Raw genomic sequence first — 144179 nt, 5'->3', positions numbered from 1 at the left:
AGGATGCACTCTGAAGTCACATTCAAAATTCAAACATTAGATTGCAGTAATGGGAATATGTTCATGTAATTTGGAAGGGAGGCACAGCAAAATCTGAACAAGAAGTGATTACACCAAGCCAAATATTAAGAACATATTATCCAATAAAAAAAGCATGGTCATACAGGACGCTTCAAAATACAAACTCTAAAACATAACTAAACATCTTCCATTATGCTGAACTCAAATGGAAATACAACTAAAAAAATCATCCCAATAACAGAAACTTTTGCATTTTACCTGGGTGAAAAATCCTTGTGTCGTTTTCGCATTGCAGGGGGTGGGGATATACTCCGCGACAACGAACGCTGGCGCCTTCTTCGAACTTCACCATTCTTTGCACTTGGCCGTTTTGGGGCTTCATCTTCAGATGAAGATGAAGATCCTGACTCTGTATTGGTGATATTTTAATAAATGACAAAATTAATTTCCAATAAAGCACACATCATTCATAACAGGTTAAAACAAAACTGCATAGTAAATAGAAATCATATCAGCATTAAGAAATGGAACAAAAAGAGTGAAGCCAAACTGCAATACTGGTAATAGAAGCCTCTTGCTCTCAAAGAAACCTGTAATCTCCTTGACAGAAACAACCTTTTGGAGGTTTTCTTTAAAGGGAAACCTGTTTCTGCCTCTTTCTCTGGGTCAAAGGACATCCTGTTGCAAAGCAATAGCTAATTTCTTGATTTTTTTTGTTGCAGCTAAGGCACTGATCTGATCACCTCAAGAACTTTCAAAGGTTCATTTAGATTCATGTAAGCAAAATTTCAAACTCCAACAGAACTGAAAAATAAAACAAAATATTCTTAACTGATAAAATAGAATTACAAATCAAACTCAAAGCTCGATATGTTTTTCCCTACTTCAGAACCCCAGTATCCAAACAATGATGTATCATTAGCCTTCATTACAATAGCTCAAACAGTAGAGTCACAGAAATATACAGTGCGGAAACAGATCATTCCATGCCGACCAGACACCCTAAATTAATCTAGTCCCAAGTGCCAGCATTTCGCCCATATTCCTCTAAACCCTTCCAATTCAAGTACCCATCCAGATGGCTTTTAAATATTATAATTGTACCACCGCTTCCTCTGGCAGCTCATTCCATACACGCACCGCCCTCTGCATGAGAAAACGTCTCTAAGTCCCTTTTAAATCTTTCCCTTATCATCTTAAATCTAGGTCCTCTACTTTTGAACTTCCCTGCCCTAGGGAAAAGACCTTGGCTATTCACTCTATCCCTGCCCCTCATGATTTTACAAACTTCAATAAGGACACCACCTCAATCTCCAACAATCCTGCAAATATAGCCCAGCCTATTCGCTCAAACAAAATTGTATCAGCATATTTAGATACTATAGGCAAGTAAAAATAAATCAACAATAACCATCAGTAACATGGAAACACTCCCTAATCTCCCACATCTGACAGGAAGAGGACAAAGCTCTGCTAAAGGCCATCTTTGCACTTTAATCTACAGACCCAGAAAATAGCACAGCTTTCATGCTCTAAGAGATATCGACCAATCCAGGCTAATTTAGTATCTGTGTGTAATATTTTTAAAAGTTTAATCAAGAGACAGGTCTCAAAACTATTATTAAAAAATCCACTCTTACCCCAGAGTACAATGGGATCTTGATCAGATGGGTCAAAGGGCCTGAGGGTACTAGCACATAGAGTTTAATATCAAAAAAAGAGATGCTGCATTTTGGAAAGGCAAATCAGAGTAGGACTCTCATTTAATGAGAAGGTCCTGGGCAGTGTTACAGAACAGAGACCTTGGAATGCAGGTTCAATAGTTCCTTGAAAGTGAAGTTACTGATAGATAGGATAGTGAAGGTGGTGTTTCATATGCCTGCCTTTATTGGTCAGTGCATTGTGTGCAGGATATTGGTTAGGCAACTATAAAATAATGCGTGCAATTCTAGTCTCCCTGCTATATGAAGGATGGTGGGAAACTTGAAAGGGTTCAGAAAAGGATTACAAAGGATGCTGCCAGGGTTGGAGGGGCTGAGCTCCAGGGAGATGCTGAATAGGCTGGGATTATTTTCCCTCAAGCATCGAAGGCTGAGGGGTGACCTTACAGAAGTTTATAAAATCACGAGGGGCATGGACAGTATGAACAGACAAAGGTCTTTTCCCTGGGGTGGGGGAGTCCAAAACTAGAGGACACAAGTTTAAGGCGAGAGGGCAAAGATTTAAAAGGGACCTAAGGGGCAGCTTTTTTTTTTTAAAAACACACAGTATGGCACGTATGGAATGAGCTGCCAGAGGAAGTGGTGAAAGCTGGTACAATTACAACATTTAAAATGCATCTGGATTGGTATATAAATAGGAGGGGTTTACTGGGTTACAAGTGAAATGCTGGCAAATGGGAATGGATTTATTTGGATATCTGGTCAGCATGGACGAGTTGGACCAAAGGGTCTGATTCCATGCTGTATATCTCTGGCTATATAATTCAGGTTCACCAGTAAGGATTTCTTTTAAAGTATGTCTGTATCAATAAGGGTCTTCACTAGAAGCTGGCTCAATGTGGAGTTCATCTGCGGAAATTGAGTACAGCACATATTTAAACCACATTAAAATACATACGAAATGAAACATAAGAACAGGAGAAAGCTAATCAGCCCTTTTCAAGCCTGCTGTGCCATTCAATTTGATCATGACTGATTGTCTACCTCAAATGGTATGCTTTTCCCATTCTCCTTGCGGTGGAAAATTCCAAGATATACCAACCTGAGCAAAGAAATTGCTCTTCATCTCAGGGGTAAATGGCTTGCCCTTATTTTCCAACTGTGTCCATTGGCTATGGATACACCATCCAGGGGAAACATCCTTCCGGTATCTACCTTGTCTTTAAGAATTTTGTATGCTTTAAAGTTTTCTCTCATTCTTCTAAACTTGACTGAACACAGGCACAGTCTCCTAAATTTAATCTCACATGACAGCCGACCATCCTAAGATTTGATCCAGTGAACCTCTAAGCATGGAGTAAGACTGCATAAAAAGCTTCAGCTGCAGTCTAAGATTCTAAATAATCGAAACAAAACATCCTTTTGCCCCAGTACTCAAAATCCTTTTGCAATGAAAACAAATGTTCTGTGTTGCTTTCTAATGCATGTGCATGTTAGCTTTTAATGACTTACATACAAGGATACCTAGGCCCATCTGGACATCACATTTCCCAACTTCTTCAAACTCTTCAACTCCATTCCTCCCAAAGTGGATAATCTATCACTGATCCGCATTATATTCTATCAACTGTATTCTTGCCAATTAAATGAGCTTAACCAAATTCCCATGCAGCCTCTTTGCATTATCCTCATAATGCATGTTTCTAGCTAATTTTATGTCATGCACAAATCTGGAACCATTACATCTGGTCTCAAGGTGAAAATCACTGATACAGGACTGTGAATAGCTGGGGACCAAAGACCAATAGCCAAGTTATCATGCGAGTCACAGAATGCCAATCTGAGAATCTGTTTATTCTTGCTTTCTATTTTCTTTCAATTAAATCAATCTTTAATCTTTAGATTAGATCAGATTAGATTAGATTCCCTACAGTGTGGAAACAGGCCCTTTGGCCCAACAAGTCCACACTGCCCCTTGCAGCATCCCACCCAGACCCATCCCCTTATAACCCACACACACCCCTTAACACTATGGGCAATTTAGCATGGCCAATCCACCTAGTCAGCACATCTTTGGACTGTGGGAGGAAACCGGAGCACCCAGAGGAAACCCATGTAGACACAGGGAGAATGTGCAAATTCCACACAGTTACCTGAGGCTGGAAATCAAACTCGGGTACTTGGTGCTGTGAGGCTGCAGTGCTAACCACTGAGCCGCCGTGCCGCCCCATTAGTCAGTATATTCTCTGTGGTGAACAAATTCTGTTTGAAATTTATGTGGAACTTAATCAAAAGCCTTCTAAAAATCCAGATACAACATATCAACTGGTTTCCTTTTATCCATTCTGCACAGTCAAAAACTGTAACAGGGATGTCAAACGTGATGTGCCTTTCATAATTCCACAACGCTTAAAATTTCTAGTTATCACAATTATTTGTTAACTTATCTCCTATAAAGTAACAGTTACTGTGTGTTCGAGAAAATACGTTCAGAAGGGCTTTTTTCCTATTCACAATATTTATTAGACAAAAAAAACATCAGAACATTATGAGTCAGAAGGTTCGATGTTCAAGTTCTGGTTCAGAATACAAAATACGTGGAATACCAAAATCAAAAGCTGACACTCTGATGCAGTACTAAAAGATTGCTACACTGTTGGAGATGCCATTACTCAGGTGAGATGTTAAGCTGAAGAACAGCCACACAGTGGATGTTAAAAACTTGATAGCACCTCTTCAATGGTCAAGGAGTTACTCCTGACATTCCAGATAATACTCATCCCTCAAATTAACATTTCAGTAATAGATTACTTGGTCATTATCACACCTGAGCTTGCTGTGTGAAAGCTGACTGCCACTTCTTAGTTTCTATTGCTAAGATAGGAAAAGTTTCATGGGTTGTAAAACCATGTTCAACGTCCAAGGGTGGGGAAACATGCCTTATAAAAGCAAGATGTTCTTAAATATTGCATCTTAACTGCAATAATGTTTGATATTCAAACAGCAATCTCTTTAGAAACTTCTTAGCAATATAACAAAGTATTTTAATTCTGAATTTTGAAACATACATTGGTACGTGCCCACTGGTTCATAAATTTTAGACCACTTATTTGTGTTTTAGCCACCTACACAGCTGAATATGGCTTTTTGTTATGATCCCGTTAAGGATCATTAACATTTAATGAGAAATCTAAACACTAAAAGAATTAACAAATATGCCATAACATTTATAAAAAGTATGAAATCTTATCTATAAAAGAAATTAAACAAACTATGCTTAAATTAATGTTAAGCTTATATACTGTACACAGGTTTACTTTTTACTTCAAGATTAAAATAAAGCAAAGCATATGAGAAAGTTATTAATTTTTGTTGCATCTTATTGCATGCCAAACAGGATAAATGATCTTGCTACTAACAGATTAGATCTGAGCTCTGCAGTTCTGCTACATCCAGCCACAAGTGGCAGCCAAATGAATTACTAACAGGAGATGGTGGTTCCACTAGCATGCATATGCTTAGTGATGGATGAGCCGAGCACATCAATATAGAAATTAAGGCTGAAGTATTTGCATCCATCTTCAGCCAGAAGTGCCATGTGCAAGGTCAATCTTGGCCTCACAAAGTCTACAGCATCAAAGTTGCCAACCATCAATCAATTTTTGATTTCACATGGAGTGAATCCAAATAGCAGAAGTGAATACTTAGAAGTTCAAAAGGTCCTTGACAATATTCTGGCAAAAATATACATGACCTGTGTTCCAAGCCAAGTCACACCCCTAGCTAAGCTGTTTCAATATTTGTCACTACCCAACAGCGTAGAAAACCACCCAGGATCTCCGGCCCATGGACATACTTAACCCAGCCAATTACCACCCAATCTACTCCATCAATAATACGACAAAAAGATTCATCAACAGGGCTCCGGAGGGGCATCTGCAACCTGCTCACTGAGGCTCATACTAGTTTAGACCAGAGCCACTTGTCTCCTATCTCATTAAAGGCTTAGTCCAAACATGGACAAAAGGAACAAAATTCCAGGTGAGGCAAAAGTGACTACTGTTGACATCAATGTAGCATTGCACAGTATACAACATTAAGAAGCGTGAACTAAACTAGAGGAAATGGAAAATTGTGTGGAAACTATCCACTGGCTCGAGAGCACAAAGGAAGATGGTTCTGGTAGTTGCAAGTCAATCATCTCAATTCCATATCACTAAAGCAGGAATTCCTCAGGGTTCTATCCTAGGCACAAACACAGTGAGGTAGCTACAATTACCTTATTTCCATCAGATGGTCAGAAGTGGGGATATTCACTCATAACTCTCCAACATGCAGCATCGTTTCCAAACCTTCAGATACTGAAGCAGGCCATATCCATATTTTGCTGGCAATGACAATAGCCAACAATAGAATCTACTACTGCCATTAGACATTCAAATGCATTATTGCTGAATCCCTTTCTTTCAAGATCCTGGGGCTTACCATCGACCAAAAAATAATGTAGATAACCCTTATACAAATTATGACCAAAAAAGAATAAAGAATTCTGCAGTAACTAACCCCGTCACCCCAATACCTACCTACAAACTAGCAAGTACAAGTCAGGCATGTGACTGAATGTATTCCACTCACCTGGATGGGTGCAACTGCAACAACATAAAATTGCCTGACAGCATCAAGTACAAAGCAGTCACTTGACTGACATCACATCTACCATTTTCAATATTCACCGATGACCCAATGGCAACAATGAGATCCATCAACAAGACACTGCAATAACTCACCAAGGCTTCTTCGGCATCAAAAACTGTGACCACCATTAAAAAGTGCAGCAGTTGCATGGGAACACCATCACCTGCAAGTTCCTCTTCATGTGTCACCATCCCTACTTGGAACTATAGTCATCATTCCTTCATTGTCAATGGATCACAATCCTGGATTTCCCTACTTAACAGAACCATAGGTGTTCCTGAACTCCAAGACCTGCAATAGTTCAAGGAGGCAGCTCACCACCACCTTCTCCAGGGCAATTTGAATAGGCAATTAAATGATAGTCCAGCCAGTGAAGCTCACATTCCTTAAATGAATAGATTAAATAAGGTCTAAGTTTAAGTTGGTTTAAGTTGCTCCACTTGCTGCTTAAAAGCCTCAACGTCTACTCTAACCATTTAAATCAACATAGTTCAGCCTTTTGATAGACATGCCCCATTCTCTGAATTACAATTAACGTAGGCTTTTTGAATTGTATTCTATCAGATTTTTACCAGTTTTAAGTTTCCCCCAGTTCTCCACAGATATAACTGATTCCCAGCATCACTAATTATACTCAAACATATCAATCACAAACCAAATATTCCTGATAAATTTAAATACATCATACTACAAGGAGTTTTAGTTCCAAACCTAATCTCGTATCTGTGTCTCAACTTTCCAATAATGAAAAAAAATTAGCCAGTATTTGTAAATGGTGATTGCCAGAAACAATTCAGTGTTCAGAATGAACAGTGTCCCATTTTCTTGGGAAATACTGATACCAACTTTCCTTCCCCCAGGTATTTTTCCACTGTCATGGATTAAGGATAAAAACTGTGATGAGCAGCATAACAAACACGAGGTAAAGGAAAGCCAATTACACAGTTACTGCATCCAGCCATTTCACTGGAACTAACTTAACTGCTGCTCTGTACAGTTTTTGTTGAAAATTCTAAGAACCTGATCCAGTGCTATGACTTGGTTTAATATCCAATGAAGTACCAAGTTCCTTTTTTTTTCCTAAAATAAACCAGTATTTGGCTGGTGAAGTATCTGAAGTGGCAGTACTGGATGCGCCAAAAAAATATCCTAGCAGCTCTTATTTCAAACTGTCTACTTGAAATAAGAACTTGTAAGATCCCACAAAGTAAGGTTGTAACTGAAACTACAAAACAATGTAACAATTACAGAAGCAGAGATAAGAATTCTATAATTATCTATTCATGGTCGTTTTCAGTAGCCAAAATCCCTGTTCCAAATATTATAATTTGCTTCAGTTTTTTACTCATTCATTTAAGACTAATTTGAACTTCTGACGTGAAATCTCCAGATTTAAGCAAAGCTAAGTGCTCCAGTTATCACAGTTCCAGATTTCTAGGATGATACTTTGGAATACCAATGCGTCAATTCAAGAATAAGATTTGCACTGAAAATTCAATTATTTCTCATAATGAAGGGAACTATGAGTGGACAATGGGAATTAGCAGGTAATCTTCAAATATCTATTCAATAGGAATTTTAAATAAATCCTGCAAATATTCTTGTAGATTTGAATTCCACAATAATTCTGTATAAAGGAGTGAAAAATGTTAATAGCAAGTGCAAATACTAAATCTTCACTACTGCCATTCCTGCACCAAGTTATATCTTTAATCACAAATTAATTTGAATCTTCAAGCATTCAATGCCAAAAAGTCAAGTGTAATTTTTAAAAACCTTAAATGCACCATTATATTAAATATCAGTCTAGAATCTCACCTGAAGAGGTCTGCTGGTTCTGTTTGCGGTACTGGCGTCTCTGTTGCACTGATTCCACTCCTGCAGTTTTACCTCCTTTATCATCTTCTGCAACAATAAAAGAATCTAATAACTGCTTCATAACCTGCAGTCTTATGACTTTAATTTATTACAAGTGCTTTCAATTTTGCAGTACATGCTGCAACTGGTAAAAATCAGAAATTATCTGAGGAAAAATAAATTAGATTGCTCTTTAGCCCAAAGGACCACATCACTGCATTTTAATAACAAGTAACAAAGCAAACCTAGAATTAGAGAGCTAGTACTGGTGGAGATGACCAGGAAGTTACATACTTCAGGACTAGTTGTGTCCTTTTCCAAGATGTTCTGATATGGATGTTCTGGTAATGTTCTTGTTATGTCCTGGTCACAGAATCAAGGCAATTCAAAATAGTCAATTGCTACTTCCTCAGTGTACTCCTAAACATCAATTTGATGAAAGGAGTCATTGCCATCAAGTGATATTTTCTCATTACTTGCTCCCAGAGTTTAGGTTCTTCCAGAGCCGCCCACTGTCAGATCTCATCAGTCTGTCCAAACATGAAAGTATCAGAGACTTGGATATCAAAGCAACATTTACCAGGTATGGTCCCAGACATCCCAGCAAATGAGTTATCAATGGGCTTCATGGGCTAAAGCAGAGAGTCATATCTGACAAAGGAAGCTGGTGGAAACTGTGGAAAGCTATGGCATTAGTGTAGCAGCTCCACTAGGCTGCTTTCTTGGCTAAAGCAGCAACTGCTCCTTCATTAAAGACCATATCTTCACTAATGACTTCTACATGAGTCCAGTTGCAAATAGTCCATACTCTCATACAGCACACTTTGATGTTATGTAACAATCATGTCACTCAAGTTTCAGGTAAGGACCATATACAACAACAGTCTAATCTCTACCCCACAGCATTTAGGGACATACCCAGTGTGTCCTGTGAAAGATCAGGAGCTTGACTGGACACTGACTTGCCTGGACAGGTGACTCTCTATAGCACTAAAGAAGAGCAATACCATGCTCAGGCCAATCAGTCCACCGGATCGGGATCCTATAATGTTGACAGCTCCAACATGATCATCGTCTGGTCACTGTGCATTTGAGTGCAGTCACCATGCAGCCTTTATCACATGTTAAAATTTCCCAACAGCAATGGTTCAATGCAGCCCAGCAAAATATTTACTTAAGGCAATAAATGGAATTTTGCTGGCACCACTGCATCAAAATGAATTCTTAAACATCTTAATAAAGGAAATAACCATATGGTACAAGATTTAAAGATTGCTAGGCCAAAGAGAGCCACCTGCAAGTGTTACCAATAGCTTGATCAAAGTAGTTTTATTGACAGACTTAAAAAAGGCCGAGTAAGGAAATGTTGGGAAATTCCCCAACACAAACAGCTGAAGGTATGGTTATCATTGGTGGGCAAGTTGGATGCTTGGGTATATAGGCTATACAGAACAGGAGGCTGGGGACAAGTGTGGGGCTAGAGATTAGAGATTGGGAGGCACATGCAATTTAGGGAATTCCAAAAATAGTCCCTTTAATTTAAAATATCTATTTGATAATAGAATTAAGGGTAAAATCAAGACAGCTGGCAACAAATTTTTGGATGGAACTGACATTTGCATAGGGCAGAGATTAGGCAATTAGCTAGTCTAGCGCCTGAATCATAGAATCCCTACAGTGCGGAAACAGGCTCTTCAACCCAACAAGTCCACACACTGACCCTCAGAGCACCCCACCCAGACCCATCCACATATAACCCACCGAACCTGCACATCCCTGAACACAACAGGCAATTTAGCATGACCACTTCATCTAGCCTGCACATCTTTGGACTATGGGAGGAAACCATGCAGACAAAGGGAGAACGTGCAAACTCCACCCAGGCAGTCGCCTGAGGGTGGAATCAAACCAGGTCCATGGCACTGACAGGCAGCAATGCTAGCCACTGCGTTGCCCAATGAATAGTTGACGAGAGAGCATATGGAGCTGATAACAATGTAAATGAAGATGTCAGCCAATCTGATGGAATGGCAGAACTAACAGATAGTCTCCAAAATGGAAATAAATAAATCAGGAGTCCAGATCAGCATAAAGCAGGGCACCTAGTTTACAAACCATCTGATTTAACGAGGGACAAAATAAAATCATAGAATGAAAATAATATTCTGAACAAAAATAAAACAACAAACACTGTTAACCCCTCCAAGAGATAACATTAAAGAGGTGGCATTGGAACAAAAAATTACAAGAAGGAATTACAAAACAAATAAAAAACCCAAATCGGGGGGAGGGGGAGTGCTTTAAGTTACCTTGCTTTTTATCCAGTAAAGCACTTAAGTATATATTTCTTTGACTACTAGTTGCTGCAAGTCAGCCAATAGCAATTTGATCTCTCCTCATCCTCTTTTAAACATCAACAGGAGATAATACTAACCCGAGTCTGATGGTTCTGATCGTCTTGGTTTCGGAGGGGGCGAAACAGATTCATGCTTCACACTCCCTTTCCGTTTAGGTGCTGTAACAGAAGTAATTTTAGAAGTCTAAATAATATAAAGATCGAACATCTGAAAATTCTAACACCCTTTGATCTGCAGCTTATTTTTTTTAAAACAAAAGGACTGTATGGATGAAATTCTATCAGATAGAATTAGTAACAGAATGAAGATACTCCCTAAAATAAAATCAAATAACTTTTGATTTAAGGTTGGATTTCAAGTTGCACACTTTAGGAAAAGGTCAAAGAACTGACTCTCAAATCTTACTAACCAGCCTACTGCTTCAGCGAGGAAAAAACAGCTAGTTAGATCTGGGTTGCAAAAACATATTCTAACTTAAGATCACCACAACCCTTAGAAAGTGAGGGATCATCTGGATTAAAATTACCTGGCCTAGCAGGAGATACAGAAGTATAACCTTTCCTTGAACGATTCATATGTGGAGGAGATGACAACCGTGGTCCTTTATGACTTGGACTTGTTGTAGACACTGGTGACCTATGTCGTCTCCTAGGTGGAGTAGCAGGAGATGGAGAAGAACGGCGAGGTTTTCGGGGTGGACTGATTGACAAGCGTTTTGTTTTCTTTGGAGGTGACCTCGATCTGGAAGAGGAAGAGGAACTACTGCCAGAGGAAGAAATTGAAGGAGATCGGCGCCTGTGGGAATGAAGTTGAAACACACCATATAACTAGTTTTCACATTTTTACTACTGCCAACCTCTGCCTTCACTGCTGGTTTGATTGAAATGGAGAATGGTTCAATACAAGGGTAATTTACAAACGTAATACATCATTTTTCAGGGCAGCTATCCAATATTGCACAGCTTGAGAGAATAGAACACCAAAGACAGGGGACCAGCATCACATGGAAGAGACGAGGAAGAAACCAGAGAAAGGGAATCAGCGTCACCTAGAGCAGTAGGTGAGCAGACAGCCCAATCCGCAGTTAGCATCAAAAAGAACAGGCCAGGTGACAGCCCAAGACAAGCAGTCAGCATCATAAAGAGAAACAGGTGAGAAAAGAACACTGTCGCAGGCAGAGAAAAAGCCAGATTCCTGACAGCGCGTATGGCAAGAACCAATTCCAATTAGAAATAAAGAATCTAGTGGTTTTGAGAGTCATGGGAAGTCATTAAGGTCTTTTCCTTCCTTACAATATAAGTTTACTAATTGGTGATAAAGTTAATAATACACATAGGCAGCATAAACAAGTGAATAACAATATTAAATGATTAAAACACTTTAAGACTAGTAGTTTAGGTGATATATTAAATCTGCAGCATATGGAAGCTCCCAGAAACTATTGCATTCCAGTGCAAACATGTCTGCATTAATTCTTTGAAATTCAAGGAACTTCTGTTCAGGGTTTTGAGTTGGAGGCTGAACTACAGTCACAACAATGCATCAGGGGATTTTTTGGGGGAGGGGAAAAACAAGGCGGCAGCTGTAAGAGGTAATAATTTAACAGTGATAGAAGACTGGCCGCTTAGCTGGCAGAAAATAGTACATAAATGGCTTCTTCCTAGATTGGGAGGATATGATCAGTCAAGTCCAACAAGGGTCTATGTTTGGGCCTAAACTTATCATAATTGATAAATGACTTCGATGAGGGGAGAGAAAGCGAGATAGCTAAATTGCAGATAGAAAGGAAGGTACACCACGAAGACAAAAGGAGGAGACTGCATACAGATACTGACAGGGTGGTCAAAAATCTGACAGACAATACGCAACACAAAAAATATGAGAAATTCTTCACTTTGGCAGGAAGAGCATTAGTAAAATGGAGAACAACTGCACAATTCCCAGGTGCTCTGGTGCATAAGTCATAAAACCAGATACTGGAGAAACACATCAGATATGGCTGCATCTGTGGAGACAAAGCAGAGTTAACTGTTGAGTTCAGAACTGTGTCCTTATGAAGAGTCACCACACTCAAAATATAAACTCTGCTTCCTCGCTACAGATACTTCCAGACCTGTGTTTCTCCAGCAATTTCTGCTGTTTCAAATTTTCAGCATCTGCAGTTTGTTTTTTTTTTAAGCATGCAGGTACAGCACATAATCAAAAAGGGTATCCTTTACTACAACAGGATTTAAACATAAAAGGATACTATGCCTATTCATAAGACCACATCACAGATATTGTGTGCACTTTTGTGCTCCTTATGCAAGGTAGGATGCAAATACATTGGAGGTGGTTCACAGGAAGTTTACTAGATTGACACCCAGAAACAGTTCACTGGCATGTGATGACTAGTTGGGCAGCCAAGGATTGTTTAAGTTTAAAGGTGAGGGGGATCTTAACTGAAATGTACAAGATCCTGAACGGTCTCAACAAGGTGGACATGGAGGATGTTTCCTTGTGGACAGTCTAGACCTAGGAGCACGACTTCAAACTTGGAGCCACCAAGGTACTTCATGGTAGACTGGTTAGCAAGGTTAGATCACACGGAATACAGGGAGAACTGGTCATCTGGATACAGAACTGGCTCAAAAGGTGGGAGACACAAAGCGGTGGAGGAGAGTTGCTTTCAGACTGGAGGCCTGTGACCACAAGGATCGGTGTGGGGTCCACTGCTTTTCGTCGATTATACAAAATGGTTGGATGCAAACACAAGAGGTATGGTTACTAAGGTCGCAGATGGCATCAAAATTGGAGGTGTAGTGGACAGCAAAGAAGGTTACCTCAGAGTACAACGGGATCTTGAACAGATGGGCCAATGGGTTGAAAAGTGGCAGATGAAGTTTAGTTTAGAGCTCGGTCTCTTTTCATTGGAGAAAAGGAGGAGGAGAGGGGACCTAATTGAGGTATACAAGATAATGAGAGGCATAGATAGAGTTGATAGCCAGAGACTATTTCCCAGGGCAGAAATGGCTAGCACGAGGGGTCATAGTTTTAAGCTGGTTGGTGGAAAGTATAGAGGGGATGTCAGAGGCAGGTTCTTTACGCAGAGAGTTGAGAGAGCATGGAATGCGTTGCCAGCAGCAGTTGTGGAAGCAAGGTCATTGGGGTCATTTAAGAGACTGCTGGGCATGCATATGGTCACAGAAATTTGAGGGTGCATACATGAGGATCAATGGTCGGCACAACATTGTGGGCTGAAGGGCCTGTTCTGTGCTGTACTGTTCTATGTTCTATGTTCTATGTTCTAAACATGAGGTGCTGCATGTTAGAAAGACAGATGCAGGCAAGACTGTACATACTTAAAGATAAGGTCCTGGGGAGTGCTGCAGAACAAAGTGATTGGAGTGCAGGATTTAAGTTCCTTGAAAGTGGAGTGACAGGTTGACAGGATAGTGAAGGTGGCATTTGGTAAGTTTGCCTTTAATGGTCAGTAAATTGAGCACAGGAATTGGTCATGTTACTGCTTTACCGAACATTGGTTCGGCCACTATTGGAATACTGCGTGCAATTCTGGTCTCGTTATGACAGGAAAGACGTGAAACATGATGGTACAGAAAAGATTTGAGAATGTTGCCAGGGTTGGAGGGTTTGAGCTATAAGGAGAGGCTGAATAGATCCGGGCTATTTTCTTTGGTGTGTTAGAGGCTGAGCAGTGACCTTGTAGAGGTTTATAAAATCAAGAGCAGCATGGACAGTGTAGAGACTTGGTTTTCTCCCCAAGGTGGGGAGTCCAGAACTACAAGGTATTGAGAAGCGAAAGATAAAAAAGACGCACAGACGGCGGTGCGTGTACAGAATATGTTGCGACAGGAAGTGGTGGAGGCTGGTACAATTGCAATATTTTGAAGGCATCTGAATGGGTATGTGAATAGGAAAGATTTATGAACTGCTAGCAAATGGGAATAGATTTATTTAGGATATTCACAGCCAGCTCCCTCTACAATACTAGCTGTTGTTGAGGTGGCCAAGATTCCAGCCCCCAAAAAGCAGGAGTCCTGCTATAATACAAGACTTCATGGCCATTTCCAATACGAGGCTCCAGGTGAGTGAATTGCAAATATTTGGCATATTGATGCTTTGTCAGTTAGTACCACATAGCAAAAACCAGAGAGATACCCTAGTTAACACACAAAGCATAAATTGGAAAGGTTATCATTTCAGAATGTTGCTTCTTAATTGTTCCAATCACTTGTCTTTTGAAAATTATTTGAGTAAAGAAATGGACAACAGCAATTTTGGTCAAAAGCAAAACTGATTTGCAGAACTTGATGTCTGATGTATACTCCAAAAAGTAGACTGCATATTCACAACCTCAGTCTTAGGCTTCTGCCTTAAGATTGTTGGATTCCTCGAATTCTTTAGCACAGGCAACACAGTATTGGACAACTGAGAGAGAGAGAGAGACTGGTGGTAATTTTTAATGCTATAGAAAACTGCTCTGTTGGATAGCTAATATATTTAATGGAAATAGGACAAAGCACAGATCTTAGAGCTTTCCAAAATATTAATTTTACTTGTTCTATTTTTCAAACTCAACAGACTGAATTTAAAGTGTATACTGAACATTTAAGACCAGCTCCATGTTTCAAATTATTATTGTGAATGGGTAGTTTTTTTAAAAATTACAGCTCTTAAGGAAATCTGAAATTAAAGCATACCTTCTAATAGGTGACCGGCTCCTCCTATGCCTGGATGGAGGGGGTGGTGGCGGCAGACGCCTTGGTGGACTCCTCCTTCGAGGAGGCGGTGACCTCCGTCTTGGACTGGGCCATCTTCGAGGTGAATACGACCTGAAATATTGCAATTGTAATATGTAATCCAAAATGTTAAAAAATGTGGTTACAATGTCTATTAACAAAGACAGAGAAAGGAAAATAACTTACCTTGATCGAGACCGAGGACGCCTTCTTGCCCGTGAATGAGAGCGTGAACGGGACCTGGACTTTGATTTTGACCGCGACCGTGATCGATGTCGATTCCTTTCTTTTCTTTCCTTCTCCTTTTTTGTCGACTGTTCTAATAAAATTTCCTTCACCTCTGGTATCACAGGTTTGATTTCCTTCAGAATATCACTATTCAACAGCACCAAGTCAATATGTTGTTTCTTCAATACATGTACAGACATATCTAGTTAAGCCACATTATAAGCACTAGAATGTTCACAAAACCCCTCCTTATGCCCTAATCCTAAATTTAGTCTCATGAACGTTCAATACTCTCTCCCAAAATTACTGTGAACACAGGTTTGATGAACACTATTCTAAGTTTCAAATGCTTATTTAATTACAACTGCAATTCAAACCTGTTGTTACAGCTAACAAATGGAAATGATCACTATTTACAGATTCAACATACTTTCAATTTTTTTTTCTTCTCTTATTCCCTAAATTCTGGTGTTCTAGATTGGAAGTATGTGCAAAAATCAAAGAAGATTAAAATTTATCAAATACTTCAGCTGTCTCAACATTTTTCACAACCGCTTTTTAAGAGGCATCCTAAAAACATCTTCTCTCCAAACACAACCTTGGTTTACAACAATTTAATGCTTTCAAAGTACCAAGACATAGCCCACAATATTTCCAGATTCATTTCCAACTGATTTCTTAATTTTGTAACTAATTTGATTGTTACAAATCTCAATGTAGGCAAGATATTAAAAACTCACTAAGTTGGGAAACTTAAATACAATCACTAGTTCACCTTGTTGAAGTTGCCTCTGGAGCAGGAGATTCTTTCCTTTCTTTTAGTGAAAGATCTGGCTCAGGTGACAGCTGTTCAGGTTTCTTAATATTAGACACTGGAGAAGCACTTCTGCTCCGGCTTCTGGTCCTACGACGAGGAGACTTGGAAAGAGAATGCTTTCGTTCTTTCCTTGCTGGGGACCGCCTCCTCGGGGATGGAGATCTTGACTTACGCCTACAAGAGTTCATTTTTGTTTAAAACTTGGACAGAGAATTCAATATTTGACAAAGTTTTATATAATTAGAAAAGAGATTTTGTTAACATGCTTCCAAAGGAAATCCTCATGAAAAGATGTGATTACTGTTTTTCAAAAAAACCTTTCAAAAATCACTGAAATCTGAGAAACTGTTGAACAAATACAAAGACGTTATAAAGATGATTTAGGTTCTCTCATTGGGAACTTACTGTTTTAGCTCACAGATTCTGATTTTCTGATCAGAAAAGCCAAAAGGATTTTCAATCTGGACTTAAAATACATGAAACAGCTAGGAAAATTCAATATTTCTATGACCCTTTTTAAAATGCCTCAAGCAAATGATGAGACCCATATCTTTGGTGTTTATTTACAGTGCTTTTAAGAAAAATAGAAAAAACAAATACAGCATCCACTTCAACATCGCATACTTTAAAAAAATAGCTTTAGAACTGAAGCTTCAAGCAGAGATTGGTGTCTACAATATTCAATAGATCCGCCAGTGACCCAAGATATTTGGCAGACAACACTGAAATATTGAGTGGCCTTAAATGCTAGGGAGCAGTCAGCATGCCCAGAATTGAAATAGTCACATTATGAACAAAATATTAGACACTACAAACCCAAAAAAGGAACAGTGTGTGCTGGAAATAAAACACATGCTAAACAGCATGTGTGGAGGGAAAAAGACAAGTTAACAGCTCAGGTTTAGACTCCTTTAAAACTAGAAGCTATTTTGAATGAACACTTATAAAAGGAACGGAGAGAGAAGGGGAGCCGGTGGGTCAAAGAAATATATAAGTGAAGAAATTATATAACTGAAAAAAAGTGCAGTTCAAACTGGAGTTGGCCAAACTGGACATTCATTTGAGACAAAAGTACAAAATGAAGTGAACTTGAAAAAAAAAAACTAAACTATTATTATAATTTCCATCTCATCCCCACATCCCATCCACAAAATATTGTACGTGCAGCACAGTATTCGTGACAGATGCTCGTTAGAACACATTTCACAGGTGAACTGCATCAGGATACAGTAAATCCTTTGGACAGTAAAATTAAAAAGGAGACTAGAGAGGTTATTTTATTCTTTTAAGCACATCTATATAGCATGGAATACAACATGCAATAAAGGCAGGCAGTAACTGATGCATCATACTACACTGCTCGTGCATTATGTATGAAAAAATGGACTTAGCAAGTTGCAATACTCTTAGCAACTTATACTGCATGATATAAATTGGTACATTGAAATTAAAAAGAACTAGATTATATACACTGTAACTACTGAATACAACCATAACCTTATAACACAGACTTCATTCTTAATCACCTCTTTGGACTTCTGGAACGGTCCCTTTTTTCTCTATTTTCTTTGTCTTCCTTGTCTTTTTTTTCCTTCTCTTCATCTTGTTTCTTCATGGTAGCTAGCTTTTCCTGTTCAATCTACAACAAGAAATTCACAAAGTTGCGAATAGATGGAAACATGTATTCCATTATGTTTCAATGCTCCACAGTTAATTATGAATGCAGCTAATTCCTGGATTCAAAAGGAAACAAATCACTTTTAAACTAAGCAATGTTTAGAACTGGGAAAACACTCTTCTGACTATTAAACCTCCACGCAAGTACAAAACAAACAGCTAAGTATCAACACATTTATACTGCTGCTAAAAGTTAAAACAGCAGCTATCAATATTTCTACTTGCAGATATAAACTGAGAAAGAGACACAAGCAAAAGGGAAAGGTGGGATATTCAATTAATGTTCTCTAAAGGCATTTACCATCCTTCATTTGTTACTCACTGTATAGCAAATATAATAAATTTTCATAGAATCCCGACAGTGTGGAAAGAGGGCCTTCGGCCCAACAAGTCCACACTGGCCTTCAGAGCTTCCCACCCAGCCCTATCCCTCATAATCCACCTAATCTACAGATCCCTGAACACTATGGGCAATTTACCACAGCCAATCCACCTAGCCTGCACATCTTTGGACTATGGGAGGAAACCAGAGCACCCAGAGGAAACCCACGCAGACACAGAGAATGTGCAAACTCCACACAGCCAATCGCCCAAGGGTGGAATCAAAGCCGGGTCCCTGGCAATGTGAGGCAGCAGTGCTAACCACTGAGCCACCAAAAAGATTGGGGTGTACAAAATGGGATTAATGTAGAAACAGAAATATTAAAACAAATGTCCTTATTTGAGGATCTATGAATAGTTTATAAATCACGTAAAAGGTTTAGCACTGTACTAGTGCAAAATTAGTTCTTCAGGATAAGGAATTGTTCAGCAATGATTGCAACGTGGTACACAGTTTAAAAATCCCATCTATATGTTAGGATTGAGGGTGTTAATAGGAACCCAACAGTATTAAAAGTGAAAGTTCATTTCAATTCCTGCAATGCTTTTAAATTTCCATCCACTAGGACTTAAACAGCATCACTGCTCACCGTCCCTCATTCTAAATTATTCCCAGAGCAAATACTAGTAAAGTGAAGTTGACAGCAGGCAGGCAATAAATAATATTACCTTTATCCATATACGCAAATTACAAAACTCCTGAGATCTGTAACTCAAGTCACAGAAAAATGCCTCTAAAATATTCGATCTCAACCTAATACTTTAGTTCTACCATCTAAAGAGATCTACAGATTACCTGTCTCTGCTTGATTTCTTCTTTCTTTTGTTCTAGAAAGGCAGAGGGAATTCCTGCGATGTTTTCTTGTGCACTCAAGAGCAATGGCCAAAGCTCCCCCATGAACATTCTTGCATTCTTTCCGTTCAAAAACCCCGTCAAATTAATCTGCATCAGCTTTGCATCTGGGTTCTGCAACAGACACAAGATGAAGGCAAAAAGGTTATTTGGAAAAATCCAAAAGCAGTCCACTTCACTACTTTCAATCTACCTCAATATTATTAAGGCAAAATTGACAGTTTCAAGCTTTAGATAATAGCAAATTACATTAATTTTTTTCTATCTATACTGCGTACCACTTCCCTAATCTATCAGCCTATATAAATTGGCTGAGTGCCATCTTTGTCTTCTTAAGATTTCTTTCAATATGAACAATACACTTAAATCCCACTTACGAGGCCAGACTGCCTCTCACTATTTCCTGACAATGGCCAATAGGCCTTCTGTTGTTTTAGTGAATGGGTACTGCACATTGGTTGCCAGAGCAACGAGGTCCAGTAAAAAAAACACACAAACGTGTCAGAACACCATAAAGCAAGTACAGAGTCCTGAGGTCTTCAATTTCTTCTGGTCGACTCCTGAACCCAAAGTTCCAAGTCCCCTGTAGAGAAAGATGTTCCCTTGGGTTGCTTCCGACTCCCTACTGCAACTCAATCACCTTGAGTATAATGTTATATCATTTATCTAAATTGTAAGAGACGAACAAGCAATAATGAGTAAACAGCCACATAAAAGAAAAATGAACAGTTTATATTAAACTTCTGCTTAAATAAACTTGCCTTCATGCTCCAAGTAAAGCAGAGCTGTTGCTACCTCCAAATCTGATTTTTACATTAATCTACAATATTTAGTAACATGCAAGCACCTAAACTATGTTACAATGTATTAATTCGATGAACTAAGATATTTACATGCTGATCCTTCCACTGATTTTCATGACCTATGTATCTACTAATGCTACTTTAAGTATAAATGAGATTTATGCTAAGTGCATTTATGCTATACTGAAACACTGCTAAATGAATTGGCTATGTTCACAGCAAGTCAACATATCTAAGGCTGTTACTGTTCAGTAAATACAGGGCTGCAAAAGATAGTTCTTCAAGCATGGACAAACCCTGCTCAAAAATTTCTTTTTAGAAATATTCTACAGCTGATGCCAAGCTATTTTTATCTTTACAAAAGATATTTTGTTCAATATCTAAATATATATAGCATACATTCTATGGTTTAAAAAAGATGTTCAGAAGATCATTTAATTTGTAAACAAATACATTAACGAGTCACCACTACTTTGAATCTTCTGGTAGTTCTGAGAAGTCTCAGACATGTTGGCAACTCACACTGAATCTATCAATGCAACAGAGTTAACATGGAAGTCTACACTACTATATTTTGCCTTGCTTGTGAGCTGCTTGCATCCTCCTGCAACTGGGAGGGCAGCATGGCTTGGGCTGCAAACCTTTCCTTATTCACCACCAATGTCATTCCATGATCAGTTATTAAGAGGCACATTTCAAGCGAAGTAAGCAGGATAAATTTTCTTTCAAGATGTACACTTTGCTTCCATACAGGATTCTATCTACCAGTATAGCTGTTGTCATGTTATTCATTTGTAAAATAAGAAAAGCCTGAACATTTCTACGTGGACAAATTAGATCAGACGCATTTGAATGTTGAGTATACATTTCAGTCGCATGAAAGATAGAACCTTACGGTGGCACAAGTTCAATATGTACCATTTGTAGCTCCACATCAACATGACTTTCCTCTTATATATGTCTAAATATTCTTCCCCAAATGAAAGATGGAGTCTCAGTATCCCTTGGGTTGCAGTGGCGAGTTGAAGTTTTGAGTATTTTTTTTTAAGAAAACAATTAGCCCTCCAGAAAAGTTCCAACATCTTGATTTTAATTAAAAGTTCAAAAACAACAGTACTTTTTTCATATTGGTCATTAATAAACCTAAAGCTTCACTAAAAAGCCATATCAAGTTTTTAGATTACAGAAACAATTTTATCTGCAATAGTACATTTTTCCTCATCTAGACTGGCTACTGTTTTGCTTTCCACTTTTTACTTCTGAGCAGTGTAAAGTTTGTCCGAGTGCTCTTCATTGAGTGGCATGAGGATTTTCGTCTGGTCACTTTACACAACTCACCTCCAAACACACACTGCATCATCAAGGGAGGAGGGTCAGAGCGACATTGGAATTCACTTTGCTGTGACCTAACAAGGTGATGGTGCTATACTTCAGACGGAATAACATCCATTTTGGTTCAGGCCTTTTAAATCATAAATCACACGATCATTAGAAAAATGCTGTCAAAGGCGCTTATTATACAACAAAACAAATAAGAACACATACAAGATGGATTTTCTTTTTGTTACCTGAGGGCTAACTGAGGGGGTCATTCAATATTTTCAACTGTTTCACAAGAGTATATTAAGCACTCTTAAGGAAGAGGACCCAACCATGCATATGCAAATAGATTCAGCTGACTGTTCAATACCATAATTGACATTCTTGTTAGTTTCCTTTAAGTAAGGAAAACTACAAAGGTGGTGAACTCAAATGAAGCTACACAAAACACTTTAAAACACCCCGTACATCCAGTGATTTTATTTCTGAGTCCAAATTAAACTGCAACTAGTATTTTCAGAAGAAAGTAAGTCAGGAGAACTTTCTCAATGTACCCTTGTGAAAACAGCTGAAAGTGCTAAATGGTCCCTAAAGAAACCTATCATATTTAAAGCTATCCTTGCAGCTTTTTAAACCACGTTTTATACTGTCTTCGACATTAACTGTGTAGAAAACAAGCAAACCTGACACTTTACATAACTTTCTTTCACCAAATGTCCAGGTGAAAAACCACATCACAATAACTTTTTAAATACTCTTGCATTTTTCCAATCATTACCTTCTCTTCAAGATGATTAAAGATGAACTCAATAACAACATCATCCTCGAACCCAAGCATTTCTGTCACTCTCTGTGTAATCCACGGCTTGATGACTTCTAGGTTCACTTTATTCATGTCCACCTGAAACCCAGTCAAAAATAATTACAATTAACAAACACTTGCAACTACAGACTAACAGTCCCCAGAGATACATTTTCAATAGATTAAGGCAAAACGTATTGAAATGTTTTGAAATGGAGCACCAATGTGCACCACAAATGACACTGCATTACTTCTAATTTTTGATTCCACCCATAAATCACTGAGTACAAAACAGGATCATTGGCGCAGAGATTTAGTCAGGAGTTATGCCATCCCCAACTTCTCCTGCTCATTTTGAAGCACCAGAAACGCAGCAGCAAGTCACTCAAAACATCTTACAAACCTTGAGTTCTTTGAGAAGGTGACCAAACAGGTGGATGTGAGTGAAGCAGTTGATGTGGTGTATGTGGATTTCAGTATAGCATTTGATAAGGTTCCCCATGGTAGGCTATTGCATAAAATACAGAGTCATGGGATTGAGGGTGATTTAGCTGCTTAGATCAAAAAATTGGCTAGTTGGAAGACGACAAAGGGTGGTGGTTGATGAGAAATGTTCATCCTGGAGTTCAGTTACTAGTGGTGTACCACAAGGATCTGTTTTGGCCACTGCTGTGTCATTTTTATAAATGACCTGGATGAGGGCATAAAAGGATGGGTTAGCAAATTTGCAGATGACACTAAAGTCGGTGGAGTTGTGGATAGCGTGGAAGGATGTTGCAGGTTACAGAGGGACATCGATAAGCTGCAGAGGTGGGCTGAGAGGTGGCGAATGAAGTTTAATGCAGAAAAGCATGAGGTGATTCACTTTGGAAGGACTAACAGGAATACAGACTACTGGGCTGATGGTAAGATTCTTGGTAGTGTGGATGAGCAGAGAGATCTGTGTCCATGTACATAGATCCTTGAAAGTTGCCACCCAGGTTGATAGCGTTGTTGAGAGGGTGTACAGTGTGTTAGGTTTTATTGGTAGAGGAATTGAGTTTCAGAGCCATGAAGTCATATTACAGCTGTAAAAATACTCTGGTGCGGCCACACTTTTGAGTATTGTGTACAGTTCTGGTCGCCGCATTATAGGAAGGATGTGGAAGCAGGAAAAGGGTGCAAAGGAGATTTACCAGGATGTTGCCTGGTATGGAGGGAAGGTCTTATGGGGAAAGGCTAAGGGACTTGAGGCTGTTTTCGTTAAGAGATAAGAAGAGGTGACCTAATAGAGGCATACAAGATGATCAGAGGATTAGGTAAGTTAGACATGAGAGCCTTTTTCCTCCGATGGAGATGGCTAGCACAAGGGGATATAGCTTTAAATTGAGGGGTGATGGATGTAGGACAGATGTCAAAGGTAGGTTCTTTACTCAATAGTAAGTGCATGGAATGCCCTGCCTGCAACAGTAGTAGACTTGCCAAGTTTAAGGGTATTTAAATGGTCATTGGATAAACATATGGATGATAATGGAATAGTGTAGGTTAGATGGGCTTCAGTTTGGTTTCACACGTCAGCGCAACATTGAGGGCCAAAGGGCCTGTACTGCGCTGTAGTGTTCTACCCTCTTGGTGACTGCAGAAGGATCAAAAACTGAAAGAAGTGTTTTAAAAGAGATACAATAAACAGTGCTCCTTATTGGAATTTGTTCATTAAAATGTATGCGATTTTGTTACATTGATTCATCATATTAAATTTTCTATCTGGCAATTAAAATTAAGTAATTACAGAACAATTAAAGAAGCTGATAAACGCACGAAGTATCATTTATGAACAGTTGATGAACTTGGAAAACAAGTTCAAACTGTGTAGATATCCTACAAAAAACTATTATGCTAAACGTTTCAATTCTTAAACCCAGTTCGCATTTCACCAAGGGACCCCTTACCCCTCAAATTTCTTGTATATTCCATACATTCCTTTAAAAAAAATCATACAGGAACAGAGGTAACCCATTTAGTCCGTTAACGTTCAGCCATTCAATAAAATCATGCCCGACTTGTCCTCTCCATATACCTTTGGGCCACAAACCTACCCTCAATGTCTTTGATAAAAATCATAAACTCTAATTAAAACATTAATTGATCCAACATCAACCTCTGTTTGCAAAAGATGTTCCAAAAGGTCTGGCTCTAATGTTTTACATCACAACCCCAAGATCTACACTGCCCAACCAGTGGAAATAATAGATTCTCTACATCAACCCTATCTGATTCCTTAAAACTAGCTACGAAACTGCCACAAACGACAATACTGAGAGATTTAGTTTTAAAGAGCTCGAAACAAAAACAAGAAATGCCCTCAGATTTTTCACACAATTTAAAGATATAGGTATAACTAGGCATGTTCCTGTTGCGCAAACAACCAATGGTACCATATATTCCACAGTTGCACAAACACCACTCTGGGCAGTTAGTCGACTTTAATGCTATGTTCTTTCCGCCAAAACAGTGCCACATCTTACTTTATTCATTTTCCAAAGACAGACCTATGCTAAATAGTAGTAGGAAAGGACTGATCATGATCAACATAAGTTTCAAAAACCACCTGAAACAGATGACCAAACAATTTTGTTGTATGATTCTACGATACAATGTTTAATGGATTCTATCCGAGCCAAAAATATTTGAATATGGAATCCACTCACTGGTTGTGAATAGGTCAGTACCAAGACTAAACAACCTCTATACTGGCAAATGTACTTGATTTTACTTGAGCATGTTTCTAAGCTTTCAGATTTCAGTGAGTAGTTCAAGTTCAATATTTTGATATGTACCATTATCTCCGATTAGGTTCCATACACAAGCTGTAGTATCAGTTCTAGCTCACAATCACCTCAACTGTTGCTATTTCACACACTGCTTGACTGATATCCAGTATTAGATGAACAGAAATTTCTTTTCATTAAATACGAGAAATATTAAGGATTTTTGTCTTTCATTTTTGCTTAACCCTCATCTCGGTAATACTTTGTAACAAACCACTCAAACTTGGCTTCACATTCAATGTTGAATTGAGCTTTTGACCATATCCAAGGACCATCTACATTCACTGTCATAGCATTTCTCGATTCTGGCCTGGCCTCAGTTCATCCAACTTGCAAAACATCACATTTGCCCATGTTACGCCTAGACCAACTGCCCCAGAGCTGGTACGTTTGCGTTCATCCAAGTCATCCTTCATCCAGATGTACTTCAAGTCCTGTTCGCACATCACACCTATGGTAACCAAGAGAATCTTAGTCCTGCAACACTGCAATTCAAAAGTCCTCACCTTATTTTCCCAAATGCCTCCATGGGATCACGTCTCCAAGTCTCCATAGACTCTTGCAGACCTGAAGCCTTTGAGAACTTTGCACTCCTCGAATTCTGGCCTCTTGCGCATCTCCAATTTTAATTCATCAACCCAGCTACCTGAACTTTCGGGTGTCTTAGCTGCAAGCTCTGGAACTGTACTATCCCCAACACCTTTCGGACTCTCTCACAGACATTTCATAAAAGTAGTTCTGCATCCAAGTTTGTCACCTGCCTATTATCCCCTTATGTTGCTTAGAGTCTGTAATGCCTCTCTGCAAGGCACCTGTGTGTTGGAGATGGCGGCAAAGTGGAAAGTTTGGTAACATTGGACAAGTAATCCAGAGCACAAAGCTAATTGTCGAGGGACAACTTTCAATCTCACCATGGCAGATGTAAAAAAAAACTGCCAACCGTGAAACTATCAATTGTCAGAAAGTCATACAGCATGGAAACAGAATCTTTCGTCCAACTAGTTCACGTTGACCAATTCCCAAAATAAACTTGTCCCACCAGCCTGCTTTTGGCATATATCTCTCCTCACCTTTCCTATTCATGAACTTATCCAAAAAAACATTCTAACTGTACCTGCATGAACCACTTCCACTGACGGTTCATTCTGCATACTATCCACACAATGTACAAAATGGCTGCTCATATCAGTTTTAAATCTCTTTCTCCTCACCTTAAATATATGGTCCCTAGTTTTGTGCTTCCTCACCTTAGGAAAACGACATTTGCTAGTCACCTTGTCAATATCCCTCATGATTTTAGAAACCTTTATAAAAAGGTTATCCCTCAACCTCCTATTCTCCAGTGGAAAAATATCCCAGCCTATGTTTTAAGAACTCAAATTTGCCATTCCCAGCAACATCCTGGTAAATCTTCACTAAACCTTCTCCAATTTAGTAATATCCTTCCCAATGACAGGGTGACCAGAGCTGCACGCAGTCCTCCTCATTCCTGTTCAATCTCAACATGACATCACAACTCCTGTACTCAACTGATTAAAAACCCATCTGATTTACTCAGGTTTTCCAGTGAAGAGAATCAGCAAAAAAAAACACTATTTTCTAAACAACCTGTTCAGAGATAACAAAACAGTATGGCACAGCACAGGCCCTTCAGCCCACGGTGTTGTGCTAAATTTTTACCCTCAACCTAAGTTCTATCTAACCTCCATCCACACCTTATACTATCATCCATATGCTTAACCAGCCATTTAAATGCCCCTAATGAGGCCAGCTCCACTACCCTCTCTAGTAATGCACTCCATGCCCCTACCACTCTCAGTAAAGAACCTAACTCTCACATCTCCCCTATATCTACCTCCACTCACTTTAAATCTATGCCCCTCATAATATCTACCTCCACCCTAGGAAAAAGTCTCTGCCACTATCTATACCTCTGATCACTTTGTACACCTCTATGAAGGCACCTCTCATCCTTTGTCATTCTAAAGAGAAAAGCCCTAGTGCTCTCAACCTTTCCTCGTAAGACCTTCCCTCCATTCCAGGCAACTTCCTGCTAAATCTCCTCTGCACCTTTTCCAACACTTCCACATCTTTCCTGTAATGAGGTGACCAGAACTGGACACAATCCTCCAGCTGTGGCCAAACCAGAATTTTGTATAGCTGGGCCATAACTTCACAGATCTTAAACTCAATCCCTCCATTAATGAAATCTAACACACCATACGACTCTCTCCACCTGGGTGGCAGCTTTCAGCGAACTGTGGACATGAACCCCAATATCACAACACACCTCTGGAACACGTGGGACCTGAAACCAGGCTTCACGACTCATTAGGTAGGGATACTACCACTGAACTACCATAACCCACCAGACAGCCTTACATAGTTTGACCAACAGGTGACTTAATTACTCAGCAAAGTAGCTGCCTTTTAAATGGCCTAGCAAACTATTCAGTTCAGGGCTAATTAAGAATGGGTAACAAGCACCAGCCTTGCAAGGTGCACATCCAACAAAAGAACAAAGTTAGGTGGCTGTACTGACAAGCACAAAAGTCTTAAGCTAACACTGGTATACATTACCTTTTTCTCAAGACATTCTGCAAATTTCAACTGCTTTAGGAGTTTCTTCTGTTTGTTGCTGAAGCGATTGTCTTGCTCTGCACTTGTTCCCTATAAGAGGAATACAAATTAAGGAGAGTACTTCAATCCATTCAAAAACAGCAATTTGATATCATTTAATGTAGTATCTCAGTATCAGGCTGGTGGTAAGTGTGGATAAGATCATGCTGGGAAAACAGTAAATTAACAAGATCAGCCATTACTAAAATGCAAAAATCAACCAACAGGTTATGCCATTATCAATCACCAAAACTTGCTCGGAAATTCGCTGCTCTTTTTCCAAGAAAATTGTCCATAAAACACTTTAGAAATTTAAGCCCAGTAATTCCATGTGTAAAAACTCTTCTAATGTTGATTATTAATGCACAGCTTGTCAATCTTATGGCCGAGAAAGTGAACATTCATTTTTCCATCTCATTCCTGCAAGTAACCAATTGTTGCCAAGTTTTAAAATTAAAAAGTCAATATTTCGTACAGTTTCAGTTTTCACTACCTTAACACAACTTGTTTCCCTCCCTTTATCCACTGTACTCAACCTAATTCTAATTTGCCCACTGTAATGCATTCCTTCATGGAGTTGTTTCTTGATTCTTAAATCTGTGGGTCGTGGTTGTTACTGGTTATGCAACTGTTTATTGCCCATACCCAACTGTTCTTGAACAAATCTCATTGGTTAAGGAGACATTGTTTGTCCCAGTGCTCAATTCCAATCCAGATGCTTCAGCTGCCATAACAATTATCAATGCACTTGTTCAACAAGCTAGGCCGAAGGATGTAGAAAAACTGAAGATGCACGAGATGCCTCATGCCAACAAGTTACAAACCAGCATACTCACATGCATCTCATATGGCAATCTTGAAACAAAGCAATGTAGCTTGGTATGCCAACAGTCATGCTGGCTGACTTTTTACTACATTGTATGATCTAACAATAATTCTTGTGTCTCTTATGCCTTTGTAAGAAACTAAATTGTTTGGATAGTATCACAGAAGAATGTCAAATTCTAGGCAGTCTGTAACAGTTCTCCAAACATCAAAATAAAATAACCTTTTCTGTTACGCGTGTATATATGTAACATCTAGTCCATGGGTGGACTACTTTCTGCAATCCATAGGTATTTTACTGGCATGTGGGTTGAAAGCCAACCATATCAGCCAGTAGAATTTAAAATTCAATTAAGTTCTGAATTACAAGCTAATTAGTAATTGTGACTATTATCAACATTGCTTAAACATCCATCTAATTTACTGATGTTCTTTAGGGACAGATATCAGTCATCCTTACCCAATCTAACCTAGATGTGGATCAACAGTTAAGTTTTTGAATCAAATTGCCCTCAAATGACGAGCAAGCTGCACAGTTCAAGGACAGTTAGGAATGGGCAACAAAACGGTGCATGATCAGTACCAGCCACATCTCACAAACGTGTTTTAGAAAAGTATATTAGATTCTCTCAAACTCAGATTTAAGAAATCCAGCTGCTACCATGTCAATTTGAAGTGTATGTTTTATTAAGCACACAATTGTTTTAAGGCGACCAAGACAACTGCAGTTATTGAAGATACAGCAGAAACTACAATCATCACAAAAAAGTGATAGAGCAAGTTGCTCAAATCACAATTGACAGTACAGGTCTGCTCTTTGAAAGAGCTACATAGTCATTCCATGCTTGCCTCCACCCCCCTCTTTGACTGCTATATGACATACTAAAAAAATTGCTAGGATCCAACTGTATCCTGTTTAGCTTTTGCTCCCTATACAGTTAGGGAAGAGTGAAATGAATCTTTGTAATTCACTGTTTATGCAAAATGACAATCATCCTGATGGCAGTATTTTTTATTAATTATAGGCTAAAATGGATAAAGGTCATTTATAAAAAGGGCTGCTAAAGGAATTACTGTACTTTTATAAACATATTACTGAAACAGATATTTATACTGCTTTGATCAAGCAGTGGGGGAAGGATTTTGTAAATGGCATGGCACGGGGTGAAAGTTCAAGAATGAAATTTGACCAGCAAGTACCTGATTAGCTTCTGTAATATGACCAGTCTTGAATGCCAAAGGTCAGCACATGGCAATAACAGACAGGTTCCTGGGTAGCTGAAAAGGTTGCAGGTGAAAGAAATACAGGGAGAAACTTTTGAACTGAAAGACCAGGTTATGTTCTGTCTCTCTCTGTAATAAAAACATCCGAGAGCCAATTATTTTCTCCTGCCAGTTACTGTTAAGCTACTGCCTTTAACTAGGTCCTAAGAACTTTGTAGTTGCAGTAACAAATCGCACTTGCCTCCTGTATCATGAAAGAGCCCAGAGAATGGAGAATGAAAAAACAGAACTTCTTAGTAAGCAAAATCACTTAAGCCATCTGGACTTATGCTATTAAAATGTGTTTCCCAGTTTTTTTTCTTTGCCTTTCCCACCTGTAAAAACATTGTTTTTGCTTGTGTGCATCCATATGATTGCACAGAGGTATTAGAAAGGAGTTTGAGTTCTGTTAACTCGCTTCCAATAGAGAAATAAATAAGAGATTTTTGCATGCTTTGCTGAAATCATTAACTTCTGTGGTCAACCCCAGGAGGAGTGGAACTTGAGAATCAGTGTACTTTCCCAAATAGGTTGTAATAATGCAGAAATGGGTCTAAATCACAACTCTTTATCCATATCATACATAAATTTATTGCAGCTTCTTTTAGTTAATCCACAAACTGCACATTTCTTCTACTTTCTTTAAAAGTATTAATTCATGCTTAAGGACAATATCATAAGTTACTGAAGTGCTCTGGATATCTCAGCCAAGTGTACAGTCATTTGTTCAAAGCCTAGACAATATCAACACAACAAATGAACTACAGAATGAAATAAACCATGTCCAATCCTCTCCCCATTCAAAGAGAATGCACACCAACTCTTCATTATTGGTACGTTGATAAGGTATGGGAACCATGACCGAGCTCCATCAATACAGTTCCATATCAATCCAATTTTAGACATGTTTTTCCACTTACAGAAAGCTATAAAATGTACAAATTCAATTTTTTTTGCTATGAAGCCTTCTTCCACCATAATCAAAACAGTGCTACTAGCTACCAAGTTCATCACAGCTCCAAATGTTGTCAAAAGTAGTTTATTTCAACACTAAAGGTCAACTGTCAACTTTGAAAGGCTTCATCTATTATTTAAGAAACAATAATTGGGAACTCAAACCCACAATCATCACAATGAAGATATCCTTAATGGTGCATGCTAATAATTATAAAGTAGTAATATAATTGAAACAAATTGAGTTCACACCACTTAACCATTAAATATTTTTAATCAAGATCAAATGGGACATACTTTGTAACTACGGTAGCAGCCAATATATCAAACAGATTAAAACTTCCATCTAGTTTAATTCTATGCAGCCTTTACCAACTGCCACTGTCGAATTCACAAAGTATCAGCATACAATGAGTTGTAAATGCAAGAGCTCACCTTCTCTTCTCGCCTGAAGTTACAGAAAACCTTCAAACTCCTCATCCTATATACATTCTTAATTTTTAAACAAGCCTCAATAACCTATCCAGCAGATAATTCATCCAAAGGGGCTTCAGACAGAAAAGCAACATCTACAGGTAATTCTAATATAACGTGTGTTTCATTAACACAAATTGGCTGTAATGTGATGGATGACTAGTGGACACTGTTTGGATAACATGAACTTTCTGCTGTACAGGTATAGCAATTTCCCTATAAACAAATTTTCTATAACACTATTATCGTAAACTAGGTGTATAAACATGCATGTCCTAAAATTGGGGTGTCAGATCAATTAGAACATCACAAATATGAATCAAGGAAACAGGTTCAAACTAGAGATGATCAACTTTTCAATTACAAAGTGGCTAAATTTGTTAAGCCATCATGGAAGCTTTTTAAATTAAATCACTTTGCATATTTTTTAAAAATGTTCTAATCCAGAAGGTTAAAGCAACAGCTTATTTTGCCCTCATTGATACCATAAATGTGAGAAACAAACAAGCTATTTACTTAAAATGATTATTGGAAATTGTCAATTATTAGTGAATTGAGACAGATCTGCAAAACTCAGCTAATTAACGCAACAAAAAAAAATGAAGAGAGCTCCTATTTAATGTAAATTAAACTTCCAAATCACAACATATTTCTGACCAGTTTCAAATGCCATGACATCTCGGTAATATATATTTGACAACAGGGTGACAGGATAAAACCTCTTAAGATGCTTTAATGAATGGGCAGTCTTGACCAGATATTCAGGTCTGTGTGTTATCAAATTTATGTTGTGAACCCAATCAGCAAACTTAACCAGCAAAATTCAATGATAACTAACATGAGTACAGAAATACTGACACTGCTACATGCTAGAATTAGGTAAGACAGCTCTACTGTTTCTGGTCTGAGCCATACCCAAGTTTAAGCACACTTCAAGCCAAGTGTAAAAAGGGTGCTCCACTCACCTTGATATGAACTATTTTCTCCTACTTCCAAAACAAAACTTCTAATGCATTGATAATCTAATGATTTATCAACTTCCACGTTTGCCAAACAATTCTGAATCCTAGAACACGATTCACGAAATTGTATACACCTGAAGAATATTTCAAATAGACATGATTCACTCTCTTCATAATGAACTGTTTTAAGTCACAAATGCAAATTAAGATCATATTTTTTTCGGCTAAAAATGACTGACAAGAGGATCAGTTTCTCAAAACAGATTTCTAATTTAAGCAAACATGTCCCAAGAGACATTATTTGCCCAGACAATTCAACCTTGACAGAAAACGAAACCTAGATAAACTAGTAACAGCCTAAGTGGAAAACTAAAATGCCAGAATTCGAAAAAAAAAATCAATGGGTACATTATTATTTAAATATTTACAGACAATAGTCAAATTATAGGACTAAAATTAAATTAAAACCTGAAGAAAGCTCAGTTTAGAAGAACATATCTCGCTTAAAAACTCATATTTTGAAATGGAAAAGTGTGTAACAACTAATGGGAATAGAGGCATAAAATAAACGCAAGCGATAAAGTACCTCCAAGAATTCACCAAACATGGTTTTTAAACAATGTAGCATGAAACAAAAAATGAAAGGAATAACCTATACCTGCACTCAAAGCTAATTCACTCCCAAATCTCTCAATAGCATAAGATACTACCACCATTTCACACATTACACGACCTAAACAGTTCTTTCATGAAGGGCTTTAAAATAAAATATACATTCAAAGGATAAATCATACAGGATACCTTATAGTTAATGCTGTCTTGTAATCTGATCAGTGGAAGAGAAAGGAATTCAAGTTAGAAGCCAGAACAACAATTCTAAAACTATTCCCTGAATTTTAATTGACAGGACTGCAATCATGAATGTTTCTTTACAAATGCAATGTTAAGTGGATTTTTTTAAACCAAAACCAGTTCCAGGTTAACATCAAAGACCAAATGATTGTCAGGTCACCACAAGGGCAACGTGAATGAGTAGATACTGTATGTAAAATAAGATAATATGTGCTATGTATATTTATTGAAGTAGTTATTATTCATCAGGTGTCAGTCAGCTGTACTGTTGGTTAGTAACACAGTGGCTCCAACAGCAGAGGCTCAATTCCCATACTGGTTGAGGTCACCACAAAGGCCCACCTCCTTATCTTTGCCAGATGCATGGTGATGCTCAGGTTAAACCACCAGCTGTCTCTCTAATGAGGGGGCACCCCTATAGCCTCCTGGCACTATGGCAATGTTACCTACAGAGTTATAAATACAAGTCAGTTGTACATTTCTGTTAATGTCTGTAAATATCTCAAAGTTCACTGAAAGTTCAAGACACAGGGTTACAGTGTATTGAAGATGATGAACAAACAAAAGACTAAGTGCACTGTATTGTGTAGGACCAAAATATCAGGCAAGTTCTCATTGCAATCCCAGACCAATGCTAATTTCAGCTGAAAGAGTGGTTTGCACTAAGGGTTGAAGGAGTTGGGAAGAAAGTGAAACTGAGGGAAGAAATATAAAAATCCTGTTCACAACTGTACTCCACAACCTTTGCTGAAAGGAACATCACAGTAAATTCTGCAATGATAGAATGTAGTTTGGTTTATGATGTTTTAAAAATTTCAGTGATATATCAAGATAATCTGGACTTCTTTAAGACAACATCCATCCATTGTACCAAAGTGTGGTTCAATAACTTCAGAGCAGGATCAAGGAAAATGTACTTCGAGAGTAAGTATAAATTTAAAGTAAATCACAGCACAGAAGAATTTGAATAAATTAGCGTTATAGTGTTACACACCAAAATCAAATATGCACTGTTGCATTAAGTTTAAAAATAACCAAATCTTTAACAGGTATATCAAGGCTTTATACTATACTGGCCATACCACAACTGGAATATCCTGTACTATGTTATTCACAAAAAAGATAGTTGCATTAGCCCACACCAATTAGGTCACCGCCAATCTGTACACCAATTTCATTTTCATTAGCAGATAGATGCCGTTTGGCCCATTGAGTCTGCATGACCCTCCAAAGAGACAGTCTACCCCCACAACGCATATTTACCAGTTAGCCCACCTCGCCTGCATACTATGGGGTAATTAAACACAGCATCTTCACCTAACCTGCACATCTTTGGACTGTGGGAGCAAACCCAAACACCTGGAGGAAACCCACACAGATACTGGGAAAGCAGGCAAACTCCACACAGAGTAGCCCAAGGTTGAAATTAAATCTGGGTCCCTGGTACTGAAGTAGCAGTGCTAACCACTGTGCCACCATGCAACCCTTTATCCATATTAGTTCCATATAAATGAAAACCAGAATACTAATTAATTGCAGATTAGAAAATTTTAACTTTTTTTCTGTGGAAAAGTATATTTGACTCTGGCATTAAGATTCTACTTCCTCTTTAGAATGAGAGTTTTTCTATACTAACTCTGTAGAACTCTAAGTTGTTATAGCTATGCAACGTGAGGGACAGTGTGGTCAGGATCATTTACATCCACTTGAGGGAATAAATACGCTGTTTAATGTTTGATCCAAAAGATGACATTCCAGCAGTACTGCAATGAAACGTCAGCTGAGATCAAATCCTGAAATCTTTGCAGCAGAACTTCTAACACTCAGACAGACAAGTATGGTAATACAAGCAATATTCACGCAGCCTGTGCTCATAAATTAACTAGTTAAGCCCCAGTATCGTTCTCACGAATCTGAACCATAGCCATGACTCATGCCAGGAAAAAACATTTCCTTTCTGAAACATGCCATTCAAAAAGTTACAGCATTCCAGTTGGAATCTGGTTTCAACTGTGTTAAACTGAAACATGACAATCACTTTTAAAGTGCAACATCCTTGAGATAAAGATCAACACTAAATTAGCAATTTTGCGCCGATGCATTTTCTTTTACAAAAAAGTGGCATGAATGCATACTCACCTTTGTCTCAATATGTGTCTTTCAGTATTAAGAAAATGCTTCAATTTCTTATTCTCAGGTAAAGATAACCACGCATTTTCTTACACTGGACTCAATTTTTGTCCACTCAGACATAATCCATTTCCATCCAAGCCATTTTTCACACCCAGACTGATTTAATCCTTTATGCTTGTGGTGAGCCTATCTTCTGCCCTTCACAAACAACAATTCATCCAAAACTACAGCTCCTTTTTCTTCCATTCTGAATAGGTGGACTGTATCCCCCTGTTTTAGCATATGCCCAAAAACAGAAGAGAGGACCAGGCTAAACTTATAGGTTCTGAAAGAGTACCAAACAGGCAACTGTTCTTTGCTCGTGTGCCTTCCACTGTGATTAGCCTTCAACCTACTCCCAAATCAATAGGTTGATAGGTCCAATATACAGCAGTGCCCAGGCAGTCATGGTTGCTGCCTGTACAACACGAGAACAACCTAGGAAGCAGATGAGTGCTGTTGGTTTGCAAGATGTAGAAGGCCATCAGGAACGGGAGCAAAGCAAGGGTACAAATCTCAATGGCCAGCTCCTCCTTTCCACCAGAGGTTTGTGAAGATTGTAACACACCACCTTGCACGCCACACTGATTTCTCAATTATATTGGTAGACTTTTGTGCTGTGCCTGCAGCACCAAATGGGAATAGGCATATAGTAGTAGTAAGCAGTCTTAAACTACTTAAGGACTTCAACTGATGTCATGGCATCAAGCTTGAGCCTTCAGGCACAGAACTTAATTCCAAAAGAGAGACAGGTGGCTTACCAGAATTCCATTGCCTATCAATCTAATTATATAGACTTAATCCTAGCATGGGATCATTCCAGACTTTAACTTTTTTTTTCCCTCCACTGATGCATTCAGTATTTCTACCAATTTGTTTTTTATTTCATATTTCTGGTACCCAGAGTATTTTATATTAAAGCATTCATACTTTATTCCTAAACAGGTACCCATTTATTCTACACTGACAGCCCAGTGACTCCCAAAAATTCAAATGTGAAATTCCTATCGTTTCAAGACCTCAATTACATCACAACTTCTCACTTATAAACATCTCCACCGTACGCTCCTCCTCAAAACTCAGCTCTGCACTGGTTTTCTTTACCAAAATTAACCTCACTAATATTGCCTTTTTTGACCTACCAATCGTTCCTTCCTTATATCTATAAAGCTGCCAATACCTTAGTCTTTGCCATGTCCTACAGATGCATGCTAGTAAACTTGAAGTGTATTTAATATCAGTAGAGCTTTAGTAACAAATCACTGGTTAAGATGGAAGCAATTATATTATTGGCTGCTAACTCAGACTGTCAGTGGGAAAGTCTTGTAATTTTATTACTGAGTAGACATCAGAGGAAAAGTTTAGCTGCTAGTATGTTTCAAGTTTTGGTAAATACCAGTTCTTCCTGCTCAAAACAAAAGCAAACATTGGTAACTGATTATTTAAAAATAGAAAATACTAGAAACATTCAGGTCTTACAGGATCTGGTAGAGAGAAAAACAGATTTGATGTTTCAGGTCTGTGATCCTCCAATAGAGCTGCCAAATTAGATGTGTTATAGCTTTTAACTAAAGGTTGGGAAGGCAGGACAAAATGAACAAATAGGCCTGAGATCACATGACTTCAAGAGAGATCAAATGACACGTGTTGCTCATAGTGCAAGTCTAAAGGCAGTGATAATCGGACAAGCAAAGAAATCAAAGATGTTGGGGGCGGAGTGCAGCGAAAAGAATTTGAGTACCTATAACAGGATCAAAGTTGTCACGAGAAAGGGTGAATAAGCAAAAATAAAAGAAAATGGGAGCACAGTCAATGATCTAAGAAATGTTGTTCTCTTTGTTGAGTCTAGAAGGTTGTAATGTGCCCAAGTGTTACTTCAGGTATTTATTAGACACTAGTTCTGTGTGCTTTGTGTGGGAAATGTGAAGTATTCTTCATTCCAGTTCTATGCGGCCTTCCTCCCTCATTTTTTCCACAAATTACTTCCATGCTTTTCCCCATTCTTGCACTGAATTGGAATATTCCAAATTTCTTCCCACTTTCACATGGTTGAGATATGCTTCACCTTCCCTAATCCATTTGTAGGGATTGGCTATAGATCAGTGCTCACTCCTTTCACGATTCAAGCTACACTCCATCACACGCCACTTCCTGTCAGGACCATTCCATTCAACTAGTTTCTCAGTTACAGCCACTCACATGATATAACCTTCCATAATACTACAACAAATGTGTTTTCCTTTTCTTTAAAAAGATTCCTGCGCACAATTGCTGAAAAAGTGGTCAATGTCACCCATTTCACTTCAGTAATCCCTACCCTCCCAGAATTACGAAAGGGCTTCCATTGTTGCACCAGCCTGTGTTCCAAAGGGTCATCTTAACCCACCTGTTCCACCTCCAAATGTCTCTTCACATCCACTTGTTTCAGTATTCCAAAATCGTCAATCACGTAAGAGCTCAACATAGTGCAAAAGGTAAGGGCTGAAGCACTGGTAGCATCCTTCAGACTGCTGAACAGATGATCCATCACAGCCCCCTCCAGCGGTCCCCAGCACTACAATACCAGTCTTCAGTCAAGTCAATTCAATTCAATTCATTCCTCAATGTATCAAGAAACCAATGTTGGAGGCACTGGATGCTGCAAAGCTTATAGACTCTGATAACATTTTGACAATAGTATTCTCCAGAACTTACTGGCTCCTTAGCCAAGTTCTTCCAGTACAGTTACAATAACGGCATCTACCCAACAATATGTAAAAGTGCCCTGGTGAGTCTTGTATACAAAAAGCAGAACAAATCCAACCAGGTCAAATGCACCCCAATCTACTCTAGAACATCAGTAAGGTGATGGAAGGTGTCAATGGCGCTATCGAGCTGCACGTGCTCAGGAATAACTGCTCAGTGATGCCCAGCTTGGGTTCCACCAGGGCCACTCAGCCCGTGACCTCAAAAGCCTTAGTTCATTGACAAAATAGCTGAATTCCAGAAGTAAGAAACACAGCCCTTGACATCAAGGAGCCCTAGAAAATTGCAATGAGTATCGGGGTAAACTCTCCACTGGCTGGAGTTATACCTGGCACACTAGAAGATGGTCATGATTGATTGAGGATGTCATCTCAGATCCAGGCCATCTCTATGCGTGTTCCTTAGGGTAGTGGCCTGGGCCCAGCCATCTTCAGCTGCTTCATCAATGACCTTCCCCTTATCACGAGTGGGGACGTTCGACAGCTGCACAAAGTTCAGCACCATTCGAAGATCCTCAGATACTGAAGCAGTCACGTTCAAACGCAACAAGATCTGGACAATACCCTTGCTTGAACTGACAAGTGGCAAGTAACATTTGCACCACATAAATGCCAGGCAATTATCATCGCCAATAACAAACAATGTAACCACCACCCCTTGACATTGTGAATCCTTCACTATCAACATCTGGGTGGTTACCAGTGACCAGAAACTCAACTGAAGTCACCGCATAAACAGTAGCTACAAGGGGAGGTCAGAAGCTTGGAATTCTAAGGAGGTGAGTTACTTGCCAGACACCTCAAATCATGTCAGGAATGTAATGGAATGCTTTCCTTTTGACTGATGGGCGCAGCTCTGACAACACACAAGCAGTTCACTTGATTGGCACCACATCCACAAACATCAACTCCCTCCACCACTGACAATCATTAGCAGCCATGTGTACTATCTACAAGATGCAGTGCAGAAATTCACTGAAGATCCTCAGACAGTACTTTCCAAACTTACAACCTCTTCCATTTAGAAGGAAATGGGCAGCAGACCCACAGGAACATCAACAGGTTCCCCAAGTCACTCACCATCCTGAGTTGGAAATATATCTTTTGTTGGGTCAAACTCCTGGAATTCTGTCCCAAGGGTGGTGTGGGTCAACGCGCAGCAAGCGACTGCAGCAGTTCAAGGCTACAACTAACCACCTCCTTTACAAGGGAAACTAGGGATGGTCAATAAATCTGGTTAGCCAGTGATGCTCACATCTCACAAATAAATAGAAAAGGATTATGTCCTCTGCAACTTAGAGACCTACTACTCAGTCACCTCCACAACCCTCATGCATAATAAAATACCTACCCTTCTCTAACTCAATTGTAATCTTCAAAACCCCCAAACAATGCTTCCAGGTGAAATATCAATTTACTTGAAATTTCAATTAATTATTCCACTGACAATGTGGATAATTTTTCATACTGAAACCAAATGTAAATCAAGCAGGCCCTTTGCACAACTTTCTACAGTCAGTCCAAAAACATGGCCCTAAGCTTCCAGTCACTGATCATTTTAAATCTACAAATTATTCCCGTTGATTTTTGCCACTGTCAGTCATCTGATGCATTCCAAGACTAGCTCAAGGATCATCATCTTATGCTTTAATTAGGGGCTTTAGATCATAACCTCTGGTCCTGTTCTTTCCCCTTGCAGGTTTGTTTCTAATTTATCTTGGCTCTCTTTTGGATTTTATGATCCTACCAATCACATCGCCCCAAGGCACATTTTGTTTTTATTTACTCCGTTATCAATCCCATTAGTTTTGTTGCAAGATCATTTTTGTCATTTAAAAAGATACAGTGCTGTCATTAATTTTAATGGATAAAGTAATCCAAAAATCAGTTAGTATCCAGCAAAAGTGCATTCAAATCTGAAATACAGAACTAGTTTCAGCACTGGCAATCATAAAAGTATCAATTGCCATTAAAAATCAACATCCTTACCTGGTCTGGCCAACGTGGTTGATTCCTAGCTACTGAAACAGCCCAGCAAGTCACTCAGCTCAAGAGAAATGAGAGATGGGAAATAAATGTTGGCCTCATAGCAATACCCACATCCCATTAAATAGGGTAGGAGGTGGGATAGATTAGGCTATCAGATCTAGCCTTTCATCAATCTCCCCCCACTTCACTTTTAAAAAACCTATCACATTCCCCCTACCTCTGATGAAAGATCATAGATCTGAAATAAATTTACTCTCTGCTACTGCCAAACTTGTTTCTGTGATTATTTTTCATTTCTTAAAAAAGATTATTTTGCAACAAATTAATGATAAGCTAAGCACTAGATTTTCTGAAATGGCCAAAATAGAAGAAACCAGCTTTTACTATGTGTCACCAAAAAGCAAAAACTGTCAACCAAAACGTCAGATAGCATGATAAAAGCAACGCACTGAAGGGATGAACAAGTTTTTGAGTGTCAAACAGTTCCAAAAATAAATTGCAACTTGCTCCATTTTCATTACTTACAATTTGTATTAACACTTAAATGTCTGATATGTACCATACAAATCTGGACTTTCCAATCATACAATGTTCTGGTCAGAATAAAGGGAAACAATACAATACTGCAGCAAGTTAAAGACGTTTTACTACTGAATCTAGTTTGAATTTTTAAACAAAAAACACAAATCTAGAATCCAGCACAAACTGTAACTCGCTCACCCGATAATCTGTTCTACATTAAAGCAATTTTATCTCTAATTCCAAATAAAATATTTGAAGTGTTACTTCGGATTATATCTGCTTTGAAATTAATCGAGTCATGAATTCGCTTGGATGTCTATTATATCTAAAACGAACGAGTACTTTGATTGTTTAAAGGTGACTGTATTTCCCCTCGCGTGGTAGATAGCTTGGGTCCATTTTTCAGCCTCGAACCACACGACGCTCTATTTGCGACCATGCTGGAGAACCAGGCCCTAATGGAGTCATTCAATTGCGCCTCAGAAACAAAAATACCGTTTGAAACATTCGGTGCAAAAGCCAGAAGAGCTCCAAAAAACAACAGGGAGGAACCGGATTAAGATTCGAACCACGGAGTTAAGATTTGTGTTAAGAGTCGGTCAGGCACTTTGCTGGGCTTCGGCTCCACTGGCTGCCGCATTAGAACCGATCCCTCAAGGAAAATAAAATTGCCCGGGTTTCGTCCAGAACTAAAATGAGACATGTTGCTCCCTAGCTACACTCAAGGTGCAATGAATTAAATTAGACGAACAGATGAGCTGGAGAGACAAAAACCAAACCCACAGTACGGCTCCCTTGCCTCCCTCCCCTCCATCAAAAGCCTGCCACCCGCCGCCATTTTCATTCCCGCTCGGTTGCTAAGGCCGAATCCGCAGTTACGTGTATTCAGGGAAAAGACCCGAGTTTTATGCATTTAAAACAACCAGAACAGGTCCGCCGGTCCTTTGAATTGTTCCGGCCACCACTACAATGGATGAGCTTTCCAATCGGGCTCGACAAACAAGCTCTACTCGGTTGCTGCTCTACTTACGCGGAAAAACCCCGCGTCCATCTTGTCTGTCTGTGGAGGGGCTGCCGGATCACCCACTTCCGGTTTACCCGTTCGTTCTTCAAGGAGCTTCCGGTACACGGGTACAGCCGAGGCCGCACAGGCCGCATGGCGGAAATAGCCGAGCGCTCGCAGCCCCTGTTGCGGAAACAGCCGAAGCCTCGCAGCCCGGGAGACGGAACCAGACGTTGATTTGCTGTTCTGTCTGAGCACTCACTCACAAATACTGTAGCAACAGAACAACAAGTTAAATTCAAACACGTGCTGCCTGAGTGGCTTGAATCTCATAAAATTTCCATTTAATAATATGATCCACTTCAGTCTTGTGTCACGCATTTATACGTCTTTGAGCAGTCTTGATAACAAATTTCACTCTGGAGCATATGCATTTTTTTTCAAATCTTTGCAATGACTCGTCTTACAAGAGACTTAACCCGTGTAGTCTAAACGATACACGGGGCCGCAACATCTCTAACCGAACCTGACCAACTAATTCCACTTTATGGATAACCACTCCCCAATCCCCAAACATCTTTCTTTTACTCCTTGGCTTTGGTCTGCAACTGGTGAGGCAAATGAGCCAAAATTAGACTTCTTCCAAAATGGATGACCATTATGAGGAGACACAGCGGCTGCCATCAGCTTTTCACATGAAGATGAATGAGGCCCAAACCTTAACTTTAGGGTGGACTTGAACGTCATAGTACAGGCCACATGTTGCTGGTACATTGCCATCCTCATAAATAAGTCCTTTTGCAGAAATACATTTGTAACCTTGGTGTAGAGGGTGGGCTGACAATATCATGTGATCACTACTTCCACTGAAAGTGTCCTTACACACAATCTGTGGCAGTCATTTGAATCAGCATCATTTGAAATATAGAGCTGAATCTTAAATTTGTTTGGCTAAATATGAGTTTTATGTGTTCTTAGAGAGCTTTTCATCACAAAGATAGTGGGTATCTTACCAAACTCAACTCATTGACCACCATCATCCCCTCCAGCCCCCAACACGGTGAAAAAAATTGTGCTCAATTTCACTTCCATCATGCCACATGTTGTTTCAGCCACCCATGGGATGTCCTGAAATTAACCAAAATCCCTTGCACCTACTCCATCTTCGAAAGTCCATTGTGCACCCAGACAGGCACCTAGAGCTGGTGTGCACAGTTCCTGATATTCGTCCCTGGCATAACAGACAAGCGGAAACCAGTGATAATGGGAACTGCAGATGCTGGAGAATCCAAGATAACAAAGTGTGAAGCTGGATGAACACAGCAGGCCAAGCAGCATCTCAGGAGCACAAAAGCTGATGTTTCGGGCCTAGAGTCTGCTAGACTTGCTCTGATGAAGGGTCTAGGCCTGAAACATCAGATTTTGTGCTCCTGAGATGCTGCTTGACCTGCTGTGTTCATCCAGCTTCACAATTTGTTATAGGGGAAACCGGTCCCTCACTTTGCAAGCAAAGACTTGGGAGATTGCATTGGAAAGAGAGATGTAAAGCTGGTATTTCCACTTCTCCAGGAGAGGACAGCATGGTCCCAGAACAAGCAGCCTGGTCCAATATTGCCGCCCAGTTAAAATTGCCGCCCGGTTAAAGCAGTATCAGCTGTCTGCGGGAATGTATAGTCAATGTCCTTCTCCTGCCTGCCAGAGTCAGTGCAACCATCTTCTTTCCAAATCTCACACTCGCTCAGTCCCAGCTATTGTACCCACCTCCCACAAAGGCCTGCAACATCTTCCCTCACTCGCTATCATCCCACTAAACCCCAGCATCTCTATGCCTGCATGCCCTCGGTGCTGTCTACTCCCTCGACCAGGACATCTCCCCACAAGTAAAAAATGTAAGTGTGCCACCCAGCTTCATCTGCCTTAGTACCTGCCTCTCTCTCATTCCAGGAGAAAAACAGTCTACAATGGAAAAGAAATGGTCAAGACTGGTGGTGGACTGGCCAGCAGTCAGGTGCTTACCCCCAATGAGGAAAGGATGCTGACTTTGCTCCAGGTGGCTGACCGTGCTATGTCCTTGGACTGGTGTTGGAGATTTTCCTTGATTTACTATTTTGGTAGCCTCTGACTGAAGGCTGTCACCCTTCACTTGATTGAGGGCTGCTGACAACCATGACAAACTTCCTGCAAGATTGAAGCAACATGAGTGTGTGTAATTGAGGTTGTTGAGGTTGGATGGCTCGCCCAGCTGGTTTCTTGTTTTGCAGATGTTTCATTACTGTGCTGGTTAACATCTTCAGTGCAGCCTCCAATTAAGCGTCGGTGTGTTTCCCCACCTAGTTTTTAAACTCTGGGGTCCGTTGCGATGGATTACCTCACTTCTGGTTTTTCCTTCGTAGTGGAATGGAAATGGGGTTGAGTTCAATGTGTTTATTAATAGCAGGCTTTTGGAGTGCCATACTTCTAGGAATTCTTGTGCTTGTCTCTGCCTAACCTGCCCCAGGATCTGGGTACAGCACCTGGTATTCCCAGGTGCTCTCCCATTCAAGTACTAACCAGGCCTGGGTCTGCCTGGCTTCCGAGATCAGACAAGATTGGGTGTTTTCATACTAGTATGGCTGTCGGTCATAGGGTTCTACAAGGATGAGTACTGGGACTGCAACTGTTCATAATAAATATTAACGACTTGGAGGAAGTAAGTGAATGTTCTGCAGCCAAGTTTGCAGACAACACGGAAATAGGTAGAAAGACAGATTCCAGAAAGGATACAAACAGTTTACAGAGAAATATTGATGGTTAAGAAAGTGGGCAAAAATTCTTTGGAATTTTTTTACAGAGAGCTGTATGGCAGAGTTCTGTGTATATTTCAGATTGAGGTTGATAGATTCTTGATCACCAAGGGAATCAAGGATCATGGAAAAAGGACAAAATTGGATGTGAGGCATATTGGATCAGCATGATCCGATTGCATGGCAGACCAGGCTCAAGGAGTCAAATGGCCTATCCCTGTTCCTATTTCTGATGGTTTTATGGTTTTTTTAAAAATAACTCACATGAATTGGGCATCGCTGGCTGGCCAGTTTTCTTGCCCATTCCTACTTGCCCTTGAGAAGGTGGTGGTGATCTGCCTTCTTGAACCGCTGTAGTCCACATGCTGCAGGTTGACCCACAATGCCATTAGGGAGGAGATTACAGAACTTTGACACATGAACACTAAATGAACACCAAGATATTTCCAAGTCAGGACGGAGAGTGTCTTGGAGGGGAACATGCATTAAGTGGTGCTACCCTTGTTCATCTAGATCAAAATTATAGTAGGTGTGGAAGGTGCTGACTAACAATCTTTGGTGAATAATCTGCTGTGCATCTTGTAAGCAGTACACACTGTTGCTGCTGAACATGGGTGGTGGAGGGAGTGGAAGCTTGTTGAAATGGTGCCAATCAAGCAGCTGCTTTGCCCTGGATGTTGTCAAGCTTCTTGAGTGTTGTTAGAGCTGCACTCATCCAGGTAAGTGGTGAGTATTCCATCACACTCCTGACTTGTGCCTTGTTGATGGTGGACAGGCTTTTATGTGGCAATTCCCAGTTGAGTTTCTGGTTAATTGTAACCCCTTCAAAGTTGATAATGGGGGATTCAGTGATGGTAACATCACTGGATGTCAAAAGCTGGTCATATCACATCCCAGCCTGATCATGGATGAAGCTTGTAGTAGGCTCCTCCACTCTCACAGGGGCTTGTCTTTTTATCTTGTCACCATTAATTACTCTACTGGGATTTATATTGACTGAAATTAACAACTAATATTAAGATTATACAATACCTGAAAGCATTCTTTAGTTGTTACAGCATTCCAGATATTGTGATACGTGGCAATGGCCCTCAATTTCCAAGGGGAGACTTCAGGCACTTCACAAAGGATAGGTCAATTTAACACCATACAACATCACTACGCCGTTCCCACTCAAATGGAAAGGCCAGGTAGCAGTGAAAATCGCCAAAGGAATATAGGTGGCACGGTGGCTCAGTAGTTAGCACTGCAGCCTCACAGCACCAGGGACCAGGGTTCGATCCCAGTCCAGGGCGACTGTCTGTGTAGAGTTTGCATGTTCTCCCCGTGATTGCATGGGTTTCCTCAGGTGCTCCAGTTTCATCCCACAGTCCAAAGATGTGCAGGCTAGGTTGATTGGCCATGCTAAATTGCCCATAGTGTTCAGGGGTGTGTGGGTTTTAGGGTTTGGGTGTGGGTGGGATGCTTCAAGGGTCAGTGTGGACTTGTTGGGCCGAAGGGCCTGTTTCCACACTCTAGCGAATCAAATCTAAAACTGAAGAAATTGAGAAATCCAGCACAGACTTGCACAAGGTAATCTTTGAATGGACAATGTGCTTAGAGGAGGCATGGAAAGTAGTCCAGCACAAAGACTAATATCACGTCGCACCAAATTCCTCTTACAATTGTGAAAATCTTTTGAAAGCAGAAGTTGAGACAGGCGTGAGTGAAAAATGACAGTGAAATGGCAGAGTGTCAAATTTCATCTTGATGAACTGCGGAGTCTTTACAATGCAGAGCTGGTTATTGCATTGAGGAACCTATGCACAACAGATCACTTAATTCTGAACAAGTGAACATGAACAACCAGACGAATCATCTTAAGCCATTGCTGCAGTCCACATGCTGCAGATTGACCCACAATGCCAATTGGATCATTAGTTCACTTGTTATCATCATGTGATTTCTAAAAGACTGCTAATTATGTCAGTTAATTATGGTGTTCTAAAAGACTGTAATACAACTGTCAAATTAAATGAAGTTAAAGGCCATCTTGTTGGATATGAGAATGTTAGTTTTATAGAAGAGGAAACATGCCGCATTAGGTTTTTGAGCGTTCTAAGCAATGCTTGACAATTTTGACCTTGCTTTAATTTGAAACAAACACCAATGTTTTTTGAATAAAATGTCTCGTTCAAAATACCTTCTGAAACAGATACAAACATAACATGCAGTTCTTGTCCATATCCTTTATACCTTAATTCTATGTAACAGCATTAGCTGGTTTCAATCTAGAGTCCTGCAAGCAATTACGAATCCTGACTTATGGAAGGCACTAGGAGTGGAAATAGCCTTTCAATGCAATCGTAGCAATTCCCCATACCATCTCCATTATTATTTTGGAAGTATCAGTACAATAATTAATCTGTAAAACAGCTATAAACTAATAACATGTATATTTGTTCTTCCCAAATGTGCTCATTAAACTCCCCATTCCAATACCAAAGTGAAGACTTTAGCCTGTTTAAAAGTAAGACTGTGCACTTACAATTTCATACTTGTCAACCCCTAGTGTAAAGATCAAAACTTTTATGTGACTTTATTTTTGATTGTGATCTGAATTGGGGAAATGGTAGTCTTACAACAAAGGACGGAGAAAGGAAGTGACTGAAACTCATTTTAAATTGTGTTTACACTGTTGCTTTTGAGGCACTGGGGCAAAAGTGTAAATGGATGGCACAGCACTGGGATATGTCTAAAAGGTGAGATTTGACCAGCAACAGATAGCTGATTGGTTTGTGGAATTGTGACTAGTTATGCTTACCAAATGTCATTAGCCTGAGGACGACTCTCTGATTGGTTCCTGCACAATCAAATAACATGTGGGTGTGAATAATGCCGTGAAAATCCTTCAGACCTCTGAAAAGTAGATGATGCGCCTCTCTCTGTTAAAATAACTGAAGCAAATCTTAGAATCCCTACATTGTGGAAACAGGTCATTCAGCCCAACAAGTCCACACCAGCCCTCTGAAGTGCACCCCATCCAGACCCATTCCCCTATGTCTAACCCACCTAACTGAAATATCCCTGGGCACTATAGGCAATTTAGCATGGACAATCCACCTAACCTGTACGTCTTTGGACTGCAGAAGGAAACGCACACAGACACAGAGAGAATGAACAAACTCCACACAGGCAGTGACCCAAGGCTGGAGTCGAACCCAGGTCTCTGGTGCTGTGAGCACTAACCACCAAGCCACCATGCCACCTAAAGAAAGCCAGTTGTTTTTTTTTTCCTACCACTTATGTATTTTAAATCATTACTACCCCTCCAATTATTGAGAATGAAAGGAAAAGCCTTTACCTTCGTTTGTGTACAAGTCTGGTAAAAGCTGATTCCCAATTGACCCACCAGGGGGATCTACAGAACTGACATAGCAAATGATATTTGATTTTCTGACTGGCAACCCAGCTGTTATACCTTTGAATTGTGTCAGCTATGTGCAATAAAATGGGAGGTTTCCCTGAGTGATTGAAGAGGAATGTGTAAAACAGATCATACTATCAAGCAGATCATTTATATTATGTACCATATATCAACTAGCTCTCTCCTGAACCTCAAGATTTTTAATAACATATTAAGACTGCTGTTTTAATTTGTGCTCTTCAGAGAGGCAAAAAGAAGGCTACAATCATTTTACTGTGCTTCTTCTCCGCGAATTCCACCTAATGTACACACAGTTTTTGTTTTGAAGGAGTCGTACTTGACCGGAAACATTAACTCTGTTTCCTTCTCTACTGATTCTGCCAGACCTGCTGAGTTTCTCCAGCATTTCCTCAGCTTCTGTACAGTTTTTGTTTCCTTTCCTCAAGAAAGAAATACTTACTGGAGAGGGGATCCAACAAAGATTCACCAGATTGACAACTGGAGTGGTCCTGTGTTGGGAGTTTGAATAGAATGAGTCTATCTTCTCTGGGATTTTATAAAGAGTAATCTCATTGAAATGCATATAATTCCCAGAAGCTTGGAGAGCTGATGCTAGGATGATATTTTCCCTGGTGGAAGTAACTATAAGACAATAAGACATAGGAGCAGAAATTAGGCCATTCAGCCCATCGAGTCTGCTCCATCATTCAATATTGGCTGATAAATTTTGAAACCCCATTCTCCCACTTTCTCCCATAACCATTGATCTCCTTGCCAATCAAGAACCTATCTACCTCTGCCTTAATTAGAATGAGAGGTGACAGTCTCAGGGTGGGTTGGCTATTTGTGACTGAAGTGAAGAGAAATTCCTTCACTCAGACATTTGTGAAACTCTTCTATTTTTATTGCAGTGAGCTGTGGATGCTCAGTTGTGGACTGTATTTCTGATTGCAATCATTGGAACTTTGATACTGAGGGAGCAAAGATTATTGGAATTGGGGAGGGAAGTAGGGTGCAGCATGAATGGTAGAGCAGATGAGATCTATCCACACTCCTACTTATCATGTTCTTATTTTAGGTACCAAATCAGTAAATTATTTTAAAAAATCATGATTGTTGACAATGTTGGAACTATAGAATTATCAATTCATAAAACAAAAACTATATTCTCTAATCACCGATGACTGTGTCAACTCTTTGAAAGATACTCAATTTAGAAGCACTCCCTAACTTTATTTCCATAATCTTCCAGAAAAATCTCCCTCAAGTGCCACAAGGATATCAACAACAGTACCCCCCACTTATGATGCTTTTGTTTCAAGGCACAATACCTGGATAAATTCCTCTTGCCTGCAGAGGACGGGAACCTGCTTATGAATATATGTCGCTTTGAGCAAATGCCAGTGAAGCGCAGTTTGACCAAACAGCATTATCTTGCCTTTTATAAATTTCAACAAAAACTTAGAGTAACAATTGAAAACAAAAAATACAGGTGCTCACAGCACATCAGGCAGCATCCATGCAGACAAAACAAGCTAACGTTTCGAGCCTAGACGATTTTTCATCGGAGCTGATGTGCATCTTGCAGTAATTTTCCCCCACATAGGGGTAACTACTCCCTCGTGTATACTCCATGGCTTCATCTCAGCCAGAGTCCACTCACTAGCTAGATTCTATTTGTCAGCCAATCAGCAACTTGTTCTCCTGCAATTTAGAAGACAATTCCTTTTAAAATTTCATATTCTTGTGTCTGGCTTGATGAATTCAAGACAAAAATTTTCAACAGCATGTCTATTTTTTTCAAGAGTACTCAATTCTGTTATATGATACTTTGTCAAATATCTTGTGCTAGTTCATACAGAAACAATCAACCGTCATCAGCCCTTTAGTTACTTAATCAACAAACACAATAAAGCTCGATAGATTAGGTTTGTCTTTAAAAACCCATGCTGGGTGATTCTTATTAATTCATACCTCTCCAAATATGAATTCATTCATTAGATTAGTCTGTAGTTACCAGGTTTCAACCCCTTCTTGAATAAGAATGTTACATTTTCAAGGCCTTCCAGTCCTCCAGCACCATTCTCATGTCATCATTATAGATCATTTAAGTAGTGGAAGTTGTATTTAGCACACATCAACTTATTAGAGAGATTAAATATTAAGCACAATTGAATTTGAGTGAGGAGCCAGATGTTATATTCCTTGTTATAAGCTGGTAAAGAGCTATACTTGTAAAGATGTCAGTGCTCATTACATTTGTACGTATGTGGCAACTTGAGTCCAGTTCAGACAAGCTCTAAACGTAAAACAAGTGCAGTACATTAGTCTCCCTGCAATTTGGATCACATTTAGGTGGAATCCAGAACAGTCAATGCACTGAGGTGAACTTTACAAGTATACATGCACTGAGTGTGAAGTTTAGTTCTACATTTGGTATAATTGACTTGACATTTTACAAACAAGTTCTGCAGAGTTTGAGCAGAAATTCAGGCCATCTGTATTTTTAGTAATATGAATTCCATTTGCTATTTTTTAAACAAAAAAGATTGGTTCACAAATGTCATTGGCTAGGCCAGTATCTATCGCCCATCCTTAATTGTCCTTAAGTAGTAGTTGTGTGACCTATTTTATTCTTTTGTGGAGTCTGGGCATCTCTGGCTGGCCAGTATTTATTGCCCATCCCTTGTGGCCTTGAAAATATTGTGATATTGTGCTGCCTTCTAGAGCTGCGGCAGTCCATGTACTGTGGGGTAGGCCAACAATGCCCTTAGGGAGGGAATTCCAGGGTTTTAATCCAGTGACACTGAAGGGGTAGAGGCATTGAGTCATACAGCATGGAAACAGACCCTTTGGTCCAACTAGTCCAAACCGACCATGTTCCCAAACTAAACTAGTCCCACCTGCCCGCTTTTGGCCCATATCCCTCCAAACCTTTCCTGTTCATGTACTTATCCAAAATGTCTTTTAACCATTGTACTTGTACCTGCATCCACCACTTCCTCTGGCTGTTTATTCCACACACTAACCACTCACTGCGTAAAAAAGCTGCTCTTCACATCCTTTTTAAATCTCTCTCCTCTTGCCTTAAAAAGTGTCCCCTAATTTTGAACTCCTCCACTTTAGGGAAAAGACCTTTGCTATTCACCTAATCTCTGCCCCTTATGATTTTATAAACCTCTATAAGGTCTTACTTCAACCTCCTTAGTTCCAGTGAAAAAAGTCCCAGCCCATCCAGCCTATTTTTATAGCTATCACCTTCCGTTTCTAGCAGCATCCTGGCAAATCTTTTCTGAACCCTCTCTAATTTAATGATATCTTTCCTGTAACATGGTGACCAGAACTCACACAATCCTCCAGAACAGGTCTCACCAAAGCTCTGTGCAACCTTAATATGACAGCTCAACTCCGATAGTCAAATATCTGAGCAATGAAGGCAAGTGTGTTAAACCTCTTTCTTAACCACCCTGTCTACCCGTTATGCAAATTTTAAAGAATTATGTGCCTGAACTTCTAGGTCTTTCTGTTCTACAACACTACCCAGTGCCCTACAATGAGCTGTAAAAGTCCTGCCTTTGTTTGCTTTATCAAAATGTAATATATCGTATATCTCCAAATTAAACTGCATCTGCACATTGATCCAATTGATTAAGATATCTGTAATCTTATACAATCTTCTTCACTGTCCTCTATGCCACTAATTTTGGTGTCATCTGCAAACTTATTAACCATGCCTCCTACATTCTCACTTAAATCATTTATATATGGTGATATAGTCCCAATTCAAAATAATGTGAGGCTTGAAAGAGAATGTGCAAGCTGTGTTGTTCATATGCATTTGCTGCCCTTTTCCTCTCGAACAATGGTGAACAACTGGCACACCAATCTCCATTTTGATGAAAAAATTAGAACGCCCCTGCAATGATGCTGAATAAGCAGATTATCATGTTATCCAGTACATAGCCTTGGTTTATCACCAGCACTGCCATTTTAGAGCTCAGTGCTCTAGCTCTTAATATCACAAAGCTGAATGATGATTCAGCAGCAGGAATCCATCAAAGATATCTGAAGAGATCAACGACTATAAGGGTTGTTCCTAATCAACTAAATTTGCCACTGCTCATAGAACATAGAACATAGAACATAGAACAGTACAGCACAGAACAGGCCCTTCAGCCCACAATGTTGTGCCGACCATTGATCCTCATGTATGCACCCTCAAATTTCTGTGACCATATGCATGTCCAGCAGTCTCTTAAATGACCCCAATGACCTTGCTTCCACAACTGCTGCTGGCAACGCATTCCATGCTCTCACAACTCTCTGTGTAAAGAACGCGCCTCTGACATCCCCTCTATACTTTCCTCTAACCAGCTTAAAACTATGACCTCTCATGCTAGCCATTTCTGCCCTGGGAAATAGTCTCTGGCTATCGACTCTACCTATGCCTCTCATTATCTTGTTTACCTCAATTAGGTCCCCTCTCCTCCTCCTTTTCTCCAATGAAAAGAGACCGAGCTTAGTCAACCTCTCTTCATAAGATAAGCCCTCCAGTCCAGGCAGCATCCTGGTAAACCTTCTCTGAACCCTTTCCAAAGCATCCACATTTTTCTTATAATAGGGCGACCAGAACTGGACGCAGTATTCCAAGTGCGGTCTAACCAAAGTTTTATAGAGCTGCAACAAGATCTCACGACTCTTAAACTCAATCCCCCTGTTAATGAAAGCCGAAACTCCATATGCTTTCTTAACAACTCTGTCCACTCGGGTGGCCATTTTCAGGGATCTATGTATCTGCACACCAAGATCCCTCTGTTCCTCCACACTGCCAAGAATCCTATCCTTAATCCTGTACTCAGCTTTCAAATTTGACCTTCCAAAATGCATCACCTCGCACATTTATCCAGGTTGAACTCCATCTGCCACCTCTCAGCCCATCTCTGCATCCTGTCAATGTCCCGCTGCAGCCTACAACAGCCCTCTATACTGTCAACGACACCTCCGACCTTTGTGTCGTCTGCAAACTTGCTGACCCATCCTTCAATCCCCTCATCCAAGTCATTAATAAAAATTACAAACAGTAGAGGCCCAAGGACAGAGCCCTGTGGAACCCCACTCACCACTGACTTCCAGGCAGAATATTTTCCTTCTACTACCACTCGCTGTCTTCTGTTGGCCAGCCAGTTCTGTATCCAAGCAGCTAAGTTCCCCTGTATCCCATTCCTCCTGGCCTTCTGAATGAGCCTACCATGGGGAACCTTATCAAATGCCTTACTGAAGTCCATATACACCACATTCACAGCTCGACCCTCATCAACTTTTCTAGTCACATCCTCAAAAAACTCGATAAGGTTTGTGAGGCATGACCTACCCCTCACAAAGCCATGTTGACTGTATTTGATCAAGCCATGCTCCTCCAGATGGTCATAAATCCTATCCCTCAGAATCCTTTCTAACACCTTGCAGACAACAGACGTGAGACTTACTGGTCTGTAATTGCCAGGGATTTCCCTATTTCCTTTCTTGAAGGGAGAAATTACATTTGCCTCTCTCCAGTCCTCAGGTACGACTCCAGTGGAGAGCGAGGATGCAAAGATCTTCGCAAGTGGCGAAGCAATTGCATTTCTCGCTTCCCAAAGCAGCCGAGGACAAATCTGGTCCGGGCCTGGCGACTTGTCAATCTTAATGTTTGACAAAATTTTCAGCACATTAGCTTCCTCTATCTCTATCCATTCCAGCATGCACACCTGCTCTTCAAAGGTTTCATTCACTACAAAGTTCGTTCAGGATTTTGAAATAATTCCTATCCTGTCACCAAGTCACCCTTTATGGAGAGCATGGAGAGCCCTTGACACTGATCCAGTTTCCTCAGAGTTAGCTCGCAGAGTGAAAAGTCTCTGACATTCCTGTTTATATGTGAGCCAGGACTCTGATCAATCTAGATTAAAAGTCCCAATCAAGGAACTTATATTATATGAGGTCCATCTGTCTGACTTCATTATAATCACTATGGGTAAAGTTATCAAAATCTGCAGGGTGTGGCGAGGCATGTGCTGAAGGACTTCATCCTGACTTTAGGCTTTTTGCATAAAACACTTGTTCCCAGAAGTAGATGCAGTAGGAGGTATTCAGCTTAGAATATTGCACGACAGGGCAAATGAATAGAGGTGACGCAGGTGATAAACTGCGAGAAGGGGGAGGAAGAAGTGTCATGAGAGTGTTAACAAATGAGTCAAGCCAACAATTTAACCAGGGTAGAAAAGAGAAATAATATATGCACAAAATACAATGAATGGCATCACATGCAAATTTTCAGTCCACTTTAAATCTTTCCTTGGTTTTAGTTGTGTTGAACACTCCCTTAATCAGTCCATGTCCTATGTTCAAGCCAGTACCCAATGTCTCAGCATAATAACCCATAACCAGGAGTGAAATAACAGTAGATAACAAAGTGTGGAACTGGATGAACACAGCAGGCCAAGCAGCATCTCAGGAGCACAAAAGCTGACATTTCGGGCCTAGACTCTTCATCAGAGAGGGGGATGGGGAGAGGGAACTGGAATAAATAGGGAGAGAGGGGGAGGTGGACCGAAGATGGAGAGAAAAGAAGATAGGTGGAGAGGAGAGTATAGGTGGGGAGGTAGGGAGGGGATAGGTCAGTCCAGGGAAGACGGACAGGTCAAGGAGGCAGGATGAGGTTAGTAGGTAGGAAATGGAGGTGAGGCTTGAGGTGGGAGGAAGGGATCGGTGACAGGAGGAACAGGTTAGGGAGGCGGGGACAAGCTGGGCTGGTTTTGGGATGCAGTGAGGGGAGGGGATGAACTGGGCTGGTTTTGGGATGCAGTGGGGGAAGGGGAGATTTTGAAGCTGGCGAAGTCCACATTGATACCATTGGGCTGCAGGGTTCCCAAGCGGAATATGAGTTGCTGTTCCTGCAACCTTCAGGTGGCATCATTGTGGCACTGCAGGAGGCCCATGATGGACATGTCGTCTAAGGAATGGGAGGGGGAGTTAAAATGATTCGCGACTGGGAGGTGCAGTTGTTTATTGCAAACCGAGCGGAGGTGTTCTGCAATAGTCCCCTCTTTGTAACCTGAAATTGTCCTCATAAATGCTTCTCCAATCTTTCACCATACCAACTAAAAACACATTGATGAGACAGAGATGATGGGAACTGCAGATGCTGGAGATTCCAAGATAATAAAATGTGAGGCTGGATGAACACAGCAGGCCAAGCAGCATCTCAGGAGCACAAAAGCTGATGTTTCGGGCCTAGACCCTTCATCAGAGAGGGGGATGGGGGGAGGGAACTGGAATAAATAGGGAGAGAGGGGGAGGCGGACCGAAGATGGAGAGTAAAGAAGATAGGTGGAGAAGGTGTGGGTGGGGAGGTAGGGAGGGGATAGGTCAGTCCAGGGAAGACGGACAGGTCAAGGAGGTGGGATGAGGTTAGTAGGTAGCATCAACATCAACCACACATCAACGAATACCAGTCACGGTCGGACACAGAGCAGTTTTTCCGCCGTCTTCGCCTGCATGCCTACTTCTTCAACCGGGAACCCAACCCTCCTTCCACTGACCCCTTCACCCGCTTCCAACACAAGTCCTCCTCCTGGACAACACCCCCAGGCCTCCTACCCTCCCTCGACCTCTTCATCTCCAACTGCCGTCGAGACATTAACCGCCTCAACCTCTCCACCCCTCTCACCCACTCCAACCTCTCCCCCGCAGAACGGGCAGCCCTCCGCTCCCTCCGCTCCAACCCCAACCTCACCATCAAACCCGCAGACAAGGGTGGCGCAGTGGTAGTATGGCGTACTGACCTCTACATCGCCGAGGCCAGACGCCAACTCTCCGACACCACCTCCTACCGCCTCCTCGATCATGACCCCACACCCGAGCACCAAACCATCATCTCCAACACCATTCATGACCTCATCACCTCAGGGGTCCTCCCACCCACAGCCTCCAACCTCATTGTTCCCCAACCCCGCACGGCCCGTTTCTATCTCCTTCCCAAAATCCACAAACCTGCCTGCCCTGGTCGACCCATCGTCTCAGCCTGCTCCTGCCCCACCGAACTCATCTCCACCTATCTGGACTCCATTTTCTCCCCTTTGGTCCAGGAACTCCCCACCTATGTCCGTGACACCACCCACGCCCTCCACCTCCTCCAGGACTTCCAATTCCCTGGCCCCCAACACCTCATATTCACCATGGACGTCCAGTCCCTGTACACCTGCATTCCGCATGGAGATGGCCTCAAGGCCCTCCGCTTCTTCCTGTCCCGCAGGCCCGACCAGGCCCCCTCCACCGACACTCTCATCCACCTAGCGGAACTCGTCCTCACACTCAACAACTTCTCTTTTGACTCCTCCCACTTCCTACAGACTAAGGGGGTGGCCATGGGCACCCGCATGGGCCCCAGCTATGCCTGCCTCTTTGTAGGTTACGTGGAACAGTCCATCTTCCGCACCTACACAGGCCCCAAACCCCACCTCTTCCTCCGGTACATTGATGACTGTATCGGCGCCGCCTCTTGCTCCCCAGAGGAGCTCGAACAGTTCATCCACTTCACCAACACCTTCCACCCCAACCTTCAGTTCACCTGGGCCATCTCCAGCACATCCCTCACCTTCCTGGACCTCTCAGTCTCCATCTCAGGCAACCAGCTTGTAACTGATGTCCATTTCAAGCCCACCGACTCCCACAGCTACCTAGAATACACCTCCTCCCACCCACCCTCCTGCAAAAATTCCATCCCCTATTCCCAATTCCTCCGCCTCCGCCGCATCTGCTCCCACGATAAGACATTCCACTCCCGCACATCCCAGATGTCCAAGTTCTTTAAGGACCGCAACTTCCCCCCCACGGTGATTGAGAACGCCCTTGACCGCGTCTCCCGCATTTCCCGCGACACATCCCTCACACCCCGCCCCCGCCACAACCGCCCCAAGAGGATCCCCCTGGTTCTCACACACCACCCTACCAACCTCCGGATACAACGCATTATCCTCCGACACTTCCGCCATTTACAATCCGACCCCACCACCCAAGACATTTTTCCATCCCCACCCCTGTCTGCTTTCCGGAGAGACCACTCTCTCCGTGACTCCCTTGTTCGCTCCACACTGCCCTCCAACCCCACCACACCCGGCACCTTCCCCTGCAACCGCAGGAAATGCTACACTTGTCCCCACACCTCCTCCCTCACCCCCATCCCAGGCCCCAAGATGACATTCCACATTAAGCAGAGGTTCACCTGCACATCTGCCAATGTGGTATACTGCATCCACTGTACCCGGTGCGGCTTTCTCTACATTGGGGAAACCAAGCGGAGGCTTGGGGACCGCTTTGCAGAACACCTCCGCTCAGTTCGCAACAAACAACTGCACCTCCCAGTCGCAAACCATTTCCACTCCCCCTCCCATTCTCTTGATGACATGTCCATCATGGGCCTCCTGCACTGCCACAATGATGCCACCCGAAGGTTGCAGGAACAGCAACTCATATTCCGCCTGGGAACCCTGCAGCCATATGGTATCAATGTGGACTTCACCAGTTTCAAAATCTCCCCTTCCCCCACTGCATCCCTAAACCAGCCCAGTTCATCCCCTCCCCCCACTGCACCACACAACCAGCCCAGCTCTTCCCCCCCACCCACTGCATCCCAAAACCAGTCCAACCTGTCTCTGCCTCCCTAACCGGTTCTTCCTCTCACCCATCCCTTCCTCCCACCCCAAGCCGCACCCCCAGCTACCTACTAACCTCATCCCACCTCCTTGACCTGTCCGTCTTCCCTGGACTGACCTATCCCCTCCCTACCTCCCCACCCACACCTTCTCCACCTATCTTCTTTACTCTCCATCTTCGGTCCGCCTCCCCCTCTCTCCCTATTTATTCCAGTTCCCTCCCCCCATCCCCCTCTCTGATGAAGGGTCTAGGCCCGAAACGTCAGCTTTTGTGCCCTTTGATGAGACAGGTCCAGATATAATCAGTAAGTTGTTTTAATTTACAAAGGAGTAAACATTCAATGTGACAGTTTATAATTAAAACATATTTCACCTAATTTGAAACATATCCTTATCAATAAAAATTATAATAAACAATGGTGCACAATCCCACATCAATAGGCAAGTTAAATCTTATGTGGTTAAGTTCTGATTATGCTTGGTTTGAGCCCATAGGAAACCAAGTTTTTCTTCAGTTACAAAAACAGAAATTGCTCAGAAAGCTCAGCAGGTACGGCAGAATCTGCAGAGAGAAACCAGAATTAACATTTTGGATCTGAGGAAGGATAAATCAACCCAAAATGTTAATTCTGATTTCTCTCCACAGATGCTGCCAAAGCTGCTGATTTTTTTTAGCAATTTCTGTTTTCCAGCATCCACAGTTCTTTCAGTTTTTCTTCAGTTAGCTTGACTCTTTGTGTATCTAATGTAATTGATTTACTTGGATAGTTTCATTGCTTTCTAACAACAAGAACAGGGCTAGGTGTCCTACCGTAAACCCAGGAGCCTCACCCTGAGGATGAATTCTCTGCAGACTCAGTATATTGGCCTCAGCTGAATAGGTTGGTCCAATGATAATAGTAACCAGTCTCATTCATCCATGCAAAGTGAGGTCCTCTGATGCAATAGGAACTTAAATGTATTTTAACGTGATTTATTTGATCAGGAGTTTACTATGGATGTGTTGCTTGGTAAAACCTGGTGGGAGAGTAGGACAGACCCTTCAAAGTAAGTGCTAAAACTACTTTTATGGGAAGCAAGGGGCGAGTAGTTTTCCAGGATCCCAAGGATTCACATGTTCAGAGTTAATATTATTTCCATCACTGCAACCCCCACCCCTAACCCAGGGCTTGGTTTTCTCCAAGTTTGGTCATACTCCAGTGACATTGCACCACTCTGGAGCCACCGAGTTGTATTAAGGCAGTATCATTGGGCATGCAGCTTGCTGAAAAATGTTAATTAGATCCACTTTTGACAGGGATGGCCCATAGTCACAGCTTTCAGCCAGTCTGCTCCACCGCCTGGAAATGAATCTTTTCGCCTCAACTGAAACCATTCATGTGCGATGGTTTCTGAATGGATTGTCTGTAATAGCCTTTCATAAGACCAATGAGGCAACTAATTTGCACATACTGCACCCAAAAAGAGCAAATAATTACAAGACACCAGGTTCAATTATTTTGGTTCAAAATCAGAAATTGTTGGAGAAACTCAGCAGGCCTGGCAGCATCTTTTAAGAGAGAAACAGAGGTACCTTATGAGTCCACCGACCCTTCTTCAGAACTGAATGTTAGGACTTTGAGTACTAAAGAAAGGCCATTGAACTTAAAATGTTAACTCTGTTTCTCTCTTCAAAGATGCTGCCAGACCTGCTGAGTTTCTCTAGCAATTTCTGCTTTCAAATTTACAGAATCTGAAATTTTTGTTTTATATCACTCATTTTCATGTTGCTCTTTAGATACTGTTGCTCAGAACATCTGAAGAACATCCATTGTCTTTTGAGATCTTCCATCTAGAAAAGAGCTTATTATAATGTCTTGTTAGAAAGAAGACACCTCCAACAATGTAAACCTCTCCATGCTGCACTGACATATCAGCTTGGATTATGAATTCACATTTAAGGAACAGGACTTGAACATATAACCCAACGATTTAAATGCAAGTTACCACTTAACATGCAGACAAATGCATGGAGGCAATATTTTGTGAACTTGCTTTGAAATTACAATGTAGTTATCAAGCCTCAAACCAGCCAATAATGTGGAATGAGTATGAAGAATAACCTGTGAAAACGGATTTTACATTTATTGTGTACAGGAAATTGCATGACAGAAAGGCATCCAAATTTCAAATTCAGCAAAAATCTGTTGTGCAATAATAAAAATCGGTCTCACTTAAAGTGACTCGATCCTTCAATGTGTCACTTTGCATATAAACAGTGAACGTTCTTTTCATAATTTCACGTACATTCTCATGTTTATAAAAAGGCAAGGCTTGCTTTTATAAAACACTGCAACACTTTAGGCCAAGTTGGGTATTTATTTAAAATTTACAGATTCACCTTGTAGTTTTGAAATTCTCTATCCTCAAACAGAAATTTGCTCATGGGGATTTGCTAGTATTGTATTCAGCTCAAGTAAGCCCTGGGTTGTTACTGCTTTTGCATGACTTATCTTCATTGATGGCTCTCCACTTATTGTATGATCTTCTTATAGTGATTGGGATCAGAAAAACTACATAAACCAACTACGTTGGTCTATTAATACCAGATTGCTCTAATTTTAAAATGTGTATTTGCACAAAGCAATAAATAAAACCTATTTAATACAGATTAGTCAACTCAAGTATCAACATTAATTTCAAGTGGCTGTGACTTCTGTCAGTGTTGTATATTGCCAAAATACAAGGCCAAGAGTGAGCAAAAGAAATTGCAAAGTAATTGGCAATTATATAATGGCAGGAGTAAAATGTACCCACAACCTCGACATTGGAAAATTGAAACTTGAAAGCAAAACAACATCAGTGATTCCATAGTTAATGGATACAGCATTGCCATTTAAATTTAATAATCAGGCTTGTCAAACCAGCAGAGATAAATGGTCTTAACTCAAATTTCCTTCATTTTACATAACTTTTTTTTCAATGGCTGGGATACAAATGGGGGTCTTGAAGAACCTCTCACTTTAAATCAATCTTTCAAAAGACAAGACAGCAAATTTGATCTAGGTGACAAGTCTATTAACATAATATTAATAAGTAGTAAAACAATACAATTCATTCCAAGCAACATGTTGAAAGAGTATACATGAAGCAATAACTTAACAAGAAACAAGCAACATGAATTTTAAACATCCTGCCCAACATCTTCACTACTTTGTGGACATTACGGATAAAGTAGCTGTCGGCTTACCCTTGTACAGTTTATCAGAATTTCAAGAAAGCTTTTGAAAAATCTCCAAGTAAACAGGCTAATTAAATGCAAAGTTGCACAAATGTTTTTAGAACATGGAACTAGATAGGACTGTGTCTTATAAATAGGACACCAAGATCATGCAAGATGTCATGAGAGAATGCAGTCGTTCAGGATTTTACTGAAACAATCCAAGTAGCAAAACCAACTACAATTTTGTCAGAAATTGCTGCCTAAGCAAAATAAGAGAAGCAATAAAAAAAGCATATTTCAAAAAATCTACATATCTGGATAGAGCAACAGTAAAACATATTTAACACTGATAAATGTAAAGTATTGCACATAGTCAAATAACATAGATCACAGTTACATACAAATGGTACTCAGTTAACACATGGATACTAGAACAAAACTTGCACTGTATAAGTAAAGAGATGAAGCCATTAAAAATGAAAATCAAGTTAGAAACATCAAATACTTTGGAAGTGATGTGTTCACTATTACACTTGGATTATTTTAGCAGTTTCTCTATGTTAATAATTCCATTCACCTAGAACTTTTTAATCAAAGCGATAAATATTTAAGGTGATTTACCAAGCAAATTAATAAAGGCAAAATCATTGTACTTTTCAAAATAGAGTTGGATGTTGTGAGAGTTAAAAACACAAGTGTTGGACTTTTAACATCCATGACTTTCTTATGCTCTATATTCTAAACGAGAGATAGAGAGAAATCAATTATTTCCATATGAGTCGACAAATGCAGAGATTTCGTGAGGAGCTGTGATCCCAACTATTTTTCAGGGCACTGCAGTTGTTGATGTAACTGCTAACTGTTTGAAATTCTGCAGCCTGGAAAAATAAAGTGCAGCCCAGAAAGTTTGTGAGACTGGATAAAGATGGTAATTTTAGTAACACATTTTTATTTCGCATTTCTGCGACCCAAATTATCCAGATTCAGTCTGTAATAGCATCCTTTTCTGTCCAATTACATTGGTACTTCAGTTATTATTTCCTTTCCAAAGGAATATTCAGTGAACTAGAAACCTGTGATGTTTGCCTGCTTGTGTCAAGACCAGTCTGTGGAAGTGGATTTGAAAGTTGCTTTGATGATTTTGGCGCCAGATCTCTTTTCAGTCGGCTTTGTCTGCAGAATAACATCAATTGTTAGTGTTCCTGACACCGGTGTGATATTTATATCCAAGCTACATAGTATTTTATGTCCATCAGAATGTAAACCAAAAAGGGATGCTTATAGACAATTTATACATTTCTAGATTCTCACAAAGACAATGTTAAAAAATGGAGCATCATAAAATATGAAAATCTACGCACAAAGCTACCATTTGATTTTCCTCCTAATTTGCATTACTTTGAAGAACGTTGTTTGTTCCTACTGCTCACCAATTTTTTCCTGACTTTGCATCATTTCAAAATAATTTGTCCTTCTTTCTGCAAATTTCATATCCTCTTCCCTTCAGCTTCCGTCCCACCAGTTATTCCATACCCAGGAATGTGCCTTCACCCTGCTTTACTCTGGTCTGAGTGTACAGTTCCTGACTTGAAATGGTTTTTTACTCAATTCCACATTGATGGCTTTCTTCAACTCTATTGTAGCCTGCAAAACACTCGATTTTCAAGGGAAAGTGATCATGTGTGCAATATTCTGCAATCAACCTTAACAAATTGCTAAAAATTCTCCCTCATTTTTGTACACAAGCGGCACAGGAACTGGAGTATGTTTTACTGATGGTTGCCACAGACCCAGTACAATTTAGACTAAAGTATCATCATTGACAGAAAGTTAAAAATATTGTACAAAATCTACAAACTATGAAATCTGCAAATCATTTGTCCTGAAATTTAGTACAACACTGTTTCTTTAAATTCTCATCTCATCCCAATCACCTTTCCCCTATGCCATGCCTTTTTCATTTCTTACTCACCTCCCATATTATTTCCAAGCTTTCCACCCCTTCTCCTTGTGCAATCCCTATGCCATCCTTGCCATCTCTTGCTGTGCACTCCTTTCATATGGGACAACTGCATCTCCTGCCCATATCCCAACAATCCTTCCAGCCAAAGTGTTATTGTTGGGGTTACCTTGCCTTCGCTTTTTTTTCATCCATCCCATCACTGCACCGCCCATGCCACTCTCTTAAACTACTCTCCCCAGTCCTGCCAATAACTTTACTATTCTCACTTTTATCCTCCAGTGCTTTCTTCCTCCAGTCATCTCTCTACCCATTTCACCATAGCAAAATTTTTTTAAAAGCCTGTAATAAAATTCATTTATCGCTTAACAAAAATGCTTACAATACAACAAACTGCATTTCTCCTTCCCAAAATCTTTAGTCTTTTATTTATATTCAAGAAATTTTTTTCCATTTCCCACAACAAATTGGCATATTCACTTAAGATGAGCGGTTTGCTAATTTTTCTTCCCCAAAATCCAATGGTATTACACTGGCCTGGACCTACAGTTTAGAAATGTACACATTATAAAAGGAGCATTATACTCTTTCTTGTCAAAATGCACATGCAGTTCTCATTGAAGTTGTAACTGTCACAGTGCCATACTGGTGATGTTATCCCCAATGTCATGTATGCAATAGCGGATAAATTCGATATTGAATTTTTTTGTTTTGTTGACACTTAAATCTCATTGTTTCTCATTTTATGTTCTGCCTTCTGGTCTTGAGATTTGGTTATTGTGCACACTTTTGGAGCTGTAATTTCATTGTGAGTACAGTGTAGGTTACGAGAACACTCCTATCATTAAATCATTCTTTCACACACAAAATCTGTAACACGAATGAACTCAATGTCTGAGTCAAACTTACACAATAGGGGCAAAGCAGAACCTAGGCTTAGATCCAAGCATAATAATGGGCCTAAACAGAGAAAACCATTTGTAACAATTATTTTTACATATAGTCTTCAAGGCTTTTCAAGAACTGGATAATTTTTACATAGAAAAAGAAAACGTGGTTCAACACTAGTGAATAAATTCTTCCCATTTAAGACACTGAGCATTAACATCAAACATGTTTGCATCAGGGAAGTTTCAGCCTTTGCTTCAGAAAAGCAGAGGAACACAACTGCACCAGACTGCCACATCTCCCATGTCAGCCATCCACTAACTTCAAGGCAAGCTTGTCAGAATTAATTATGTCTGTTCAGTAGAGGCTGAATCAAGACTCTTCAAGTTTATCTCATGTATGATCTTTCTATTCAAGTGGAAGAAGAAGACTTGGATCTCTTCATTCCCAATAGATTTCAATCCATTTCCTAGCACAATGACTAACCCATTGTATTAATGAAAGTACTTTTGGTTGTATATTATTTCGTGTTGTACACACTGGCTTGAGAGAAGAATGAAAATGGTCAATACAGTTCTTCTAAAAATTGGATTTATGGGTTTCATTGGCTCAATTTGCGGAATTTGCCTTCAGAAAAGTGGGCTGGATTCTCTGAGGAGTAGCATCAAACAGGATTGGGGCTACCCACCCTTATTTTATGTGAAAGGAGGGAGCTCTGTCCTTCTGAGAAGAGATACCAATCAGGGCTCCATTAGAAATGTACAGCCATACTTCCGCTCTGACATGTTTTTTGTAGCACAGATCTGTCAGAAGGAGGCAAACCATTCCCCTTTTCACAACATAATAATAAAGTGTGAAGCTGGATGAACACAGCAGGCCAAGCAGCATCTCAGGAGCACAAAAGCTGACGTTTCGGGCCTAGACCCTTCATCAGAGAGGGGGATGGGGTGAGGGTTCTGGAATAAATAGGGAGAGAGGGGGAGGCGGACTGAAGATGGAGACAAAAGAAGATAAGTGGAGAGGAGAGTATAGGTGGGGAGGTAGGGAGGGGATAGGTCAGTCCAGGGAAGACGGACAGGTCAAGGAGGTGGGATGAGGTTAGTAGGTAGGAAATGGAGGTGCGGCTTGGGGTGGGAGGAAGGGATGGGTGAGAGGAAGAACAGGTTAGGGAGGCAGAGACAGGCTGGGCTGGTTTTGGGATTATACTCTCCTCTCCACCTATCTTCTTTTCTCTCCATCTTCGTTCCGCCTCCCCCTCTCTCCCTATTTATTCCAGAACCCTCACCCCATCCCTCTCTCTGATGAAGGGTATAGGCCCGAAACGTCAGCTTTTGTGCTCCTGAGATGCTGCTGGGCCTGCTGTGTTCATCCAGCTTCACATTTTATTATCTTGGATTCTCCAGCATCTGCAGTTCCCATTATCTCTGATACCCTTTTCACAACAGTCAGCTACCCTATTCTGGCACTTGAAAGAGCAGACGGTCTTTGACAGTTTTTGTGGGAGTTGGGGAGGATGTGAGAAATCAGGTTCAGTGGAACACTGTCTAGGTGCAGAGTGGTGGAAGGCTTCACAAGTGGAGAAGCAGAAGAAGTGGGGAGCTTCTCTCGTGTTGGGCTAAGTTGTGGGGAAGGGGATCAGGTGCAAAGCTGGGGAAGGGGACAATGTGTCTAAAATCAGGAGGAAAATGGGGTTCTGCTGAATATTTACTCAGGAGTTAGACTACATATTTAAGTCTAACTTTTCCACATCAACTGTTTACTTAAATTCATTTGAACCCTCTGAATCTTTTGATTTAAATGGACACTTTCGAAGGGTTCCAGATGTAGAGGAATTGCCCAGTAGAAAATCCAATTTCCCGGGCAACTGCTTTGGAATCTGCAATGAATCTGGTTGGCAGAACATCCAGGCCAAATGTATTTAATGATTAGTTTTATGGGCTTCATATTTGTGATTTTTGTTTTCTACTTGTGCAAATTCTCATAATTACATTAAAAAGCCGATGATCATTAAAATGATGAGGGAAGGAATAGCTACTTCACCCACCTCAATTTTAGAAAGATTCTCTCTTGCATATATGTTGAATTAATGGACCTAATATTTTTACACTCATGGATAGATAGTCCTGTTATTCCTCTTCAAACCATGCATCATCCTAACTTGCAAACATATCACTATTTCTTCCTGGTTGCTGGATCAAAACCCGGGAACTCCACCTTGGACAGCACTGCGGTGTTCCTGCATCCCAAGGACTGCAGCTTTTCATGGTGACAGTTCACCACCGCCATCTCCAGGGAAATTAGGAATGTACAATAAATGCTGGCTTGTAATGCCCACATTTCATGAATTGATTTAAAAAACTGTAATATAAACAATTTTTCATAATTACTTCATTACCTGTTATAGTGCTTTAAAGTGAGCAATACCAGGGTGAGTATGATAATTACTCCAATTACAATGACAGCTACAATTGCACCAGAGCCTGAAACACAAAAAGAGAATTCAGTTAATCTGGAGCTCATAGTCCCACTGACTTTGCTCCTTATCAGAAATTGGGGGGCGTTTGGGCATTGCTAATGTTGCTTCAGTGAAGTTTTTTTTTCCCTTACGTACACTGAATTGATGAGACATTGCACTGTTTTCAATGCAAGTTTTTGTTGTGTGAGCAATTACAAAGATTAACTTAATTTTGATGTCACGCCAAAAATATGAAGATTCTAATACTTATCTGTAATAACCTTATATGTACTGGTTCGTCTTACCGTAAGTCAGAGCTGGTCTGGATTTTATGTGCCCTCACTTGGCCTGAGTTCAGTAGGGCAAGGGAAGTCAAGCAGATCGGGTGCCCAGACCACCATCTTACCACCCACTCCGACACTCAACTCATAACACGTTACATGAGTGAATGAAGAAGTTGGCTATCAACATATCTACATAACTGAAAAGTCAACAATATGTTGTCCAAGAAATAATATCTGGGCACTTGGGTGAGATTGGGCAGGCCATTTTGTGTGACCAACATGATCAAAGGCAGCAAAAGGGTGGGGTGCACCTCATTCAGGGGAGTGCCCTATGCACATTGGAGGGGCATCCCTCCCAAAGCTGTCACCCCATCCTTCTGCACCACTTGCTCAGAGTCTGGTCCCTCCACCCACCTTTCGCCCTTCACAGGTATCTAGCTTACACCCCTGGCTAAAACTCCGACACTTAACTTCTTAAGGTAGTCATGGTCTTTCTTGGGCAATGTAGATAACTGAGCTCTGGTGATGCCAGGTTGATGGAGCTGTCTGGTGATCAGAGTGGGAGATCCTCCCAAGTGAAGACAGGGCAGGTGAAAGGTCACCAGTTTAGCAACTTGCAATACATTCTGCTGTGACACAGGCTTTAAAGGAGGAAGGAATGTAGGCTTCCAACCAATTTTTCTTGTGGGGAATGTAAGCAATATGCCAATCCCCTTTAGAGCCAGCCCATTGTCAGGATTTTTACCTTTCATTTTCAGAATCCTGGAAGCCCACAAACATTTATAATAAGCCAGATTTACAAAGCAAATCTGTGGCAAAAGCTTTGAGAGTACCAGGAAAACATGACTTTAGTCCACATAAATAATAACCATGTGGCACAGATGTTATACTTCTTTTTTGGTATTCCACTGACAGGTAAGCTGGTAACCAAAGGAATTTGATTTAAAGATAAAAGAACCAGAGGCAACAGAAGATGATTTTGGACAGCATGGTAGCTCTGTGGTTAGCACTGCTGACTCACAGCAGTAGGCACTAGGTTCGATTCCACCTTGTGTTGACTGTCGTGTGTGGAGTTTGCACACTCTCCCTGTTTCTGTGTGGGTTTCCTCTGGTTTCCTCCCGCAATCCAAAGTTGTGCAGGTTAGGTGGTTTAGCCATGGTAAATTGCCCACAGTGTCCAGGGACGTGCAGGCTAGGTGAGGTAGTCATGGGAAATGCAGGATTACCGGGATAAGGTAGGAGGGTGGGTCTGGCTAGGATGCTCTGAGGGTTGGTGTGGATTTGATATGCCAAATGGCCTGTTTCCATACTGTAGGGATTCTAGCATGCTATTTTGATCTAAAATGAGAATGTGGTGGAAGCAGCTTCAATAGAAACTTTCAAATCAAAATTTAATATATACTTAAAAAGATGGCAAGTATCTACAACTCTTTTGATAAAAGGCAAATTTGCTCGCAGTTTCACGGGCACAAGTACAGTTAGTTGCATAATCTCCTTCAATAAGGTTGCAATGACGATATGATTTTGCTAATTTAATATTTGCTACTCTAAAAGGTACATGTGGGCATAGCTCATTCATTTCTGACTTGAATGAGTTCTGAACTTAATTTTCATTTTTCAATTTAATGTGTTTTGTACATATATAATATACATATCTATCTGTGGCATCAGCAGGTTACAAGATGAGGCATGAAAGAAAAAGCTGGAAATACTTCACATCATTCTCTCTGGACAGAGAAACAGAGGTAACATTTATTAACTATAAATATTAACTGTGATCCTTTCTCCTAAGATGCTGCCAAGTGGCTCCGGCATTTTCTGTTTTCATTTCAGAAATTTGCAGTAAATTGCCTCTGTACATGCCAAGAGAAGTTGTCAAGCAGGCCTGATAGCAAGCTTGTGCATTGGCCAGCTTACTCCTGGGATATAAAAACCTTATTGTAAAGCTCTGAATCACATTCTGTCACATTAAGCACATTCCATATTTAGTCTTTGTTTTGATTTTGTAAAAAACAGAGAGTTGTTAATACAAAAGAAATTCGACCAACTAACCAGTAAGTTGCTCAATCACAGCTAATGAGATGTAAATAAGACAAAAAACTTGATGAAGCAGTTAGAATTCACACATAGATCCATATAGGTTTCCAAAAGGTGGAAAACCTTTTTTCGAGATAAAATTGGCAAAGCCATGGGGTGAGATTTTTACAGAGTCAGACAGACTCCAGAAATATTTTAATAAGTATAAAAATTCTACATGAAAAGAACAATCTGTAATGACATTGCATTCAGGATTATTTCATCAGCACTCTCTGTACTTGTTAATTTTTAAAGATAAAACAGGCTGAGGGGGCACCTTCATGCTGAAGCATTGTCCAACATTCTGCTGCTGGCTGCTTCTCTGAAGCTGGAAGATCTATGATTGGTTTTCCATTTTTGAGATCCCATTTATCACCCTTAACTGGATAACAAAACCTGGTTCCAAGCCAATCCATGGGATGCTAAGGTCAAAATTCCTCTGTGTTTTTCTTTACCTTCATAGGAGCAGTTGCATTCCAAAACAGTTCGGCTTCCTGGATTCCTGCCCCCAAAATGAAAAATTCAGTCTTCTGTCAACACTGAGTTACATGGCCTTAAACAGGAAGAGAGAGGCTAAAATTAGCCTCAGCACCCATGATTTGGAGTGCTGATGGGAGGTATAGTGGGGTGGCAGTTAGGTAAATTCATGTGTGGAATCTGCACCGTCATGGCACATGTCCAACCATCTTATTGTACAGTCCTGCCCCTATCACTGTAATGCTGCTGCCAGGACATATTGGACACAGAGCCAGGTACACACCTCACAGTTTGGACCAGAGTACATCTTGATGATCTTCAATTGCTCTTAGGGCGTTCACTCTATTTGCATCTATTTGGATGCTCATAGCATTTTAGCCTTGCTTTTCCCTTTCGTGTTTTGTTTCCCCAGCTTAATGAGTCACAGTCCTTACTTGAATCTAGGCAGTTTGTTGTAAGGGTTAACAAGGGATGGACATATTGCAGTCTCACACCAATGCTAGTTACTAGCAGCATGTGCAGCAACGCACTACAAGTGCTTCGACCCAAATTTGCCTTAAAGTTACAAGCATCTGACTTAGTGGGAATCACGAGTCAAATAAGAAATGTGATGAGCTCGAGTATATCAATCATTGGGACCTGACTGCATCTGCTCCCTTATCCCTAACAGAGGGGTGTAGAACATTTCAAACTATCCTCTTAGTGAAAAAGTCAAAAGGAGACAACAAACAGACACAGTGAAGAGGATAAGCCTTTGAATAACTGAGAACTAGGGAACCGAATCAGGAGGTAGTGGGAAGTGACAGATGTCACTTCCTGTCACCCTTAAGGGTCAATTAGAAGTTGATCATGTCTCCCTTAAACCAATTAGCAATAAGCCTCACCTAACAGAGGCCAGTCAGAATGTTGTCTGGCAAGCGAGAAAGGGGGTTGCTAAGCCGCTGGCGAAGGTCTTTGCTTCCTCACTCTCCACGGGAGTCATACCAGAAGGTTGGAGGGAGGCAAATGTTGTTCCACTTTTCAAGAAAGGATTAGGGAAATCCCTGGAAATTACAGACCATTCAGTCTTACGTCTGTGGTCAGCAAGGTTTTGGAAAGAATTCTGAGGGATAGGATTTATGACTATTTGGAAAAGCATAGCGTGACTAAAGGGAGTCAGCATGGCTTTGTGAGGGGCAGGTCATGCCTTACAAATCTTATTGAGTTCTTTGGGGAAGTCACGACACAGGTTGATGAGGGTCGATCAGTGGATGTAGTGTACATGGACTTCAGCAAGGCATTTGATAAGGTTCCCCATGGCAGGCTCATTCATAAAATCAAGAAGTATGGGATACAGGGTGATTTGGCTATCTGGATTCAGAATTGGTTGGCTGACAGGAGGCTGAGAGTGGTTGTAGATGGTAAGTATTCTGCCCGGAGGTCAGTGCTGAGTGGTGTCCCACAGGGCTCTGTTCTTGGGCCTCTGCTCTTTGTAGTTTTTATAAATGACTTGGATGAGGAGGTTGAGGGGCGGGTTAGTATGTTTGCTGATGACACAAAGGTTGGAGGTGCCATTGATAGTATCGAGGGCTATTGCAGGCTTCAGTGAGACATTGACAGTATGCAGAGCTGGGCTGAGAAATGGCAGATGGAGTTCAACCTGAACAAATGCGAAGTGATGCATTTTGGAAGGTCGAACTTAAATGCTGAACATAGAATTAAAGGCATGATTCTCGGCAGTGTGGAGGAACAGTGGGATCTTTGTGTTCAAGTGCATAGCTCCCTCAAATTTGCCACCCAAGTGGATAAGGTTGTTAAGAAAGCATATGGTGTTTTGGCTTTCATTAACAAGGGGATCGAGTTTAGAAGCCACGAGGTTTTGCTGCAGCTCTACAAAACCCTGGTGAGACCACACTTGGAATATTGTGTCCAGTTCTGGTCGCCCTATTATAGGAATGATGTGGAGGCTTTGGAAAGGGTGCAAAGGAGGTTTACCAGGCTGCTGCCTGGACTGGACGGCTTGTTTTACAAGGAGAGGTTGACTGAGCTCAGACTTTTCTCTCTGGAGAGGAGGAGGAAGAGAGGTGACCTGATCGAGATGTACAAGGTAATGAGAGGCATGGATAGAGTCGATAGCCAGAGACTTTTCCCCAGGGCAGGATTGACTGCCACAAGGGGTCATAGTTTTAGGGTGTTAGGAGGAAGGTATAGAGGAGACGTCAGAGGGAGGTTCTTCACCCAGAGAGTTGTGAGCACATGGAATACTTTGCCAGTGGAAGTCGTGGAAGCAGAGTCATTAGTGACATTTAAGCGACTGCTGGACATGCACATGGACAGCAGTGAATTGTGGGGAATGTAGGTTAGGTTATTTTATTTTTGGATTAGGATTAATCATGGCACAACGTTGTGGGCTGAAGGGCCTGTACTGTGCTGTACTTTTCTATGTTCTATGTAATTGCTCATACTGTGGATTGTGGCCTGGAAAGAGTTAATAGTCAACAGTGTCAGTTCAAGCACGAAGTAGTTTGGCAAGTTAAGTTACCCTGCTGTCCAATCAGAAGTGGAAGCAGAAGGTCCTCAATGTGTTGGGAGAGACCCAGACTGAATGACAACCTGCATTGTAAACACAACAGCAAAGCAAGAGCTATAAATATGTCAAAAGGTGAAAGCCTGTCTTCATAGGCATCATTTATAACCTAAGTTAATGACTACATCAGGCTGCATCTTGTTGCCTTATCATATAAAATCTTAAATGAACAAATTAATGTTGGATTTGAGTTCAAACTGTGATCTATACATTTTACAAAAGGATCTGGTCAGTCATCTGTCAGGCCTGTCATCTGTGTGCATCAGTGGTTGGGTGTTTGGGATGGTGGGTCATGGTTAACCTTGGTGTTAGCTCAATGAAAGTCAAGGGGTTCATATCAGGGTCCACTGCTGTCATTGGAAAATTGGGGAAAGTCAATTTTTGGAATTGGAGGTAGCATACGGAGATACAGGGGAGCAATAATTGTGATGGAGGATAATGTACAGTACATTGAAAAACCCATGTTACTGCAGGACTGTGGAGCCAAAGATCACAGTCACCCTGGGATCAGTGGGAGACAGCAATGCTGCCTGATGTTTGGTATGATCAAACTGTAGGTTACACTGGGCTTCAGAAAAGCAGTCATGATGGGGTTCCAAGATGGTATAAGGTTACAGGTGAAATGAGTATAGGGTGTTAGATAAGAAGTTAGAAAGCAGGACTTTAAGATTATTGATCTCTGGGCTACTCCCAGTGCCACGTGCCAGTGAAGACAGAAATAGAGTGAAAGGCCAGACGAATATGTGGCTGAGGGGCTGGTGTAGGGGGCAGGGCTTTCAGTTCTTGGATCATTGGAACCTCTTCTGGGGCAGAGGTGACCTTTACAAGAGGGGAAGGTTGCACTTAAAGCAGAGGCTGTCCAATATCCTCGTGGGGAAATTTGCTAATGTCACCCGTGAGGGTTTAAACTAGTTCGGCAGGGAATGGGATAAGAGAGGGGCCATCAAGAAGTCCAGGGGAAATACATTAGCCGTCATTAGCAAATTTACTATTCAAAATAGCAAGGGGCACAGTAAAGGGAGGGAAAGGGCTTTTGGTTTAAAGTGTGTTTATTTCAATGCATGAGGCCTGACTGGTAAGGCAGATGAGCTCAGAGCATGGATTGGCTCTAGGGAACTGGGATATTATAGCTATAACAGAAACATGGCTGAGAGAAGGGCAGGACTGGCAGCTCAATGTTCCAGAATGCAGAAGTTACAGGTGTGACAGAAGTACAAGAATGTGAGAATTGGGGGTTGCCTTTTTGATAAGGGAGAACATTATAGTGCTTAGAGAAGATGTTCCTAAGGGTTCATAAAATGAGGCCATAAGGTTAGAACTGAGAAACAAGATTGGGATGCTCACTCTGTTGTGACGGTATTATAGACCCCCAAATAGCAGCAACTACTGGAGGAGCAGATGTGTAGAGAGACTGCAGATATCTGTAGGATTAATAGAGTAGTATTCGTTGGAGATTTTAAGTTGCTCTGTATTGAATGGGCTGCCCAGAGTGTAAAAGACTCAGACAGGGTGGAATTTATCAAGTGTTTCCAAGAAAGTTTCCTAAATCAATATATAGAGGGCCCTACTCGGGAGGGTGCAACACTGGACTTTCTCTTAGTAAACGAGGTCGGTAGTGACTGTTAGAGTGAAGGGAAAAGCTGGCAGGCTGAGGGATAGTGAGGCTCTGGTCAGGAAAAAGGCATACATTGTGTTTAAGCTAGCTATCATGTTTAAGTAAATCCCTGGATGACTATAAAAAGTGCAGGAGCACACTTAAGAGGGAAATCAGAAGAGCAAAAAAAGGGTATGAGATGGATCTGGCAGATAAGGTTAAAGATAATCCCAAGAGGTTCTATAGCCATATAAGAGTAAAAGGGTGGCTAGGTGGAGAATAGGTCCCCTTAAAGATCAGCATGGTCGTCTATATGTGGAGCCTCAGGAAACAGGGGAGATTTTTAAGGAATATTTCTCCTCAGTGTTTACGGAGGACAGAATCATGGATGCTAAGGAAATAAGGGAAACAAGCGGGGATGTTTTGGACCGCATACATATTGCCAGAGAGGAGGTGTTTGCAGCCTTAGAGCGCATTAAGGTGGATAATCCCCTGGGCCTGATCAAGTCCATTTTCAGGTATTGTGGGGTGCTAGCGAAGAATTTGCAGAAATGTGATCATTGCACTCTTCAACGAGTTTATGGTGAAGGAGAGGGAGCATTTTGTTTTGTCGTATTATTGAGGTCTGGTTTTGCCTCTGATCTTCATGTCGTCTTACAATTCTCTTCCATCCAACTGACAAGATTTATTTTCAAATCAAAATGTGCACTTTATTCCTTTCTATGACTTAATTACCTGGAATTCAGTGACAGTTACTGATGAATGATAAATTGTGCATTCAAGTTTAAAAAAAGCCCTATTCATAAAGGAGGCAGTTAGAACGAATTGGCACTTAAACATGTTCCACTGCATCTATTGTTTCCTTTGGATATTATTTAGACATTCTCTCACCCTCCCCCATGCTGGTTCAAAGTTTCTCTTGTACTCTATACAAGATGGTTGGATATAGGTATTGACTCATATTGGGGTACAGGTGCCAAGTCATGTGGGTTGTAGCTCTGTAGTTACCATTAGCCCTCCAACATCTTGGCCAAGCAAGCAGTTTCACAGGTTAGTCTAGATAAATTAGTGCTGGCAGACTACTTGACTGAATTAACATGCACCTCCGCAGAAAATTTATTAATAGCATTGAGCACAAACATTTCTGAATTGACTACACGGGTGATTTAATGGTGGCAGTCGATAGTTAAAAGCTGAAAAAAAAATGTCATGATGATTTGGTGGTGGGAAAGCCGTACAGTTGTGTGTAATAGCACTTCTGGTTATAAAAAACAAGTAACATTTCTTCCTCTCCTTTTCTGATCGGTGTTCGAGTTATTCGCAGTTATTTGCACATTACAAGGAAATATTAGCCTTGAAGTGGTTGCGGCACAAAAATATTATAATTATAGCCGAGCTAAAAGGATTACAGTTTGAAGATAGATTGTATTGACTTACCTTCTATTTCCTTCAGTTTCGAAAATAAAGTAGTGACTTATGGGAGGGTATAGCCTAATGATATTGTTGCTGAGCTAATAAGTTGGGTTTGAATCCTACTACAGCAGATGGTACGATTTAAATTCAATAGAAATCTGGAATTAAAATGTCTACTGATGATCTTGAAACCATTGTTGATTATCACTAAAAACCCATCTGGTTCTCTAACGTCCTGTAGGGAGTGAAAACTGCGATCCTTACCTCATTTGGTCTACATGGGACTCCAGAGCCATTGTAATACAGTTGACTCTTAACTGCCCTCTGGCCTGCCAGGCCATTTCACTCAATTGTATCAATCACTGGAAAGGCCAAAAGGAATAAAACCAGATGACCACCTAGCATCAACTGACATTGTGTGTCTTCTTAGAGCAAATGGACTGCAGCAGTTCAGAAGTAGCTCACCAACACATTCTCCTGGCCAAGTGGGACAGGCATTAAATACTGGCCCTGTCAGCAATGCTCACATTTCCACAAATGAATGAAAATGTTTTAAGATCTTGAGAGTAAAAATTGAGAAACCATTTCTTTCGACAGATGAGTCTACGACAAGGGGACATAACTTTAAAATCCAGCAGGACCTTTCAGGGATGATTCATCACAAAGTGTGATTGGAGGCAGGGTACCAACTGAAAATATCTAATTTGAGACTGATAGATTATGTGTGTAATGATGTAAAGGTATGTGGATTAAGGCAGATGAATAACTTAAGATTCAGGTCAACAATGAGCGAATTAAATAATACTGCAGGATAGAGGTGCTGATGGGCCTCCTCCTGTCTCTTTGACATTAGTGCCCCCCTTTGGGTAAGACAGGGTCATGCAGTATAGGATAGAACCTGGAGACTTTTGGTTTGCTTGATTCGGCTCCAGAATAGGTTAGTGACCGAATTGTTAGGAAAACTCTCCTCCCCTCTTTGTTGTACAAATAAGCTATTTATTCACCAATTATTCTGCAGAGTTAAAGTTGGAAGCTCATTAATTACCAACCTACACTATTTCTTCACATAAACCAATTTACAATAGGAAAAGGAAGTTACAAGCAGCAAGTTCAATACTTACTCTGGTACAGAATTTCTTCAGGGGATTTTGTGGCCATTGATGTGATGTTTTCTTTTTTTGTAGTGTTGACCGTCATGCTGATCGTCACTGGCAAAGGGAGAAACAAAACCAGGTATTATTGGTCAGACTGTTTTAGGTGCCAAATATTTTAGTCACAGGATTCAAATATTATTGGTCTTAAGAATTAAAATGGCTTGTCAAAATCGTTTGCACCCAAGGTTCTGATCTCTGCCCTCCACTTTCCCTTTCTGCCAGTCAGTTTCTCCCAACTCTGAAAAAGTCCATTTGGAGTCTGTGTCTGACAATCCTCAGTCCAGACAGAAAGAATCAACAAGGAAATGTGGAGCCTCATTCCATTTTCTAGCCTTACAAGTACAGCATTATAAGTGCCATTGGAAAACTCAAACTAAAAGGTGCAAATAAGAGTCAATTGTTTAACAATTTGGGGTTTGGATCACTTTGTATGCAACACAAATGACACACAATAAATCACAAAGACACACATGCACTGGAATTATCCACCATTGTCATCTTGAGGTACAGAAAACACATGGCTGCATTCCATCTGTCAGATCCTAAAAAGTATGTTCAAAAATAATTCCTAATAGTCCAAGACGATTTTGACAGAGTTAGTGCATGTACTTTTCCTGTCTGATTGTAATGGTACACCATTGATGATACTGCTTGCCATTTACAAGAGACAGGCATCCAGGCCAATATACATAACACTAACAATAACTCCACACTCTAATCACATCCAGGCAATGCACAAGTTCCAAATTAGGGGCAGGATTAGTGACAACGATGGTTTGGAAATGCTGATCTACAAGTGAAATATGTCATCTCTATCCATTGAAGTTTCATGCTGTTACATTGCTAGTAATCTGACCACATACAATACATCATCTGTTGTAGCAAAAATAACATTTCTGACACAGAGATCTTAAACAAACTTAGCTGACTCAATTATGGAAAATCTTGCTCTTAAAATAACTTTTTACACCTAAATGTTGGCTCCCCAACAGTTTGCACAGGAAATTAACACTTGGCCAGTTGGGAGTTGATGCCACTGTTGAACAGAATAATGCAAAGACTCTGCAACAGCCATCGGAACATTGACGCCTATAAAAATGTCTGTCTATGGTACTTAGACCATTGTGTACTTTCCATTCATTCCTGGGGCCAACTAGTGTGGCCAATTTGACCCACATAATTCTGTGAACTGCAAGCATCAAAATCCAGTCATAGACATACAGACTTCAATTTGCCAGAGGTCTTGCGAACATTTGATGGATCTTAAAAGTAGTATTCAAATGGAAAGGTAATTATATCATTTTAGTTTCTTTCAATAGTTCATAAAGTGCATTCCAAAGTAAATGCTTTTATCATCAACAATTAATCCCGAAAGTAACATTAGAATTTTTTTCCCAACTGGTGCATGTGGAGGAGTTTCTTCAGAAATTGCTCCTCAACTTTATTAGAATCATAGCGAATAGGATCAGGAGTAGCCCAGTTAGCCCATCGAGTCCATTCCACCTTTCAACATGATCATGGCAGATTTTGCATCTTATTACTATACTCGGGCTCTCTTCTCATGTCACACAACACCTTTAGTCTCTAAAAATCTCTTTTGTAAACAAATTGTGTGATTGTACTTCCACAACATTCAATAGTAGAGAATTCTGAAGGTACACCATGTTCTGACTGAACAAATTTCTCCCTGTTCAGTCTAAATATTCTACCCTGCATTATGAGACTGTGTTCCAGACCACTAGCCAGAGAAAACACCATCCCTGCATCCAGTCTATTCACCTCTGTCAGAATTTTATACATTCCTCTCATCCTTCACAAGTGCAAGCCTAGTTCGGTAAATCTCATCACATAACAAGCCATTCCAAGAATCAGTCTGGTGAAACTTTGCTGAATTCGTCTGATGCAAGTGTACCTTAGATAAGATGGCTGAAACTGGACATAGCACTTCAGATGTTGGCTCAACAGGGCCCTCTATATCTGCAGTAATATATTCTTGCTCCAGTGCTCAAGCCCTCTCGCATTATTGGCCAACATATCATTTGACATCCTGCATGCTTTCTTTTAGCTACAGCAGTAGAAGGGCACTCAGGTTCCTTCCTACAACAACGTTTCCCACATTATCATCATTTAAATAATATTCTGCATTTTTTTTCTACCAAAGTGGATAACTTTAAAGTTATCCATGTAATATTCTATCTACCATGCATTTGCCCAACCACTCAACCTAGCAAAATTATCTTGATGGCTATGTACTTTGAACTCACTATTCAAGATCACCTAGCTTTGTTATCAGCAAACTTGGAAATATTACATTTGATTCCCATTCCAAATTATTGATGAGTATTGTGAATAACTGGGGCCCAAGCACTGATCCCTATGATACTCAATTTGTCACAACATTTCACTCCAAAAAAAACCAATTAATTTTCCTTCTCCTTGTTTACTATCTGCTAGCCAAATTCTCATTCCATACCAGCGCATTAGCCCAAATCCAATGTGCTATCATTTTACAGTATAACCTCATGAGACTACATCAAAAGCTTTTCAAAAGCCCAAATATACCATACTCACTGATTCTCCCTTATGTATTCTACTCATTATATCCTCAAAAAATTTCACTGGGCTTGTTAAACATAATTTTCCTTTCATTAATCTGTATTGACCTTGTCCATTCCCATTGGACTTTTCGAAGTTGCTATTCTCACATCCTTAAACATATTGCAGCATTTTTCCTGCAACAGATATTAGGCTCAGCGATCTATAATTCCCTATTTCCTCTTTCCCTCTTTTTTAAAAAAAATAATTCTGTGGTGTAGATATCATTCACTTCTTGTGGAGTTGTCATAGCAAAATAGGTTTTGGGATCTTTATGGAGGAGCCAGATATTTGTACATGCAAATTGTTAAAGTTGATGGAATAGAAAATTTCACACATAAACAGCAATAAATGATAACAGGACCAATAAATAGCATACAAATCAGCCCACTGAAAGCAGAACTAAATCTGCCAATCATGAGTGTTTCAAAAAACAGTAATCAAAATGGACAACAAGAGGCAGATACCAAAAAGAATGACAATGTTAAATCATATTTTTTTATTGTTTGCAAGGCCTTTAGTTCATCTTTGTTTTTCCACTTAATGCACCTGTTAGCAAGAATGCCAAGAATGAGACATAACATTATAAAGATGTGTAAAATTGAACATCCAACAAGTGAAGTTATTGATTTAACAGCTCAGATGCCTGTGTTAAAAGCTTGAACTTCAAGCTCATGGAACTGAAGGCCCATATAGCTACAAATATTCAAGCCAGTGAGATACAATTCCCAATATGCAACCATGCATCAAATGGTTCCAGGGATTGCTACTCACAATATCAGGGAACTAAATCTCCAGGGCAATAATTGTTGGGGAACTGGAATAGCTCAATTTTTGTATAAGAACCAACAGAACAAGTTAAAATACAGGCTATTCAACTTACTATGAAAAAGCTAAATTTTAAAGAAAAAATTACTTATTGATAAATTCAATCACATAATGAAGGAGAAATGTCTTTACTCACCATTGTTAGAATGTGAAAATCATTATCTCAGGAAATGGTTGATGCAAATTGCTTAGGTGCTTTCAAAAATAAAGTTAGAGAAATAAATGACAGAAAAGGGAATGGAAAAATAGGCTGAAAGACTGATGAGGTAGATAGAATGAAACACATGTGGTGTAAAAACACCAGCACTGATTAGTTGGAGCTCAGGTCTTGTTTCTGTGCTGTAGACTCTATACAGAGTGGGAGCGTTGTCCTTAGTATAGAGAATGGTAGGAAGATATTTGACCGTATTATTTGAGGTGTTCAAAGTAATGAATGATTTGGATAAAGAGAGAAACTTTTCCAATTGTCAAAGGGGCCACTAACCAAGGGAGATAGAATTACGATGATAGGCAACTAAAAAAATGATGCAAGGTAATTTTTTTTCTATAGTGTGATCTGGTACTCATTGCTAAAAAAAAATTAATAGCTGATGTTCGACCAATAGTTTAAATAACTGTCAGTATGCCAGATGAATCTTATCCTACGTGATAGTTCACATGGCATATATCACAAATGTTGGGTTCCTGTTGAGAACAATATCCTGAAGTTTATGAGCAGTACTACTTATATTGCAATAACATCATGACTTACACATTCAATATTGTGTCTGTCATTGCTCTCGTTGCTGGATATTACATACACATAACTAACTGACTGAACACATTACACTGACTCCATTGCACTGTTACAGTGACTGAAAGTGAGGAGAGTATCTTTAAACTGGAACACCACAGGTCATGATGTCAGATAACTGTCGTAAAAGGGTACACTGCATACCTGGTCTGGAATCAATATAGTAGCACAATGAAGGGAGCACATTCCATTGCAAGCTTCGAAAGGGAATTGGAGAATTACACAAAAAGGAAAATATTTAAAAAGGCACCAGGGAACTAATGGGGTGGAACTAATTGGATAGGCCTAGCAAACAGTTGGCAAGGTCTTAGTGAGCCAGATAATCACATATTGTATTGCATCATTCTGTGACATCTTATGATCGCCCCCTGACTCACTGAAGTAATTTTTATCAATTTTGAACAACGCAATATGCAAATTAATACAACTTTTTCCTCATATAAATACAATCATAATCTGCAAGTAACCTTCTATTTAGGATGTGAATTTTTACAGTGAAAGCCACAAATAAGGGATTTCTTTTCTTCCAATTGTCTTTTCAAAGTAACTAATGGCATCATTGAGACTTAAATGAACATTTACATTCCAAACTTTTGTTACAAAACTCCTTCTAAATTCAAGTAAATAGACAATCATTCCAGAATGTGTTATTAATAAAACCCCTGATTTTACTTCAGCTTTTTTGAAGGTTATACCAAAAGTTCAAAAGAGAATTCATATACGTGTGTATAATTAAAAACCAAATGTTTCACTTTTAAAGCTAAAAACACATCTTTCACATTGCACTCTGACATTATTTATATTTTCTTTTGTCAATATTTGAAAAAGTTGTGATTGCATGTAGTAGAAGCGGTTTGCAAAACTTTATATATCAAGCATTCTAACTAAGCATGTCTGTATCTTGTCAGCAAACCTTTCAAAACAAACACAGTAATAATGAGTAACTAGCTAGTCTCTGCATTATATAGCAGTATGTGATCAAGGACACACCTATGATTTAATTATACTGTACATGTTCCGACACAGCTCTGACAATAAAACAAAATCATTGATTTACTTTGCATTGCTGAAATCTGTATCAGATTTTAAGAGCCCAATGTTTGTAGGCTCAGTGCTTGATCACCCAGGAAACATGTGCATGTCAACATGTGGAATTTCATCATTAAGAAAATTACAGTTCAGTCTTGATGCTAGATCAGAAAATCATTGCTCTTTACATCCAACCATTTTCCACTTCTCCCTGACAAATGAACAATGAGCACTGAAATAAGGGGGACACTTTACTTTCTCTTCTACTTTCTCCATCCTTGTCTGTTGGATTGCTTCTCAAACTTCCTTCAAATGTGAGGCTAGACAGTGAATACTGGAAGCCTATTCAGCACGGCATAGTTAGAGGTGAAAGGGGAAACACAGAATGGAATTCCTTTTGTGTAATCAAGACCATTTTCTACCTCACTATGTAAAAAAGGGAACATTCAGCATTCAATCTTGTAATGGGAATTGAACCAGAGACACTAAGTGAAGTAACAAAACAAACATCGAGACAACAATAATCATAACTAAATACACTTTATGGTAATGATAGGACACAAGTCCTATGTCAACAATTCAAGGAGATCCCACAGATGAATTACATCTGCATATATGTGAATAAACTGGGGGAGAGGCAATATTACACAAATTACTATTTTATTAAAACAAAGAGGTTTGGCAATTAGCTAATGTAATTCCTATATTTATGAAGGGGAGGAGGGATTCAGGACATACTCTGTGAGCTATAGACAAGTTAGCTTACAATGAAGATATGATTAGAAGATCTAAAAATGTGAGATACAATAATGATATACAGGATGGATTTCAAAAGGGAGAATCTTGCTTCATCAATCTTACTTATTATTCTGAGGTGGTAATAGAGAGTGCAAATTTTGGTAATGCAATTTACCTTGATATTCAAAGGGCCTTTGGCAAATGTGGAACCAAGCAACTGGGCACAGAATGCATATTGGTTGTAGTGACAGTAATGAGTTCAGCCAGGTGGACTTCAGAATGAGCTCCCTGATTGGACCAGGCTAATCAAGGAGCTGTTCACTCAGAGCTGACTCTGAGAAAGCTGGATCAGTGACAAAGACTCTCCATGTGGAAATAAAGGATGACTTGGGCTGACAGGATATCAGCCTCTGTGGCGTTATTTAACTCAGTAGCTTCAAGTATGGAAAGTGCTGGTCCACAACATCAGTGCTCGATCCCTGCTTTCACAATTTGCATTGAGTTAGATTTTGAAATCAAAATTACAATTTATACTTTTTGTGGATTATTCTAAATGGAGAGTACAGTCAATAGCAAAGAGGACCACAAGAAATTACAGCAGCACACTAACAAAACGCTCAGAACACTCAAATAATCAGCAAATAAAAGTTTAACGCAGACAAATGACAAATAGTACATTTTGGTTGGAAGAATGAGGAAGTCGCTCATAACTTGGAAGCTGTAAGTCTAGATGGAATAGGAGAACAAAGGGATCTTACAGCAGAAATACACATACCATTTGTAGCAGTTTCAGGGCAATCCCCAGTTTTAAAGGGAAAGACTGAAAGCCTTTTGTAAAGAACTGTTCAACCTGGCATCTGTGCAGGCATCTGGAGACAGAGAGCTTCAGAGATATGAGGCATCTCAATCAACAAAACCGGCACCCGCCAGACACCGTATCCAGGGACAGGCACTCAAATGGTAACAAACCTGAAACTGTGAGCAATGGAGCCTCTCTAGTTAATGGGATAACGACTTACACTAATCTGAAAACAGTTTGGGAGTCTCCATGAAATTGTCAAAAATTCAGTTAAGTGAATTCGGGACGGTATCAACCCTTTTGTTTCCACAAATGATGAGATTAAACTGGCCCAAGCAATTACCGGAGATGCTTGTGAAATTGAATTACCTGGGGGGGAGCGGAGCTGGCCGGTCCTTTGAAATTGCAAGGGTAAAAGGGGCAGCAGGGCCAGCTATCGAGAGCTCTCCTTCTTTTCCACTCTTCTCACCCTGAGCTCGCTGCTCCTCTGGACACCAGCCCCTTGGGGCTGAAGACATCGACCCTGTCTGTGACCTCAGACTTTGGAAGTCCGCAACTACACCTGATGCAGAGAGGGAGCCCCACTGGACAAGCAACAAGTCCCTCTGAGACCGTAAGAATCCTTTTCAGGCCTGGGACACTCGTACTCTGGAATAGTTGGTTAGGCATAGGGGGAGGGTTTTGTGTGATTTTTAAAATATAAGTACCTTGTATTTGTTTAAGGTTAAAGATTTACGTTGTGTCCGCTCCCGTTTTCTTATATTTTATGTCATAGTGTAGAGTATAAGTTTTATTGATGTATTGTGCAGATTGGGCAAGTTGAGTTTTCCTGTAATAAAGTTGACTGGTAACTTTGAGCTCATATTTGAGTCCATCTGTGCTCCTTCTGGGTACACCAATTTTGGCTGAGCTCACAGCAGGTCCCAGACTATAATTCCAGTGTCAAGGACCGGAGGATGATCCAGGCGATTTGAACTGCCCACTCAAGGGGGATTGCTGGCCAGGATAAACAGTTTGATCTCTCTTTCTCTCTCTTTGGAGGTACTGCCCGAGTGGGTAGGTACCAGCTGGCCATTGTCCCAGCAACAAGAGAGGGAATCGCCCAGGCATTGGTGGCGGTCGCGTTTACTGTGTGGAGATAAGTTCCGACTCACTGGTCAGACTATAAACAGTGAGTTTGGTTCAGCGGTCCCTCCAGCAGAGTTGCCCTAGTGTGGTATTCCAGGTCTTTGAAGTTTCAGAGCCTGCTGGTAAGAGACCACCACAGTAATTGGGGAACCCCAGATACCAGCCTGAGTGCGGAGTAAAGGAAAGAGGACCTTTACACATTATAAGTTCTGCCATAGATTAGCAGGGCTATTAAAAAAAACAACCAGGCACCAGGCTTTATTTATAAACGGTAAATTGCAAAGTAGGAAACGTGTGCTAAACCTGTAGCAAACGCTGGTGAGGCCACATTTATTATAACCTTACACAATATTACAAAACGTTTATGGAGGCACTGGAGAGGATGCAACAGAATTATCACAGATCTTACTGCAAATGCTTCAGTATACTTCTCACTCTTGAAAAAGGTGGAGGGAGTGATCTAATAGAGGCATTCAAACTTATGACAGTTTTTGTGAGAGTGGATACAGAGAGAATGGTTCCTCTTGAGTGAAATAGCATAGTTAGAGATGATTGCCAATAAATCCAAAAGGGAACTTAGATGAGGGGAAGCAAACGGTACAGACTCATTTAAGGGGGAGCTAGACAAGAATCTGAGGGGTAAAGAATTGATGGTTATAATGGCTAATTTAGATGGGAAGAAATGGAAGGAGTCTGGAATGGTACATAAACACTGATATGTAAGTGTTAGGCTGATGGATTTTGATTATTCATATACGGGATGTGGTTGTCGCTGGCCAGGCCAACATTTATTTTCCATCATTAGTTGCCATTTAGATTATGGTGGTAGGCTGCTTTCTCAATCCATTGCAGTCCTTAGGATGTAAATACTTCCTGCTCCCATGTGTTCTCATCTGCTGGCCTTGTCATTCTAGGTGGTACAGGCTACAGGTTTGGAATTTGCTGATGAAGGAGTTGTTGTAGTGCATCCCACTGGCTGGTACATACTCCTGCAGCATGTATCTGTGGTGAGAGGAATGAATGAATGTTGAAGGCGGTAAGTTAGGTGCCAAAAAAGTTGCTACTGCTTTGTCAGGGGTGGTGTTGAGTTTTTACGATTGATGTTGCAAACTCACCTCAGCAAATGGAAAATATTTCATCACAGCCCTGATTGTGCCTTGTTTCTATTGCATATACCCTGTGTAAAAACAGACATCACAACTGAACTCAAACAAATGAGCTGACATTTCTCCTAATCACTCCTGAACCTACTGTTGTAATTATGATGACATCAGCCAGGTGGGCCTCATATAATACGAGTGCTCTGATTGGACCAGATTAACGTGGTCCAGTCAGGGAGCTCTGGCTGACAGATATAAATATGAGTAGCGGAGGTTGTGTTCACTCTGAGCGCTGGCTCTGAGGAAGCTGGATTAGCATCAAGGACTTGCCATGTGTAAATAATGGGTGACTTGGCAACAGGATACCAGCTTCTGTGAAGTTATTTCACCTACTATTGAATTAAAAACCTTGTACCTTCATCTTTAGCCACTTTGTTTTGCACACCAACAAAAGTAAATCTATTAAATCTATTGAATCACTTTCAGTTTATGAAAGCCTGAGTCAAGTTTTGCTTTAGCACAAAACCACTTTGTCAGCTTATGGCTGACCATTTCTCATATTAACATATTATTCCTACTGATATGTCTCATCAAGCATTCTGCAAACAACAATTTGCTGTGTAATTATAGAACAGCCAAGAAAAGGACACGTGATGTACAAAATGCCTAGGGATATATAGTGAAGAGGTGGTTCTTATATTTGAAAAGAGCCTTTTGAATGCTGGAGTCAGGCCACATTGACCATTTATTCTGTGGTCTATCTTGGGTTTGGCTAAGGCAATATCTGTCTTGCTATTGTCTTCTTCAAGCCCCACACTAAGGTGGGATAGACAGAATGGGAATACTGCATTTATACCTTTAGAACACCACTGCTACAGAATTACTACCCAGCATGTGCACACTGCATCATAGCTTTAATTTGCATATAATGCGTAGCATGCACAACTGTTTTAGCTCTGAGTTAAAAGTTTGGGCAAATTTGCTACGAGTTTGGAATCCCACAAATCCAGCCCCTATAAAGTGAAGATTGTATGGTCTATTGGTTCACCCATTTCTGCAGACAGTTGACCACCCATACTTCCATTGACTTACCAGCCAAAAATATTAGTGAATTGCTTTAGAGAAAAACTGACAAGGAAATAAAGTTTCCACGACGGCAACCAGAATATGAATCTAATATTAGCCTGAAATGTTAACGGCTTTTAACATTATAATCTAATTGGTTAACCGGTGATGAATCACGTTCCATAGAAGGCATTCCAGAACCAGTGAGACTGGAACTACATGTCATAAGATTTTGATCAGATTATAAATATCAATTATATTCTGATCCAAAAGTTTGTTCTGTAACTCCTTAAACTAAATTCAAATCCAGCCTAAATGCTTTGATGCAAACAAAACCTTTTCTCTCTTTCTGGGAATGTCTTATATTAAGTAATTGTAAGTAGATTGCAATTGACTATGGATCCGAGCCCCAAAGTATTTAAAAGTTTTTAAAAAACTTTTAAATTTAGAATGTTTTTGTGGGAAAGACTACTACTGAAAAATTGAGGATATATGTTCAGTGACCAATTGGTCAAGTCCTGTCTAAAGCCAATTGAATGCTACACAAGTAATTTACAGGGAATTTTCAACCAAAGAAAGATTGAATTCAAAGAGATAATGAGTCAGGCTGACTATTTTTTATCTTCAGCCCGAAATTCACTTCTTGATGATATGTCTGTTTTACCCTCCCGGAATAAGAAAACAAAAGGAGTTAAGAAGCTTATTTCAACTCTACAGTCATGGATTAGTAGGACTGAACATTCTTATGTACATTATCCTGGGCTCAAGCATTAATATGCTAAGAAGATCATAGTTAGGGAAAGAAATCTTAAATATCTGTGATAACAAAGTGTGGAGATGGATGAACACAGCAGGCCAGCTGTATTCATCCAGCTCCACACTTTGTTATCTTGGATTCTACAGCATCTGCAGTTCCCATTATCACTGATACAACCTTAGCTATCTGTGATGCACGTTAAAGAAACCTCTTTAGAGCAGAGTGATGCAAACCAGATAAAAAGGAAACAGAAAATAAAAAGGATTCTCTGTCACCCTTAAAGCTGTAAATCAATCCCAGTTAAAAGGAAACAGAACTATAGAATCTCAACCAAACAGCAAAACTGAGATTGTGAGGCTGACTGTTCACCTATCAATGTCAATATTACCAGTAATATTACCTCCATTGCAACAGCCACAATACTCCCCTCTATTCTTCAATTCCCACAGTTCAGAGACTGCTTTATATAATGGTTTTCTTATTAGCATCTTTTTGGACTTGCCTCCTTTTTTAACATGTGTGTTGCATTAGTGTTCCTTCTCATGCATATTGTTTAAAAACTCCTTTTTGTTAATTCCAGAAAGACTGGTTAAATTGGCTCCTTTTAAAACATGAAGTTTGTTTGGTTCTTTGAGAAAGGTATCCACAAGACAGGGGATCAATTTCAAATTTCAACCAACTGAGGGAGATATGGGTAAATAAAGGACACAGAAGTAGAGCCAGTTCATCCCTTACTTAGCTGGGAGTTTAACAGCTCCTGGAACTAAAGAAAATTGGGGAATCTCACCAGAGGTCTAGCCAGTTCTCATGGCCATGACCTAACAAAATAAAATTGCCATCACTCCAGCCCAAGTTGGCAATCTCACTCAATGTTTATAGGAATGAGTGATTTGGAACAGATCATGTCCACAATGATACATTTTGAACAGCTCTTTTTGTGGACGGGCTAGTACTCTGCTTGTGATCAAACTAAACCAGACCCAAAAACACTCAATGGTTAAATACAAATGAGAAAGCATTTTGCATTTTAACATAAATATTGCACATTTAACATCAGATGACATTCACTGCTTTACGTGAAGGTTTCAAATTTTCGTTCATTTGATTTATGAGTTTGAATCACAGACAGAATTCCATAAATTAGTAATAGGGCGCCAATGTGCTGGAAACTCATTAAAAGATGGAGGAAATATTAGTATTTACAAATTAACTGCCTAACTATGCTGGTGTGAGCCATGCTGCACCAATGACTTATTATTCTAATTGCTAGTTGGTTAGGCCAGCAGTTAAGAGTCAACCACATTGTTATGGGTCTGGGGTCAGATGTATACCATACCATGTAAGGACAGAAGATTTCCTTCCCCAAAGGACATGAGCGAACCAGATGGGTTTTTAAACATGGTCACAATTAGGCTGGCTTTTCATTTTAGAATTTTTTTAAAGCTGAATTCAGATTTCACCAACTGTCATGATGTGATTCAAACCCATATTCCCAGAATGTTAGAGATAGAAGGAACTGTTGATGCTGGAGTCAGAGATAACACAGTGTGCAGTTGGAGGAACACGGCGGGCCAGGCAGCATCAGAGGAGCGGGAAAGTTGACATTTGGAGTCGGAACCTTCTTCAGAAATTCATAAACTTTCTGCTCCTCTGATGCTGCCTGGCCTGCTGTGTTCCTCCAACTCCACACTGTGTATTCCCAGAATGTTAACTTGAGGTTACGAATGTTCGGTCCAATGACATTACCATTATACCATCACCTCCCTGAAGAGCTGAACTGATAGCAAATCATCATCTGGAGCAGTGAGAGGGTTGAATCAAAATGTGGCTCTTACGTGACTTAAGCTACAAATTAACATTTACATTTAATACTGATGTCCTGCTAAAATACTCGTGTGCCTGTTTTCATCTAAAAGGTCCGGCAATTTCCTTAGTCCAAACGGAACTTGGGAATAAGTAATTGTTATGTGTTTATTTAGGGATAATTGTGTGTGAACTGAGTATGTGTATGTGTATAACAATGGGAACAAATACTCAGTGTTATGGGAACTTTGTGAACAATGTCAAAATAAAACTGATTAGGAGTTTGCCTAATCAGCGTGTAACCTCTGGCATTTAACAGTCCCCATCACGAACATGTTCAGAACAGTAATTGGCTTAGGTCAACGATTTTTAAAAAAAGGTTTTCATTCCTTTGAGATTCATGTCAGGTTAAAGGTTTGCAGTAAAAAAATGCTAAACAAAATTACAGCAACAAACGTCAAGTAAAGGATAAATATTTGTGTGGACCGCATTTAATTGTACCTCTCCATTTCCACGCATTCCCCAACTTAACAAATCAGGCCATGTTACTACTGACCGTTTGAATGGCAGATATTTGCAAACTATCTTACATGCAGAAAAATTGCAATTGCCATTAATTGTAGTGGAGGCAGAGCTACAATAAATACCTTCTGACCATTTTGGAGTGATAATGGAGTAATGCAAAAGATCCTAAAAATAAAGGGAACACAAATAACAGCTGGCACTTACGCCCTAACTCTGTTAACTTCCTGGATAATGGGACCTGCAGATGCTGGAGAATTCCAAGATAATAAAGTGTGAAGCTGGATGAACACAGCAGGCCAAGAGGCATCTCAGGAGCACAAAAGCTGATGTTTCGGGCCTAGCCCCTTCATCAGAGAGGGGGATGGGGAGAGGGAACTGGAATAAATATGGAGAGAGGGGAAGGCGGACCGAAGATGGAGAGAAAAGAAGATAGGTGGAGAGGAGAGTATAGGTGGGGAGGTAGGGAGGGGATAGGTCAGTCCAGGGAAGACGGACAGGTCAAGGAGGTGGGATGAGGTTAGTAGGTAGGAAATGGAGGTGCGGCTTGGGGTGGGAGGAAGGGATGGGTGAGAGGAAGAACAGGTTAGGGAGGCAGAGACAGGCTGGGCTGGTTTTGGGGTGCAGTGGGGGGATGGGAAGAGCTGGGCTGGTTTTGGGATGCAGTGGGGAACGGGAGATTTTGAAGCTTGTGAAGTCCACATTGATACCATTAGGCTGCAGGGTTCTCAGGCGGAATATGAGTTGCTGTTCCTGCAACCTTCGGGTGGCACCATTGTGGCACTGCAGGAGGCCCATGATGGACATGTCATCTAAAGAATGGGAGGGGGAGTTGAAATGGTTTGCGAATGGGAGGTGCAGTTGTTTATTGCGAACCGAGCGGAGGTGTTCTGCAAAGCGGTCCCCAAGCCTCCGCTTGGTTTCCCCAGTGTAGAGGAAGCCACACCGGGTACAATGGATACAGTATACCACATTGGCAGATGCGCAGGTGAACCTCTGCTTAGTATGGAAAGTCATCTTGGGGCCTGGGATAGGGGTGAGGGAGGAGGTGTGGGGACAAGTGTAGCACTTCCTGCGGTTGCAGGGGAAGGTGCCGGGTGTGGTGGGGTTGGAGGGCAGTGTGGAGCGAACAAGGGAGTCACGGAGAGAGTGGTCTCTCCAGAAAGCAGACAAGGGTGGGGATGGAAAAATGTCTTGGGTGGTGGGGTCGGATTGTAGATGGCGGAAGTATCGGAGGATGATGCGTTGTATCCGGAGGTTGGTGGGGTGGTGTGTGAGAACGAGGGGGATCCTCTTAGGGCGGTTGTGGCGGGGGCGGGGTGTGAGGGATGTGTTGTGGGAAATTCGGGAGACGCGGTCAAGGGCGTTCTTGATCACTGTGGGGGGAAGGTTGCGGTCCTTGAAGAACCTGGACATCTGGGATGTGCGGGAGTGGAACATCAGCTTGTAACTGATGTCCATTTCAGCCCACCGACTCCCACAGCTACCTAGAATACACCTCCTCTCACCCACCCTCCTGCAAAAATTCCATCCCCTATTTCCAATTCCTCCGCCTCCACCGCATCTGCTCCCAGGATGTGGCATTCCACTCCCGCACAACCCAGATGTCCAAGTTCTTCAAGGACTGCAACGTTCCCCCCCACAGTGGTCGAGAACGCCCTTGACCGCGTCTCCCTCATTTCCCGCAACACATCCCTCACACCCCGCCCCCGCCACAACCGCCCAAAGAGGATCCCCCTCGTTCTCACACACCACCCCACCAACCTCCGGATACAACGGATCATCCTCCGACACTTCCGCCATCAACAATCCGACCCCACCACCCAAGACATTTTTCCGTCCCCACCCTTGTCTGCTTTCCGGAGAGACCACTCTCTCCGTGACTCCCTTGTTTGCTCCACACTGCCGTCCAACCCCACCACTCCTGGCACCTTCCCCTGCAACCGCAGGAAGTGCTACACTTGTCCCCACACCTCCTCCGTCACCCCTGTCCCTGGCCCCAAGATGAACTTCCATATTAAGCAGAAGTTCACCTGCACATCTGCCAATGTGGTATACTGTATCCATTGTACCCGGTGTGGCTTCCTATATACTGGGGAAACCAAGCGGAGGCTTGGGGACCGCTTTGCAGAACACCTCCGCTCGGTTCGCAATAAACAACTGCACTTCCCATTCGCAAACCATTTCAACTCCCCCTCCCATTCTTTAGATGACATGTCCATCATGGGCCTCCTGCAGTGCCACAATGATGCCAACCGAAGGTTGCAGGAACAGCAACTCATATTCCGCTTGGGAACCCTGCAGCCCAATGGTATCAATGTGGACTTCACAAGCTTCAAAATCTCCCCTTCCCCCACCGCATCCCAAAACCAGCCCAGTTCGCCCCTTCCCCCCACTGCATCACACAACCAGCCCAACTCTTCCCATCCCACTGCATCCCAAAACCAGCCCAGCCTGTCTCTGCCTCCCTAACCTGTTCTTCCTCTCACCCATCCCTTCCTCCCACCCCAAGCCGCACCTCCATTTCCTACTTACTAACCTCATCCCACCTCCTTGACCTGTCTGTCTTCCCTGGACTGACCTTTCCCCTCCTTACCTCCCCACCTATACTCTCCTCTCCAACTATCTTCTTGTCTCTCTATCTTCGGTCCGCCTCCACCTCTCTCCCTATTTATTCCAGAACCCTCACCCCATCCCCCTCTCTGATGGAGGGTCTAGGCCCGAAACATCAGCTTTTGTGCTCCTGAGATGCTGCTTGGCCTGCTGCGTTCATCCAGCTTCACACTTTATTATCTATTAACTTCCTCATTCTTTTGCATTAGCCAAAATTGCCTAAGGAGCAAGAAAATCGAGGACAACTAGTACAGACTCAAGATTAGTACATCAAGAAAAAAAAAATCTAGAAAGGCAGACTTATTACAAAAAAACGAGTAAAAATGATATTGGAACAGGGTCAATCTTCATTTCAAATTGAACATGTGTAGTGATTCGAACCTGGTTGAGTTTGTTCCCTATGAGCTCATTGATTGGGGTTGTTAACCTGGGCCAATCAGGAGAGCCCTTGTTGACCAATATAGCCAGGAGATTAATTCCCCTCAGTTTGGGTTACAGACTCTGAGTTTCTGTGAACAAGTAAATAAAGGATGGCTTGCTGAAGGGATATGAGCCTCTTTACAGTTATTTCAGCATGAAAGGTGTGAAGTGAACAGGACTAAGCTGCTGCTGGACCTATCAGTGACTGGTTTCCTGCATTGGAGGCAATACAACAAATTGGATCAATACTCTCTGGAGATTAGAAGAACGAGAGGTGATCTCATTGGAACCTACAAGATTCTGATTCAATGTCATTGAATAGACAGAGAAACAGGGTCCCTGATCATTGAAAACAAAAGCACAACTAATCTCAGGATTAGTTAGGACTGAGATGAGGAAAAATATTTAATTTGGAGGATTGCAGATCTTTGGAATTCTCTATCTTGGGAGGTTCTGGATGTATCATTGCTGAATATGCTCCCAAAATAAAAGGGTTAAGTCAGGCTTTTGGTCCTTCAAAGGGTTGAAGGATCTGGGGAGCAGGTGCTAAAGTTAAATTTCAGCTCAACATCCATCACAGTTGTATTGAATGGCACAACAGGCTCAATATGTTCTTGTGATTAGCTTTGCATAGAACTTGCTAAAATACCAAACAATCTGATTTAGTACCAAAGTTTTACTATGCTATGCAATTAGTGTTGCAGGTAGTCTAATGCCATTTCTTCTCTTACTGAAGTGGATAGGTTTTAATTATATCAAATTATGTCCCTGAGCAAGCCAATGATCTTTAAGCCCCACCCCTGCCTTGTTGCCTTTTCTTTTTTTTAAAAAAATAGATAAAATAGATTATATTTCTTGCTGTTGAGGACTGTCCCATGAAGAGATTGAAGTAGAATAGGTCTATATTGTTTGAAATTTTAATTCAAGGTGGAAATGGGGAGTGGGATGCTGATTTCTTACACTTTAATGTCCCCATCCCAGTCACAACCAGAGAAAAATCACATCTGTTTCATTGAATTAAAGTCAGGATAGCAAGCTTGCCATTTTGCCCTGAACATGAGGGTTGTGAATCTTTGGAACTCTAGCTAAGAGGACTTGGGTGCTGAGTTATTGGGTAAATTTAAGATTGACAATAATTTATTTTGGCACCAAGAGAATTGAAGAATATAGATGGTCAGTTGGGAATTAGAGTTGAAGTTGAAGATTGTCCATGAAGTGTTTGAAGACTTTCCAGTGTTCAATGATCATTTGGCCTATTCCTGCTTCTATTTCTGAGTTCCTTTGTCTGCAGGGGAACTTTTTATTTAATATTGTGTGCACTAGAGATGAGAGAATTCACTTACCCAGGAAAATAGTGGGGAGTCAAGCCAGGATAACATGCCCACGATGCCATTCTGCTTTTGGGGATGTTTCCCAGTGGTAGGATTGGATGCTGCCAAATGGAAGGAGGCAGATAATTGAAGCATTTAAGGACCTTACTAGGGTCAACAGGCCGGGATGGCAGACATTTGGGGAATGGAGCGGCCTCATCTGCCGAGAAGCTGCCAAATTCATTGGAATCAGCTTTTCTGCAGCAGACTGAGATGGTGTCAGAGCTTGAGGTTCCACGCCCCTTAGGGGCTGACAGGCAGCCAAGGTACCCCATTGGTTCATTAGGAGCTACCTATTGACACAGTCCCTTTTGATATTTATCTTTTTAAATTTATCGCTGCACTCTCTCACATTGAGCTTTCACTGCAGCTCCCAGCTGGGTTTGCTGAGGCTCCAGAGCGCTCTATCTCACTTTCAGCCAGCAACATTAGAAGCCTACCCACAATTCTTAAATGGATGAAGTGTTGTCAAATGCTGTCAACTGGGACTTCCTCAGCATTCACCTGCTCTCTAACATTCAGTTCGGATTGTCATCTGCTGCTGAGCTCATGACTATTGTGGTCTGAACAGGAACTGAAGAGCCAAACACAAGAAGGGAAGGAAGATTACTGCTGTTGACATAAAGGCAACATTTGACCTTGTGTGACACGATAAAGCCCTAGAAAACCTGGAGTCAATAGTTTCAACATGTACTCACTTAACCACCAACACTCAGTAGCTGTCTGTATCATCTATAAAATACACTGTAACAACTCACCAAGGCTCCTCAGACTGCACCTTCCAAACCTGCAACTTCTACCATCAGAAGGACAAGGTCAGCATATACATAGGAACGCTGCCAGCTACAGTTTCCCCTCTAAGCCACATACCCTCTCGAAGTGGAACTACATTGTCGCTGCTACAATTCACTTGGTTAGTAGCCTGGAGCTCCACCCATCACTGCACTGTGGTTAAATCTACAAAACGTGGAGCCGCAGTGATTCATCACAATCTTCTCACAGTCAATTACTGATATGGGCAGCAATGACCATGTCCCATGAATGAATGAAAACATGAGGGTACCTCTGGATTGTTGTCTTGCTTTTGAGCCAGATTTTAACCAATTATCCTTTGGAACTTTCTTTGTTCATATGAATCCAATTTTAAGGATACATTTGGGAACAATTTGCTGAGGATGCATCGTCTGAACTAAATTTGCTGAAACGTTTACCCCAACAATCTTGGGGCATTTTTAGTCTGCTATAAATTGCAATGTAAATGCAAGTTTTTGTTGTTAAATTGTACTTGTATTTTACTGGTAATGCCTTCCATATCAGAAGCTCAGACAGCTGATTCAGCAAACGAACCTGTGTAAATGGAACAAACATTTGAACTCTGGACTCTTTCCCGAGTAAATCACAGCACAGCAGCAGAAATTACAAGCTGGAACGCACCCAACTCCATGGCTCTATAAATACATGTGAGCATGCATCAAGATTAGCAATGTTCTTTTGTTTTAGTCATTAATTTTCTAGGACTTATCACTGGCCAGGCCAGCATTTGTTGCCCATCTCTAATATTCATAGAGTCATACAGCACAGAAACCCTTTGAACTGAATGGTTTGCTAAGCCGTTTCAGAGAGCAGTTAACTGCAACCACATTGTCAACCACATTCAAATGGGTCTGGAATTGCATTGGCCACGTTGGAAAGGACCATGGATTCCCTTTGTCTATCTCATTCCCCAATGATTTTTAGGAATGATAGTGTCATGGTCACATCACAAATGAAATTTTTTAATCCACATCCACAAACATCCACTCCCTTTACCACGCTCAGTAGCAGCAGTGGGCACCGGCTACAAAATGCACTGCAGGAAAGTGCCAAAGCTGCTTAAATAGCACCTTCTGAACTCAGGACCACTTCCATTTGAAGGACAAAGGCAACAGATACATGGGAACACCATCACCTGCAAGTTCCCTTCCAAGCCACCCACCATTCTGGCTTGGAAATGTATCACTATACTTTTAGTGTTGCTGGGTCAAGATCCTGAAATTCTCTCCCTCACAGCACTGTGGGCCTACCCACAGCAGTTCAAAGGAGCAGCTCACCACCTTTTTGAGAGCAGCTAGGGATGAGTAATAAATGCTTGCCTAACCGGCAACACCCACATCCCGTGAGTGAATGAAATAAAAACAGACTTTACCTGATGTAATGATGCTATGTTATCTCCCATAACATAAAAGGATGGGTGTAGGTGGCATGGTATTGTAATATCCAACAGTTTTTTTTTAACAATTCATTGTTCCATACAAGTGATACAATCTTCCTATGACACATAATCACTTAACATCAACTCAGACATCCACAGGAGGTATTTTCTTGAGCTATCTCTCCGTGGAGATACATTGTGCACAAACAAGGGTATATATCTCATTAAAATAATCAAAAAAAATCAGGCAGTGTTACAGAAGTTGATCTGGCCGACACTGACTTGGGACTTTTGTGCTGTTAAATATCAATTCATGTTGTCATGCTGCCATCACCAGTAGGTGAAGATTGTGGTCATGCTGCACTTTTATTGAACTGATAACTCAGCAGTGTCTTTATCTTGGGGTTGGCACAGTGGCTCAGCGGTTAGCACTGCTGCCTCACAGCACCAGGGACCCAGGTTTAATTCCAACCTTGGGTGACTGTCTGTGTGGAGTTTGCACATTCTCCCCATGTCTGTGTTGGTTTCTGCTGGGTCCTCCGGTTTCCTCCCACAGTCCAAAAATGTGCAGGTTAGGTGGATTGGCTATGCCAAATTGTTCATAGTGTACAGGGATATGTGAATTAGGTGGATTTGCCGTGGGAAATACAAGGAAAGGGTAGGGGGTGAGCCTGGGTGTGATGCGCTTTGGAGAATTGGTGTGGACTTGTGCTGAATGGCCTGTTTCCATACTGTAGGGATTCTATGATTCTATAACTGCAATACCATTAGCAATGCAAATACACCCAGTTATATTCTTTATAATCTGACCCATGTACTTCTGCAATATCTGTTGGATAAATGATAGCCCAAGTTGTCACACAGTTGAAACAGTATCATCCTGAAATGTTGTAAGCTTCTGCCAACAATACAACAGTACTCATATCCAGCTTGGAAAAAAAAAGTTATGCCCCTGAAACTTTGCATTTACTTCTCCTAGCATTGGTATTTTCTGCAGACAACCTATAAGTTTGAGGCATATTCAATCTAAGCATAATCTTATGGTTCCACTTTTCATTAAAATACACACAAGCATAATGAAGGGACCCAATCTGTATGGTGGGCATTCTTCTGAATTACTCCATCTTGTTCAGTTCCACTCAAAGCCTCTCCCGAATATACACAGTGCACTTCTTTCCTGATCAATAAGCATGAAGCTATTGCCTGCTCCGACTTCCAGTAGTTTTCCAAGTGTCTACTACCAAGTTATTGGAGTTCTTTTAATAGATTTTTACTGCTGCCATAAAACTGTAAGTTTGCCTCTTTCAGGTTGTTTTACCAGATTTGCCAATGCTTATGCTATCTCCCAAAACATAAGAAGCTAAGCATTGGTATGGTAATATTAAAGAATCCATCAATTATTATTACTAGCTATTATGCATAAACATTATTCAGGCACATCAGTGTTTCGGCTAATATTAAGCAGCACGCTACGCAGGACTCTATGACTATGCTTCCAGTATAATGCCATGCTTCAAGTGCTCCGAGGCAGGATGAAGTATAGCATCAGTACAACATGCTATGACAGAGAGATTATCTCCTGAGCATGTTTTTAAAAGGTATACTTACTCTGAGATATGACACAATATTTTCAGTATCAATTTACAGTGGTCTGCTTAGAAGAAATGGTCAGGGCATTTGCACACTTTACAGTGGCCTGCAACTTTGAGTTGGACTACGAGTCAACTTTGAGGCCTGTGACAGTTCATGAATGGCTTCCTTTGTAAAGTGAAGTCTCCACAGCATTGGTCCTGGACATGCCTTTGCCTATATATTCAGGTAAGCAGGCATGCGGATTCCTTGTGATGTTGCTGGTCGTGTCCAACATCATCCTATTCCTGCCTTATCTCCAAAAATCAAAATACACAAATATATCAAATGCGAAGTTCACCATGCCCTGCAGGAGAGGAGAGTGGAGGAATGACACACACAAACAGATGGCAGAAGTAGTGACATCAAAAACAAAAGCCATACTAAACTGGGTCAGGCATTTTGGATATCCTACAGAACAAATACTGGACTCTAAAATATTTTCTATCTTTACTACTGTGGCTAACCACCCTTAGTGCCACAGTCCAACTGGGATGCCAAGGTACAAATTATTCCATAGGCTGATTTGGCAGGGAATTAACTAATAAATACCAACTTTCCGATTTACTCTGAGTAAAGAGAAGTGAAAACTCAGCAGCAGTAATCTTGCCTTGAAACCCATAACTGATGTTAAGACAAGGGACCAAAATAACAAGCTCAGTGAAATAAAACAATGGGATTGATTTATTGTTGAGTGTGTAATATAAAACTCAGTGGCAGGTGTTGCTGGCAACAGATTGCACGTCATATAAGCAACACTATAATTTCCTTCATCAAAATGTAATATGGTCAAGACACTCCCGGCTCATTGTGAACAAAAACATCTTTGAACAACTTGCATTAGTTGCATTGCATGCAGCTCTCTCCAGAGTTTTGAGTGAATGCACGATGTGGAGTCACATTAAATCATGCATGCTAGGCAAGGTCCAAGTTCAATTCCACACTCAGTTAGCTGATCTTAGCTAATCCAATTAAAGTCACTATAACTAAAGAGGAAGGGTGGGGAGAAATCAGACAAAGTTCTCATTCCACACTACTTCTTTATCAGCAAAGTCCCTTGGGATGTCACAAATTCCTAAACGGCAGCACAAAGTTCTTTCTTCAGGCAGCGAGAAACCTTATTAAAAATAAATTTTGCTAATTCTCAGGATGCAGGCCTCATTAGCAAGGTAAGGCAGGTAGACAAACATTTGTGGGTTTATTGCAAAGCTGCAGCAAGAGATGGCTAATGTCACCTGTTCTTTAAATAGTTTGAGACATGTACCCCTTTCAGGGTAAGTTGGTGTTGGACTGCTAAACATTCAGAGCCAAAGTGGTGACATAGGCCCTTTCATGGGTTACACTATATAAATGTACTTGGACATGAATGGATATCATAATTAAGGATACCGATCCCTTGGAGCATGTCCTCACTGAAAACCAGGAGTTTGTTCTCATTCATGGTTTCAATTTTGATGTGTCCTCATGCTACATTAAATCGGAAGAGGTACTGATAAGTTCAAACTCCTTCATTACCAGTTGTTATCTCATTACAAGCCAGCATTCAATGAGGATGAGGAGACCCTGGAAGCACACCTGGCAGATCTGGCACATGTATATTGTTAAATGCCTGACTGACTAGTGTGAATGTCTGGTGTTCCATAATATTAAAAGCAATCCCTGATATACATAAAGCCAAAAGGACTGAAGTAGCCATCCTCAACAAACTTATACCAACAAAATGCATACTGTGCTTAATGATGGGTCCAATTTTGTATCAATAGGACGTACCACTACAAATGATTGCACAACCAAACACAAGGCCAAGGCCAAGTTGCTGAGGGAATTGTTGGACTTGCATTAGTGTCAAGTGTCAACCTGCGTGAAATGGTTTATGACAGCATTGAGTTTCATGGTTCACAGTGTCCACACATAACACTCAAAAGTGATGGCCCTTTATGCCCTATCTTGCCTGTGATTTGCTCTGTACAATATGCATTGGCCAAATGTTGTTAAGTTGGTGCATCTAGTTTTAGTGTCAATCATAGAGCCTTTATATGCGCTTTTTGTACACATTGAAGGATTCTTTCAATTTTGCGAACCAGACAACTCTTATGCAGGAAGCAATAGCAAGTCCAATATTGCTAGTCTATTCACTAATGTGCCTATCAAGAAGACACCGTGATATTTTGGCATAGAACAAAAGTCAATCTAGATATACTGCTAGTGTCTGATTCAGTGTTCAACTCATGAACTGGGCGGCTCATGCAGTTGAGTTCAATAGTAACATTACTGTGTACACAAATACAGATGTTGCTGCCACGAGATTCTATTTAAGCCCAACTTTTGCTTACATCTTTGTTGGTTACCATGAGAAATGCAACTTAAATAGAAATGATCATTAACCTACTAACACTTGTACGCTTCCAATATGAATATTGAAAATAAAGCAATCAAATAACGTCCCTTTCCTTGTTATATTGGTGGAGTTTGCAACTAATTTGTTCACTACTACTATCTAATAAGAACCCATATTTAGTGGTCAATATACACGTTGGGACTCCGACAATTCCGCACACTTCCAGATAGATGCTAGAGCAAACTTGTGAATAATGCTCTTGGCATCAGCTCATCAGTAAGCTTGATGATGAGATAGTGTGTATTTAAACTATTCTGCGAGGTAATGGCTATCATGATCATAATATCACTTGCTCTACAGTGCCAAGTCATGATGTGGCTCATTCTGAATCATAGAATCCCTATCGAGTGGAAACTGGCCCTTTGGCCCAACAACTCTACACTGACACTGAGAGCATCCCATCAGACCATTCCCCTATACCCCACCTAATCTACACATACCCAAACACTACGGGCAATTTAGCATGGCCAATCCACCTAGCCTGCACATCTTTGGATTGTGGGAGGAAACCAGGGCAAACCTATGCTGAACTAGGGTCCCTGGTGCTATGAGGCAGCAGTGCTAACCACTGAGTCACCGTGCTGCCCCTGTTTAGTTCTATTGAACCTGGAGCTACGCGCATTCCAGTACTTATCAATTCTTCCTGAGGTAGACTGACCAGATAGGGGTCATACCAGGGCCCTACAAAGGTATAGGTACATAATCTCGACTCCTTTGTAAGTGCAGCCTCTTTAATATATAAAGAAGAAAATTATAACAGTAATACAGCAGATGCACTCCTGTCTACTTGCTGACAGCTCCAAATCACTGGATAGCAATCATTTTTTACCTTCATTAACCATGATTTCTACTTTGCTGAGAGCAGCTACCTCCAAACAGATAGGACAGAATCTTCCCTGGCTCTTGCTGATCCACATGACTCATTAACTCACTGGGTCAACTGGCTGAACCTCAAAGGAGAACATTTAATCAGGCTTTAGAGGAAGGCAGTTTATCACTAGGTGAGGGTATTTGGGAGAGGTATTGCCTCAGTGGTCTTACTGCTGGACTAGCAACCCAAAGGCCCAGGCAATATTCCATTGTGGTGTGGCCAAGTGGTCTAGGCCACTGTATTCAGGTCTCAGTCTCTTTGGAGGCATACCTTCAATCACATTGCTACCAACTATCTGGGACTCTTGTGGTAGTGTCCCTACCTCTGGGCCAAGAGGTCTGAGTTCAAGTCTCACCTGCTCCAAATGTGCATCATATCTTAACAAACTGATTAATAATATCTACAAGACTGTAATGATCCAGTACAGGTGGTCAAGTGCAGATGGAAATTATACAGTGAATGGCAGGACCTTTAGGAGTATTAATATGCAGAGGAATCTGGGTGTACTGAAGGTGGCAGCACAGGTAGATAAGGTAGTAAAAAAGGCCTATGGCATGCTTGTCATCATTGGAAGGGGCATTGAATGTAAAGATACACAAATTATGATGCAAATTTACAGAAATTTAGTTAGGCCACACTTGGAATATTGTGCACAGTTCTGATCACCACACTACCAGAAGGATGTGGATGCTTTGGACAGGGTACAGAAAAGGTTTCAATAATGACCTCTCCAAATACCAGAAAGGCATGGAGGTGCTGAATAGCCTGCCCTTATTCCTGTATGTCAGCCTTCACCAAAATAATAAAATTAAACATTTCCCTTTCCACGGATAATGCAAATCTTTTGTTTTTATTGTGTTTGTTGTCAGTTTCTATAGGACTGCTCGATGTTATTACTCAGGCAAGTTTCAAATCTGCTCCTTGATATACAAAGCAGGACACGGCAATCCATGCTACTCAAGAGTCCTGACTGATAGTGATTGTTGGAAGACAGCTGAAAGAGATGTGGAATACTGCGCACTTGTCAGAGACCGCTGGTACAGTCGGTAGCATATGGCATTTGATGATGCATTCACCGGTGTTAAACACTTGTCACTGAACTTCTTACAGCTCTGCAACTAGGTCATCAGGCTCAAGCTTCATCACTGTCCTCCCTGGCTATCTGCTCACACCAACTCTTCATCACGTGTCTGAATGGCCTCCTGGGGATACATGATATCCCTCTTCCTTTTCACCTCCTCCAAGGCTTCCAATGCAGATTCTGAAAATCCTTGAGCTTAACTTTCCCAACTGTTCCATTTTGGAGTCTCTTCAACCATGGTTCAGTGCCTGCTCAAAGCGTAATGCACATCTCCTTTAAGAGATGTGGACTAGGTTCCAGTGGTGCTAGCCGTTCACAGTATTAGCTGCCTGCCGCTGATAAATCCAGCCAACTTCACATTTGACTGGATACAGCGATCAATCAAATGAGCAGGCAACATTAAGTGGCATGGCTGCTGCAGTGCAATCAAATTCAGGTTCATTGCAAATTGTGATCCCCACACCTATTTTCAAGGACTACCCTATTCTTAGTATGAGGCTTGATTTCACTGATGAGATAGTGAAGTGCAGATGGTGCTTGGTTTCCTTGCAAGTGCCATGGCTCGAAGGGCCGAATGGCCTACTCCATCACCTATTGTCTATAACGTTGTCTACAAAACGAAAGCCCAACAAGAAGATTAAGTCCCCAGGAGCGGAGCAGGAAGAAGGTTGCCATAAAACAGAGCAGTTGCATACCAATTTAAAATGTTCTCCTTCATGCAGCAGCCACAGTGCAGTGAAATTACATTCTTGAGGTGGGTTTGTATTGTCATCTATAATTCTCAGCATCCTCAAACCACTGGGAGGGTGTAAGTTAATATGAAAACCAAGTGGTGCCCTTGGTGAAACTTACCATAGCTGACCCATTTGCTTTCAAATTTTAGCATCAAGCTGGTTGACTGTTTCATGCTGTGGAAAGTATCGAATTAACTCTGCAAGATCTCCACAATTTTAATCAACACAATGAGTCATGGAGGCAGCAAAGAAGGATTTTCCATACATTTAATTTTCTCGTGAAATTGTAAATATCATCTGAATAATGGAGTTACAATGTAAATTAATGAAGTTTTGTTCCATAATTGAGAGAGAAATCTGTGTTTGCTTATCCTTCATTCCACAGATTAAAATAAAACTTTGACTCAGACTGATCTCTGAACATATTCAAATTTTGTCAATAAACAAAACCTTCACCTTTCCAATTAACTGTTGTTCAGCAACTAAAAAGTTAGAAATAATGTTTCTAAACTTAGAAAATATTGTGCCCAATATACAAAATCTAAAACATATTCTTCGAAATATAACCCTACCATCAATGAGATTATACAATACTTTCACAATGAAACAGATACCTGACTGGCTTAAGGTTAATGATTCAGCAAAGCTGGCCTTTTGATAGTTTTGCAAAATCTCAGACTTTAGGCTATACCCTTAGGCTTTAAGGGGAAAAACTCACTGATGCTTGATATAATCACAAACAACCTGGTAACTGGCGAGAGTTCTACTTGTGACTTTAACAACGATAGCTCCAGTGAAAATATATTTAGTTATGAAGTCTATCAGCAGTCAGTAAACCAGTTTTCTAAATAACAAAGAAAATGAATATTTTTTGGTCCTTATTTAGTTATTGTTGCATAAAGATTAACTGCCTTCAGATTGTGGCTGATTTTCCAGACAAGCAGAATGTAGCTTCTTTCCATTCACATATGTGACCAGGAATTTAATTTATTTGGTGGAGTATTCACTGAAAATAGGACTGATCAAACATGAATATGTTCTTCTGAGCACGTAGTAGACAGCAAATTAGAACATTAGATGTGTTGCTTTCTTTCAGTTTGCTCATCATCTTGCAGTAAAAAGAACTATCGATCTGTTGCCTTGATTAACCTTTCCACAGAATAGTGGCATTTTCTGCTTAACGCAATATGGGCAACTGTTACGTTGATGCGATAGGTCTTATTGGAAAAGTTATCATGTAGCTTGTGATGCATGCTGTAATTAATACACCAGCCAGCCAATACATTCAGGGGATTAAGAGATACACCAAAAGTTTCAGGTCTCAAAAACTTGCAGATTGATTTATTCAGCTTCACGCTTTGCAACACGCAAACAGTATCTCGCCTTCAGCCTCAATTTTTTTTAAGAACTTGTTGGCAAGAATAAAATTATTTTTATCTCATTTGTTTCATGCCAGAGCTGTTTTTCTTTTTGTAAATTGAACATTCAAGAGATGGGATTTCCAGTATCAATAACAGCACAGCAGAGGATTCATCACAAATCAACATCACTAGCAATCAAGATAATAAAATGTGAGGCTGGATGAACACAGCAGGCCAAGCAGCATCCCAGGAGCACAAAAGCTGACGTTTCGGGAAGGGTCTAGGCCCGAAACGTCAGCTTTTGTGCTCCTGGGATGCTGCTTGGCCTGCTGTGTTCATCCAGCCTCACATTTTATTATCTTGGAATCTCCAGCATCTGCAGTTCCCATTATCTCATCACTAGCAATCAAGCTGGTTATCATTTCGAAGGATATTCCAGCTTTTGACCTGTGTTTAATTTCCTGTTTGCCAGTAAAAAGTTAAGGTAGACAATGTGCCGATTGCACCTGTGATACCTGTCGCCACTCAGTCGCCCTCACGGAGATACTGCATTCAAAATGGTCGTCAAGTAAAATATTATCACTTTCCAGTTGCTTCATTTGCAATAGTGCTGACAGCATCACATTTTTATTATTTAGTATATTTTTTCAGGCAAAGCCTATATAGTGACATTAACCACCTGGAGACTCAATTTATGCAGTCTGATAGTGATTTTTTGATTTACCAAAGACTTATGCAAAACATGATAACGAGAGTAACTTTAGCATTTAGTAATCTAGTACTATCTGATACATTCTGTGCAATATGATTTTAAACTTTACTTTGCTGATTAAAAGAAGAATTCTACGCTGATAAGACCGCAGCTAACAGAACCTTGACTATTGGAATAGACAGAGGATTTTTACAGTTCATATAATTAAACTACTTAAGGCTAGCATTTATTCTACTGAATAAAAGAGAACCTCATGCTGTTTGTTAAGCAAACACAGCCCTTATTTACGTGAACTTGTCATTGTAACAGCAAGATATCTATTACATTGCCTCATGAATGACCCTATTTGAACACAATGCCTTTTATCAAACTGGTCCTTGTTTGTCAAAATAAGTCAAGTTTAAAACAAAATGCTGGAATATTCTGAAGAAAATTGATGCTATTTATATGGGATTTTGAAATTTTGACACAAATGTTAGTAACATCTCAATGAATTGATTGCAAACGTCTACTCCATTTCTACGATTGTACAATGTATAGTTCTATAACAAATACTTTCCAAGAGTAGTTTCCTTATTGCAATTATTTCAGGATTTGAAGTTCATCCAATAACATGTAGAATATCTGATTGTTGAATAAACACAGTACAAATGTGCCAATTTAAATGTGCACTGGTACCATCAAAGCATGGGGCATCAAACTTGCACATTCTATTGGCATTGTTCTTACAATGTGAATACAGCTTGAATGTGAATGCTGGATCCAGCACAACAATGGACTATCAGTGGAATGACATCCCCTTGTAGACAGTTTCACCAATTTGAGCCTAATCTCTGGACTGGGATCAGACAATTTTAACACTATGCTGAACATAATTTTAATAAAAGATTAGAGTCATACAGCATGGAAATTGACCCTTCGGTCCAACTCATCTTCTCCATCCCAATCTGACTGAATCCCATTTGACAACATCCCTCTAAACATTTTCTATTCATATGCCCATTCAAATGCCTTTTAAATGTTGTAATTGTACCAGCCTCTGGCAGCCCGTTCCAGACACAAACCACCCTCTGCGTATCTCAGGTCCTTTTAAATCTTTCCCCTCTCACCTTAACCCTAGGTGCTCTAGTTTTGCATTCGTCTGCCTACAAAAAAGACCTTGGCTATTCACTGTACCCATGCCCTTTATGACATTATAAATCTGTAAAAAGGTCAACCCTCAGCCTTTGACACTCCAGGAAAATTAGCGCCGGCCTATTCAGCCAACCCCTATATCTCAAATCCTCCAGTCCTGACAATGTCATTATGAATCTTTTCTGAAAGGTGATAAGAATTGTACGTAGTATTCTAAAAGTGGCCTCACCAATGTGCTGCAACTTGACTTCCCAATTCCTTTAGTCAATGTTCTTGTCAATGAAGGCAAGCAATTCAAATTTTAAAAACATAGCATGACTCCGCCCATCCTAAAATCTAATCTTCAGTTTAAATCGTGCGCAATAAAAATAGTGTCTTCCTTCTAGCTGTGTAAAGGAGGTTACAAACCAATTGTTTGAACATATTGTTCCATTCAGGGATTACTGGGGTGGGGGGTGGGGGAGGGGTTGGGGAAAATGAGTCACTGGGCTTTGTGGAGTTGAGCAACTGTCCATTGGCCTATGCTTTGTAAAACTTTAATCTAAAGGTATTACTAGCCATCATGCAGACATTCACAACTTGAGCAGTAAATAGAGATAATGGGAACTGCAGATGCTGGAGAATCCAAGATAACAAAGTGTGAAGCTGGATGAACACAGGAGGCCAAGCAGCATCTCAGGAGCACAAAAGCTGACGTTTCGGGCCTAGACCCTTCATCAGAGAGGGGGATGGGGTGAGGGTTCTGAAATAAATAGGGAGGGGGAGGCAGACCGAATATGGATAGAGGAGAAGATAAGTGGAGAGGAGAGTGTAGGTGGGGAGGTAGGGAGGGGACAGGTCAGTCCGGGGAGGACGGACAGGTCAAGGGGGCAGGATGAGGTTAGTAGGTAGGAAATGGAAGTGCGGCTTGAGGTGGGAAGATGGGATAGGTGAGGGGAAGAACAGGTTAGGGAGGTGGGGATGAGCTGGGCTGGTTTTGGGATGCACTGGGGGGGAGGGGAGATTTTGAAGTTGGTGAAATCCACATTGATACCATTGGACTGCAGGGTTCCCAAGTGGAATATGAGTTGCTGTTCCTGCAACCTTTGGGTGGCATCATTGTTGCACTGCAGGAGGCCCAGGATGGACATGTCATCTCAGGAATGGGAGGGGGAGTTCCTCTCCCCATCCCCCTTTTCTGATGAAAGGTCTAGGCCCAAAATGTCAACTTTTGTGCTCCTAAGATGCTGCTTGGCCTGCTGTGTTCATCCGGCTCCACACTTTGTTATCTCTTGAGTAGTAAATAATTGTGAAACATGGCAACTAAACAAAAATGACTGCAGTGCCATTGAAGATCAAAATGTATTCTCCTATAATTTTGATTTGTTTTTGCTTCAGTTGTTTGAGCATCACAAACTTTTATGCATATTCCACTGACATTTACAAATGCAGTTAACAATGTGATAACGACCAGATAATCTGTACTGTCGACTGAGGGGCAAATATTGGCCAGGATACCAGAAATAACTCCCCTGAGACTATTGTTGAAAAAAATTGTCACAACTATTTAGCTTGTACTCATCAGGATAATTCGTAAGAAATGCCAAAATTAAGGGAAATCCATATTTATACAATATGAGAAAAGAGTGCTCTGAATGGTAGAGGTATTTGCATTGAGAATGTACCAGTTAATGGTGCCTGAATGTTAACTGCCAAGCTTTGTTTAAATTTTAAACAAGACAAACTGAGACTGTTTGGTCAAGGGATTGCTCTGAGAACAGCAGTCACCTAATTTATTGTGTAAATGCACACGTTCTTTACATCTGCGAAAAGCAAGGGCTTGTATATTAATATATATAGATTCCGGTACATGCGAGTCGACCATATTGAGACCAAATGATAACCCTCGATTGGCCGTCAGCATAATTTTTCCCGTGACAAAGATGATGCGGCCATCCAATTGTAAATTTACATCTAATATTGGACAGGCCTTGTTTAAAATTTACAAGAAGCTTGTTGGTTAGTAGGCATTAACTATTGCATTATCAATAACAATGCCTCTAACAACCAGAAACCACTGCCAGCCAAATCAGCATTTTCCTTTCAAGCAATTATTTTTGGTATTTGTGTGAATTGTTCTGATGTGTGTAAGATGAAAAGCTTCAATGACATGTCTTTTCCAGCTAAACTCAAGATTAGTATTACCGAATGACTATCTCCTGTTTTTCTTCAAACAGAATTTTTAACATTCATCAGAATAAAACAGAGTCCCATCTTCCTAATGTCATATCCAAAAGGCATTTCTAATAGAACAGCACTTTCTCCATATTTGCAGTTTTGATTTGATTTGCAAATTGTTCAAGATCTGGAGTGGGAGACAAACTCTTGCAGTTCAGAGACAAGTGTGCTACTTTGCCACAACTGACACACTTGAGGCTTGCTAATATTGATGGCAGGTTAATATTCCCTCCACACCCTCAAAATAAGCAGGATCTAGGTTTGAAATTTAAAGAAATTAGGCAATCAATATGCTTGAAATTGAAACACACTTGGTTGTTTCATCATAACTAATTATACAGAAAAGGACAGCGGAGCAGCACGCAAGGGCGTGAAGCTGCGGAATGCTGAAGGTTTCTTTTTACATTCAGCACATTCCAGCAACAGAGGCATTTGTGTTGAGATACCAACATTAATTCTAGCAAATATGTCCAGTCACAAAAAAGTCTGTTGTTCTCAGTTGCTTTCTGCATTCTTCTGCAACCAAAAGGACAGTTTGTGTTACAAGCACAACAGAAGGCTGAAAATACAAGAGCTGACATTTGGCTGAATATTGTAAGAAAAATAACAGTCAACCAGGGCACATATATTTAAGGTAGCAACATTTGTATCAATTGCACTGGGGATAATTTTCCCTTCCACTGATGTTGATAAGTTGCAGGAGCAGTCTTGTATGATACTCTGCATTATTCAAAGTGAAAACTAGCCCCAAACTTTCCTTTAGTTAATGTATGTTTGTGGTTGGAACAATAAACAGTTTGCTTGGACCATTTTGTAAATTTCTGCCATGACACTGTAGTGTGTAGTAAGCTCTGAAATTTACAAAGAAATACTTTGGGAGCTGTAGCCTTAAATTGTAGGTGCCAGTTGTTTTTGTCACCTTTTTCCTAATGAACCAGACTCTTTACTGAATAGAGGTGAGCTCTATCACCAATTTGCTGGTGTATGTGCCTGTGATAACCAGTGTTGATCTCTGTTGACTAATCTGAATTAATAAGAAGTCAAGGTTATTTCATCAGCTTTAGTTAGCTGCCAGAAGGGGATGAATGGCAGAAGATGCTGTGCTTGTCAACTGCTGACACCACTGCATTGTATTATTCTGGTTGACTTGAATGGACAGTGTTCTGGGGAGATGGAAGCCTACCCATTGGTGGATGCCATCGGCATACCAGAGAGCTCAGGAGAAAGGAGACCAGTCATGAGGAAATTCCAAGCATGGAAATATCCTTCCTCAACTCAGCACTATTTGCAGTTATGGAGCATGTTTGAGGCAAATTGATAATAAGCTACAGAACAGGGTCTACAGCAAAGGGCATTAGTGATGATTTCCAGGATTTGGGTGATTTTGCAACCCTTGATTTATTTCCTGTGTGTGGTTTAAATCCTGCAGACTTCTGATCACTTGAAATGTAAGGTGCATTCACGTGTTTGCAATAAGGCCTTATTCAATGAGGTTGTTGGTACTGTTGTCAATGTAACCATTATACTTCAAACTGCTCACCTCACATGTAAATAATAAAAATTTAAAAGAGACTATCGAGGAGATTTAGACGATTCAAATGAGTTTAATGAAAATAGATTGACAGTGATAGCAAGAAAAATTGTTTTGATTTAAATATACAGCAAGTATGGAAAGAGGCCTGACCTGTAACAGATAGGAAACTACTTGATACTGTTGATGAAAGGCTTTGTTTCCAAAATAAGAGGATAGGGGCTTTTCAAAAATCAGGATGGCTTGAGCCTCAGGGTAGAGTTAATCACTGTTTCCATTCAAATGTGGAACTGCACTGAGTGTCCAACAAACCTGGCATCATGCACCTAATCCACTGACTTCCTGAATGATTGACTGCAACATTCTGACCCTCACTAATCAATCGTTGCACATTAATCACAGGGAATCACAGATTACACCATTACTACCCTTTGATAATTGATCACACCATTAAATCATATTATTAAATATATTACTAAATATCATTAAATATATTACTCATACTCACTCATGCCATTTTGCACCTCTAAACATGCTGCCCATTTATTTTGCATATTTCTGAAGCTTTGTTGATTTTATAATTTTTAATATCAAAGTTTTATTGAAGATATTTATAGAGCATGGAAGAAGTAAGATAGAAAAGCTCAAAAGAAGAACTGTTATCATGATTGATTAAACACTGAAAGGCATGAAGGGAACAGAGTGACAGATCAAACTTTTTATCCTTGTTTAATGCTTGATAGATTGTCACAACTTATCAGTGAGAACTGTTTGAGTAGGAGGTCAGCTATTATAATTTTGTCACAGCTCCATGGTGGCCACTATTCCCTCCGTGTTTGCAATCCCAAAACCTCAGCTTGCAACCCCACACAGGGTACTGACCTCCACTTTGGGAGATTCTGCACAGTAGATCATGAAGAGCTGTTGCAATTTATCTACAACAGGAGAACCAGAGGGCATGGCATGTACTTAAAAGGGGAAAATTTAAAACTAACCAGCAGAATCACTGTGAAAGATGGAGAAGGGTTAAGATCTTTAATCCACCTGTTCCATGCATATCCATTATCATTTTGTCAGCAAATATTGAGATACTAAATTTCAATTTTTAATGGCTTATTTGTAGTTTCTTCCTTCATTAATTTAGCTAAGGCATTAACCTATTTATATGAAATAGAATGACATCTCCAACAATGCAGTAGAGAGAGGAATTGCAGACGCATATGCTGTGAATTCATATTTTCATATGCCAAGACTAATTTCAGGGCCAATTAATTTAAAGAAAGTATGCACATAAATTTATATGGCAACTCAGGATGTCCCAGAATGTTTCGCTCACTGATGAACAGCAGTGACAAAATGAGCATCTTTAATTTATAATGCACGGAACTATGCAAGGATAGTAGTGTATAAATAAACAATGGGAAATATCCAGACTAGAAGAGCGCTCAGTTAGCTCAATGGTAGTTTGCTACATTGGACCCATATTTTGAAATGAAGTAAGGTCAATCTTTATTCCCCCTGTTAATGATCATACAGTAATTGCTGCTAAATAGTAACAAATTCTGGATCGAGACTTTACCTCATTCAAAATCTTGCCACTCACTCAGAGTTAGAATTGAGCTGTATATGTGTGGACAATATGAGAGGGCAAGATTGGGATCAGTGGATAGTACAATATGTTTAAATGATGAGAGTTGAGGGTTAAAGAGATGCAACATATGAGTGTCCTTCTTTGAGAAACTGCCAAGGGGTTTTTATTTAAACATCTGAGCAGGCAAGTGGGTTGAAGGAGATCCCTGACAGCATAGTATTGTTCTGGAGTGTCAGGCTTAACTTTTATACTCAAATACTGGAGGGGGGCTTGGCCCCCACCCTTGTGATTCAGAGAAGAGACTGGTGTTTCTTTAATATTTCACAACACCTTTTATTGCTGGATTAGTCTTGTCTGCAAACTGAAAATTACTTGGCTTTCTCATTCGCTCTCTTTTTCTTGCCATTACTTTGGTCTGAGCCTGACATTGTGTCCTTTCTTGTTCAGCATTTGGGACTTACTCTTTTAATTTTGTTTACTTTGTTACTTCATTGTCCCTTTCAGTTTCTATTTCTTTATTCATACTCTCTCCTTCTCATGATTTAGCGGAGGGAAGTGTCTAAATGATAACAATTTACCCATTGTGCCAAAATGACAAACACAAGTTTTCTGCTAATTGTCTGGAAGAACAATTGTGCTTAGTTCCACATCCCTGCTTTTCATCTTCACAAAGACAAAGCAGTGCATAGAATGTAAGCAGCATCAAATCCTCATTATTACAGGAACTACAGTTGATGTTACAAATACGAAAATGTTTAGCAAAATGTGTACACTTAAACAAAAATTCTGGCTAATGCACATCAAGAGAATAGAATGGTGCAACACTATCTTACTGCATTTATCTCATAGTCTACACATGCCAGTGATGCTGTGATGGCAGTTTGAATAAAATTAAAGTTAACAATGTTTAAGAAACATTACCATCTGTGTTTTGAGCATCAAAAAAAATGTGACAGGTTGGAGTTTTATTTCAATACAGTGAAATGTAATGGAAACATAAGAACAACAAATTAGGCTAGCCTTTCTTTAAGAATGGGAAATTAAGTCTTTTTCCTTCTATGTCTGACTGGAGGCCTGTGATCACTGGTGTGCCACAAGGATTGGTGCTGGGTCCACTGATTTTTGTCATTTTTATATATAAATGATTTGGATGTGAATACAGGAGGTTTGGTTTGTAAGTTTGCAGATGATATCAAAATAGGGGGTGCAGTGGACAGTGAAGAAGATTATGTCAAAGCACAAAGGGACCTTGGCCAGATTTGCCAATGGGTCGAGGAGTGGCAGATGGAATTTAATTTAGACAAATGTGAGGTGGTGCATTTTGGTAAAGCAAAACTGGGTAGGACCTATATACATAAACAGGATGAATAACCAAGGTCTTTCTCCTGGGGTGGGAAAGTCCATAACTAGAGAGGGGAAAGATTTATAAAAGGACCTGAGGGGTAATTTTTTCACAAAGAGGGTGATGTGTGTATGGATTAAGCTGCCAGAGGAAGTGGTGGAGGCTGGTACAATTACAATATTTAAAAGGCACCTGGATGGATATATGAATAGGAAGGGTTTGGAGGGATATGGGCCAAATGCTGGCAAATAGGACACAATCAGATTGGGATATCTTTTTGGTGTGGACAAGTTGGGCTGAAGGATCTGTTTCCGTGCTGTATGATTCTATCTGGCCAGTACTAGCATTAAGAAGTGATATTATACTGGCCATTAACTCGATAATCTAGAGATGGTCTCTCAGCCCCGGTGCATCTCCATGTTAAGTTACACGAAAAGCATTTTGCACTCAATGAACCTGCTAAGGCCAATTGCGAAAGTGTAAACATAAAAACACCAGTTAAAAATAATCTCCTCTGGACAACAGATTTATTTCACAAAAATTGATCTTTAATGTAACATTTACACTATACCCATGAAATTGTGTAAATCTAGACTCAGGCTTGACCAATGTGGATTCTCACTCTACTTTGCTGACATCGACCCTCAACTTAGACAATAATTTAAGGTGTTCATTTGTTTTGTGTTGTAACCACAGGCTTAATGCTTCGCAGTTCTAATTAGCTGTCAGTTTGGAGGCATGTTGCATCACTAATCCCATTTTTATTTGATACCGATTAAGAGATGTTGAAATCTTGAAAGCACAAAACTAGTAGTTATTGCAATATTTGAAGCTTTCTTTCAAAAACAAACTTAATGATACTATCTTCATGCACAGCTACTGGTCATAATATTATATTGTTCCCTGTAAACAATGTAATGATTGGCTCTTCTCGACAACATTCAAACAAATTCTCTATTAAATTCTCCATGCAGTTGCTATGACTAACAAGGTTCAATGGAACGCAGCATGTAACTAGGTGCAGGAGCTGTTTGCATGTTAATAAAATGCTTTGATGAGAGATTGTACAGTGAAGCACTAAGATTAGGCAAGAAGTGTTACGATCTGAGATGAATTACAAGCCATGAATCTGTATCTAATTATTGTTAAAATGGAGAGAGTAATGACAAAAAAAATCAAAAAAAATAAATGGAAGTTGAAAAGAGGCCCCTTGATCCACCTAATCTATCCTTTACATAAACCATGTAAAGAATCTCCCATCTTGATCTCTATTGCAGTCATTTCATTTCCTGAGGATTTAGGAGTGTTTAAACATCCCGTCCCTCTACTACAGCAGTATAATAGATATTGCATGCTCGGCCTACGGGATATGCTGCAGCAAGTCAACAAGGCTTCTTCATCAGTAAATAGCTCTACTACTGTGAAAAGCATGTACAGCAGGTGCATAGGAATACCAGCATCTCTACATTCTCCTCCAAGGTTAGAATGTATTGAATTCAATGCTCTTCCCAAAACTAGTTTTGAGGCAGATTTGGTCAGATAGCAGGGTGGCTTTTGGGGATTCTATCTCTGCTTCAATCACGTCTGAGATGGGGAGGCTCACAGACTATCTTTCCACCCCACTGCCAACTGAGGCCTTTAAGTAGGAGAGCAATGCCTACCAACTGACCTCACCCTGCTACTGCACCACAGGATCTCTTGACAGTGAAAGCAGACTTTATGAAACAAAGTTACAAAGTACCAGGAACAGATGACCATCTTGTCTTGAAGGGAATCAGAAAACCACAACCCTGTCAGATCTATTTGTGGACTACTTTTGGTTATCCCTCATTCAAAGCCAGTGATTGACCAAGGCAAGGGCATTGGGATAGGTACCCTACTGAGAGTTACGCTCTTGTTATTGCTGTTGACACGGTCTACCCCGTAACCATCCCCCACCCCCACCCCCCATTCTGACCTCACTCACCTGCGGCCTGTTTCTTGGGCCTCTCCCTGGATGCATTACTGTTAGCTAATCCTCCCCCCATCCCTCCCCACAGACACTGCCTGTAATGATCAGCTGCCATCCTTCAAATGGCCAGCAGATTGGGGTGGGGCGAGGGATAGATGGTAAGGTCACAAGAGGGGTCTTCCACTCTGCAGGAAGGCCCACCATTAGTCATTTCCATTGTCTCTTAAGCACTTAATCCCCATCACCTCAGTTAAATACCCACCCAAGTCACACATGTTCCCAACTTTATATATCACATTCCTCAGTTGGTTAAACACGGCACTTCCCTAACCAACTTGAGCAGTATCTTCATCACAGTGATGTCAGTCATTAAAATTAATGCAAAACCAATTGATGCAATATTTCAGATGAGAGTTTATTCATGGACGGCTGGATGCTTATTTGAGATACTATCAAACATTCTGGAGATGGAGCTAAGTGTTTGATTAAAATTTGTTATTGAGTTTCCAATTCCAGTAACTGCACAAACAATTGTTCTTATCTAGTTTTGGCAAAGAACAACCTTTCATTGTTTTAATCCATGATTACTGTTCCAAAATCAAAAAGTTATATTCATCTGCACTAAAAATCCGATTTATATGCATTAACCCTTAACCTATTTAGACACAATCTGTTTCATTTTGTTGTAGTACTCTAGTTACATTGGTAATGTATTTGCTCATGGTACAGTCTATGAGTCTGTCTTTTCTATTGTTTCCATTCTCAAGGGTCAAGCTTCCATTGAATTGGCTCACTCTTATGTACTACAGCAGTTTGCCATTGCCATTCTGCAAAGTGGCTGACCAGAAAACACTCACACTCTCAAGGTCAACCATCAGACATATTGGGAAGATTTACTGTCTGACAATCCACCGACTTGGCACCATGAAAAATGCACCCTGCCTGTCCATTATTCTTGACATAGGACTTGAATCCAGCACTTCTGCTCCAGAGGTAGGCAACTGCAGCACATGACCTCATACCAGTGAAAAGAAACTTTTTAAGAAATGGCGAAGATCATACACTGACCACAGTTCAGAGAAGAAGCACTTTGTGATGAAAGCCAAGTCATGGTCTTCCATTTTTGTGAGGATCCCTTTGTTAGAAACAACACTGAATTGCAAGACAAGCACAAAAATTAAATTAATCCATGTACACTAAAAGCCAAGTTAAATTCATTGCCATTGCCAATTGATTACCTGCTGCACCATGAACTTTTATTTTCCACAATAACCTCTGATGTTATCACCTTATCAAATGCCTTCTGGAATTTTAAATACAAACATCAACCCCCTTATCCACAGCACAAATCACTTCTTCAAAGTACTCTAGTAAATTAGTTAAACATGATTTCCCTTTAACAAAGTAATGTTGGCTCTCCCAATTACATTGAACCTATCCAAGTGCACTGTTATTAAATCTTTAGTAATAGCTTCTGACATTTTCCTGTTGACAGATGTTAAGCTAACTAGCCTATAGTTTCCTGCTTTCTGCTTCCCTCCATTTTTGAACATGTTTGCATGCAGTTAAGTAAACGAAGAAACAATGCATCTGGAAGGTATGGAGAGTGTGGGACACAAACAAAAAAACAGCGAAAGACCGGAAATGGAAATAACTACAGCATTACTAAAAGGAAAAACAATGAATGGAGGCATGCTGAGATACCAAAAGTTTGTGGTCGTGGCAGAGTGAAAGTAAACGAAAAATCATGGAGTAACAAGAGCAAAAACACACAAGAACCAGAAAAAAAGGCACAGTTTGGATTTTGTGTTGTTTATGGACAATGCATTTAATGCATTTTGGTTTCATAAATGTGGATTTTAGTCTTGCTTCTCCTAATAGTATGAGTTGTGTGCACAATGGATCTAGCCTGCAGCCAAAATTTTTTGGCATAATAAGGTTTAAAAACTACTGTAATGATTTATTTTTAAAGCAAGTAAGACAATCAGAAAGAGAAAGGAATTTTCTGGGTTTTTTTCTGATCTTATAGTGAGTTTGATGATTTACAACCAGCTGTAGAGAAACAAAGAAACCACTAATGCCCTGTGTTTAATGGCATGCTAAAAAGAGATTAACTGATCATTTATCTCATGACTGTGGAACTTTGTATATTGCCTTTTGTGCTTGCTGACAGTGCACTTACACTTTATTAAAGTAATTATTTGGCATTCTAGAGGACTTGAACATTGGTTAATGTTATAAGTACTGCTTAGTTGAAGGATCTTCAAAAGGAATTACCACTAACCGACCTTGGAACTGATCAACAACATCTAGGTCATGTGACATAAGAGGCTGCAACTTTACTTTATCAGAGAGAATAATAAATAAGGTGCCACTTGGTTATTAATCTCCTATCCTTAATCCAACAGCAACCTCATCTGATTTACACTGAGTATTACACCAGATGATTATTGGTCTTATGCAAAGTGACCATTACTATTTGCATGATGGTAATTTGACTTCTGTTCTTGAGAAATAAGGGCTGAACATGGCCCCTGTATTTTGAGCAAGGCAGTGACGTTTGACAAAGCCTGTCAGGGCTTCCAACATTCTGGCCAATGTGGGAAAGTTGGAAGTATGTAACCTGTTGAAAAGGATACTGTCATTTTGGTGTATGGTAACCCCAAAGATCCATGCAAATTGCTAAAGACACACTCGAACTGGTTTATTCAAATTCACATTTTCACTTCATTGGGAAATTCAACAACGGTGCCAATGAATGAATATTGCTTTCAGTATCTGATCAACATCTTGAGTCATATCTATCAAGCAATGATTTTCAAATAAACATGCACTACTTGTTTACAAAGAGCCATCAGAATGTTGGTAGGCAGCTTCACAGTTGCTGCAAGACTGGTCTCTGTGCCCAGCTACCACTGAAAGAACTGTTAAGTGCCTGTCAGTGATGTTGAGATTTTCCACAGCCAGTGGACATAGCAGGGTTTGGAGTATGTATGGACGGACTACATTGCATTTTAATCTAATTCCATACACAATATTGTTTCAGCATCTTTAAAAGGGAACCATTTAGTAAACTAAATTCTGACTGATTGTATCAACCATAGAATTATTCAAAAAAGGAGAAAGTTTGCTTTTATTTGCCTTAACATTTTCCAGATTGCTCCAAATGCCATGCAATTACTATTACTTTTCTAAGTACAATTTTTTTTTGCTTTGTGATTTAATATGATGCAACTGCTATTTAGATGTAGGCGTGAGAACCTTTTACCATGTGCCAGTCAAGTTACATTGCTAATATCGGACTATAATGGAATTAAACAATGTTCAATAGAGCACTCTGCTCCTTGGAATTGTGCAGTTGTTGTCCATTCAAGTAAAACTGCATTTTTTTGGCTTTTCCTGCCAAAACGAATAACTTCAAATTAATGGATAGGTTAGCTTACCAAGGAACATCCAGTTGACACAGACTCTCTTTGAAACACTCTATTTCTAATTTAAACAGGTAACTGAATGAATGCAAGCCAGAGTATTCTTTACCATTTTGTGGAACTACATTAATTTTAAAACTAAGTCAATAATCAAATATCAGTACATATGGAATTGATTTCCACAGCTCATCATATCTAGTCAGTCATAAAATATCAGCGAAGCTAACTAGCAAATCAAGTACATGCACACTGCATAAGGTAATAACTTTGATTCTCAACTAGATTTAAATACATCAGAAATGTAACCAGTGACTTGGAAGTCACATCCCACCATCGAATGTGGCACTTACACTTTCACAGAGACAGGAATAGGTCCCGTTAGGATTTGCAAATCGTGTGGTTATTATTGATATTAGGTAAATTAACTCAATGGGTGGGTGTGAAGGAAGTAGTAGAAAGCATGGGTTGGCATAAGCTGGCACTAAATTGACATAATTCTCCTGTTTCTGCACGACACACCGTGAAGCAAAAATCCTTAGCAAACATAACATATTTCATTCAAGTGAAGCAAGTTTTTCATGTTTCAAAAAAAAGGCTTAACTGCCATGTTTAATTATTGGCCAAAGTTGTGTCAAAGGTGTATATGATGTCCTAGAAGGACAGGAACCTATGTAAAGGTTCAGGGTAGAATTGTTGCTCAAGGGTTAGTTCAATCGTTAGAAATGACCTTGGTTCAGGAGGTTATGACACAGAATCAGTTTTGCTAGACATGAGGAATTGGTATGGGAAGGAAGTTATTAATGGAAATGGTTTATAGACCTAACAGTAACCACAATGTGGGACAAAGCATATAACAAATAACACTGAGTGCTGGAGATAAAAAGATGACAATAATCATAGATAACAAAGTGTGGAGCTGGATAAACACAGCAGGCCAAGCAGCATCTTAGGAGCACAAAAGATGACGTTTCAGGCCTGGAACCTTCCAAAACATCAGCTTTTGTGCTCCTAAGATGCTGCTTGGCCTGCTGTGTTCATCCAGCTCCACACTTTGTTATCTCGGATTCTCCAGCATCTGCAGTTCCCAGTATCTCTGATATAATAATCATAGGTGACTTCAATATATGTAAATTGATAAAATCAGTCTGGCAGTAGTACCTGGATAAGAGGTTCATAGTATATCTTTGAGATGATTTTTACAGTAGTACTTTCAGTTATGAATTACTGAGATGAGGGGAGCAAAGGTATGGCTGTCAAAGTTGATAGAAAAGTATGTAGTTAAGATGTTTTAAAGACGGTCATAAATGGATATAAATGGGTTGAGTGAGTGGACAAAATTCTAGCAGGAAAATTATAATGCGAGATAATTTGAAGTTATTCATTTTGGCAGGAAAAGCCAAAAAAATGCAGTTTTACTTGAATGGACAACAACTGCACAATTCCAAGGAGCAGAGTGCTCTATTGCACCAATCCCAAAATGTTAGTGTGCAGGTACTGTACACAATCCTGAAAATTAAGGCATGCTATCCTTTACTACAAGATGAATTGAATGTAAAAGCAAGAGATTACATTTCAATTATACATGACATTGTTGAGATCACATCTCAATGCTGTGTGAAGTTTTGATTTCCTTATTTAAGGAAGGGGCTCTGCCTCCTCATCCCATGCCACACTTCTGAAGTGGTCCTTCCTGGACTATGGCTTCTTACCTCCCCATTAAAAGAAAGATGTAAATGTATTGGAAAGGTTCAGAGGAAGTTTATCCTGAATTCGCAGGTTGACTTAGGGGAAAATTTGGACCGATTGGGCTTGTTCTTACTTGAGTGTGGACAACTGACTGTGATTTGATTGAAATATTTAAGATCCTGAATGGTCTTCACAAGATAAACATGGAAAGGATGCTTCTATTTCCACTATTTAAAATTAGGGGTAGCTCTTTTAGGTCAGGTATAAGGAGGTTTGTTTTCCCCTCGAACTCTGCCTCAGGTGATGATGGAGGCAGGATAACTGGGAATTGCTAAGGTGAAGGCAGATAATTTCTTGTTAGACAAGGGAATCAGGGTTATCGGGGTAAATGGGAATGTGGAATTCAGAACACAAACAGGTCAACCACGTTGAATGCCAGAGGAGGTTTGGAGGGCCACACTGAGTCATAGAGCTATCCTTCAGTCCACCTTGTCCATATCGATAGAGATCCTAAATAAATCTAGCCCCATTTGCCAACATTTGGCCCATATCCCTCTAAATTCATTTACACATCCAGACGCCTGTTAAATGTTGTAATTGTACCAGCCTCCACCACTTCGTCTGGCAGCTCATTCCACACACATACCACCCTCTGCATGAAAAAGTTGCCCCTTAGGTCCCTTTTAAATCTTTTTCCTCTAATCTTAAACCTATATCCTCTAGTTTTGGACCATCCCACTTAGAGGAAAATACCTTGTCTATTTACAGCATCCATGCCCCTCATGATTTTATAACCTTCTATAAAGTCCCCTTCAGCCTCCAACATTGCAGGGAAAACAGCCCCAGTCTATTCAGCCTCTCCCTGTAGCTCAAACCCTCCTACCCTGGCAACATCCTTTGTAAATCTTTTCTGAACTCTTTCAAGTTTAACACATCTTTCCAATGGTAGGGAGACTAGAACTGCATGCAGTATTTCAAAAGTGGCCTAACCAACATCCTCAAAGCTGCAGTGTGACCTCCCAACTCCAATCCTCAAAGCACTGATCAATAAAGGCAAGCATACCAAGCCTTCAATATCCTGTTTACCTGGGACTCTACTTTCAAGGCACTAAGAACCTGCACTCCAAGGTCTCTTTGTCCTGCAACATTTCCCAGGGCCTTACCATTAAGTATATAAGTCCTGCCCTGGTTTGCCTTTTCAAAATGCAGCACCTCACATTTGTCTAAATTAAACTCCATCTGCCACTGCTTGGTTCATTGACCCGTCTGAGCATGATCCCCTACACCTCCAATGTTGGTGTCATCTGCAAACTTACTAACTACACCTCCTATGTTCACATCCAAGTCATTTATATAAATGATGAAAAGCAGTGGACCTAGCACCAATCATTGTGACATCCTGCTGGTCACAGGCCTCCAGTATGAAAAGAAACCCTCCACCACCACCCTCTGTCTTCTATGGTTGAATACGGCCTACTTCAACTGCCAATTTGTTTATTTATATACTTATGATATAAAAAGTCATTCAACATATCCTGACATTCTTAATGTTCCCAGTGGTGTTAGATTATGGGCTGTTGCACTTCAACAGCATTGGCCACTTTCACAGTAGTGCTGAGGCTTTACAAGTTATAAAGCCCATTACGTTATCATCAAAAACACACTTCGCCATTGTGACACATTGCTTAGGTGTAATTCTGATGGAGGAACAGCTGCTGTAACATCACTCAACTACTTGTGAATTCACCACTTTAATTTATGTCAATAAGTATTACCATCAAATCACTGGCACAGATTTTGTTCTTTGTGATAAAGAAATTACTTTTCCAATTCACCTCACCACCCATAAGTCAGGAATTAATGTGGTGACAGGAGTTTTGCCCACTGATCAGCAAATTGGTGGGAGATCCACATTACTTTTCTCTAGCAGGTACAAGTCAAGTTACTATCGTCTTACCAGACTATATGGCTGCTCTCCCATTAGAGAGAGATAAATGGTAGTGATTTAACCTGAGGGTCACCACATCTCAGGCAAGGGGCCAAGTTGAGAAGGCTAGCTCTTCACGGTAATGTCGACCACTGATGTGATTTGAACCCTTGTAGTTGGTATCACACTGATTTGTAATTCAACCATATAGCCAACTGAGCTAAACCGACCCTCTCTGGGAGGGACAGCACTATGAAACTCCAATCAGCCACTTAACTCCTGACTGGTTTCATCAAGTGCAAATTGAATGCAAATCCCATCCCTAGAACTTTCTAATCAGAAGCTGACAGCTCTGCTGAATTGGCAGCACAAGAGAGAGAAGTGGGCTCTGCCATTACTACGATGTGGCCCTCACCAGGACTTGCCAATGGGTCACTGAAGAGATGTAGAAGTGGGTTGGATAGTCAGAAATAAGGTAAGTGGGTGGTTTCTTGCAGGTACCCTGCTTCCCAGTGCTGTATATCAGCAGCAGCAGCAGCAGCAGCAGGCAGAAGCACTTTAGCAGAGCCTTAATTAAATAATCTGGACTGAGAAAGCATCTTTTGTGCCATTATTTTCCTAAAATAAGCCTCAAAAAGCTGAGAGACAAGACCAACTGCCAACAAGGGGACCAACAGAGATTGCAGGCTAGCCAGAAACACTAGAGCTTTAGGTGTGAAGTGGCCTTGAAATGAGAAGGTTCTAGCAAAATATAAATCATTTTATTTCTGGAACATTGATTGCAAGGGGCTCCACGTAAAAGGAAATTAATGCAGAACGCAAAAGACAGATTACCTGGATGGATGCAATCATGGTTTAAACAAAAACTATTGAATATTATTGAGTATTGCATCTTAAAAGAAGCTTCCAACAATATAGATTGTCAATATAATAAGATAACTCCATTCCGTGGAAAGAAGGTATAAAAGATTAAACACAGGGACCTGTGCTGGAGGTTAAAAGGAGAGCTCAGGAAGGGATTGCAAAGAAAGGAGTACACAATCACAGCAGACAGTCCCCTCAGATGCCTGTATGACCAGAGTCAATAATGGGCAGCACGGTGGCTCAGTGGTCAGCATTGCAGCCTCACAGCACCAGGGACCCGGGTTTGATTCCACCCTCGGGCAACTGTCTTTGTGGAATTTGTACATTTTCCCTGTGTCTGTGTGGGTTTCCTCTGGGTGTTCCAGTTTCCTCACATAGTCCAAAGGTGTGCAGATTAGGTGGATTGGCTGTGGTAAATTGCCTGTAGTGTTCAGGGATGTGTAGATTAGGTGGGTTATAGGGGGATCAGTCTGGTTGGGATATTTCAGTGGTTGGTGTGGGCTTGTTGGGCCAAAGGGCCTGTTTCCACACTGTAGGGGTTCTATATTCTATTCTATAATAAAATAACTGAGCAAGATATTAATAGAAGGTGTTTACTTGTTGTTAGGAAAGTAAAATGTTTGAGGATTCTAGTGCTCGATGTCAGTGAAGAGTTGACTCGCTTGGTGTTAAGTACATTTCTTTTTTTCTCTCAGCTCATTAAATTTGGTAACAACTTTGTATAACCATGTCGAATATGTTAAAGTTGTAACTGTGGGTATAAATAAACTCCATTAAGCCTAATAACCATCTAAATACGTCAATTTGTTCTTTGCAGTTTGCACATGAACCAAACAAGTACTGGGAGTTTTACAAAAGACAGGAGTTCCTACACTAAAACAACCTTTGGGGTCGGATGGCTGTTTGCAGAGCCTTCCTGGACCCAATTTGATCACAGCCAGATGGGAGGATGACTGCATGTCCATAACAGCTTCCCCTCAGAACACAGGGCCATCCCCACCTTTAAGTTGGGGAAATCAAATGCTGTCCATTGGATTGCATTGAGGACGTTGAGAGGTAACATTATAGAAGCTTAAAAAGTCATGAGGGGCATGGAAAAGGTGATTAGCAGAAGTCTTTTTCCATGGGGTGGAAGGAGTTCAAAACTGCAAGCCATATTTTTAAGTTGAAGGGGCAAAGGCTTAAAAAAGGACCTGAGGGGCAACATTTTCATGCACGGAGTGTAGTTAGTATGTGGAATGAACTGTCAAAGGATGTGGTAGAGGCAGGTGCAATTACAACACTTAACAGACATTTGGATCAGTACATGAATATGAGAAGTATAGAGGGATATGGGTCAAACACAAGCAAGTGGGTCTAGGTTTAGTTCTGGAAGCTTAGTTGGCATGGAACAGTTTAACCGAAGGGTCTGTCTCCATGCCGTATGACTTTATACAGCATTTTCAGCACACACTTCCAGTCAGGCAGTACAACATGCTCCACAAAGGGGCCGACAGTACTTGTGTAAAGAATAAGCAACAAAATAAGTTCCTACTGAATCACAAGTCTAAACCAGGGAGTAAAAAAAGAAAACAACAAATGTAAGATAATTTCATGTACAGGAAGTGAAATGAAGATGGGGAAATACAGATAGGATTGGTGAAGAGATATATAAGAGTCATAGAAATAAAAAATCTAAAAACCAAAGCTCTCCCTAAAATCTATGACAGCAATTTTCTTCCGTAGATATGACACTTTAACCCTCCCAGCCCACAGACCCCAAGTTTTTCACTCCTAGAGAGGCTGTTCAGTGCCTAGAAGTAAGTGTACTAGAGCTAAATATCCAGTCATTTTAGTGTAGAACTGTTGGGCAAAGACCACAAGTCCATGTGATTGTCTTGATTTCAGTGTCGAGTCTATTAGCCAGAACCATAACAGTGACTCAATGGAACAGAATAGTTTCCCGAACGGCAACTTTAAGACTTCAATTTTGAACTGTGCATGTGCAGACATCAGAAGTTGCTGTCAAACATATCGTTTAATAACAATGAGGACATACAACCTCACCAGCTATTGCAGCAAAATCCCCAAATTTATGATCCTTGCTACATTTGGATAGCAGAAAGTAATAACATTTCTACCAATAGAAATTCCTTTGAGAGGCACCAAGATCTATTTGATTTTCCCAGCTCTGACCCTACGCCATTGAATTGCTAAGTTTTACACTTAAATACCTTGTCAATATGTTAAAACATAGACAAGTTCAAGGTTTATATGTATGCATGTAATATCGCCCCACAAGGCAGAGTTAGACTAAAAACAATTATTATAGTGTTAAAGTTGTTCTGCATAAGTTTCTTGTCAATTTTTGTAAAGGATTTTAGCTTTAACTTCTGGCTTTTTGTTTTGTTCAGTCCCCATCTGCTAGTTCTAAATCTGAGTTCCTCGAATTGTAACACTCCCATTGTAATTGATACTTCATAGCTTGCTAATGGAGAATAATAGATGTGCCTTCTGTCCATACAGTAGCTCATCTGTTACCTTAGTGAACTAATAACCCAGAAAATCAGGCTAATTACCTGGAGGGATAATGGGAACTACAGATGCTGGAGAATCCAAGATAACAAAGTGTGGAGCTGGATGAACACAGCAGGCCAGGCAGCATCTCAGGAGCACATGTGCACTTTGTTATCTCTAATTACCTGGAGGTTAGAGTTCTATCTCCACTCTAGGGATTTGGGCACTACTAAATAAAGCTGGAATAAAACAGCTAGTAACAGTGACAGTGGAACTATCACATTGTTGTAAAAATCCAACTGGCTCACAAGTAGTCTTTATCAAAGGAAGAGCATCTTTGTGTCTCCAGACTCTCAGCAGTGTGGTCTCAGCAGCGTACTATAACTGCTGGTTAACCTGGCCTAGTAAGTCATTAAAACTCCCAAGAAAATGCATAATTCCTTTGTACTGCTGTGTTTTAAAAAGGTGGCTCCCCCAAATTCTCAAATTAAATTAGGAATGGGCAATAAACGTTGGCCTTGTCAGTGATGCCTACATCTGTGAATGAATAAACATAGATATTTCTAAAAAGTGTCATCAGATCAAGCACTTGTGTTCTTCCAAAAAAAACTTCAAGTAATACTTTAGAATTAAAATATTTGATATTTTAAAAAATTGGTTTCTTTCTGTTTGTCGTCAAAAGCCAACACTAATGTCAACTTTTATCCATATTTCTGCCCGAAAATCAGGACACATTGGATAATGATCAGGTAAAGATAAAGTCGCCATATTCTTACCAAACTATAAGGCTGCTGGCACAATAGAGATGACCAGTGGTAGTTTAAATAGAGGGTCACCATGCCTGCGGGAAGGAGAGAGGTTGAGAAAGAGAGTCCTTCATAGTAACAACAACTAATGGAGGAATTGCACCCTCACTGTTGGCATCACATTGCACTGTAAACCTGCCAACCAGCCAACGAAACTAACCAATCACCCAAGGAAACTGAGTGATTCTTTCTCCCTAACTCAGACAGGACATGGGTCACGGGATCAATTAATACATCACTGCCACTGCCCTAGCTTACATTATCTAACTTAGCTCAGAGCCAGAGAAATTGTCAGAACGTTATGTAAATAAAATCATCTGTTGGGCAAAGGATCACAAGTTACTCAGTGCACACCGAAACCTGCTGTAGTAAAAATCAACACTTATGGTCCAGAAGGGGTGAAAATTTACAGAGGAAGTTGGTGAGTAAAATATTTGAATGAAATAAGGAAGCTTTCTGAAAATTGGGCTACGTTTCCTTTTAAAATCATAACATTGGTGAATCATACAACTCAGATCTTCACAGACCAGGAATAATCACTCAGTCTGCCAGGCAGCATGGTTAACACTGCTGCCTCACAGCGCCAGGGACCTGGGCTCGATTTCACCCTCAGGTGACTGGCTGCATGGAGTTTGCTCGTTTTTCCCATGTCTGAGTGGGTTTCCTGCCACAATCCATAGTTGTGCAGGTTGGTGGACTGGCCATGTTAAATTGCCCATAGTGTTCAGGGATATGCATGGGAGGTGGATTAGCCATGGGAAATGCTGGGATAGGGTGGAGAGGTGGTAAGTCCAGGTGCGATGATCTTCAAAGGGCTGGTGTGGGCTTGATGGGCCAAAAGCCGTGCTCCCAAACTGTAGGGATCCTAAGATTCTAATCTGCCTCTATTTACCAAATAGTATGTCATTTATACTGTCCCAGACCCTATGCTGAATTTTGTGTGACATTTTTAACAAGCTTTTCATATTCAAAAGGACAATGACTAAACACACTTCAATTTGAATTTTAAAGTTAAAAAGCAGATGGAGTAATGGCATTAATTAATGTGGCAGCTAATTTTCTTTCAGGTTTTCTGTCAAAATAATTTAATCACTGCCATTGCAGGTTTCCAATAAATGTCAGCTGGCATCTTCTGCCATTGTATGGAGTTTCTGTGTGCAGTATCACCTGCCTGTTCACTTTAAATAATGCATAACTGCTGAGTACGTGGTATAGCATTCGCTACCATTTTGTAAGAATTCTTCTGTATGCTAGCAATGCTGCTAACATTTTCACATACTTTATAAGTTTGTTTTTTCTATACATTATCATTAGACACAACCACATCCACTGAATCACTTCCTGTACATGATTACAACAGAAGATTACTGATTCAAGGTTAAGATATTCAAATGTCGATTAAGCATCCCATCCGTCTGGCACTCCTTGGTCACTTTGGAAACATTGATTGCTACATATTTATATCTTGCTTAAGGGCCCCATGTTATCTTGCCAGCTGTCAAGAATTAACACCAACAGCTTGAAACACTGGGGACAGCATTATGTTGGCACTTGTTTCACAGATTCAATAGCAGTGTACATTTGGATAGTCTAATCATCCAGAATGCCAAACAGCAACAGAAATACCTACTGTATGTTTCAGTATAGTACTCAACGATACATGACACAGCTCATATGAGTCAGAATGTGAAATGGATAAGCCTTTCAGCTCACAAAATGAACAACAATATAAAGACTGCTTGAAAAGAACAGGGTCAAAATGTCAAACCATAGACATTTGTAGTACAAAGGAAACCATTCAGTCCATCCTGACTGTATTGGCTCTGTGTTAGTGCAATATAAAACTAATTCCATTGCCACATATTCTTCCCAAAGCCTTGTAAATTCTCTTGTTTCAAGTGTTCAAAAGGTGTTCCATGAAATGATGTAATGGTCTTCGCCTCAATTACTCCCCGGGGCAAAACAATTCATGCTCCAAAAAACTTCTGCATAAACAGATTTTTCCTCATCCCTTTCATTTCCTTACTGACCATTTCAAGCTGATGTCATTGATTCCTAAGCAGAGAATATTGTCACTCTTATGGGGCGGCATGGTGGCTCAGTGGTTAGCACTGCTGCCTCATTGCACCAAGGATCTAAATTCGATTCTACCCTCAGGCAACCGTTTGTGTGGAGTGTGCACACTCTCCCTGTGTCTGCATGGGTTTCCTCCCGCAGGCTAGGTGGATCGGTCATGCTAAATTGCTCGTGGTGTTCAGGGATGTGTAGATATGGGGAATGGATCTGGTTGGGATGCTCTGAAGACTGGTGTTGAATTGTTGGGCCAAAGGGCCTATTTTCACACTGTAGGGATTCTAACTATTCATCAATTTGAATTCAGTGGAGTTTATAAGGAAGAGCGGAATCTGATTGAAACATACAGAATACAACTGAAAGGCCTGGGTAGACTGAATGCAGAGAAGATGTTCCCACAAGTAGGACAGACTAGGGACCAAGGGCACAACCTCAGAGTGAAGGGATGACCCCTTAGAACTAAGATAAAGAGGAATTTCTTCAGCAATGAATGGTGAATCTGTGGAACTCATTGTCTGTGAAGGCCAAGTCATTGATTGTATTTAAGATGGAGACAGATAAATAGATTTATTAGTAACAGATCAAGAGTTATGGGGAAAAAAAGCAGGAGAATCGGGTTAAGAAACAAAACAGCCATAATCAAATGGTGGAGCAGATGAGATGGGCCAAATGGCTAATTCTGCTCCAATATCTTGTGGTCTTATAATTTTAAAGAACAACTTAAAACTCAAGTTTCATGTTTGGCTTTTCTGTTGCAGGAGAAATTGTCACAATATGCTTTTTATAATAGGACACAGAAAGTAGCATGCTGCACTTTAACCATGCGCTCACCACTATCATATACAAATTAATTGTTATCTCTTTAGTTTTCTCGTCCGTGGCATAAAACTCTAGATGTAGCAATCGGAAAAAGAAATAAAAAAGTGATATGAGCAAAGCAAAAATGTCATTCAGTGAGTGGTTAAGTGCTGGAATGCACTGCCTGAGAGTGTGGTGGAGACTGGTTCAATTGAAGCATTCAAAAGGGAACTCAGTTGTTACCTGAATGGAAAATGTGTGGAGTTACAGAGGAAAATGCAGTTGTGTGGCATTAAGTGAATTGCTCATTCAAGGAGTTGGTAAGTACATGATGGGCTGAGTGACTGTACTGTAACAATTCTGCGACTGACATTGTAGCCTGTTGCACATTCAAGGAAATGTCTTTGAAATCCTAGGTCTCTCTATTCGTTCATAACATGTACTTGTAATGGATATGCACCCTCATTCCATGCTCTTGTTCTAAATAGTATCCTCACATAGCTTCATTTTAAGCTGCATTCAGAGTACTTTGTGCAGTTCTGGTTGCAATATTATAAAATAAAGACACAGGAGAGGGTCCAAGAAAGACTCACCAGATGATACCAGAACTTTAAGGTTATCCCTGTAGGTTATTCTATTTTGCCTTGGGTGAGAGTCAGAAACTATTCTGACTTGCGCAGACAAAATAAGCTAAAAACCATCAATTATAAGATGGTCATCAAGAAATCAAAAAGCAAGTTCAAAATAAACATATTTACAAAGAAGGAAGAATTTGCCGTGACAGAAAGTACAGCAGTCACCAGAGAACAGAGTAGATGTAGTTAAGGGGAACCTAAAGAAGTATGTCAGAGACAAGGAAACGGACTATGCTGTTAGAGTGAGTTCAGCAAGGATTGGGGAAAGCTCAACTGGAGAGCAAGTACTGCTGTAGACCTTTTGGTTTGAATGACCTACTTCTGCACAGTACATTCAATGTAATTGTACGCACGTCCAATACACAATCTAATAAAGTGTCTACGATTTACCAAACCCCATTGTGTCATCAGAAAATTTAGACATAGCACTCTCATAGCCCAAGGATGTTTTTGTTTTCAGAATAAAAATCATCCTGGCATTGAGTCCTCAAAGTTTGGAGAAGAACGATGTTCATTAATTCTATTCAGTGGTTCCCTGACCACCTAGGTACTCTTCAAGTACAAAAATATTTATCAAAAATTAGAACTGTTGCAACAAGACTCCTGTGAGATGTTTGTTGGAAGACTTCTGAACTTCCATAAATACTACTTTTTTGCATTCAATTTATACATCTGCCTTTATCATCACTTCTTCAAATGAAATCTATTAAACCTGGCATCACAGTGAGTCAACTGTGCTTGATAATTCTCTGCATTTCAAAATATTTACTCATTTTTATCTCAAGTTAGAGACTTGGTCTGCTGGTGACACGAGAATAACTGATATGTCCTCCTCATATGAAGGTGTTGTATGTGAGACCCTCCAGCCTTCCAACTGTTTACAGTTATAAGGGGAATTGAAAACTTGTGCTTAGTGTCTCTGTTATTTCTTCTTTAAAGATCTCAGACTGTGTGTCTTCAGTGTCTGCTGACTTATCCACCCTGCACTCTCCAATCATTACAGAAGCTACAGTTTTTCTAGTTGTTATCTCAAGCAACTGTTCAACATCCTCAACTGGTAGCCCCACATTCTGATCATCACTCCAACTTGTAAACACGGATGCCTCAGAGTTTCTCCTTTCATTCTAAGTGCTTCATTGTTTTCTTTGATGTTATTAACTACAGTTTTATTAAATGCCTTCCTTTTGAATTTGACTTTAAGAACCTAAGAACTAGAAGTAGGAGTAAATAATTTAGCCCCTTGGGCCTGTTCCGCCATTTAATATGATTGTAACCAATTTCATTTTGGCCCCTCCTGTCTGCTTGCAATTACTTTTTAATCCACTACTAATTACCTCCAACTTAAATTTAATCTGTACGCTGGAGTGCACAGCACTCTTGGGTAGTGAATTCCACAGATCCAGAGCTCTTTAAAAGAAGTAATTCCTCTTCACCTCAGTTTTAAATCTGCAACCCTTTCATCCAAAATCTTTAGTTTAAAACTCTACTCACTCACAGGATTGTTTCCTTTTGATTTGTTCTATTTTTATCTCACAGGAACATATCCACTTTATACTCTTCCATACTTCAGGTTATCCAATCCTGATCTGCCTTGTTTGCTAACTTCATAATTAATAACTTTTGTTCATGAGAATTATGTAACAATTTGAATTGCTGTCACCCAACGTATTTACTCATGTTCTAAAAAAAATTGAATAACAGTAGTGAGCTATCTAGCCCATTCATCTTACAGAGAAAATCACCAAGGGTGAAACATTAAAAATCACTTACAAACCAAAAAAAATCAAGACTAATCAATACTTTGAGGCGGAAATAGTAGGAACTGCAGATGCTGGAGAATCTGAGATAACAAGGTGTAGAGCTGGATGAACACAAGCAGCATCAGAGGAGCAGGAAGGCTGATGTTTTGGGCCTAGACCCTTCTTCAGAAAATGGCATTTTCTGAGCATCTACATTTTCTGAAGAAGGGTTTAGGCCCGAAACATTAACCTTCCTGCTCCTCTGATGCTGCTTGGCCGGCTGTGTTCATCCAGCTCTACGACTTGTAATCTCTTAATACATTGAGGCGTACCATTTAATGTATGAAAAGTCATCATTGATGTAAGTAATAGGCTGAAAAGAGAATATTGCATGGAATTCACGTTAATACAGTTCGTCAGACTCCTGAGTAACATACCACCTCATTCTCAGGGATGAACTATATCAGATACAATCCCACAGTGTCATTCCTGGAAATTCCAGTATCAGTTAACACCAGAATGCTGAAGGCACTCAGCTCTAGCTCACCGACATGACAATTGACTTTTTCACTACAGCATAGTGATCACACAACCAGTACTGGACCAACAGGACTTTTCTTCCAACTAAATATTGGGAAGACTGCAGTCATTGTCTTTGGATCATTTTAAAAAAGAAACCTCCGTTCGCCAGCCACCAGCTCCAGCCCTTTTCCGGGAAGCAGACTCTCCACATATTTAGTGTTTGAAGATGAGACGTGTTTTCATCCGCATAACCACACCATCATTAAGACCACCTATATCCATTCCACAACATCACCTGACTTCATCAGCGCCCTTGCTGGTCAGTCACTGAAACCCTCATTCATACCTCCGCTCTCTCTAAACTTGACTATTCCAAAATGTTCCTGGCTTCTAACCCCACCTCCCCCAGCAAATTTCTAACCCAAACTCATGCCTTGGGAAATTGGAAAATTCTGCATTGCTGTGATTTGCACTAATTCCTGTTCGCTTGTCTGGATCCGATGCTCGCTGCCTCAGTTATAAAGCTCTTGCTTTCAAATCCTGTCTTGTCTCAGACCCTCCTTGTCTCTTCCAGCTCCACAATCCACAGAGATATCTGTGGGATCCATCAGTGTCCCCGAGTTTCAACACTCCAGCGATGGCAGCAGCGCTTACACTTTGACTGTTCCTCGCCAAACCCGTCTTCTCTTGCTTTCCCCTTTAAAGGAAGTCTTTAAAAGTAACCTCATCAACGATACTTTTGCTATCTGCCTGACAGCTCAGTATGACTTGAAGTCAACTTTTGTTTCAGAGCGTTTGGGCTGTATCATGAAGTTAAAGGTGCTATATAAATGGAGGTTATTGTTGTGAGACTTGACACACAAATAACATACAAGTCAGTGGCTGCTCGATAAGGCACAGCAAGACTGAAAAGTTCAACTTCCATCATTTAATATCACCCCGTACTGTCCCGTGAACGCAGCAAAACCTGGCATTGTTCATTGCTTTAAGAGTGATTCCCAGCATGTAGCAGTCTCAACGATGAAAATTAAACTAAAGCTGCACAAGGCAGAGATAAATTGAACCTCCCCTCTCCAGGAGAAGGTTTCTTACCAAATTGCCCTGTTTCTCTCTCTCTCTCTCTCTTTCTGTTAGAACCCCCATAATATCGCTGGCATGCAGTTTGCCGCCAGTTTTTATCGAGGAGTGAATTAATGAACCCCATGAAATCCTACTGTCTTTACCTGTCCCTGACATGGTCAACGCTGTGCCGCCACTAGGTAAGCCTGGCAACTCCGAGTAGCGTCTGCCTTTTCCCTGCTGTCAGAAGGCTGGTAGCGAGGGTGTTCGTACAGGGAGTTGGGGGACTTTCCAATGTTTAGAAGCTGCACTTCCAGCCACCTATCCACATGACGGTGTTATAATGACTCGGATCCAGCTAGACAGGTTCAGCAGCTTTTTCCGTCTCGTCAGGTAATCAGTCCGCCCTACCGGATCTCTCCAGTAACCTCTTCAGTTCCTCTCAATGTATGTGCATATACATAAAGCAGTCCTCGGCGTTTAACAAAGGGGAGAACTGAGTTTAGTTAGTGCCCTCTCCTGTTTGTCCTTCCTCGTGGCGCCCCTGTATAAAAACAAAGACTCCTTTCAACACCTCAAGACGTCCCAATTCGTTTCACAGCCAATGAACTATCTCAAATTCTCCAATTCCGCATAATAACGAGCACAACAGAAGTCTAAAAATAATCTGTTGTCGAACGTGATCCTCAATTAAAATGCAGCGACAAAGGTTAATTCCAGTTCCACAGCACAGGAATGTTAAAATGTTCAAATTTGCAGTTGTGCTGAATAGGCCATTGTGCGAGATATCTAAACAATGACTGCCCCAAATGTGTGGGTTGTCACACACTGGTGAGGCCATATTCTTTGACTTAAGTGCTATTAGTTTATTTATAGAAGAACTATGCAGTGATTTTGGCTGGGGTAAGCATGGCAGCAGAGTCTCATTCAAAGGGCCAGCCCTGCATCATTTACACCAGCTCGGAGAGTACTTAATACCTATCATCTTTGTGCCTGCAATGAGCTCCCATTTTCCCAGTCTCTGCCCGACTTTGGCGACATGGTCCTCCCAGGTTTTAGCACACCCCATATTCTCAGCACCTTCAGGTAATCTGACCTGATGGCGAACACAATAAAGGAACTGTCAACCCAGCTCTCAAAGAACATGACTTTGCTCTGGCCTTAATCTACCTGGGCTTGAACTGGTTACAGACACTCCTGAGAGAAGAAAGTGTGGAGCTGGATGAACACAGCAGGCCAAGCAGCATCTTAGGACCACAAAAGCTGATGTTTCGGGCCTAGACCCTTAATCAGAATCTGCATTCAGGCAGCAGATCCAAGCAGATGCTGACTATGAAGCCTTGCTGTGCATAGGTTATAAAGCTGCAGTCTCTGCTGAATGGGATCATCGCTCCTGTCAAGCCTACATACATCCTTCCTGATAGACTTAGCAAAAGACTGAATGCAACACACAAGCAGGGCAGGATAGCCAGGTCAGACCTGCCTTGGCTTCAGACTTGATGAGGGAGTTTTCTGATTCTCATGGCGCTGGGCATCACCTGGTACCATAAGAAGGTTAGTGGGGCAAAAAGGAATGAGGTGTTTAGGTAAGTGTCCTTGGCACTGGGCATGCAGCAGGGAATGTGGGCATACTGCTCAACCATCAAATGAAATCATTGCTACACTGACATCATAGAGTCAGAAGAGAAGGGGGCAAGGCCCCCAATCACATTAGGGTTTCCAATTGTCTAAAAGGGAAGCTGCAGATGGCATCGGCAACATAACTTAAATACTTTGCCAGCCTTGCAAATCCACAACTACTCCTATCTAGAAGGACAAAGACAGCAGATACATGAGAACACAACATCTGCAAGTTCTGTTCCAAGCCACTCACCATCCTGACTTGGAAATATGTTGCCGCTTCTTGACTGTTGCTGGTCAAAATTCTGGAAATCGCTTCCTAACAGCATTACGCGTCTACCTTACAGCATGTGGACTGCAGTAGTTCAAGAAGGCAGCTCATTGCCTGGGCAGCCTGAGTGATTTTTCGGGAAGTGCTGCTTGCAGTTCTGACTTTGGCCATTTGGGCACTGCTAGCACCACATCATGGGTAGGTCTTGTAGAGTTGGCTAGTCTCCTCAAACAGGTTGCAACACGTGCTTTCTTTGTAATCTTTTGTCAAATGTCCCTTCTGCTTGCAATCTCTGCAAAAGGTTACCTTGCAGTTAAATACCATGCCTCCTGTTTTGCCACAGACCAAGAACACCCCCGGACTGTCCCACCTACACCAAATCATCCCGACTCTCTGTTGGCGGAGCTGGAAGGTGAGAGGACTATGGCCCCAGTGGCTTCCTCCTTCACCATGACCTGTTATTTACGTGTCAGGCGTCCAAAGGATCTACCACCTCAGTGTGGTTACCATCCCAGCTGAATGCATCTGCTGAAGAACATGAAAATATCAGCCCGAGGGATATCCGTGTGTACACTAACCACAAACTCATCTGCAATGGCAGAGAAAACAAAGGCTTGCTGTGAGTGCTCACTGGGGCCCCTGATATCCGTTCTCTTCAAAAATTATCAGAAGTTGAATACATCCTGCAAAAATCTATAAAATGATATCAAACTACCCCTGCTGGGGAAGTCTTACGGACAGATCCCCACAGCAGCCAAACAACACCCCAGTAGGTCCAGTCAACAGAGAGTCCTTCATCTGACCTCTTTGCAGTCACCCTGACTGTATTGTGGAGCCCTCAGAGCTCAAAGGTTCCAGCAGACATGGCTAAAAGGTTGAATGATAGCTGTTTCAGCATTAGGCCTAAGCCAGCATTGAGATCCATCAATAGCAGTAAAAAATCTAAAGGTTTGCAATTTGGGTCTCAGACTTAGTCTTAGTCAAAAAGCTGAGAAGCCATGTTCTACTTTGCCTGGAGGTCAAAGGTGGGCACCGTGGGCAGATCTGACAGTTAGAGGAGGGATGAATGTACCTAATGTCATTCTCATACTGGTGGCTACCTATGTGTGCAGATGCATCAAGTTGTACATGAACCCTCAGTAAATGAATACTGAGTCATTATGTGCGGATGTTCAATCCATCCACAGTGTTGCAAAGAATGGTTCTGGTCACGTTACTGAGGAATGCCCCAGGTAATCGGATCATACCATACTACCCACCCCTCATGGATCATTTTGTGCAGAAAAGTGTCAATGACAGCAAGGCCACCTGGGGAGACAATCAATTCTGTCAGAGGATCTTGGGCAGACTATCAAAGTGTTTTCGCAGAATGCGTCATCGCCAGAACTTTCAAACAAACGCCAAAATGTAGCCTAGCTGGTAGTGAGAAGGACACTATCCACCGGATCATTCATGTGCACCCAGATTCTCTGCACCACCACACATTGCCCTTGAGATGGTAGTGGTGGTGAGGAGATCCTCACATATGTCCTTCTGAAATGCGTGTTTGCAAGGAGAGTCTGTAAAGAGATGAAGTGGTTTTGGATAAAGTTCATTCTGAGCAGCTCTGTGACATGACTCTGGGCTCTACAGGCTGTTACTAGGGCACACTGAGACAAACATCAAACCTGCCCAGATGATCATCAACTTGGTGAAAGTTGCTCCATGGACAGCCCAACTTGTTGGTCTTCCAGAGCAAAGAATTGTTCTCACCATGTATTGCAGACTAGCACATTTCCAGGATCTAGATCTACATGCTGAGGGATATGGTAAAGTTCAAGGCAGCTGCCGCCAAGGTACAGCAAGGAAAGGTTTCTGTCTAAGGCCTTTCAAACATAATGTTCTGAGGTCTGTTAAAAATAAAATCCCTTGGGCTCAGTTAGCTGAGTTGATTGGACGGTTGCTTTGCAAAGCAGAGTAACACCAACAGTTCCTGCAACAACTGAGGTTACCCTGAAAATCTTGTCTTCTCAACCTCGCCCCTCACCTGAGACATGATGACCCTGCAGTTAAACTCATCACCAGTCATCTCTGTCTAATGAGAGAGCAGCCCTATGGCCCTCTGGCACCTTAACCTTTATCTTTAATCCTGAGATGGGCTGTATAACGTACTTGTCATATATGTTACAAGTTTGCAATTGGATTGAAACACCCAAGTGCAAAATGCTCAACTGAGAAATATGGTCAGAGATAATGGGAACTGCAGATCTGGAGAATCCGAGATAACAAAGTATAGAGCTGGATGAACACATCAGGCCAAGCAGCATCTTAGGAGCACAAAAGCTGACATTTTGGGCCTAGATCCTTCAGCAGAAAAGCGGGATGGGGAGAGGATTCTGAAATAAATAGGGAGAGAGGGGGAGGCGGACCGAAGATGGATAGAGGAGAAGATAGGTGGAGAGGAGAGTATGGTTGGGGAGGTTGGGGGGGGGGGGGGGGGATAGGTCAGTCCGGGGAAGACGGACAGGTCAAGGGGGCGGGATGAGGTTAGTGGGTAGGAAATGGAGGTGCGGCTTGAGGTGGGAGGAAGGGATAGATAAGAGGATTGTATTTTTGTTATTTTGCAATGTTTTATATTGTACAGATAGATATTTTATGACTAACATATATTTTAACAAAGGAATAAACTTGAATATTCCTTTTGTCGGAAGCATTGTAACATCACTTTTAATAAGCTTGGAAGGTTCTTGCATTTGCCTTTGCTCTTAACTGGCCCACAGTCTAGTCAAGGAATTACATCTAGACTGGATGAATGCCTCTATTCATTAAACCGGGAGGTAAATGAACATTTGTTATTTGTCTCCTTCTGCATTCACCCATTCTAAATCATGAGGATTGCTGGAATTTGGTCTCAAAGACGGCAGGAGTGTGCCCTTCTCAACCTCAAGGAGCCGTTCTTCATTTGTGAGCTTTAAGAATGCCTAGTTCTGTGATGTGAGGCACTGCTGCCAGGTCTGAGACACTGTCCACCTTTCCAGCTTGAGCTACCTGCAACCGATAAGGCCACTGAACTGTAGGTTCCATGTGGATGGAATTGGAAACAGTGATCCCGAAACACTTGCAAGAAATCCCGCAATGCCATGTGATAAAAGCAGGACTTGATTTACATGGTCACACAATCCAGGCTGTAAATCAGCAAACCTGGCTGCTTATCTGCCTGCTGAGCCCTTGGCTTGGGTGGGAGCAAATTTATTAAATTTAGCTCATGTTTCCCTGGACAAGGGAGAGGCTGAAAAGAAGGAAATAATTTGCATTTCTGTAGCGTCTTTTGCATCTTCAGGATATCCCAAAGTCATTCCTGAAGTCTAGTCACTGTTGGCAATGTAGAAAATGTGGCAGCCAATCTTTGCATAACAAGATCCCATAAACTGTAAAGAAGTGGCGAGCAGATCAGTTTTTTTGTGTGGCGTCGGCTGAACAACAAATATTGTCAGGGTGTTCAGGAGAGTGTCCCTGCTCTTCTTCAAAATAGTACCATCTTTCGAAATGTTGCATGTCCACCTGTGAAAGCTGACAGGATTTCAGTTTAATGTGTCACTCCAAAAGTAGCATATTCAACAGTGCAGTACTCACACACCACTGCAATGAAATATCAGCCTAGCCTGGAATACTTGCTCGAATCTCTGGAGAGAAATTTGAATTAACAATGATCTGACTTAGAGGCGAGAGGATTATCTCTGAGCCAAATTGAGACTAAGTTGAGGATTTTCCATTCTGACAGTAAAGAAAGGCATGTTCTAGGCTGTCATTTCCACCCTGGCCCAGGCCGAGTTACTTTGCGTCATTAAGTGCTTTTCACCTCATGATTTATGCAAGTGAGTTTTTATGCTAGTTATTTGGTCCACGAGTGGGCACAAAATTCTCACACCTCTACGTCATGAGGATTGCTGGAATTTGGCCTCATAGGCAGCAGGGGTGTGCCCTTTTCAACCTCAAGGAGCCATTCTTAATTTACGAGCTTTAAGAATGTCTTGTTCTCTGATGTTCCAGACTTACAGATTCTGGCTAACAAAGTATAGAGCTGGATGAACGCAGCAGGCCAAGCAGCATCTTAGGAGCACAAAAGCTGATGTTTCGGGCCTAGACCCTTCATCAGAAAAGGAGGATGGGGACAGGGTTCTGAAATAAATAGGGAGAGAGGGGGAGGCAGACCGAAGATGGATAGAGGAGAAGATAGGTGGAGAGAAGAGTATAGGTGGGGAGGTAGGGAGGGGATAGGTCAGTCCGGGGAGAACAGGTCAAGGGGGCGGGATGAGGTTAGTAGGTCAGAAATGGAGGTGCGGCTTGAGGTGGGTGGAGGGTATAGGTGAGAGGAAGAACAGATTAGGAAGGTGGGGATGAGCTGGGCTGGTTTTGGGATGCAGTGGGAGGAGGGGAGATTTTGAAGCTTGTGACATCCACTTTGATACCATTGGGCTGCAGGGTTCCCAAGTGGAATATGAGATGCTGTTCCTGCAACCTTTGGGTGGCATCATTGTGGCACTGCAGGGGGCCCAGGATGGACATATCGTCGAAGGAATGGGAGGGGGAGTTAAAATGGTTCGCGACTGGGAGGTGCAGTTGTTTATTGCGAACCGAGCATAGGTGTCACCATGTTTAAAGACCAGCTGGACATCACTTCACTTGCTGAAATCCAGGAGCTTTTAAGGAGCTAGTGTTAATCATGCCTAGTCCCTGTGAAGATGTTATAAATTACATAGAAGCCCATCCTACAGTTCAGTAGTACTCCAGGTATGGCTCCGCTGGATACAATCTGCGAGGAAAGGAAGGTCCTGTCCCCAGTGGATGGCATCCGGATGCCCCCCCCACCAAAGTGGCTCAACTAGTACCAGGTAGCAGCGTGAGATGGAATTAATGGACCCCTTGAGTAAACCTGGATGAAGTGGCAGAAAAATATGGATGGTCTCCTGCACACCTCAACAACAAATGACACCATCTTCTCCCATCTAACTCTCATTCACAGAGGCACCACACTAACTGTGCCGTTGCATCAGCACATCCAAATACCACACGTACAATGTACTTGGAAGGACTTACAGACACCTCATTCTCTCAAAACAAAAGCCCCAACTTTTCCTGTGCACTGTATATCAAACTCATTTACTGGGAAGGGCTCACCATTGGGCACCCATTTCCATCACACTCAATCATTCTCCTTATCTTCTTGTAGGATTGGCATACCTACAACTGTGCTGAGAGGGTCAAGTCCAACAGAGGGATGCTGGATATTGAACTTAGCACTCTCTTTGAGGAGTGTGCAACTGAACTGATCAGGGAAGACCAGGACTCCTCCTGTGTCAATAGGAGATGTGAATCCCCCAGGATCTCCTCTTCTGGGTGTGCAGAAAAGCAAACAAACTGGTTCACATATTGTGCATCCTCAAACACTCACCCTTTCTCTTTTCTATGCATTAGGGTCAGACAACAGCCAGACAGGTGTAAAAAGTCGCAACCTCTTCCCATTGGTATCACCAGCTCTGAAGGTGAATGCAGCAAAACCTCAATGTACTCACTGGCAAGATATTCCCTTTGACCTCCTCTATCACAGCGACAGTCATTTCAGTGAGTACATTAGAGAGAGTAGATATAGATGTACAAGCTGGTGAGCACTTCACTGACATGGATCTGCAGCAGATATCAGAAGCAATGCTTTTGAGGTCTCAGACTCTCAGAAGACTGCTGGAGATGAGAATCCTACTCAGCTCCATGCAGAAAACATACCTCTGTAATTGGTTATAAATGACATCATTGTTGTGCGGTCATAGGCAGGGGAAGATCAGGCAGATCTGTATGCCAGAACCCTCTTAAGGCTGGAATGCAGGATAGATGATCTTGTCTACTTTCTGACAAATGCAGTGTGTTAGCACATGGCTGCCTCCATGGAAAGGGTCTGCCTTGCACACCCAGATCCAACAAAACACTCAGTGGTTTCTGGGTGTCGCCATTGACGTCTAACATCAATAGCAAGATGAGGGGAGAATGAGACACCTTGATGTTATTCCTGGTGCCCTACCTCTCAAGGACACCGGGAGGTGTCAGTAGACATCCTCAGGGAGGAATATGGTTAGCCAAAACCTGAGGAAGGGTCACCGGATCCGAAATGTTAACTATGATTTCTGCTCACAGATGCTGCCAGGCTTGCTGAGCTTTTCCAGCAATTTCTGTTTTGGTTTCAAATTTATAACATTCACAGTTTTTTTTTAATTTAAGATGGTTAGCTAATTACCCCAGCAGCTTCATCTCAAGTCACTCCAGAGTTGACATGCCTGCCCACCTCCCCTCTGCTAGTGACTCCTTTGTAGCAGCTGAGGGGAAGGAGGCTCTCAGCAGGCTGGGGCCCTCAAGGCTTAGAATCCAGAAAGGGGAACCTGCCGAAACCTTCAAAGTCACTAGGGTGTACTGGTCAACCAGTTCCTTCTTCCTGAATTTCAGATGTTGGGTAGCACGAGATATAACGGGAGAGAGAGGAAGATTCCGTATCAGGGCATATTAATGCACGGTTCAAGCAGTGTATGTACTCTGCAGTTGTCCAAGTATATGTTCAGTTGCACGGGTTTAGGACCTGAGTAGCCCTATTATAGCAAAAGAAGCTGAGGAAAAATGAAAGATGAGAGCTTCTTGAAAAGGATGTTCTGCTTTTCATTCACTGGACCTTGAAATCCCTCTCATAATCAGCAAAATGAGTGACTAGAGATTACCTCTTCTATTAGGGAACCCTGCATTCCTTCAGAATACCCTAGGGAGCAATGATGCGAAGGATAAGGTTCAGGGAGTAGCCACCAGGGCCTGGGATGTCCATTTGATGGACACTATGCAAACATCTCAAAGTAACAAGGCAAATATATCATGTACTGACAGATTACAAGAGAGAAAGGTTTGTCTAATGTTTGAGGTTCTCAAAACCATATAAGTAAATCAAATGCTTTGAGGCTGGCAATTGCCAGTAAGAAATCAATTTCACATATTAGTGGAGACAAATGGAGCCAAAACTTTTACAGTCCTAAGTTCGACTGGAAACATTGTCACTGAGGATGCTCATTCATTGCAAAGATACAGTGAAGGCTCATTGCGTTCTGCAGGGACAGTGATGATGTAAGATGCACGAGGAGCAGCCTGAGATTATGGGATAACTTGGTAAAGTGCACCAGAGAGAAGACATTCCAGTGTGCAAGGGCCATTTTAGCACAATCATTAGCGGCCACAGAATTGCTCAACGTGTTACAGAATCCAAGAGTTATAGAGCTGTACATCATGCATACAGACCCTTCAGTCCAACACGTGCACGCTGACCAGATATCCTATGTCCCATGTGCCAGCATTTGGGCTATATCCCTCTAAACCCTTCCTATTCATATACCCATTCAGATGCCTTATAAATGTTATCATTGTACTAACCTCCGCCAGTTCCTCTGCAGTTCATTCCATACACATATCACCCTCCCTTTTAAATCTTCCCCCTCTCATCTTTAAAACTATGCCCTCTAGTTTTGGACTCTGCTATCCTGGGGAGAAGACTTTGGCTATTCATCTGATCTTTGTCCAACATGATTTTATAAACTTCTATAAGGTCACCTTCAGCCGCCAACACTCCGAGGAAAATAGTCCCAGCCTTTCAGCCTCTCCCTATAGCTCAAACTCTCTAACTCTGGCAACATCCTTGTAAATCTTTTCTGAATTCCTCCAAGTTCCACAACATCCTTCCTATAGCAGGGAGACAGGAATTGAATGCAGTATTCTAAAAGTGGCCTAACCAATTTTCTGCATTACTGCATTAAGACCTTCCAACAACTATACTCAATGCACTGACCAATAAAGGCAAGCATAACAAATGCCTTCTTCATTATCCTGTCTACTTGGGACTCTACTTTCAATGTAGTATGAACCTGCATTCCAAGGTCTCTCTGTTCTGCAACACTCCCCAGCACCTTACCATTAAGTGGATAAGTCTTGCCCTGATTTGCCTTTCCATTTATCTCACATTTATCTAAATTAAACTCCATCTGCTAATCCTTGGCCCACCAGCTCATCTGATCAAAGTCCTGTTGTACTCTGAGGTAACCTTCTTTGATGTCCACTACACCTCTAATTTTGATATCATCTGCAAACTTTCTAACCATACCTTTTATATTCCCATCCAAATAATTTATATTAATAACAAAAAGCAGTGGATCTGGCCCCAATCCTTGTGGCATATTGCTGGTCACAGGCCTCCAGTCTGAAAAGCAACCCTCCACCACCACGCTCTGTCTTCTACCTTTGAGCCAGTTCTGTATCCAAATGGCTGGTTCTCGCTTTATTCCACGTGATCCAACCTTGCTAACTGATCTACCATGAGGAACCTTGTTGATCACCGTACTGAAGTCTATATCAATCATGTCCACCACTCTGCCTCCATCAATCCTCTTTGTTAATTCTTCAAAAATCTCAAGTTAGTGAGATACTACTTCCCATGCACAAAGCCATGTTGAATATACATAATCAGTTCTGAGGAAGGGTCACTGGAACTGAAACGTTAACTCTGTTTTCTCCTCCACAGATGCTGCCAAATCTGCTGAGCTTTTCCAGCAACTTTGTTTCTGTTCCTGATTTGCAGCATCCACAGCTCTTTTGGTTTTTATACATAACCAGTCCTTGCCATTTCAAATAAATGTAAATCCTCTCCCTCAGAATCCCCTCCAATAAGTTGATGTGGTTTATCTATGCTTAGAGATATAAAAAAGGACATCTATAAGCAGTTTGAAAGTTTGCCAGTACACAGATGGCCCTCCCATTTTTTGAAACATTTGTGCCGAAAAGTTATACAGTTAGCAGGCCAAGCAGCAGTTTTGTTTTGTTACCAAAGCAACAAGTTTTGAATTTAGTCAATCAATTTGAAGCAGGCTCTTTGATATCAAACAAAAATTAAATTTAAATCTGATGCTTTTGACAACGTAGGACCCATCAAGGGTATAAAAAGAGAGGGGAGTTGGGCAAAGATGGGAGAGCTAACAGCCATCTGGGAGAGCTAACTGCTACCTGCCAGAGTCACCAGCTCTCAGCTTGCAAGAGAGAATGGCTGACTGTTACAGTTTTCTTTAAATCTTAGAGAAAGCACCATTTAAAACCAGCAGTATAAACGGCAACAGAGATAATGGGAACTGCAGATGCTGGAAAATCCAAGATAACAAAGTGTGAAGCTGGATGAACACAGCAGGCCGAGCAGCATCTCAGGAGCACAAAAGCTGACGCTTCGGGCCTAGACCCTAGGCCCGAAACGTCAGCTTTTGTGCTCCTGAGATGCTGCTCGGCCTGCTGTGTTCATCCAGCTTCACACTTTGTTATCTTCGTATAAACCCATGACTATCTAATGTTCCAGATAGCTGAATAGATAGAGAAGGCATTTCTTGACAGCTGAATTGATGGAGAGGGCACAGAGCATACCAGAAGACGCATAACCTGGCTGTGAATTTGAGAGACTAAACTTCCATGTTTCTTTTTACTTCATATAATTGGGTCTTGTATTTATTGGAACAGCATGCCATTAGAAGCTTGCTTCATTTGGGAATAGTAGTTGAGATTGTAGACATACTTGCCAAGCTGCTGGGTTTGGATGCAAACATTTTGTCACCCTGTTAGGTAACATCGTCAGTGTGCCTCCGGTGAGGCATTGGTATTCAGTCCCGCTTGTCATTTATCTGCCTCAGTTTGTGGGGTATCTGGTGCTACCTCTGGTTCAGTTTCTCAATGGGTGTACATGGGGTCTAATTCAATGTGTTTGTAGGTGGAGTTCCAATCAGAATACCAGTCCCCCAGGAATTCCGTCGTGTCTCTGTTTGGCTTGTGCAATTATGGATGTGTTGTCCCAGTCAAATTCGTAAAAGTATTTGGAATAGTAGGTAGAAGGGGTTTATTCAGTGTGTTAATAGGTACCTAGTTTGTTCACTGTTAGAGTTAAATAAATAAATTTTTACTTGCAAAGTGAGTGCTAGGAATTTGTTTTATTTAACTACTAGAAGTTGCTGAAGAGCAGGTTACACCATTTTGTGCACTCCTTTTACAGAATAGAGGGTGAGGTGCTCCTCTTTAGTTGTTTTGGTTTATGTTCTCGGGGTTGGGGGTGGAGTGGGGTTGGGGGCTGGGGAGAACAACATCAACTTTATAACAGATTGGGGATCCATCCAGGATCTGAATAGATTTGAATGGATGTGAACAGATCTGTAGTATGAAAGATCCTAGCAGATTTAAACAGACTTGGGGAATTAGTGTCTGAGATTTTAAATAAAACTTAAGTGAGAAGTGGAAAATCTGTTTAATTTTGATTGCTCGTTGTTGGTTAAATCAAAAGTGTGGGAATGGCTCTCAATATTGCTAAAGAGATTTTCAGGTCAAAGATGCTTCCCAAATTTGCCAAGAAAGTTTGGTAAGATGGAGAAAGGGGACATTTTTAGAATTAGCAGACAGGCTAGAATCAGGTTTAACTAAGGATAAGAGGAAAGCTGAAATTGCAATGGAGTTAGTCAAGCATTTAGGTATATCAGAGTGCAGTGGAGTTAAATAAAATTAAATTGCAAATGAGACAACTGGAGT

General features: G+C 40.8%; 2 protein-coding genes and 1 pseudogene across 6 annotated transcripts in view; all 3 read right to left on the bottom strand.

The window, feature by feature from the left end:
* Nucleotides 1-41512, bottom strand: part of srrm1 (serine/arginine repetitive matrix 1) — a 53623-nt gene extending 12111 nt beyond the window's left edge. For 2 of the 4 annotated variants that reach the window (XM_048557803.1, XM_048557805.1), the window contains exons 1-12: nucleotides 41425-41512; nucleotides 27599-27688; nucleotides 22188-22310; nucleotides 19230-19400; nucleotides 17902-18014; nucleotides 16334-16549; nucleotides 15517-15705; nucleotides 15292-15423; nucleotides 11118-11386; nucleotides 10669-10749; nucleotides 8196-8282; nucleotides 280-430 (exon numbers count right to left, since the gene is read on the bottom strand). In XM_048557803.1, the coding sequence (XP_048413760.1) occupies nucleotides 280-430; nucleotides 8196-8282; nucleotides 10669-10749; nucleotides 11118-11386; nucleotides 15292-15423; nucleotides 15517-15705; nucleotides 16334-16549; nucleotides 17902-18014; nucleotides 19230-19400; nucleotides 22188-22310; nucleotides 27599-27688; nucleotides 41425-41445 (1643 nt within the window). In that variant the 5' untranslated portion in view covers nucleotides 41446-41512. Of the gene's footprint in view, nucleotides 1-279; nucleotides 431-8195; nucleotides 8283-10668; nucleotides 10750-11117; nucleotides 11387-15291; nucleotides 15424-15516; nucleotides 15706-16333; nucleotides 16550-17901; nucleotides 18015-19229; nucleotides 19401-21427; nucleotides 21549-22187; nucleotides 22311-27598; nucleotides 27689-41424 lie in introns of those variants that run through there. The other 2 variants (XM_048557804.1, XM_048557806.1) reach the window with 2 other exon arrangements.
* Nucleotides 41513-43898: 2386 nt separating this feature from the next.
* LOC125465205 (5S ribosomal RNA) lies at nucleotides 43899-44017 on the bottom strand (annotated as a pseudogene).
* A 15381-nt stretch (nucleotides 44018-59398) lies between these two features.
* On the bottom strand, nucleotides 59399-132222 carry ncmap (non-compact myelin associated protein). Of its 2 annotated transcripts, none has more exons than XM_048558189.2 (4): nucleotides 131848-132222; nucleotides 75315-75401; nucleotides 65724-65808; nucleotides 59399-61653 (listed from the first exon to the last, which is right to left on the bottom strand). In XM_048558189.2, the coding sequence occupies exons 1-4, from the start codon at nucleotides 131858-131860 to the stop codon at nucleotides 61515-61517; spliced, it is 324 nt and encodes a 107-aa protein (XP_048414146.1). In that variant the 5' UTR covers nucleotides 131861-132222; the 3' UTR covers nucleotides 59399-61514. The 2 variants fall into 2 exon arrangements, with proteins under 2 accessions (XP_048414146.1, XP_048414147.1); XM_048558190.2 differs by lacking the exon at nucleotides 131848-132222 and adding an exon at nucleotides 124828-124895.
* Nucleotides 132223-144179: the final 11957 nt, after the last annotated feature.

The sequence above is a fragment of the Stegostoma tigrinum genome, chromosome 24, assembly GCF_030684315.1.
Source record: "Stegostoma tigrinum isolate sSteTig4 chromosome 24, sSteTig4.hap1, whole genome shotgun sequence".
Classification (NCBI taxonomy): Eukaryota; Metazoa; Chordata; class Chondrichthyes; order Orectolobiformes; family Stegostomatidae; genus Stegostoma; species Stegostoma tigrinum.
This window is presented reverse-complemented; position numbering and strand designations above follow the sequence as displayed.

Excerpts from the sequence above, each read along its gene's own strand:
- ncmap (XM_048558189.2), bottom strand. Across the intron at positions 65,809-75,314 it reads TGAAGAAATTCTGTACCAGA|GCTCTGGTGCAATTGTAGCT; the intron begins GTAAGTATTGAA and ends TTTGTGTTTCAG. Across the intron at positions 61,654-65,723 it reads ACTTTAAAGCACTATAACAG|ACAAAGCCGACTGAAAAGAG; the intron begins GTAATGAAGTAA and ends GTTATTCTGCAG.